Here is a 135000-nt window from a genome sequence, read left to right on the forward strand (position 1 = left end):
TCGGGGGTTTGAACTCACAACCTTCCGGTTACTAGTCCAACGCTCTAACCACTAGGCTACCCTGCCGCCCACACTGAGTACTTCTGTAATGAGATGAGCAGGGGACTTGAGTCCCTCAGGATATACTGATATCTTCACCCCTGAGTGCACGTGTGTGTGTGTGTGCGTGCATTTGTGTGTATGTGTGAGTAGGAGGGGCAGCTGCTCCTCCAGTGTGAATGTCAGGCTTTATCATGGAACTCACTTGAGAAACAAGTGGACTCAGCGAACACAGCCATCTCTGTCTTATCTCTCTATAGTCCTCTCATTATTCTGCTGCTCCTCTACACTGAGGGTCTGAACCAGACCAGACCAGACCAGACCAGACCAGGCCAGGCAGCACCTGTATGTGCTCTGCAGGTTCACCTCTCTTCTCCTAAAAAATAACCATCATCAGCAGTACTTGTGTGTTGTTTACAGCCCCCCCCCCACCCCGTCGTCGTCGTCGTCCTCTCCTTCACTGTCCTCCCCTCTCATCTCCTCTCCTCTCCTGTCTACCTCACTCACCACTGTAAAAGCCTCTCAAGCACAGCTGTCAATGCTCTACAGAAACGGACACGATCCACACACCATCTCCAGAGTTGGGCCTGAAATCACAGGCCAGGACCATATAATACCTTCATGTGTGTCTACATCTGTGACAGAAGGACCGGCCATGTGAGAAACACAAGGTTGGGTTTACTCAGGACCAGAGAGGAGTGGTGTGACCCACATAGATCCTATTACAAAGTTCTATATGTAATTATATGGTGAGACACTGTCTGTGATCTGTAAACTATGTGCTGTCACCAGCAGGTGGCAGCAGATCACTCATTGACATCTTCCACTGACCGTTCCTCACGAAGGACCAAATACAGGGGCCCACTTCCAAACCAAACCCTGGCCCCTTCACACAGGTTCTTATTACAAGTAATATATCTAAAAGGAGTAGGTGTGTGGAAAAGCAATATATTTCTGATTCCTATTCAAAATATTTTGATATGGAATAGGGCATAGAGCAGGCTAGTCAGGTGAATGCAGTCACTGTGGTACAGTTTGTTGGTTGCACTGGTTTAAGTATGAATATAACTATATAAGTAGACAATAATGTGGACATCAGTTGTGTTTTTGGGGAACTTGCTGAAAGACCCAGTAGTCTCTGTGTTAGTGATAATAATGTGGACATCAGTTGTGTTTTTGGGGAGCTTGCTGAAAGACCCAGTAGTCTCTGTGTTAGTGATAATAATGTGGACATCAGTTGTGTTTTGGGGGAGCTTGCTGAAAGACCCAGTAGTCTCTGTGTTAGTGATAATAATGTGGACATCAGTAGGTGTGTTTGGGGAGCTTGCTGAAAGACCCAGTAGTCTCTGTGTTAGTGATAATAATATGGACATCAGTTGTGTTTTTGGGGAGCTTGCTGAAAGACCCAGTAGCCTCTGTGTTAGTGATAATAATGTGGACATCAGTTGTGTTTTTGGGGAGAAGCTGAAAGACCCAGTAGTCTCTGTGTTAGTGATAATAATGTGGACATCAGTTGTGTTTTGGGGGAGCTTGCTGAAAGACCCAGTAGCCTCTGTGTTAGTGATAATAATGTGGACATCAGTTGTGTTTTTGGGGTGAAGCTGAAAGACCCAGTAGTCTCTGTGTTAGTGATAATAATGTGGACATCAGTTGTGTTTTGGGGAGAAGCTGAAAGACCCAATAGTCTCTGTGTTAGTGATAATAATGTGGACATCAGTTGTGTTTTGGGGAGAAGCTGAAAGACCCAGTAGTCTCTGTGTTAGTGATAATAATGTGGACATCAGTTGTGTTTTGGGGGAGCTTGCTGAAAGACCCAGTAGTCTCTGTGTTAGTGATAATAATGTGGACATCAGTTGTGTTTTTGGGGAGCTTGCTGAAAGACCCAGTAGTCTCTGTGTTAGTGAGTCTAATAATAATGAGGAGTCTCCCAGCACAGCAACTATAGCAGCCCCAGCAGAGCAAGAGCAAACAGAGACCGGGAAAGCTGTGTGTGTGTGGGGTGTGGGGTGTGGGGTGCGTGTGTGTGTGCGTGTGTGATCTCAACCCATTTGAACACTTATGGGAAATTCTGGAGCAGCACCTGAGACTGCGTTTTCCACCACCATAAACAAAACACCAAATTATGGATTGTCTCGTGGAAGAATGGCACTGCATTAGTCCAATAGAGTTCCAGACACTTGTAGAATCTATGTCAAGGCCCAATGAAGCTGTTCTGGCTGTTCGTGGTGACACAACACCCTATTAAGACACTTTATGTTGGTGTTTCCTTTATTTTGGCAGTTACCTGTGTCTGCCACATTCTCCCCTTTTTTGGTAATGTCAGAGCCTGCCAAGTGTACTGAAAAACTAGGCCAAATGTTCTACAATAGTATGGAATTCCCCAAATAGACATGCCACACCCAATGGGTTAAAATTGTAACATAAAATTAAACACAGTCCATGACACAATACTGGATATTTACATTCACTTATCTGACGATGCTCACAATTTCAATTCACTGAAAGCCTCCCAATTCTACCTTCAAGAGGATGCCACACTCATACCTCACCTCTCTTCCTCCGAGCCGCGGGTATGCGCTCAGTGGGCGTGTACGCGCAGAGTCCCATCCCTCCTGTCCTCTCCATAGACCATAGTACCGTTAAAACATTCCTCCAATCAGAGTCGCTTCTAAGAACTTTGCAAAGTGGAGTATGTCGGGTACCATATGTTCGCTTTCACTCGGGTTTGGTTCGGCTCAGTAGGAGGTGTTGGTCCTATTGGCTCGACATTGTCTTTATGCAAACAGCTCCTTTCACCGACGCCATGTCTATTGTCACCGCCAAGGTTTATATGGAGGCAGCGGTGGACCTAAGGATTACACCCGTCTGAGGAGCGCTGATTCAGGCTGTTTCTCTTTGAGCCCCTGACAGCTTCGTCACAGTCATGAGTTGTCTGGATGTGATGTTTCACCAGAGTTATGGAGGACACTACCTCCCTGCGTCTTCAGCAGCAGCAGCCTACAAAGCAGCATACTATCACCATCAGCACCAGCAACAGGTGGGTGTCCAGACTAGACGAAATAGTAATGGCGTAATATTTGTTTGTTCTTTAATACTAGGCTATTTTTGTGTTCTAATAATTGGCGCTTTTACGCACGAATACACTCAGTGAGCAATGTTTTGGGGCGTCGCAGATGTCAGTTCACAGCGAAGAGTCCTGGGTGTCACAGAACTGTAAAAGTTACCAGTTGAAAAGTTGAAGTTGCTCGTGATGTATTTAGTTAGAGCAGGTCATGCAGAATGACTCGGACTCCTCGTTCCATCAGAAGGGTGATGTAATGAGAGCTCGTCACTGTCACTCAGGAATGTTGATGATGATGGTTCATGTGATACGGCCACGAGCATCTGCATAGTCGTCATACTTTCACCAGAACACGCGCGCGGAAACGTCCTACAACTTCTTGGATAAACTTCGGTCTGTAAAGATGATTCGTTTTTCTTAATATAGAGGTCATAGAGAATTTAAGTAATTATACCGGCTAGTATGACTTTCAACGAGGGATGTATTTTGTTCAGTTGATGTATACACGTTGAATCATCTGGTTTGATCGTTGTGGTGCTGACTAGACAGACAGGCTGGTGCTCTCATGGCTGAATCTGTGGCATACATCTCTCTATCTCTCTCTCTCTCTCTCTCTCTCTCTCTCTCCCTCTCTCTCTCTCTCCGTCTATTTCCCTCTCCCTCTCCCTCTCTCTCCGTCTATTTCCCTCTCTGTAGAAGAAGCTGGGTGTTTACAGTAGGATGCAGCAGGACAGCACCGAGCAGCAGTTTCCAGGGGGGAGACAGCAACAGCAGCGTGGGGGTGGAGGGGGGAGGCTGCCTGGGGAGAAGGGGGTCCGACAGGGTCTGGAGGTTTCTGGGCTGGGGGGCTCATGGAGGTCTGGGAAGGACAGCCAGCCGGCTGAGGCAGAGTACCTGAGCTCCAGGTGTGTCCTGTTCACCTATTTCCACGGCAACATCGAGGATGTGGTGGATGAGCATTTCTCCAGGGCTCTGAGCCAACCCAGCACCTTCACTGGAGAGACCAAGAGCTCCAGGTGCACACCCATTCACACCTCTGCCTCGGCTGGACTGTGGAAAGGTAGGAACACACATGGACACCCATTCACACCTCTGCCTCGGCTGGACTGTGGAAAGGTAGGAACACACATGGAAACCCATTCACACCTCTGCCTCGGCTGGACTGTGGAAAGGTAGGAACACACAGTGACACCCATTCACACCTCTGCCTCGGCTGGACTGTGGAAAGGTAGGAACACACAGGGACACCCATTCACACCTCTGCCTCGGCTGGACTGTGGAAAGGTAGGAACACACAGTGACACCCATTCACACCTCTGCCTCGGCTGGACTGTGGAAAGGTAGGAACACACAGTGACACCCATTCACACCTCTGCCTCGGCTGGACTGTGGAAAGGTAGGAGCACACAGTGACACCCATTCACACCTCTGCCTCGGCTGGACTGTGGAAAGGTAGGAACACACAGGGACACCCATTCACACCTCTGCCTCGGCTGGACTGTGGAAAGGTAGGAACACACAGGGACACCCATTCACACCTCTGCCTCGGCTGGACTGTGGAAAGGTAGGAACACACAGGGACACCCATTCACACCTCTGCCTCGGCTGGACTGTGGAAAGGTAGGAACACACAGGGACACCCATTCACACCTCTGCCTCGGCTGGACTGTGGAAAGGTAGGAACACACAGGGACACCCATTCACACCTCTGCCTCGGCTGGACTGTGGAAAGGTAGGAACACACAGGGACACCCATTCACACCTCTGCCTCGGCTGGACTGTGGAAAGGTAGGAACACACAGGGACACCCATTCACACCTCTGCCTCGGCTGGACTGTGGAAAGGTAGGAACACACAGGGCCACTCGTACCATTACTCATCTGAAAACAGTGTTATTCAAATGGTTCATTATCTTTTACTGTTACTTTTCATTTAGAATAATACAAATGTTAATGTGGAAAAACCTAGTGTTCCCAAAAACCTTTTCCGATATAGATTCTTCACTTGTAATTAGTGTTGAGCGATTAACTGACTTTTTTTGTTTGTTTTGTTAAACCAACAATTATTAGAATTGCATTTCGTTCGGTCTTTTCAGAGCTCAATGCACAGTTTCTTTAGAGATAAATCAGATCAAGCCCAAACGGTGAGATGTAAAGTTAGTTGGGGGTTGTAGTTTCCAACAGTCCAATATTCTACACAGTTAGTGCAGAACTGTTCATGACACAAACTGTTCACACGCCTCTTGTTGGCGGAGAAAACTTTTAACAGGTTTTTAAGCTTATTTCCTGTTCTACACATTTTGTCATGGGGTGCAAAGAAAACTTTTCTGTTTTAAAGCTAATTTCCTTACAATTCTATACATTTTGCCATGTTTAATGTGCATTAACGTGATATTTGAGTGACTCGAACATTACTTCCAAATCTATGTGCTAAAAAATCTAGCAAAAAAACGTTAGCTGATTTGGGCTAGTTGTTCTGGAAATTTCTATGCAATGTATGCAATGACTAACATGACAATAGGAAAACTGGTGATGCACTACCCAATTTTGAAATTTCACTTTGTGCATTCTACTATTATAACTTTCAATAGTAAGTTGAAAGCCGGACAGAGCCCCACAGTTTTTGAACCACTGATCTAAGTGATTGATAGTTGGTATTCAGCAGTCATAAAATGTGCCTCATTTACTTTTAAGTACTACTAAAATAGTGATTTTGTCAGTCAGCATAGGCAGCAGCTCTATAGAGATGAGATGATGACATGGAAGGAAATAAAGTCATCAAATAAAACAAATGTAATATGTACAAAAACTGAACGCTTTTATTAAAGTACTATGAATAAATGATGTAACCTTTAGGCTGTTTACATGAATGTCTGTCTATCGTTTACTGACTATATCCATTTCTCTCTTTCAGACAGTGTATCTCTCTCAGAAGGCCAGTGTAGTTCTCTGTCCTCTTCTCTGTGGGGTGGAGGTTACCAGTCCCAGACCAGCCCCTGTCTGCCCATCCACCCAGACTTCTCCCCCATCCCTGCAGGCTTCCATGCCCCAGACAGAGCTCTGTGGACAGGCCACGCTCTGCCCCAGCCCAGCCTCCCTCCTCCAACCTCTCTCCCTGACCCCTGGGCCTACAACCTCAGCCCCCAGACCTCCGCCAGCTGCACACACGTCCACGACGTCTACCCACCCACACACCCTCACACACACATGCACCCCCGGCACACACACGCAGTACTACATCCCCACCCGTCCCATGACCCAGGCCTAAACCCCAGGTTCAGCCCTCTGCTCCTGACTGGTGTGAAGACTCAGATCCCCCTAGCCCACAGCCCTGCTGGACACAGCACACACAGTAACACACACAGTAACACACACAGCAGCCAGAGCCCAGGGATACACAGTGGTGTGAAGACAGAGGTGGAGCAAGCCAACCCCCCAACCCTGACCCCCTCAGCCTGGCCCACAGCTCTACACACACCCATGGATATCTACGACTCAGGTAAGCCTCTGACCTGGATCACACACACACATACACACACACACACTCACTCTCCCATGTCTATGTTTCTGCTACGTTGTTGTTTTATCTAAAAGTTGATGATATGCTGTTTCTCTCTCTCCAGGTCTGGATCAGGACAAAGTGAAGGCTGTTTGGTTCTGAGAGAGAGGATATGACATCACGGTGACGTCACCCTGCCACTGAGCTGTGATCAGCTCTAACAGAACCTCCTGGAACCACATTGTTTTGTGGACTCGTTCTCTAGAAGACTCTCCACTCACTAGAAGAACTCAGAACTCCAGGGTGGTTTTAGGTTTCTCAGAAATCCTTCTGGAGAAATATAGACTACTCTCCATGCCTCACAATCCACCAGGGATACTTCAGATCACACTTTGGCAAAATATTTGTTCCTAATTTGTACCAAAAGTATTAGCCGGTTGATTGGGAACTAGTATCCCACATGAGGGTTCTGTTTAAAGAACGTAGTTTGTGGGAACACCACTCAGCCAAGCCTCTTTCTGATCTTTTAATATTGTGTTATGTGTGTAACTAGCTATATGTGTGTAATTGACTGAAATATATTTGGTATATACAGTAGTACTGTGATCTGAAGTGATTATCATTTCCGTAAAGTGTTTGATTGTTGCTAATTGTTTTTCACCAACCCTGTGTTGTCATGTTGCCTAGTGTTCTGTATGTGTGGAGAAATGTCATTATTGATGTGTAATAAATTGCTAAGTTCTATTGGCAATCATGCCCTACATCTTTAAGAGCTGACTCAAAGTACACAGCTAAATGTCCTTTTTTTCTATCAAATCTGATCATTGAATATCAACCAGCATTGTTTAGGATTGATATGTAGGTCAGCCTTGAACTTTTACTCAGAAATCCATCTATATTGAACAAAAATATAAACGCAACATGCAACAATTTCAAAGATTTTACTGAGTTACAGTTCATATAAGGAAATCAGTCAATTTAAATAAATCCATTAGGCCCTAATCTATGCATTTCACATGACTGAAAATACAGATATGCATCTGTTGGTCACAGGCATGTGGATCTGAAAGCCAGTCAATATCTTGTGTGACCACCATTTGTCTCATGCACCGTGACAATCTCCTTTGCATGAAGTTGATCAGGCTGTTGATTGTGGCCTGTAGAATGTTTTCCCACTCCTCTTCAATGGTTGTGCGAAGTTGCTGGATATTGGCCGGAACTGGAACACGCTGTTATACACGTTGATCCAGAGCATCCCAAACATGCTCAATGGGCGACATGTCTGGTGAGTATGCAGGCCATGCAAGAACTGGGACAATTTCAGCTTCCAGGAATTGTGTACAGATTCTTGCGACATGGGACCGTGCATTATCATGCTGAAACATTTTGCTTTGTGTTTATTTCACCATTATTTAACCAGGTTGGCCAGTTGAGAACAAGTTCTCATTTACAACTGTAACCTGGCCAAGATAAAGCAAAGCAATGCGACAAAAACAACAACACAGAGTTACACGTAAACAAACATACAGTCAATAACACAAACATGAGGTGACAGCGGCAGATAAATGCCACGACAATGGGCCTCAGGATCTCACCATGGTATTTGTGCATTCAAATTGCCATCGATAAAATGCAATTGTTTTCATCATATGTAGCATATGCCTGCCCATACCATAACCCCACCATCACCATGGGGCACTCTGTTCACAATGTTGACATCAGCAAACCACTCGCCAACACAACGCCATACATGTGGTCTGCGGTTGTGAGGCCGGTAATGCCAAATTCTATAAAGCAACGTTGGAGGTGGCTTATGGTAGAGAAATTAACATTCAATTATCTGGCAACAGCTCTGCTGGATGTCCTTCAATCAGCATGCCAATTTCAAATCCAATTTTATTTGTCACATACTGTAACGGCTGTTGGTGGAAGAAGGTGAGGACCAAAGTGTAGCGTGGTACGTGTTCATGTTTGTTTATTGACACTGAACACTAAATACAAAAATAACAAAAGGGAATAACCGAAATAGTCCTGAAAGGTGAAAAACACTAAACAGAAATCAACTACCCAAAAAACCCATGTGGGAAAAAGCTACCTAAGTATGGTTCTCAATCAGAGACAACGATAGACAGCTATTCCTCTGATTGAAAACCACACCCGGCCAAACAACAAAGAAATACAAAACATAGAAAATGAACATAGAATGCCCACCCTAGTCACACCCTGGCCTAACCAAAATAGAGAATAAAAGCATCTCTATGGCCAGGGCGTGACACATACACATGGTTTGCAGATGTTAATGCGACTGTAGCGAATTGCTTGTGCTTCTAGTCCCGACCATGTACTAATATCTAACTAGTAATCTAACCTAACAATTTCACAACAACTACCTTATACACACAAGTGTAGAGAAATGAAGACAATATGTACATACAATTATATGAATGAGCGATGGCCGAACGGCATAGGCAAGATGCACTAGATGGTATAGAGTACAGTATATACATATGAGATGAGTCATGTAGGGTATGTAAACATTATATAAAGTGGCATTGTTTAAAGTGGCTAGTGATACATTTATTACATACATTTTTCATTATTAAAGTGGCTAGAGATGAATCAGTATGTTGGCAGCAGCCACTCAATGTTAGTGATGGCTGTTTAACAGTCTGATAGCTGTTTTTCAGTCTCTCGGTCCCAGCTTTGATGCACCTGTACTGACCTCACCTTCTGGATGGTAGCGGGGGAACAGGCAGTGGCTCGGGTGGTTGTTGTCCTTGATGATCTTTTTGGCCTTCCTGTGACATCGGGTGGTGTAGGTGTCCTGGAGGGCAGGTAGTTTGCCCCCGGTGATGCGTTGTGCAGACCTCACTACCCCCTGGAGAGCCTTGCGGTTGTGGGCGGAACAGTTGCCGTACCAGGCGGTGATGCAGCCAGACAGGATGCTCTCGATTGTGCATCTGTAAAAGTTTGTGAGTGTTTTTGGTGACGAGACGATTTTCTTCAGCCTCCTGAGGTTGAAGAGGCACTGCTGCGCCTTCTTCACCACACTGTCTGTGTGGGTGGACCATTTCAGTTTGTCAGTGATGTGTACACCGAGGAACTTAAAACTTTCCACCTTCTCCACTACTGTCCCGTCGATGTGGATAGGGGGCTGCTCCCTCTGCTGTTTCCTGAAGTCCACGACCATCTCCTTTGTTTTGTTGACATTGAGTGTGAGGTTATTTTCCTGACATCACACTCTGAGGGCCCTCACCTCCTCCCTGTAGGCCTTCTCGTCGTTGTTGGTAATCAAGCCTACCACTGTAGTGTTGTCTGCAAACTTGATGATTAAGTTGGAGGCGTGCATGGCCACGCAGTCATGGGTGAACGAGGGGTACAGGAAAGGGCTCAGAACGCACCCTTGTGGGGCCCCAGTGTTGAGGATCAGCGGGGTGGAGATGTTGTTACCTACCCTCACCACCTGGGGGTGGCCCGTCAGGACGTCCAGGACCCAGTTGCACAGAGCGGGGTCGAGACCCAGGGTCTCGAGCTTAATGACGAGTTTGGAGGGTACTATGGTGTTAAATGCTGAGCTGTAGTCGATTAACAAGATTCTTACATAGGTATTCCTCTTGTTCAGATGGGTTAGGGCAGTGTGCAGTGTGATTGCAATTGCGTCTTCGGTGGACCTATTGGGGCGGTAAGCAAATTGGAGTGGGTCTAGGGTGTCAGGTAGGGTGGAGGTGATATGGCCCTTGACTAGTCTCTCAAAGCACTTCATGATGACGGAAGTGAGTGCTACAGGGCGGTAGTCATTTAGCTCAGTTACCTTCGCATTCTTGGGAGGACTTTGAGGAAGTTAGAATAACAATGATCCAGGGTTTTGCCAGCCCGGGTCGCGCATTCGATATGCTGATAAAATTTAGGGAGCCTTGTTTTCAGATTAGCCTTGTTTCCTGGGGTAACATTGTAAGAAATAACACATACAAAAACAAAATATTGCATAGTTTCCTAGGAACGCGATGCGAGGCGACCATCTCTGTCGGCGCCTCTGCTGTTATCCCTCCCTCAAAACTTGAGACATCTGTGGCATTGTGTTGTGTCAAAACTGCACATTTTAGAATGGCCTTTAATTGTCCACAGCACAAGATGCACTTGTTTTATGATCATCCTGTTGAATCAGCTTCTTGATATGCCACACCTGTCAGGTGGATGGATTATCTTGGCAAAGAAGAAATGCTACCTAACAGGGATGTAAACACACAAAATTTGAGAGAAATAAGCTTTTTTGTGCTTATGGAACATTTCTGGGATCTTTTATTTCAGCTCATGAAACATGGGACCTACACTTTACATGTTGTGTTTATATTTTTGTTTAGTGTACATTAAAAAGTCTACAAAATGCTAAGAGATTATGGAAATGAACCTACATTATCCAAGGTTTCAGTCTCATAATCCTGTATGTCTGTAACGTGGTACTAACATGAGACTGATGGGGGGTGAATTCCTCAGACAGTTGTTGTAGATACCATGCCATGTCTGTTACAGGAATGTATTTCCTGTTTCCTGTCTGGACAGGAAGTCCACCAGTGACAGGGGCAGAAAGTACACACACACGTTGCAGTGCAGAAATATCTTCATGCAGACAGAGATAAACAGAATTTAGAGTATTGCCTCTTGGAGGTTGACCCTAATCTACTCCTTCTCTAGGAATGTGTGAAGCGCAAGCTATGTGCTCCGGTGTGAAATCAGCATTATTTTGGAGAAGAGCAGCTTTAAATATTTCAGGGTAACCCTGGTGCCAAGACTGGTATTATTGTTATCCATGACGGACAGCTGTGCAGTGTTTGTGTGTGTTTGCACGTGTGTATGTTTGCATGTGTGTGTGTCTCAGGGGGTGTGTTAGTGTCTGTGAGTAAGCATTCTAACCAGGTGGTGTGTGTTCTCCTAACATTCCTGTCCCACCCTGAACTTAAAGATCCAGCTACCCCCTCAGCTACACCCTCATCTACCCCCTCACCTACACCCTCATCTACACCCTCATCTAGGGCCCTGTGATGAGGCTTGAACATGTTGTTGTCTTTGATGCTTAATGTGCTAACAAACAGAACTAAAACTGATGATCACGACAGTGAGGCTCTGAGTCCCTCTAGTCCCACTCTGCTTTAGAGGAGGAGGCCTCTCCTGGTGTAGTGAGGGGCTGCAGAGAGAGCACCAGTATTAATGCTTACTGGACATGATTAGATAGAGTCCTAGTGCACCTGCCCAAGGCCCATCCTGCAACCTAAAAGGTATGTATCAGATGCTCAACATGCTCTGCTCACACCTACTGTGATGGTCCGGGCCTAAACCACACAAAAACAACACTAGACACTATGGTACACAACGCTTTTACTGTCTCATCCTGGAATATACAAGGTCTGAGATCATCTGCCTTTGGCCTAAAGGCAGATAAAGGCAGACTTCATCAAAGATATTGGAAATACAGGAATTGTCATCCTACAAGAAACATGGTGTAGAGGAGAGCTGGTAGTCCCATCCACCAAACTACCAGGTGTGAAATAGGGAAGAGACTCAGTGGGTATGCTAATTTGGTATAGAGCAGACCTAACCCACTCTATTAAATTAGTCAAAACAGTAACATTTTACATTTGGCTAGAAATGAATAAGGAAATGATCTCAACAAAGAAACATTTCTGTGTGCTACCTATATCCCCCCAATAGAATCCTTTAACAATGACAGCTTCTCCATCCTAGAGGGGGAGATCAACCATTTTCAGGCCCAGGGACATGTACTAGTCTGTGGTGACCTAAATGCCAGAACTGGACCAGAACCTGACACGCTCAGCACACAGGGGGACAAACACCTACCTAGATGTGACAGTAATCCCTCCCAAATATGCCCCCCAAGACACAACTATGAGAAAAAAAAACGGAAAAAAAAAACGGGTCACAACTCCTGCAGCTCTGTCGCACGCTGGGTCTGTACATAGTCAATGGTAGGCTTCGAGGGGACTCCTATGGTAGGTACACACTGACCTCAACCCAGAGTCAGACAACCTAAGAAAATTCAATCCCTTTTAGACAACTTCCTGGATCAAACATTTCACTGTAACAGTGAAGGTGTAAACTTGGCAGTAGAATGCCTAAATAGTATATTTGATCTTTCAGCTTCCCAATCAAATCAAAAAATGTCAAGCAGACAACCTAAGAAAATTAAAAACAATGAGCAGACAACCTAAGAAAATTAAAAACAATGACAAATGGTTTGATGAAGAATGCAAAAACCTAAGAAAGAAATTGAGAAACCTGTAAAACCAAAAACATAGAGCCCCAAAAAACCTGAGTCTACGCCTTCGCTATGGTGAATCACTAAAGCAATACAGAAATACACTACGGAAAAAGAAGGAACAGCACGTCAGAAATTAACTCAATGTAATTGAAGAATCCATAGAATCTAACCACTTCTGGGAAAATTGGAACACACTAAACAAACTTAAGCCCCCGTTCCCTTTAATAGGCCTGTCCGCCTTTTCCCTCCTCCCCAGCCTGCAGTAGCAGAATCAAAGCATTGGGCATTTATCTACTCATTAGCATTAGCATGTAGCCTCTACAATGCTAACGGCCTGGCCCCTGCTGTTAGCCTCTGAAATCACCACAGGCACTTCCAACCCACACTGCCACAGTCTGCCAGGGGTGAAAAACAACTATGAGGAAATGTAAAACAGAGAGAAGAATAAGAGTGGAGGAGAAAGCACACATTTAGGAAATGTACAAAAATGGTACAACATGATATTGATCATTTTCAATAATTGCTATTATGGTCCACACACACACACACACACACACACACACACACACACACACACACACACACACACACAGCTGTACAGACTCTAAAGCAACGTAATGGGAACAGGCTGAGCTGAACCCAAAGCCAATCTCCCTCACGCAACACACACTCAGAATGAAATGGTTACTGAACGGTCTTTGAACCTACTGACACAACTGGCCTTTAAAACTGGGATTTATTTTCCTTGGTGAAGCACAAATACATTAATTTTGACAATGAGTGGAAATGCGGTCTTTCATTGCTTATTTTCTTTTCATTCACGTACACTCCTCATGGAGAACGACATGTTCTTCAAGAATCTCTCAGGAGTAGAGCAAGCGGTATGTACTCCGAACAGACAGTTAGCCTGCCAATACCTGACCGAACCGTGGCCCTTTATAGCTTTCCAGTAGTAACTGTTTTTAAAAATAAATGTTTAGAAAAGGAGAGGACAGGAGGAGACTAGAGGAGAGGAGACGAGAGGAGAGACTGCAGCTCTCTGTCACACGCATCCAACGGTGGAGTCGTGATTAAATTGAGTAGTTATGACTGCATGTGAAATACCATGAATATAAATGTTGTATTTCCTGCACATTTTGATCAAACACCCACTCACACAATCAGACACATTGATCCAATTACAATACTTGTCATTAATTAATAAAATATGAATAAATGAACGTTTGGTCTTCCTGTTCCTGTTCTGTAGTTGGGGAACTTGTCAGATGCAGAGGTTGACAGCATTGAAACTGTGATCTCAACGCTACAGGGATGAATTCACATCCAGATAAAGATCTAATCATACTGAATATCAAGTGTGATTGTTCCACCTGTAAAGTCTTATCATTGTGATGTTCTATGGGCCATGTTCAATCAGAATCTGCAACCAGCGGTAGAGTTGGACTGAATTTGAGTCCTGCTCTAGGAGAGTAAGCTCCTACCTCTGGTTCCACTGGCGTGCTACTATGGCTACCTGGTCCCTGAGACATACACCAATAGGATAAACAATAGTTTCTCCTCTGTTGTCATCCAGAGTTAATCAGATTGTATTCCTCCAGTACAGAACAGCTGTGTGGTCTGATTGGGTTAATGACAGTGTGATGTGGGAATGTCTGTTAAATATACAACACTCTGCATTCACACAGCCAACAATAACCCCACTACTAAACACTGTGACATTTATTGATGGGATTTTAACAGTCTGTTAAATGGTTGTGGTAGATGGACAGTCGGAAATGGTGGCATACAGAATGAAGCTCTCTCTCTCCTCTGAGGGTCACTCTGGTAGCTCCTCACTGATCATAGGTGTGACTTCTCCTTCCTCTAGCCAACCAGAAAGACAAAGAGAGAAAGAAAGAAAGACAATAGGGGAGAGAGCAAGTAGGGGGTAGAGAGAGTGTTGGGAGAGAGAGAGGAGGGGGAGAGAGAGAGAGCAGGGAGAGAGAGAGAGTAGGGGGAGAGAGAGAGAGTAGGGGAAAGAGAGAGAGTAGGGGGAGAGAGAGTGTAGGGAGAGAGAGAGGAGGGGAAGAGAGAAAGACTAGGGAGAGAGAGAGTAGGGGGACAGAGAGTAGGGGTGAGAGAGTGTAGGGAGAGAGAGAGGAGGGGAAGAGAGAAAGACTAGGGAGAGAGAGTAGGGGGAGAGAGAGAGTAGGGGGAGAGAGAGAGTAGGGGAAAGAGAGAGAGTAGGGGAAAGAGAGTGTAGGGAGAGAGAGAGGAGGGGAAGAGAGAACGACTAGGGAGAGAGAGAGTAGGGGGAGAGAGAGTAGGGGAGAGAGAGAGTAGGGGGAGAGAGAGAGTAGGGGAAAGAGAGAGAGTAGGGGAAAGAGAGAGAGTAGGGGGAGAGAGAGTGTAGGGAGAGAGAGAGGAGGGGAAGAGAGAAAGACTAGGGAGAGAGAGAGTAGGGGGAGAGAGAGAGTAGGGGAGAGAGAGAGTAGGGGAGAGAGAGAGTAGGGGGGAGAGAAAGTAGGGGGTAGAGATAGTAGGGGGGAGAGAGTAGGACAAAGAGAGAGAGTAACCGAAGAAAGAAATTGAGAAACCTAGCCAACCAAAAACATAGAGACCCAGAAAACCTCAGTCTACGCCTTCACTATGGTGAATCACTAAAACAATACAGAAATACACTACCGAAAAAAAAGGAACAGCACGTCAAAAATCAGCTCAATGTAAGTGAAGAATCCATAGAATTCAATAACTTTGGGGAAAAAATGGAAAACACTAAACAAACAACAACACAAAGAATTATCTATCCAAAACGGAGATGTATGGGTAAACAACTTCTTCACTCTTTTTGGCCATATAACAATGAACAAACAGCAAAAACATATACTGTACATTATCAAATACAAATCTTAGAATCAACTATTAAAGACTACCAGAACCCACTGGATTCGTCAATTACAATTAATGAAATACACGACAAAACACAAACCCTCCAACCCAAAAAGGCCTGTGGTGTTGATGGTATTGTCACGGCTCCTCCTCTGCAGTGCAGGGGTGGTTCCTCTTGCAGGCAGAGGAGGGTCGTTAGTGATTGGAGTCACCTGGGCTCAGGGCGTTTAAACGGATTCACTAATCCCTTGTCTCCCTCTCTCTCTCTCTCTCTCTCTCTCTCTCTCTCTCTCTCTCTCTCTGTCTGCTCCTCCAGGAATGATCCTGTTTTGTTTGTTCATTTGTCGTTTTGCATAGTTTTCACTCATTCATTCACACACACAGATTCATGCATCCCTGCACTTTACATACACCTTACATTATGATACTTTCACACCTCATTCCTTTTTCTTTGTTTAAAGTTAATAGTTTTGGTTTACAATAAAGAACCTTTTTGATTGGCCTATACCTGTTGTTCGTGTCCCCTCAACTGGCTATACTTAAACTCTTTAACATCATCCTTAGTTCTGGCATCTTCCCCAATATTTGGAACCAAGAACTGATCACCCCATTCCACAAAAGTGGAGACAAATTTGACCCCAATAACCACTGTGGGATATGCATCAACAGTAACCTTGGGAAAATCCTCTGCATTATCCTTAACAGCAGAGCCGTACATTTCCTCAGTGAAAACAATGTTCTGAGCAAATGTCAAATTGTCTTTTTACCAAATGACCGTACGACAGACCACGTATTCACCCTGCATACCCTAATTGACAAACAAACAAACCAAAATCTTCTCGTGCTTTGTTGATTTAAAAAAAGCATTTGACTCAATTTGGCATGAGGGTCTGCATACAAATTGATGGAAAGTGGTGTTGGGAGAAAAACATACGACATTATAAAGTCCATGTACGCAAACAACAAGCGTGCGGATAAAATTGGCAAAAACACACACATTTCTTCCCACAGGGCCGTGGGGTGAGACAGGGATGCAGCTTAAGCCCTACCCTCTTCAACATATATATCAACAAATTGACGAGGGCACTAGAACATTCTGCAGCCCCCGGCAACACCCTACTAGAATCTGAAGTCAAAAGTCTACTGTTTGCTGATGATCTGGTGCTTCTGTCGCCAACCAAGGAGGGCCTACAGCAGCACCTAGATCTACTGTAAATATTCTGTCAGACCTGGGCCCTGACGGTAAATCTCAAAAAGACAAAAATAAGGGTGTTCCAAAAAAGATCCAGGTGCCAGGACCATAAATCCAAATTCCATCTAGACACCGTTGCCCTCTGGCACACAAAAAAACTATACATACCTCGGCCTAAACATCAGCTCCACAGGTAACTTCCACAAAGCTGTGAATGAGCATCAAAAGGAACATAACATTTGAAACATACCAATTAGGATCTGGCTAAAAATACTTGAATCAGATAGAATAGAATACATTGCCCTTTATGGTTGTGAGGTCTGGGGTCCGTTCACAATCCAAGAAATCACAAAATGGAAAAAACACCAAATTGAGACTCTGCAAGTAGAATTCTACAAAAATATAATCTGTGTACAAAGTAAAACACCAAATAATTAATGCAGAGCAGAATTAGGCCCATACCCGCTAATCATCCAAATCCAGAAAAGATCCGTTCAATTCTACAACCACCTAGAAGGAAGCAATTCCCAAACCTTCCATAACAAAGCCATCACCTACAGAGAGATGAACCTGGAGAAGAGACCCCTAAGCAAGCTGGTCCTGGGGCTCTGTTCACAAACACAAACAGACCCCACAGAGCCCCAGGACAGCAACACAATTAGACCCAACCAAATCATGAGAAAACAAAAAGATAATTACTTGACACATTGGAAAGAATTATAAAAAAAGAGAGCCAACTAGAATGCTATTTTGCCCTAAACAGAGTGTACACCGTGGCAGAATGCCTGACCACTGTGACTGACCCAAACTTAAGGAAAGCTTTGACTATGTACAGACTCAGTGAGCATAGCCTTGCTATTGAGAAAGGCCACCGTAGGCAGACCTGGCTCTCAAGAGAAGACAGGCTATGTGCACACTGCCCACAAAATGAGGTGTAAACTGAGCTGCACTTCCTAACCTCCTACCAAATGTATGACCGTATTAGAGACACATATTTCCCTCAGGTTAAACAGATCCACAAAGAACTCTAAAACAAACCCAATTTTGATAAACTCCCATATCTACTGGGTGAAATACCACAGTGTGCCATCACAGCAGCAATATTTGTGACCTGTTGCCACAAGAAAAGGACAAACAGTGAAGAACAAACATCATTGTAAATACAACCCATATTTATGTTTATGTATTTTCCCTTTAGTACATTAACTATTTGCACATCATTACAACACTGTATATAGACATCATTTGAAATGTCTTTATTTTTTTGAAACTTCTGTGAGTGTAATGTTTACTGTTCATTTGATTGTTTATTTCACTTTTGTTTATTACCTATTTCACTTGCTTTCGCAATGTTAATACTTGTTGCCCATGCCAATAAAGTCCTTAAATTGAAATTGAATTGAATTGAGTAGGGGGAGAGAGAGAATAGGGGGAGAGAGAGAATAGGGGGAGAGAGACAGAGAGAGAGGGTAGGGGGTAGAGAGAGAGTAGGGGGAGAGAGAGAGAGAGAGTAGGGGGTAGAGAGAGAGTAGGGGGAGAGAGAGAATAGGGGGAGAGAGACAGAGAGAGAGTAGGGGGTAGAGAGAGAGTAGAGGGAGAGAGAGCGAAAGGAGGAGTGAGAGAGTAGGGGGTAGAGAGAGAGTAGAGGGAGAGAGAGCGAAAGGGGGAGTGAGAGAGTAGGGGGTAGAGAGAGAGTAGAGGGAGAGAGAGAGTAGGGGGTAGAGAGAGAGTAGGGGGAGAGAGAGCGAAAGGGGGAGTGAGAGAGGAGAGTGCTGATCTGTCAGAACACAACCCTTGTCCCTCCTTCACCCCTCCTTCATCCATCGCTCCACATTCCAGAGTAATAGAGCAGATGATTAGTCTAATAATCAGCAACACAATGCCAGCTGTCTGAACCTCAACCTGCATAAATACAGACAGCGAGCCAGGCTCAGGCTCATAGGGCTCTGCCTGCACTGGTATCACACTACCCTGGTTGGGTCCTGCAGGGGGAGGCTCTAGTCTAGGAGTGCCCTATTACAACCATGATTTAGGTCCATATGGCAGTCATAACCTAAGCTCTATACCCCAAATCACCCCACCCTCTCCCTCTCATCCATACAGATCCTCTATCCTCTAGTCATTGGAGCTAATTGTCTGTCCTCATGCCAGGCAGCAGAGATGAAATAGTGGTTGTGAGGGGGTGTTATGCTGGTATTAAGTGTGTGTTTGGGTATTAGGGGTGGTGTAACGGGTGTGGTTGGTACTTGGTAAGGGCAGTACTTTCTCTGTCAACAGTCTCTAGTGAAGCATGCTGGAACCGGTAGAGATCACATGTCCCCTGATTAGTGTAATTGGTCGTTTTTCATGTTTAAAGTGTCACCTTATCCCTCATTAATGAGCGTTAGGAACACACAGGAACACGCACAGTTTGGAATACACAGGCAGCTGTTATTAAAAGTAGTCAACAAGCTCAGGTAAAAGAGAGTATTTAACTGATGTTGACTTTCTCTCAAATTTCTCTGAGCATATTATCACCTCACCCAGCCTGCTTGACAAATGAATTCATGTGGTCAGACTAATCACACAGTTGAGTGACATCTGACATATGGCTTTTCAAATCTCAACCACTGACACTGTTCACTGTTCAAGTGTTTTAACGAGTGTTTAACTCTGCATTTCCTCACCACAGTGGAATCTGCCCTCAGATAGATGTAGCACTTCAATATGTTTGATTATGTCCAATAAGAAGTGGTGGTATCTCTTTCCACCGCAGGCTTGGTGTTTACAGTACACTAGCCATGGCGTGTGGCACAGACTGAGGAATAGTTGCAGGGAGCTGTGAAATGACTGTAGCATGCATGTGGTCTGTTGGAACTAGCAGCTGACAGACACTGATGTTAAATCAAAGTGAAATACACAGTGAGACTTCAGGCTCAGATCTACAGTGATGAGTGTTTATGGTCTGTAGTAAGACTATCTTCTAACACATTGCTAGGCTAGACCTACTCTACTACACCTGACCATCCACTGTAGTTGGAGAACAAATACACTGTAAGAGAAAATCCTGTACATTTACAGCAGGGATGCTGTAATATGTTTTACAGTATTGTGTGTAGGGCTGTAATGTAAAAAAGGGGGAAAAAGGGGGGAAAAGTCAAGGGGTCTGAATACTTTCTGAATGCACAGTATTTACTAAAACAGTGTCTCACCTGACAGCATGAGATTGGTGCCTGAAACTGATCAGTAGGCATAAGCTATTACTGAAAAGAAATACCTTCTAATTACAACTTTCTAATTACAATTAATAACATAATTTTTCAGCATTTTATCAATAATGCAGTGCAATCTACAGAAAAGTCTTACAATGTACATCTAACATTCTCTCTCTCTCTCTCTCTCTCTCTCTGGGTGGGGTTAGGGGTATGACTGGCTGTATGTGGAGGAGGATAAAGAGTACAAATTGGGATATTGGGACCCAAGAGACAACTAATAGGAGCAGGGGATAGAGCATAAGAGGGATAAATGATAGAGAGATGAGGTAAAGGATAGAGGGATGAGATAAATGATAGAGGGATGAGGTAAAGGATAGAGAGATGAGGTAAAGGATAGAGAGATGAGGTAAAGGATAGAGGGATGAGGTAAATGATAGAGGGATGAGGTAAAGGATAGAGGGATGAGGTAAAGGATAGAGGGATGAGATAAATTATAGAGGGATGAGATAAATGATAGAGGGATGAGGTAAAGGATAGAGGGATGAGGTAAAGGATAGAGGGATGAGATAAATGATAGAGGGATGATATAAAGGATAGAGGGATGAGGTAAAGGATAGAGGGATGAGGTAAAGGATAGAGGGATGAGGTAAAGGGTAGAGGGATGAGATAAATGATAGAGGGATGAGGTAAAGGATAGAGGGATGAGGTAAATTATAGAGGGATGAGGTAAAGGGTAGACGGATGAGATAAATGATAGAGGGATGAGGTAACGGATAGAGGGATGAGGTAAAGGATAGAGGGATGGGGTAAAGGATAGAGGGATGAGGTAAAGGATAGAGGGATGGGGTAAAGGATAGAGGGATGAGGTAAAGGATAGAGGGATGGGGTAAAGGATAGAAGGATGAGGTAAAGGATAGAGGGATGAGGTAAAGGGTGATGTCAAGCCAAACAGATGAGTTATCTTCCCGTTTCTTCTCCTCATTTATCGATCTCCTTCAAATTGAGAAATTAGAAATACAGAATTATACATATTAAATTACAACTACTAACGCTGGCGTGCGTCACAATGTTGTTTCCCAATTTGTATGTCTTATAAAATTGAGAGGGACAAAATGGATGGGCTCATGTCAATGGTTCATATGGAGAGACTGACCGGGAACGCACCTGCTTCTTGGAACACACACACCTGCTACTTAGGGGTAGAAGGTTTGTGACCGGCTTAGACATTTATTCATCATTATTTAAACTCATCAACAATAAGCACAACATCCTCTGACCAATGGGGATGCGCCAGGTAATTGCTTTGAGTGAAGTGTAACTTGACCAGTTCAGGGAGGGGTGAACGAGACTAAACCATGAGGAGGACCATCATCACTACCAGGCCTGGCCAGCTGAGACCCTGTTACCCTACTCTGTAGGACAGTAACAATCTGTTATTAGCCCCAAAACCTACAGAGTGAGCATACTGAAATGATGAATAAATCACTAGACCTGTAGACAGACACTTGTTGTCAACGGACCAAAATATTGAAAACATTTTGAATACTTTATACATAAAATTAAAGACCTACAGGTACCAGCACAAATAAAGTAAGCACCAACATAAAGTCTTAATAGGGTGTTGGGCTGCATGGGTCACTTCCTCATTCCCTGGGGAAGTTGGTGATTTCATAGCTCCCAGCAGCCTAGAGGTGCTATTCATCCAAATCGAAAAAGTCTGGTGGTATTCACAACATATTTTCCATTCAGTGCATATGGCAGGGAATCTTTGAGTATATCCCTGTGAAAATGTATTGTTGTATAGAACTGTTTATGATTTCCATTCCAGAAGAAAGAGAGAGTTGTGTGTATCATGTTGAGAGTACTTCATTCACAAAACCCTAGTAAAACAGTTCTGTCTTTAAACTCTTTCCTAGAGCCAAAGCCAACAGCCCAGTAACAGTAACATAGCTGGATAACCACCCAGCAGTAACATAGCTAGCATACCTCTGCTCTGTAATAGCAGACTAGTGGGCAGACAACACCTGTTTCTCTGACTCAATCTCTGGCAGAGGACTGCTCTGTCCCACTACTCTACTGTTCCACAATTCAGCCTCAGCCCCATCCTGGACAGGTTATCAAAGGCTATTATGTATGTGGAATCACAGTTGTATGTAATACTATTTGTGTGTAAAATGTGTGTGTATGTGTTCCTCTTCCCATCCCACTACCCTGCTGGTCTCTGACAGCCCCCTACTGTGGAGAATCCCCCTAAATACACACACCCCTCCCTTCACACACAAAGCCATTGTTAGTTAACTGAGTTAGAACAGTGCTGGGGGTTCATATGGGAAGTGATCTGTCACAATCCTGTCACGTTTCCAATCAGACTGTACTCCTAACTACAGCCTGGCGTATTATGTATTAATAATCTATTAAATCATCTATTATTCCTCATTAATTATTATACTGCCGGTTTGAACATTTAGCAGGTCCTACATGGACCAAACTAGTACTGAAAGCCAGAGAGTTTCTCCACATCTGTACTGCACAGGGCAGATGGTAGGATATGTTTGCTGGAGTACATAACTGTTGCTTATGAAGGTGTGTGTGTTTCTGTAGAGAGTGTTCGTAGCCTCTGTAGCTGTTTGAATTCCTTCAGGAAGAACCCTACAAACAGTAATAAGTCACTAAGTCTTCAGGACATTGTGTCATGGTCCCCTGTAGGTTTAGTCTAGTTCCTGGTTGGTGCCCATGATGTCCCCGAGGTCGTTTTTAGGACATTCTTAGGACGTGTCATGGTTCCCTGGTTGTTTTGTGCAGTTTCCGGTTTGTCTTGAGGATGTCCCTTAGGAAGTTTTTAGGACTTTCTTGGGACGTCCACGGGACAAGCTGGCAACTAGACAAAACCTCCAGGGGACCATGACACAACGTCCAAATAAAGTCACAAGTACATCCTTGGGGACGTCCTCGGGACAAAGCAGGAACTATGAAAATGTCCTCCAGAGTACTTCCCTTGGGACTGTCATGCTGCGTCCTAAAGACTAATAAAATAACAGTCCTGAGAATGTCCTAAAAAGGTCCTGACATGGTCTGACGTGGTCCTTAGTGACATCCGGGTATCTTACAGGGAACTAACTACACAAAGGACCACCAGAGATTGTTCCCCTTAGGACCATCTGCAATGTAAAAAAAAAAAAAGACCTATTAAAAAAAGTCTTGGTAACATCTTAAAAAAAGTTCTGACATGGTCCACCAGAGAACATTCCCTTTGGACCATCATGCGATGTTCTTAGAACATCAGAGGGATAACATTGTGCCGAAACCCTCAAGGGACCTAATGGGAACGTCGCTGAATGTCCTCAGGACTTCCCCTGTTTGCTGGGCTGGTCCTCCTAACACACTGACTTTACAGTGAGGAATCTCCCTCTGCCACCAACCATTCATTCTTGTTCTGCTCTCCTACCCTACACATGAAATGAAATGTGATTTAAAAGTACTTGCTGCTACTGTTCCGTACTGACCATACCATATATGCCACAGGCCTATAATGACCTACCACAGGCAGCGAACCCTGTCCGCAACCTGTGTGTGTTTGTGTGTGTGTCGGCTAGCCGTGGTATCATACACTTCCCACACTGTGATCAGGCCAGCGGAGAGTGTAATCTCTCTGAGGAGAGAGAGGGATGAGAAAGGAAAGATAAAGGGATAACATCCTTTATCCCTCTCATCCCTCTCTCTCCTCTGAGTTCTTCTCAGGCCTGACAGAATGACAAGTGTATAACTGTAGCCTTAAAGAGGAAATCACACTAATTGGCAGCTAATTCCTTACTCCCCTGAGCTAGTCTTTGTCCTGCTGTCCAGTCCTGCTCCCTACAGCCCAGGGAAGTCCCTCTGAGAGCCCCAGCAGGGCAGCTTGTCTAGGCCGGGTTCTCTGAGGCCTACCCACTGGGGCCTGTCACTGAAGCCTGGACCTGGAGTTTGGAGCCCCCCCTCACAGCAGGCACCCTGCTGGGCACATCTCTGCCAGAGCGACAGGAGAGCCGGCCCCGAATCAGCCAGCCCGGCCCCCCTTGTCACATAACCTTTCACTCTATTCACACACACTCTACAAACATATACATTCACACACTCATATTATCGCTGAACACACATGCACACTCTGTAAAAATGACCCTACACACATACTACAAATACACAAGGTCTCTATAAAAGCAAATACAGCAACAAACTCTACAGACATACACACACTCTCTCCAGCTACTGTACTTCCACTCTGCAGGTGATTGACGGGTGTTTGCAGGGCTGCTGTCAGGAAGACATGTGACATATGTGAGTCCCGCCCCCCTGTCATGTCCGACTACCCATGAGGCCTTTGTGCTGCTGGCGCAGGTGGCAGGAGACGCCAGGACCCCGCCACAGAGAGACAGGAAGGGCTAGAATAACACACACACACACACATCAGTTGTCAACCTCCCCCCTCAGGTGTCCATGGCTGGGGCTATACTCCGGGAACGCCTGCCTCCTCTAGATGTCTCTATCCTGCCTCTCAGCCAGCACCCACAGGGAGAAAGACAGAGAAAGAGGGAGAGACCTCCAGTAGATGACAGAAAGTGGGGGAAAGAGAGGAATCTGGAGAGACAGAATGGGGCAAGAAAAGTGGTTGAATGGGAGGAAGTGGTGTGTATTCTTTGTGAGGGGGCAGTGTGTGAGTGGAATGTGTGTGTGATAAAGGGCCTTGGCAGCTCTCCTCTGCTTGCCTACTGCTACAATGGTATCATTGACAGGCAGGAGAACGGGCTATTGAGGGATGCGGGTAGTGACACCACAGTGTTGTGAATGTTTGGCATAGCTGGCATTGCATTCCTTCTCGTGCCCTCCACAGGGCTCCAGGCTTATCATACATTCTTCTCCACTTTCTCTGCCCCCTCAGCCTTTGTCTCGCTCTCTCTCTCTGTGTGTGTGTGTGTGTGTGTGTGTGTGTGTGTGTGTGTGTGTGTGTGTGTGTGTGTGTGTGTGTGTGTGTGGGTGTGTGTGTGTGTGTGTGTAGACATGGACATGACAAAATAACATAACATAACCAGTGGAAGACAAAACATAGTGGGAATTCAAGCAAGCATAACACAAGTATAATGTCTCTCTGAGCTCTGAGGGTCATTTCTGAGATGATAGTATTAAATGCCTGCATGATAGATGATAGTATAACATGCCTGTATGAGAAACTAATAAGTGGAACCTGTGTCCATCTGAGCAGAACATCAATAGAAGACCTGATTGAAAACCCAGAATCATTTAAAATCCTGGTCTTTCCTAAATGATGCATCGTCATGCTGTGTCCTACTGAAGGAGACTTGACCCTGCTTGTACAGAGACAGGTTCTGTTACCAAAGCGTTATTGTGGGCAACTGATCCAGTCCAGGGGACAGGAAGAGATTTGGACTGGATCTGTGTCCTGCTCCTCCTACTTTCCCTCACCCTTTACACCCACTCAGCCATCCTCACCATCTTACAAAAAACTACAGATTTTATAAAGAGAAGACATTCCTGCCCCCAACCCCCAGCTCCCCCTTCTCCCCCCATCTTCTCTTCTCTCATGCAAAGTTTCAAGTTTTATTAGTCGTATGTACAGGATACACATGGTATACACCGTCCAATAAGAAGCTTACTTGCAGGATCCTTCTCGACAACGCAACAACAATCAGAAAAAACGAAAAGATAAGAACACGCATAAAGTAAATGGCTCAGTATAATAGAATAAACAATTTAGCATCAGTATAATACAGGAAGGCACAGTTTATAGACCAACATACAGCATACACGTGTTTTATGGAAGATGGGAATGGGGGGCACGTTTTTTAAGAGTCCGGTAGCTGCAGATGTGATGTGTGTGTAACATGAAAGTACGTGCGTGTGTGGATGAGTGTATATCTGTGTGGGTGTATGCGTGAGTGCATGTGTGCTAAGGAGCGGCAAGTGAGTGCAGGTGGTCAGTCCAGTTCAAGTGTTCAGCAGTCTTATGGCTTGTAGATAGAAATAGTCTCTGAGCCTTTTGGTATCAGACCTCATGCTCCGATACTGTCTGCCCCACGGTAAGAAAAGCCTGATGATGCTGTGGGCCTTCCGCAGGCACCGTTTCGAGTAGATGTGGGGGGGGGCACGTGAAAGGTTGTTAACGTTGAGGGAAACCACAATGCTAGTTCCCTTACCTCCTCCCTATAGGCTGACTCGTCAATGTTGGTTAACTGGCCAACAACCGTAGTGTCGTCAGCAAACTTGATGATGGAGTTGATGTCGTGCAAAGCCACACAGTCGTGGGTAAACAAGGAGTACAGCAGAGGGCTGAGGACACACCCCTGGGGGGGCCCTTTGTTAAGAGTCATTGTGGAGGAGGTGTTGTTTCCAATCCTCACAGCCTGTGGTCTGCCCGTCAGGAAGTCCAGGATACAGTTGCAGAGGGTGGTGTCCAGACCCAAGGTTCTGAGCTTGGTGTCGAGCTTGGAGAAAACAATAGTTTTGAGCGGTAGGCAAATTGGAGTGGGCCCAGTGTGCCTGGCATGCTGGCCTTGATGTGGGCCATGACCAGCCTCTCCAAGCACTTCATGATGACCACCTTGAGTGCGACGGGGCACTCGTCATTTGGCCATGTCACCTTTTTTTGGGGGGGAACTAGTACGATGGTGGTCTTCTTAAAGCAGGTCGGGACCGGTGATTTTAATGCAGGAAAACTGGATTCTGTCTTACCTCATTTCGACCAGCATGTCACCTGTGCAACTAGATCATCTTTACTCCACACACAGAGAAACATACAAAGCTCTCCCTCACCCTCCTGCTTACAAGCAAAAACTCAATCAATCAGTGACGCACTCAATATGGAAGAGGTCAAATTAAATGGATGGTAAGCTACAGGACTGTTTTGCTAGAATCGAATATGTTTGAATATTTATTTGAAGTCCATTGAGGAGTTTACCACATCAGTCACTAACTGGCATCAGAAGCCATGGATTACGGGCATCGTCAACACAGAGCTGAAAGCTACAGCTGTCGCTTTCAAGGAGCAGGACACTAATCTGGATTCTTAGAAGAAATCACACTACACCCCCCGACGAACCATCAAACAGGCAAAGCGTCAATACAGGGCTAAGATCGAATCTTACAACACCGGCTCTGATGCTTGTCGGATGTGGCAGGGCTTGCAAACTATCACGGATTACAAAGGGAAACCTAGCCGCGAGCTGCCCAGTGACGCGAGCCTACCAGATGAGCTTAATGCCTTCTATGCTCGCTTCGAGGTAAGCAACACTGAACCATGCATGAGAGCACCAGCTGTAGCGGACGACTGTGTGATCACGCTCTCCATAACCGATGTGAGTAAGACCTTTAAACAGGTTAACATACACAAGGCACTAGGGCCAGACAGATTACCAGGACCTGTACTCTGAACATGCGCTGACCAGCTGGCAAATGTCTTCACTGACATTTTCAACCTTTCCCTGACCCAGTCTGTAATACCTACATGTTTCAAGCAGACCACCATAATCCCTGTGCACAAGGATGCAAAGGGAACTTCTCTAAATGACTATCGCCCTGTATCACTCTCATCTGTAGTCATTAAATTCTTTGAAAGGGTGGTCATGGCTCACATCAACACCATCCTCTCAGACACCCCGGACCCACTCCAATTTGCATACCCCCCCAAACAGATCCACAAATGACTCAATCTCTATTGCACTCTACACTGCCCTTTCCCACCTGGAAAAAAGTAACACCTACTTGAGAATTCTGTTTATTAACTACAACACAGAGTTCAACACCATAGTGCTCTCCAAGCTCATCACTAAGCTAAGGACCCTCAGATTAAACACCTCCCTCTGTAACTGGATCCTGGATTTACTGATGGGCTGCACCCAGGTGGTGAGCGTAGGCAATAACACATCCGCCACCCTCAACATGGGGGCCCCTCAGGGGTGCGTGCTTAGCCCCCTCCTGAACTCTCTGTTCACCCACGACTGTTTGGCAGCACACGACTCCAACACCATCATTAAGTTTACCGATGACGAGACAGTGGTAGGCCTGATCACCAACAATGATGAAACAGCCTACAGGTAGTAGGTCAGAGACCTGGCAGTATTGTACCATTACAACAACCTCTCCCTCAAGGTCAGCAAGATAAAGAAGCTGATTATAGATTACAGGCAACTAAGAGTTGAGCACGGCCCCAACAGGACTGTAGTGGAGCGGGTCAAGAGCTTCAAGTTGCTCGGTGTCCAAATCACTAAGGTTCAAACACAGAGTGGCCCTCAGATCCTCCAAAAATTACACAGCTGCACCCAAGGGTATCGTTAGGGTGGGGAAAACATGAATGATTTATGCCCCTAAATATTTTGAGAATTATTTGTTTATCATTTAAAAAACGTTAGATAAAAAATCTGTGATGAAAATTAAAACGTATAACCATAATCAGATCAGGCATCTCTACCTGACCATCCCGTTTGTACACCCCCCATAATGCGCATGGTTTGGTCCATTCTCCAGAAGGAGACAGTTGCTCTGCCATGTAGCCTAAGCATTCACGAGAGATAATCACTATGCCCCCCTCCCCAAAAACGAAATTGGGTTTACAGAAAAGGAAAGAAAGGAAACAGAGACAGATACAGCAAAATTCAGGAAAACAATGACTCAATACGTTTTTTTCCCAGAAAAAAACGAGGAGAAGGATTTGAGTGGTAAGTCAGTGCAGACGGCCTGCCAAACTGAGTAGCCTAGCTAGCCAATATAGCTAGCTTGATAGCTTGCTAGCTACAGGTAGCTGCCTACCGTGGACTCACTCGGCTCGGTCAGAGCAGTAATTATTAACATGATGATGATGAGCTACCACTACCAGCTATGGCTAGCTATTTAGCTATTAGTTAGATATTATAACCGTATTCCTAAATATTTCCATGATATTTTTTAGCTAGCTAGACTAAAGTAAAAACCTAACATGTAGCCTACTGTAGATACTACTACTGCTACTGTAGACTACTGCTGTAGACAAACAGCAGACGTTGGAGGTGAGGCAGTTGTTTTGTAGCAGCAGCATAACTACACCATTTTTAAATTGTAAGGTTAGGCACATAACGACTTAGACACACTTAAATACGTATTCTATTTGATATGTATACTGTTAAAACGTTTTTCTTTCAGTGGTAGATTTTTAGCATGGTAACCTTTGTAGGAGCGAACATTAAACCTAAAATGCCCTTTGTTTACTCACTTCCTAATGCCTAGAGAGCCCCAGGTAGGCAGAATCTCAACAGAAAGCTGTCAGACAGACTCTGATGCAGAGGAGATAAATCCAGGAATTATGATAGGGAAGAAAATTGTTAGCCTTGTTTATAAGAATTGGTAATACATTATTTCATCTGAAACCTGGATTATTGGTAATTTCTTCATTAAAACTGACTACAATACCATAAATTTAAAAAGAAGTCACCAATTGTGTAGTTATTTATAAAAAAGCATCATAAAAATCTCATGACACAGACAGCTTTTGTTAACATTAGGATCCACAAATGTTTGCAATACTGTTAATATAGGCAAGGGACGAAGGTGGAAACTAGAATCTGCAAAATTATAGTAAGAAGCTTCTAGTTAGTATATTTAGTAACACATATTGTTCGGCACAATATTTTAACCTGACACATTCTAATTTCTATGTTAGGGGTCTGATAGGTTTTTTTTCATGCAGACCCAAAATTCTGGCAATGCCCCTGGCTGCACCACAGAAAGCATCTTGATTAGCTGAATCACCACTTGAGTGACCGCAAGGTGCTACAGATGGGAGTGTGTACAGCCCAGTACAGTGCCTTCAGAAAGTATTCATGACTTGTTCCACATCTTGTTGTGTTACAACCTGAATTCAAAATGGATTAAATATCATTTGTTTCTACACACAACAACACCCCATAATAACAAAGTGAAAATGTTTTGAAAAATTCAATACAGAAATATCGAATTCACATAAGTATTCACACCCCTGAGTCAATACATGTTGAGTTGTCAAACATCAATTCAAGTTTGAGTCTGTATTGTCTTTTTGCGTCTCTAATGGGTTTACGAAGCTCTTACCTGCTTGCCTTGTACGCCTCACGCATCACCCACAAAGTCATTGGGGTTCGTTCTGCTGATATTGAATGCTGCAGCGCAGGCTCTCAGCATGGTACGGATTTTTCCGTTCATTCAGGGTTTTTGGTTGGAGTATGTCCGGCTTGTTATAGTGGGTACAACATCATCAACACATTTCCTAATGAAGCCTGTGACTGACAAAGTATATTCCTCAATGTTGATGGATGAGTCCTGGGTGGATGAATCTTTGAACATATTCCAATCAGTATTCTCGAAGTGCTACAGCATTGAGTCTGCCTGCCGGATATGGTGCCCACATGTGAGCCATCACACACACAGAGCGCATGCACGCACGCACATACACACACACATACACACACACAGCTTTTGCTGTACCAGTTCAGTGCCAGGGTGTTGTAAGTCAGTGTTTGATCTCCTGGTATTGCAGCTGTAACATGACTCTGCTGTTGTTTAGCATGTGTGTGCACACGTGAGTGTCTGCGTGTGTGTGAGAGAAAGAGAGTGTGTGCTTGGTGCAGCTGTAAAGTAAGTCTGCTCATGTTCAGTATGTGTATATCTGCTAACGCTCTCTTTCTTTCACATGACACCTCACTACAAATATCTCAGACTGTGCTGTACATAGTACGACCTGGGGATTAATTTCAGACTGCTGCATCAAAGATCTGCCCTACAGCAAGTCATCAGTATCCCTGCATCTATTACATAGCCTTCATTGGCATACAAATAAAACAGTGGTATTCACAGCAGACGGTTAAACACACCAGATACTTCTAAATTGCTCTATTATGTCCTGAGCTCATAGTCTTTATGTCTTTCTGTAGTATGTTGGGTCTGATGTAGGCTATTGGCTAGTGCAATCAAACAACACACACACACACACACACACACACACACACACACACACACACACACACACAGCCCATTAAATCCTACGGTCTCCTGGGATGTTCCTGGAGCAGAATCAGAGCCTCTTCAACACCGCCCTGGGAATAACATTAACACAAGGAATTATCCATCAACCATTCCTGACACACCTGGGAATACTGTATAATGGGTGCTGTGTGTGTGTGTGTTGTCTGTTTCTGCACTGCTGCGTTTGCATTTGCAGTAACACGTGAGACTGTGTATTATCTGTTTGGAGTGATAAAGCAGAGAGATGGAGGCGATGGGAGGAAAGTCCTGACACATTCTGCTCTAACTCCTGATAAGTGCACGTGGGATAATGAATGTAAACTCTGTAAAGGTGCACTGCAGGTCAACAGCACTAATTCAAATACACTCCCTTCATGCTCTGTGCCAAGCTACTGTAGAACAGGAGTGGACCATGCACTCTCTGAATGTACTGTAGTCTGTGGAGTTTGGGCTCCAGGGAAGTTGCCTTCAGATTGAGGATCATCTTAGGCCTACCTCACACATTTCCCATCCTTAACCATTAGGAGGGAAAACTAAAGAACTGGCTTCAGATAAGTGTCTAGGGGTATTCTGGGGTTTGGCCCTGAGAACACAGAGATTTAGTCCGGTTATTCCCAACCAGCCCCTGGCTTTCAGCCGACTCACATTCCACAACTTTTAGACTTCCAGACAACTCCAGATTTCCAGGGGAGACAGCATTGGAGCGCTCACATGACATTCCCAAAAAAGGCTGTTTGGCCCAAAACTACCCAGCATGCTCCACATGACTCAACCAGCCAGGAATTACAGTGAGAGACGCAGAGTGACCAGACCCCCCCCCCCCCCCTCCACACACACACACAGTCCTGCTCTCACACTCAGGGTCCTATGTTTGTGTCTGTGACAGTATTGGTCAGAGTATCCCAGTAGTGTATGAGTCTAATCTGCAGGCTTCTGACTAACGCCTGTTTATAACAACACTCTGTCTTCCCGGACACTTCCCTGGCAGCTGCCATACACACTGGACTACTCATTAGCAGTGTCACATAGTTTCTCAAACACATGAACACACACACACACACACGCCACATACTCGCACACACACACACATATTACAGCTTTACACAGGCACATACAAAATCCGAGGAATGTTCTAGAAAACTAGAGCGGTTCTGTGTGTGTATGCCCTGTAGTGGGAGTAGAGGTCGGGAGCAGGACGGGGCTTTGAACACACAGAGTGTGTAGTACTGTATGTAACCTAGTGAGTGTGTTAATGTGTTTTCCTCCTATAGAGTTTAAGAAGTCTATTTAACAGTAAAGACAGGCCGAGCCCATTTCAGCAGTAGGGCCAGCTGGGAAAAGGGAGTTTGATGCTAACTGAAAGTACTTTTTCAAGGATGGTTGGATACCTGTAATTTCTAGCCCTGACGAGGTCTCATATAGGAGATTAGCAATGACTCAGCTGGGGTCAGAGATGAAACAAGCAGTACACAGCAGAGGACAATACAGTGCGGCTCTCCGTGAGCTGCATGTGTCTATCATCCAGACTCTGAGTTTAAGAGGACATTGGACAGTTCCTCTACGTACTACACTACCCATATCCTAACCTTAACCATCAGGAGGGGAAATGCTAACTGACTTCAGAACAGCATCTAAGGGTTAGGTGCGTGAAAGAAAGGGTGAGAGAGAAAGGGTGAGAGTGAGAGGGAGAGAGACCTCAAACAATGGACGATTCTCCTGAACCCTCTCTCTCGCTCTGCCGGCGGAAGAGAAAAACACTCCTCATTAATTCTCACTGACAACTTTGTGAAAACAATGAAATTCAATCATGGCCAATTACTGAGAACATGAGAGGAGTGAAGGGGAGAGCCAGACACAACAGACTTGTTGGGGTAGGCCTGATAACCGTTGATGATGAGACAGCCTAAAGGGAAGAGGTCAGTGACCTGGCAATGTGCTGCCAGGACAACAACCTCTCCCTCAACAAGTAAAAGGAGCTGATTGAGGACTACAGGAAACGGAGGGCCGAGCACACCCCCATGCACATCGACGGGTCTGTAGTGGAGCGGGTAGAGAGTTTCAAGTTCCTTGGTGTCCACATCCCTAAGGAATTAACATGGTTCACACACACCAACACGGTCTTGAAGAGGGCACAACAACGAATCTTCCCTCTCAAGAAGCTGTAAAGATTTGGCATGGGCCCTCAGACCCTCAAAACGTTCTACAGCTGCACCATTGACAGCATGTTCACTGCAGTGGAGGCCGCTTAGGGAGGACGGCTCATAATAATGGGTGGAGCGGAGTAAATGGATTGGCATAAAACGCATGGAAACCATGGGTTTGATGGATTTGATACCATTCCACCTATTCCGCTTCAGCCATTACCACAAGCCTGTCCTCCCCAATTAAGGTGCCACCAACCTCCTGTGGTTGACTGGCTGTATCACTGCTTGCTAGGGCATCTGCTTCGTAACCGACCGCAAGACTTAACAGAGGGTAGTGGGTGCGGCCCAGCACATCACTGGGGCTGTGCTCCCTGCCATCCTGGACCTCTATACCAGGTGGTGTCAGAGGAATGACCTAAAAATGGTCAATACCACCCAAGTCACACACTGTTCTCTCTGTTACAGCACGGCAAGCTGTACCAATGAACCAAGTCTGGAACCAACAGGACGCTGAACAGCTTCTACACCCATGCCATAAGACTGATAAATACAGTAGTTAACCAACTAGTTACCCAGATTATCTGCGTTGACTCTTTTTGCACAAACTCTTTTAACTCAACACATGTTGCTTCATTCACCTGATAGGTGTGGCATATCAAACATGTGATTAAACAGCAGGATCATTACACACCTTGTGCTCGGGACAATAAAAGGCCACTCTAAAATGTGAAGTTTTGTCACACAACATAATGTCACAGATGTCTCAAGTTTTGAGGGAGCGTGCAATTGGCATACCGACCGCAAGAATGTCCACCAGAACTGTTGCCAGAGAATTTCTCTTCCATAAGCCGCCTCCAATGTAATTTTAGAGAAATTGGCAGTACGTCCAAACTGCCTCAAAACCGCTGCCCACGTGAAACCACGCCAGCCCAGGACCTCCACATCCGGCTTCTTCATCTGCGGGATCGTCTGAGCCCAGACACCCGGACAGCTGATGAAACTGTGGGTTTACACAACCAAATAATTGCACAAACTGTCAGAAACAGTCTCAGCAGGGTCTTGACCTCACTGCAGTTCGGCTTCTTTCCCGACTTCAGTGGGTAAATGCTCACCTTGGGTGGCCATGGGCACGCTAGAGAAGTGTTCTCTTCACGGATTAATCACAGTTTCAACTGTACCGGGCAAATGGCACATGGCGTGTATTGCATTGAGGGCGAGCGGTTTGCTGATGTCAACGTTGTTGAATGGAGTGCCCCATGGTGGCAGTGGGGTTATGGTATGAGCAGGCATAAGCTACGGACAACGAACACAATTCTATTTTATCAATGTTCATTTGAATGTACAGAAATACCGTGACAAAACCCTGAGGCCCATTGTCATGCCTTTCATCAACCACCATCACCTCATGTTTCAGCATGATAATGGCCCCATGTAGCAAGGATATGTACAGCTGAAAATGACCCAGTTCTTCCAAGGCCTGCATACTCACCAGACATGTCACCCATTGACTATGTTTGGACAGCGTGCTCCAGTTCCTGCCAATATCCAGCAACTTTGTACAGCCATTTAAGAGGAGTGGGGTAACATTCCACAGGCCACAATCAACAGCCTGATAAACTCTTTGAGAAGGAGATGTGTCATACTGCATTAAGCAAATGGTGTTCATACCAGATACTGACTGGTTTTCTGATCCACACCCAAACTTTTCTTTGAAGGTATCAGTGACCAACATATGCATAACGTGCATTCGGAAAGCATTCAGACCCCTTCCCTAATTCCACATTTTTTTATGATACAGCCTTATTCTAAAACTGATTGAGTGAATGTTTTCATCATCAGTGTACACACAGTACCTCATAATGACAAAGGAAAAAAAGGGTTTTAGATAAAACTTTAAAAAAGCTTATTTAGATCTCTTAGACCCTTTCCTGTTGAGCTCAGGCGCATCCTGTTTCTATTGATCATCCTTGAGATGTTTCTACAACTTGATTGGAGTCCACCTGTGGTAAATTTAATTGATTGGACATGATTTGGAAAGGCACACACACCTGTCTATTAAAGGTTTCACAGTTGACAGTGCATGTCAGTGCAAAAACCAAGCCAAGGGGTCGAAGGAATTGTCTGTAGAGCTCTGACACAGGATTGTGTCGAGGCACAGATCTGGGGAAGGACACCAAAAAACATGTGCTGCATTGAAGGTTCCCAAGAACACAGTGGCCTCCATCATTCTTAAATGGAAGAAGTTTGGAGCCACCAACCCTCCTCCTAGAGCTGGCCGCCCTGCCAAACTGAGCAATCAGGGGAGAAGGGCATTGGTTAGGGAGGTGACCAAGAACCTGATGGTCACTCTGACAGAGCTCCAGAGTTCCTCTGTGGAGATGGGAAAAACTTCCCTAAACCCAGCCATCTCTGCAGCACTCCACCTATCAGGCAATTTATGCTAGAGTGGCCAGACGGAAGCCACTCCTCAGTAAAAGGCACATGACAGCCTGCTTGGAGTTTGCCAAAAGGCACCTAAAGGACTCTCAGACCATGAGAAACAAGATTATCTGGTCTGATGAAACCAACTCTTTTGCCTGAATGCCAACCGTCACGTTTGGAGGAAACCTGGCACCATCCCTACGGTGAAGCATGGTGGTGTCAGCATCGTGCTGTGGGGATGGTTTCAGCAGCAGGGACTGGTAGACTAGTCAGGATCAAGGGAAAGATGACCCAAGCAAAGTACAGAGAGATCCTTGATGAAAACGCTAAGGATCTCAGACTGGGGCCAAGACAACGCTGGACAGGCTTTGGTGTTATACCCAAGAAGGCTGTAATTGCTGCAAACGGTGCTTCAACAAAGTACTGAGTAAAAGGTCTGAATTCTTAAGTAAATGTCAATTTAATTTTTTTTTTTTTATTATATACATTTGCAAAAATGTCTAAAAACCTGTGTTTGCTTTGTCATTATGGGGTATTGTGTGTAGATTGATGAGAGGGGACTTTTAAAAAAAGTCTGTAACGTAACAAAATGTGGAAAAAGTCAAGGGGTCTGAATACTTTCTGAATGCACTGTATCTCTATTCCCATTCATGTAAAATCCATATATTAGGGCCTAATGAAATTATTTAAATTAACTGATTTCCTTATATGAACTGTAACTCAGTAAAATCATTGAAATTGATGCATGTTGCATTTATAATTTTGTTCAGTGTACATACAGTATTTACTACCTAAATTACCTCGTACCCCTGCACATCGACTCGGTAGTGGTACCCTGAGTAGAGTATATAGCCAATTTATTGTTATTCATTGTGTTATAATTTGTTTCTATTATTCTGCTATTTTTCTCTCTGCATTGTTGGGAAGGGCCCGTAAGTAAGCATTTCACTGTTAGTCTACACCTGTTGTTTACGAACCATGTGAGTACGTGCTTTCATTTGCATGGCTGCGATTCCTATAGCTGACGGATGGCAGGGAAATCTCCAGCAGAAGTTCGGATTCATAAGAATGAAATACGTTTCAGACCTGTTAGTCTGATTAATGTAGACTACATAATGGATCCTAAATATAAGATGGCACCGAAGAGGATGGCTGTCATTTACGGGCTCCTAACCAACTGTTCTATTTTGTTAGTTTTTTCGTTATTTGTTTCTTATTTCTTTCTTTATTTTGTACATAATGTTGCTGCTACCGTCTCTTATGACCGAAAATAACTTCTGGACCTCAGAACAGCGATTATTCACCACGAACTGGAAGAAACGTTTTCCTTTAACGAGTCCGACGTGAAGGATATACTGCTTTCCCGAGAACAGGCCCAAATCCCCGTCATTTGCTTGAAGAAAAGACTCTGAATGAGGGCGCAGATCGGGCTACCTTCTGAGAATGGCTTCTGAGAATATGTCACGTCCTGACCTTAGTTCCTTTTTTATGTCTCTATTTTAGTTTGGTCAGGGCGTGAGTTGGGGTGGGCATTCTATGTTTTTGTTCTATGTTTTGTATTTCTGCTTTTGGCCTGGTATGGTTCCCAATCAGAGGCAGCTGTCATTCGTTGTCTCTGATTGAGAACCATACTTAGGTAGCCTGTGTTCCACTATGATTTCTAGGTAGTTGATTTCTGTGTCTGTGTTTTCCATACAGAACTGTTTCGGTTTTCATTTATTTATCTTGTTTTTTTGGTATTCTGTGTTCAGTTTAATAAATACATTATGGACACTTACCACGCTGCGCGTTGGTCCGATATTTCATACTCCTCGTCAGAGGAAGAAGAAAACCATTACAGAATCCTTAGGTGAGAGAGTAAACTGCCACTGCCATTCGTTCTACTTGCTAACATGGAATCATTGGAAAATAAAATTGATGACCTACAATGATTATCCTACCAATGGGACATTAAAAACTGTAATATCTTATGTTTCACGAGTCGTGGCTGAACGACTACAAGGTTAATATAGAGCTGCCGGGATTTTCCATGCACCGGTGAGACGAGGGGTTGAGGTGTGTCTTTTTGTCAATAACAGCTGGTGTGCGATGTCTAATATTAAAGAAGTATTGAGGTATTGCTCACTTGAGGTAGTGTGGTCTACAGCTTATCATAAGGTACTCTATCTACCAAGAGAGTTTTCATCTATATTATTCGTAGCTGTATATTTACCATCACAGACTGATGCTGGCACTAAGATCGCTCTCAACCACCTCTATAAGGCCACAAGCAAATAAGAAAATGCTCATCCAGAAGTGGCAGGTACTTTAATGCAGGCAAACTTAAATCAGTTTTAGCAAATTTTTACCAGCATGTCACATGTGCAACCAGAGGAAACTCTTGACGACCTTTACACCACACACAGAGATGCGTACAAAGTTCTCCCCCATCCTCTATTTGGCAAATCTGCCCATAATTCGATCCAAGCAAAAGCTTGATCAAAGCAAAATCTTTAAAATAGATTTAAACTCAGTATTTCACAATTCCTGACATTTAATTTGAGTAATAACTCCCTGTCTTAGGTGAGTTAGGATCACCACTTTATATTAAGAATGTGAAATGTCAGTATAATAGTAGAGAGATGTCACGTTCGTCCTCTTCTTCTGACGAGGAGTAGCAAGGATCGGACTAAAGCGCAGCGTGGTAGGTGTTCATGACGATATTTATTCAACTCAGAACACTAAAACAAAAATAACAACGAGAATGATAGGAAACGAAACAGTCCTGTCTGGTGACATACACAAAGACAGAAAATAATAACCCACGAAACACAATAGAAAACAGGCTCCCTAAAAATGGTTCTCAATCAGGGACAGCGATTGACAGCTGCCTCTGATTGAGAACCATACCAGGCCAAACACAGAAATAGCAAATCATAGAAAAACTAACATAGACAACCCACCCAACTCACGCCCTGACCATACTAAAACAAAGACATAACAAAAGAACTGAGGTCAGAACGTGACAAGAGAATTATTTATTTCAGCTTTAATTTATTTCATCACATTCCCAGTGGGTCAGAAGTTTACATACACTCAATTAGTATTTGGTAGCATTGCCTTTAAATTGTTTAACTTGGGTCAAACGTTTCGGTTAGCCTTCCACAAGCTTCCCACAATAAGTTGGGTGAATTTTGGCCCCTTCCTCCTGACACAGGTTTGTAGGCCTCCTTGCTCGCACACGCTTTTTCAGTTTCAGTTCTGCCCATAAATGTTCTATAGGATTGAGGTCAGGGCTTTGTGATGTCCATTCCAATACGTTGACTTTGTTGTCCTTACGCCATTTTGTCACAACTTTGGAAGTATGCTTGGGGTAATTTTCCATTTGGAAGACCCATTTGCGACCAAGCTTTAACTTCCTGACTGATGTCTTGAGATGTTGCTTCAATATATCCACATCATTTTCCTTTCCTCATGATGCCATCTATTTTTTGAAGTGCACCAGTCCCTCCTGCAGCAAAGCACCCCCACAACAAGATGCTGCTACCACCATGCTTCATGGTTGGGATGGTGTTCTTCGGCCTCCCCCTTTTTCCTCCAAACATAACGATGGTCATTATGGCCAAACAGTTCTATTTTTGTTTCATCAGACCCGAGGACATTTCTCTAAAAAGTACGATCTTTGTCTCCATGTGGAGTTGCAAACCGTAGTCTGGCTTTTTTATGGTGGTTTTGGAGCAGTGGCTTCTTCCTTGCTGAGCGGCCTGTCAGGTTATGTCGATATAGGACTCGTTTTACTGTGGATAAAGATACTTTTGTACCTGTTTCCTCCAGCATCTTCACTAGGTCCTTTGCTGTTGTTCTGTGATTGATTTCCACTTTTCACAACAAAGTACGTTCATCTCTAGGAGACAGAATGCATCTCCTTCCTGAGCGGCATGACGGCTGCGTGGTCCAATGTTGTTTACACTTGCATACAATTGTTTGTACAGATAAACATGGTACCTTCAGGTGTTTGGAAATTGCTCCCAAGGATGAACCAGACTTGTGGAGGTCTACAATTGTTTTTCTGAGGGCTTGGCTGATTTCTTTTGATTTTCCCATGATGTCAAGCAAAGAGACACTGAGTTTGAAGGTAGGTCTTGAAATACATCCACAGGTACACCTCCAATTGACTCAAATGATGTCAGTTAGACTATCAGAAGCTTCTAAAGCCATGACATAATTTTCTGGAATTTACCAAGCTATTTAAAGACACAGTCAACTTAGTGTATGTAAACTTCTGACCCACTGGAATTGTGATACAGTGAATTATAAGTGAAATAATGTGTCTGTAAACAATTGTTGGAAAACTTACTTGTGTCATGCACAAAGTAGATGTCCTAACCGACTTGCCAAAACTATAGTTTGTTAACAAGAAATGTGTTGAGTGGTTGAAAAACAAGTTTTAATGACTCCAACCTAAGTGTATGTAAACTTCCGACTTCAATTGTACATATCCTACCACACTGGCTCTGACGCTCGTCAGATGTGGCAGGGCTTGAAAACTATTATGGACTACAAATGGAAACCCAGACGAAAGCTGCCCAGTGACGCGAGCGAGCCTTCCAAACGAGCTAAATGCCTTTTATGCTCGCTTTAAGGCAAGCAACACTGAAGCGTGCACGAGAGCACCAGCTGTTCTGATGACAGTGTGATAACGCTCTCGGTAGCCGATGTGAGCAAGACCTTTAAACAGGTCAGCATTCACAAAGCTTCGGGGCCAAACTGATTACCAGGACGTGTACTCAGAGCATGTGCGGACCAACTAGCAATTGTCTTCACTGACAGTCTGTAATACCTACATGTTTCAAGCAGACCACCATAGTTCCTGTGTCCAAGGAAGCGAAGGTAACCTGTCTCAATGATTACCGCCCCATAGCACTCACGTCAGTAGCCAAGAAGTGTTTTGAAAGGCTGGTCATGGTTCACATCAACAGCATCCTCCTGGGTGCCCTAGACCAACTCTAATTCGCATACTGCCCCAACAGATCCACAGATGACACCATCCCAATCGCATTCCACACTTCCCATTCCCACCCGGACAAAAGGAACACCTATGTGAGAATGCTGTTCATTGACTACAACTCAGCGTTCAACACCATAGTGCCCATGAAGCTCATCACTAAGCTAAGGACCCTGGGACTAACCACCTCCCTCTGCTACTGGATACTGGACTTCCTGATTGGCTGCTCCCACGTGGTAAGGGTAGGCAACAACACGTCTGCCACGCTGATCATCAACACCAGGGTGCCTCAAGGGTGTGTGCTTAGTCCCCTCCTGTTCTCCCTGTTCACACATGACTGCGTGGCCAAACATGACTCCAACACACCATAAACTTTGTGACGACACAACAGTGGTAGGCCTGATCACCGACAACGATGAGACAGCCTATAGGGAGGAGGTCAGAGAACTGGCAGTGTGGTGCCAGGACAACAATATCTCCCTCAATGTGAGCAAGTCAAAGTAGCTGATCGTGGACTACAGGAAAAGGCGGGCCTAACAGGCCCCTATTAACATCGACGGGGCTGTAGTGGAGCGGGTCGAGAGTTTTAAGTTCCTTGGTGTCCACATCACCAACGAACTATCATGGTCCAAACACACCAAGACAGTCGTGAAGAAGGCTCGACAAAACCTTTTCCCCTTCAGGAGACTGAAAAGATTTGGCATGGGTCCCCAGATCCTCATAAAGTTCTACAGCTTCACCATCGAGGGCATCCTGACCGGTTGCATCACCGCCCTGTATGGCAACTGCTCAGCAGCTGACCGTAAGGCGCTACAGAGGGTAGTGCGTACGGCCCAGTACATTACTGGGACCAAGCTTCCTGCCATCCAGGAACTATATAATAGGCTATGTCAGAGGAAAGCCCATAAAATTGTCAAGTGGTACCGGAGTGCCAAGTCTAGGACCAACAGGCTCCCTACTCGCTGTTTATTATCTATGCATGGTCACTTCACCCCTACCTACATGTACAAATTACCTCAACTAATCTGTAGCCTCGCACACTGACTCGGTACCGGTACCCCCTGTATATAGCCTCGTAATGTTTATGTTAATGTGTTACTTTTTATTATTTTCTGTTTTTTATATTGGTAAATATATTTTCTTAACTTTTTTGAACTGCACTGTTGGTTAAAGGCTTGTAAGTAAGCATTTCACAGTAAGGTCTACACTTGTAGTCAGCGCATGTGGCAAATAAAGTTTGATTTGATATACAAAGGGAATACCATATGGTGATTAGGCTTGGATGTAACTGTACAGAACCAAACCATATGGATACACTCAAGTACTGCCTGAAAACCCCTATCGGTATCATGAGGATAATTATGTGATATTAAACAGCTAATCTAAAAGTCTGATTAGATATTACAGTCATTAAATAATTCAGATATTTCCAGACATTTTTGCCAAAACATTGTTTTTAGAGTTTAAAACATTGATCAGGTTGATTCTACTCTACTGATCCCTCTATCCCTGGAGGCTGCTACACCACAGCGGGTTGGAGGTAAACAGTAAAATATTCATGCATCAATTAAACCTGATTAAATGAATCTCAGAAATAACACCTGACAAAGCTTTCCTAACTGCTATTACAACTGTTTTAACTCCAACTTTATTATGAAGATAAATCCTGTCCTGTGCTGCCCTTGGTCTATACTGTCTGTACCCAGTGATACTCATCAACATTTTCCACTGCCAGGTGGTTGTAAAACAAGACCCTTCTAGTAGCACCCACTAAGATAGAGGCAAGCTAGGCCCTAGGGGGACTGCTGCGCTCTCGGGTGTCTAGTCAGGGAGCAGGACTGAGTTACAAACCCTGTAAGTCTCTGGGGGTGAGCGGCTGGGGGTGAGCGGCTGGGGGTGAGGGGCTGGGGGTGAGGGGCTGGGGGTGAGCGGCTGGTGGTGAGGGGCTGGGGGTGAGCGGCTGGGGGTGAGGTGCTGGGGGTGAGGGGCTGGGGGTGAGCGGCTTGATGTACTGTATATGTATTTGGGGAAGGGGTGAGGGGTTATGGGGTTTCTGGGGGTATCCCTCTTCTTGGCCCTGGTCTGAAAAGTGAAATTGCTCGGTCTCTCTGAGCCTCTGCTCTTCCTTACAGCTGTATTTAACACATCTCCCAGGACCCACTTAACCTAAAAGCAATCATTTTCACAGCAGAACACTGGCATCACAGATTAAGCAGTGTGTGCGTGTGCGTGTGCGTGTGCGTGTGTGTGTGTGTGTGTGTGTGTGTGTGTGTGTGTGTGTGTGTCTGCATTGCTTTGAATCAGGAGACAGGAGATAATTGCCTGAGCAGTAGAACATGTTAAGATGCTGGTAATTCAGTGATTGCTTCTGTATGGCTAACTCCCCAGACTGGCTGTGTGTCAGAAAACAGACGGTAGAGACAGTAACTGCTGGACACACACACACACACACACACACACACAGCTCCAGAATCAATTGAGCAGTAGGTCACCTGAGAGCACACTCAGGGGATTCTGCATGGCTATGCTATATTAAAAAGTGAATATGACATTACAGTCTGCCAACAGTGCTGCTGTTTAGACATAATCCCATCCCACCTCCCCTATTCATTTACAGTATGTCTTTCTCACAGCAAACCCATATGAGGCTTTTACCACACAATCGTTTTTTCTACAAATCAGGGAGACAATAGGAGAATGTTTATATGTTAGTTAATGGCTAGGGTTCTGTCTGTCTCATCTTATGCACCATAAGTATCTCTCACTTTCTTTCACAAGAATGACAGTAACAAATGTTCCCTCCACCTGAATATGGTTTGATACTGTTCCATAATGCTCAGTGAGACTTGAAAGAGCATTATACTCCTGCATAAGGACCACAGGAGGTTGGTGGTGCCTTAAAACCTTTGAAGGCTCCTGAGTGGCGCAGCGGTCTAAGGCACTGCATCTCAGTGCTAGAGGAGTCACTACAGACCCTGGGCTGTATCACAACCGGCCATGATCGGGGGTCCCATAGGGCGGCGCACAAATGGCCCAGCGTTGTCCAGGTTTGGCCAGGGTAGACCGTCATTGTAAAATAAGAATTTGTTTTTAACTAGTTAAGTAAACTAGTTAAACAACCTTTATTTAACGAGTTAAATAAAGGTTGAATACAAAAATATGGGCTTGTGGTAATGACGGGAGCGGAATCAGTGGAATTGTATCAAATACATCAGACACATGGTTTGTAGATGTTTGATGCCGTTCCAACCATTATTATGAGCTATTCTTCTCTCAGCAGCCTCCTGTGATAAGAACATATAGATAAAGGACATATTCGTCAATACAAGGGGTAGATATGACATGACTTGTCCTGAGTGTGCAACTACTGCCCCCTTCTGGCCAAAATCTGACAACACAGTCAGATCTGTTAGGTCAGGAAGACTAGAATGGTATGCATTTACTTTCCTTTGTCTGATGATAGAAAACCCACTCAATTTCACAGTTTAAATTAATTGACAAAGTCAATAGATGTCATCTAGATAAGTCTGAACTGTGCAATTAGAGTGATTGGCTAGATGTGTAACCTCGGGGACAATGGGATTGGCTGAAAATTGTTCTAATGATGACTGCCTACTAATTACCCAGAGAAAGGCATCCATCTTCCAAAAAAAAGAGTGAAAACTACCAGCTATGGCCACCAACTCACTTCTCACAGTAACAACGGTATAGAAATGGTCATAGAAAAAAACAATGAACACAGAAAGCTGAACTATAAACAGCCGAAACTGGGTCACGGTCATGGTCTGGGTCACCTTCTACCTGCTGTCGTTCTTCAATTCCAACAGTCTAATCAAACATTCCAATCATCAGATGTCACCTATCTCTCTTGGTGTGAGGCTTCTTTTCCAATTTGATCTGATTTTACTCTTCATTATTGAGAAATGTGTTACTATTGTTATCTGGGTGGGTGTTTTGGCGTTACACATTGGAGTCCCAGATAGTGAGGCTCTTTGTAAGGCTCGGATGCCCCCCATGATCCCAAAGCAGTGGGCCAGCATCCCACCTATCAACATCGACACACACACACACAGTTCTAAGAAACATGGAATCAGGCCACTATCAGAACTCACTTCTCACCAGATCACCAGAGATACTACGCCCAGCTTTTCAGCCATGTTTGTAAAACCTCTTACCCGGTTAACTGAGCTCAGGAGTGAGGAAAGAGATGGAGTGGCAGAGCCTGTCTGGAAGAGGAAGGTTGGAGAGGTCCATGGGAGAGCTGAGAGGATGAAGGTTGCAAGATGTGTGTTCTGTGGCCCCGCTCACATCTACTGTCTGTTGGGAGGCATGGGACTGATCCCTTTCTGGTGGCTTCTACAGGTACAGTGATGTGAAGGGGCACAGGGGACATGAGCCTATAGGAGAACACCACAATGTTACACATTGGCAACAAGGCAATAAGATGAATAAAAAATTGCACTTTATTCATAACTTTTATTCTATTCCATCGATGGGGGATGTGTCAGAGGTGTGAGACGCACAAGAGAAGAAGGGTGTTGAGTGGAGAACTGACAACTGTAACACAAGTGAAGCTCATCCAGTATCAACCTCCCAATGCTTCACCAAGAGAGGCCGTCGCTCTCATCAATATGGGACATCATTCATGCTGACATTCGGAATTAAATTAGCTAATAAAATATTATTTTTCTTTGCACTGAATTTTCTCCAAAAAATAATCTGTGGTTTGAGGAGGGTTGAAACGATATACATTCTAAAAGTAGTCAAAGTATTCATATGTGACAAAGGAAGGGTACACGCAGGTGTGGACTGGGCTGGTGCATATTAGCCTGTCTTTTGCGCAAAATGATGGGGGCCTCGAGGAAAGAAATGGGCCGCTGTGTTACAAATGCCAGAGACGGCCCCTGCGTACATCAAGAACAGTGGAGGCTGCTGAGGGGAGGACGGCTCATAATAATGTCTGAAACGGAGAGAATAACTATGTGTTTGATGTATTTGATACTATTCGACTCATTCCGCTCCAGCCATTACCTCGAGCCCGTCCTCCCCAATTAAGGTCCCAACAACCTGCTGTGATCAAGAACCATTAAAGCTGAGGTTCTCTGATGATGATGCCCCACATTAGAACATGCCTTCGCCTGTGAAACCCTACCACCTGCTGGTCTGTCAGTGAAGTGCACCTGGCTGCAGGGGAGAGGTATAGTGCATTAATCACCAGGACTAACTACTACTCTAACCCAGGCCATTTCAACCAGAATGAAAACACTGGAATTAGCTGAAGTTGGTTCTCATTAGCACCTCTCCCTAAAGCTAGGAGTTTAATAATGAAAATGCTCACTCATAGTCAAACCCTATGAAACCCTATGATTAACTGGCTAATTGGGAGGAATCAGACACAAGACCTAGCCTACTGATGGAGAGTTTTAGACACACATACAGTCTAATACTAGCATTCCCCTCACAGTCTACTCTACACCACCACAGCCTGTATATGTCTTTATTTATAATTGCCACGTATTGAAGGTGCTGAAAGTCATTTAAAAAATAGTAATAATTGTAGAATGAAAAAGAAAAAGGTGTAGTGGGTAGTTTCTCATCTGACTGAAGAGATCAATGTGTCTGTGTGGAGTAGCACCTTAGAGATGATTTATCCACTAACTCTAATGCACATTTAACGGTTTACATTCTGTCAATGCTCCTGGCAAATGTTTATAAAACCAGCCTTATTGTTTGAAAAAACAAGCCTTTATTCAGGGACATTTCTAGCATTTTGAGGGCCCTAAACGAGATTTGGTTGGGGGGGGGGGCCACCTCGCAGCAAAACATTTTAGTAGCCCCCCTCTTGATGGCGGAGATAGAAATGTGCAGCTTTAAAGTTAATTTCTTGCAATTCCACACATTTTGCCATGGGGCGTAGAGAAAATGTTGCAGTTTTAAGGCACATCTTCTGCAATTCTACCAATTTGTCTATGGGGCACAGAGAAGATTTGGCATCTTAAAACCAATTTCATGCGATTCTACACTGTGCCATCCTCTTCACATTTTGCGATGTGATGGAGGGAACATTTTTCCAGTTTTAAAGCTAATTTCCTGCAATCCTAAACATTCTGCCATGACTTAGGCCATGTTCATATGATATCTGAGTGAGAATCACTAACAAAATCAATAGAGGCCCGTTGGAGGTCAGAGTCCCTGGGCTCATGCCATGTGTGCCCGGTCAGTAATTAGGCCATGATTACTGTAAGGTTGAGATATCTGGCTAGACTAACTTACCTAGCAATCGATAAAATGTTAGCTGACATGGGCTTAGTAATTGAGTGACAGCCAGTGACTGACATAAAAGGAAAAGTGCTGATGCAGTACCACATTTCGAAATTTCGCGTTGTGCATTCTGCTACCCTAACTATCAAGTTGAGTTTTTGGGCTTGGGGGACACTAGCAGCAGCGAAAATACGAAATGACCTTACTTTATGACTTTTTGCAAATCCAATCAGTTTTCCACGTTGATTCAACGTCATCACATTGAATGTGTTTTGTTGAAACGTTTTTTGCCCAGTGGGTTGTTTGTCAAACACAGAGGCTGATCACTTTTGAGGTATTTAAAGCATAAACCTATTCATTTACGATGTTTGAAATACGTTTTTTCTTTTAACTTGCATTTTGTTAGACTAATAGGCTTAGTTTGTTTCTAGCTTTTTCTTTTCAGGGCATAGTCTCGATTAGCAAAGTGAAAGTAACTGATGACCCCACTGCCACCACTTTGTTCACAACGTTGACATCAGCAAACCGCTTGCCAACATGACGCCATACACATGGTCTGCGGATGTGAGGCTGGTACTGCCAAATTCTCTAAAACGACGTTGGGGCGGCTTATGATAGAGAAATGAACATTACATTATCTGGAAACAGCTCTGGTGGACATTCCTTCAGTCACTATGCCAATCGCACGCTCCCTCAACTTGAGACATCTATTGCATTGTGTTGTGTGACAAAACTGCACATTTTAGTGGCCTTTTATTGTCCCCAGCACAAGGTGCACCTGCGTAATGATCATGCTGTTTAATCAGCTTCTTGACATGCCACACTTGTCAGGTGGATGGATTATCTTGGCAAAGGAGAAATGCTACCTAACAGGGATGTAAACAAATGTGTGCACAAAATTTGAGAGAAATAAGCTTTTTGTGAATATGGAACCTTTCTGGGATCTTTTGTTTCAGCTCATGAAACATGGGCCCAACACTTTACATGTTGTATGTTTGTTGAGTGTACTTTAAAATGACTAAAGCCAAATCGAAACTGTGTAGAAATGATAATGGACCTACATTCCTAAAGTTCCTTGACTGTGTCCAGCTAGCTAATAACCACCGAAATGAAAGCTAGACAATCAGGGATCATAGACAATTCCAAAAACGATGGATAGAGAACAAAAGTCCTCTATCCATCTATACATCGGTCGACTTTATTTTATACTTGATTTTATGCTGGCAGATATAATCATGGATATGACCATATAAATATAATTAATTAGAATTAAATAGTGTTAGCTCTATTTCTATGGATATCATGCAATCGATTAGTCTGTCTGCGCTTTCTTCCTCCCGGAGAAAGCGAGCGGTGTGTGGACCTGTGTGAAGCTACATTAATCCACATTAAGGATTATCAACAATAGTGGAACAAGCTGTTCGACTTCAAAATAAAAGTTCCCCATTGAAAGTGATTCGAACTACATTAATTTCACATTTCCTTTCAAATGGTATCAAGAATATGAATAGCCTTGCTTCAGATCCTGAGCTACAGACAGTTAAATTTGGGTATGTCATTTTAGGTGAAAATGGGGGGAAAAAAAGGGTTGGATCCTTAAGAGGTTTTGAATCAATTTTAGAACAAAGCTGTAACGCATCTAAATGTGGAAAAAGTCAAGGGGTCTGAATACTTTCCGAAGGATCTGTATATACACGTTACAGGTTTACATATGGAACTTGGGTCCATGAAATGGGGTATCAGCCTACTCAGTGACACCAACCGATTACCATTCTAAAAACGTTTACATCAATTTTAGTGTCAACGTCATCATATTAGGGAACTTTAACTGTGGGAAATCACCTAACTATTCATCATATTGTGGGTGTTGAATGTTCACATTGCAATGTACAGCCTTACCCCATTTCATGGACTCAAGATCCATAGGTATCAGCCTATTCGGTGACAGCATTTAAGATTCCCAATAATGGCAAATTGCAACAGAAATAATGTTTAATCAGTATTTATTTAAAGAAACAATTTGTGCGTCTACAACTTTCTAACTCATCATTATTCACGAATAATTCAGTACTATCCGTAATCATGGTAGCATCCACATTAAAGTAGAAGTGTTTAGAAACTTATTCAATTCTTATTTACAATAAAAGTGACTCCAAAAAAGGCACTACACATTATTTACTATTCATTTCTATTGGGCACAAAATCATCTGAAACACAACCAAAACACGCAGCAAATGCATCCAACATGTTTGTAGAGTCACAGGCTTGATGTAATCATTGCATGTTAGGAATATGAGATCAAATAAGTGAATTTGTTCCAATACTTTTGGTTCCCTAAAATGGGAGACTATGTACAAAAGGTGGTGTAATTTCTCAACAGTTCACCCGATATGGATGAAAACACCCTCAAATTAAGGCTGACACTCTGCTCTTCAATTTCATAGTAATTGTATCATTTCAAATCCAAATTGTTGGAGTACAGAGCCAAAAAAAAAAAAAGGTCACTGTCCCAATACTTTTGGAGCTCACTGTAGGTATACCCCTAATGCAATTCAAAAGTCGAATACATCCACAGTGTGATTTCAACAGATTTGTTCTTATTTTGTGTCAATTAGCCAATTATTGTCTTTTGTTAAAGTAAAACAAAATAAAAATACTGACCTTGTTTAGTGTTATCTTGTCCAAATACAGCATGATGGCACTATTTGTATCCGTTTGTATCACTGTCAATGGGGGACCTTTATTTTGAAGGCAAACCGCAAATTCCACTGTTGTGGCTAAGTCTTATTGTGGCTAGCGCTGAGGGTGATTACTACTGCCTGAATCAGTCTTGTTTTCATGGAATTAACTTTTGTTGGAACATCATCTCGCTTCAACACTTGCTACACGGTGGGAATAACAGGACTGGAGTGGGAGGTTGAATGACGATTTTGTGGTGAATTGACGATACATTATTGTATATTCAGGATGTATTATGCAATGATTTGTAGCTATATGTTAACGCCAGCTAGCCAGCTGTTTTAACGTTAGTGTAATGTGACATGATGATGGGACCGAGGCCCATTGCTAGCTAGCTAGCGTTAGTAGTTAAAGTGTTTGACAGTTAGTCAAGCGATCTTGTTGACACTAACTAAGTAGCTCGCTAAAATAAGTTATTGATTTGCGCAGCGTCGACGCTGATTCAAAATGTGACAGCTACAGCTGTGTATTGGGATGTCACGTCAAATAAATAATTGCCATCCTGTGTGAAAATGCGACACTGCTCGTGTGATGGCCTGCCACAACTTTAAGCTTGATTGCCAGTTAGCGATGTGTGGCTACAGTTATTAATTAATAAGATACTGATTAAAGACACGTTAGATAAAACTAAAAGTTGTTTACTAATCAAACCTATTTGGAGTCTATTCTAATGGTAAATTAAGCTAGCTAGCTCGTTGCTTGATCAGCTGGCTTGCTTGTTGTGGTCAGCCATGGCAGGCAGTTATGTGATTGTGGTTTCATAGCACGTAGGCCTGTCACCACCTCCCCAGACAATGTGGATCTGTAGTTAGGAAATTGCTATATAATATTCCTTATTTTCCAGCCTGATCTTGAATCGAGCTTCCATGTAAATAACCCCCGCTCGTCCCTCATCACACAATAGCAAGAATTAAGATTGCTAGCTACCACTCCCCCTATTGTCAGTAGACTTTATTGAATGCAGTTCCTAGTATCAGCCCAGCAGATGATGTTGTAGCTACACCAACAACAGCTGTACGATAGGAGCTTGGAATTCTGTGCTTCCAACTTTGTGGCAACAGTTTGAGGAAGGCCCTTTCAGCATGACAATGCCCCCATGCACAAAGCTAGGTCCATACAGAAATGGTTTGTACAGATTGGTGTGGGAGAACTTGACTGGTCTGCACAAAGCCCGGACCTCAAACCCATCGAACACCTTTGGGATGAATTGGGGACACTGACTGCGAGACAGGCCTAATTGCCCAACATCACTGCCTGACCTCACTAATGCTCTTGTGGCTTAATGGAAGGAAGTTCCCGCAGCAATTTTCCAACATCTAGTGGAAAGCCTTCACAGAAGAGTGGAGGCTGTTATAGCATCGAAGGGGGGACCAACTCCATATTTATGCCCCTGATTTTTGGAATGAGATGTGTGATGAGCAGGTGTCCACATACTTTTGGTCATGTAGCATATACGGTCCACTGAAAACGGTTCTCTGAATACTGTCAGCTGTAGTTTCAGTCCTGTGTGCTGCTGCATTCCTCTTCCCCTTTCACCCCTCCGCCCACATAGCCACACATTCATGCTGAAACGCCTCAGACTGACCTATTTTAGCTCTTACACAATTCCTGCCATGGCAGATTGTGCTGCTACATCTCCAAAGCTGCTTACAAAGAACCTAAACCAGTAGTAGGTTCCTATTCTGCCATATATCCACACAGTTTGATATGGTCTCTGCATTGGCTTCTTGTGCACTGTTAGCCCATTCTTAGATTGTAATGTAAAACATATACCGTCTATTCACAAACCTGTCTGCTGCCCAGTGGCAAAGCTTGGATATTAAAGGAGTAGGCTCTCCTACACTCCTTAACAGGTCATTTGTGGGTACAGTCTGTGATTTGAATATGAATATAAGCTTAAAGGTCTTTATTTATTTTTCTAAAATGCTATAGGTTACATGAACTGAGCATCATCAAACCGTCATCATGAGGAAATACAACCTGCAACACAGAAACTGAGAGATAAGACACCTGTTAGACTTCCTAGTTCATTGGGGTCAGTGGATAGCAGAACAGCCTGGGGGGGATGAGCAAGTGGGCTGTCCATTATTTCTGCTGCTTGGTTCCCATACATAGAGGACAGTCATCCTGTCGGAGACTAATTGTCTAGACTCATACTCAACCAGCTGCTTTGGACAGCACCTCAAAGAACAGCTCACATTTCTTGGGAAACTTTCTTCCTCATTCACTATAAATATTTGTTCTTCCCTGGGATAGTGTTCAGACTCTAGGTCCACACCCCAGTTGTCTCTACGGCTGTTTGATCATCCATGCAGGCCTTGGGTCTGAAGGAGGGTGTCAGGCATACATAGTTACTATGCCAACATCTAAGGCTGCTGGAAAACTGATAGAAACCTGATCTCTAAATGTATTTCACTTCATCTGAGTGTTGTTTCAGTGCCTCAGTTCAGTTAATCTCCACCTGTCTTTATTTTACTGAGGTGACTGAGGGCTGTGCTGTTGTTGTACATCTAACCTCTTGACCTCTACAGCTGACTTCCTGTTATGACTGTGTTTCTCAGGGTTTGTGTTAAGACTGGATAAAAACGGAGTCTTGTCATCCATCAGTAGGCCTATCTCACTATTTTGTGTTGATTGCATGAACAGTCTAACAGTATCTCACTATTCCCACTACGCTGGCAGTGGAAACGACCTGCTTTATCATGCTGTTGCGCTGTGATGCAGAGTAGCATCTAGCAGCGATACAGAAAGCTTATGTTGGCCAGTGTCAATCTTGCTCCTTACTGACCCATTACAGTTATGTGTGGAGATAGACATGCCGCAGGTCCTTTCTAACCTATGTACAGCAGAGGAGGCTGGTGGGAGGAGTCCCTGGAGGGCAGGTTCGTTATAATGGCTGGAATGGAAACAATCATCAAATAACTATTTGATTTTATTTGGATTTCTTTTAGTCCCCATTTGGACTAATCTTCCAAGAGTCCTTAAACGTTAAAATACAATATAATACATTTCCACATATAACACACTATTACAAACATACATCATATACTAACATAATGACCCAATAAATACTCAATCTAAAAAAAAGATTGATTCTTCATCTACTAAAGTCCCACAACATTTCTATGTATTATATTTAAATCGGTTTAAAATAATGTTTACATTTTATATATTGAAAGGTTTCTGGCTTGCTCAGTTAATTTATTCCATTTATTTCTTTATTGCTCTAAATCGAAATGTTCTTTTGCCTATTTCTCTTTTGTGTCTGGACAACGCATAGATGGTGGACAATCTATATTCTCCAAATCTCCTTGTAAAGCCTGCTGTACCTGTTGAACCGATTGTCTTGCTGAGTAAATTGTAGTATCATCTGCAAATATATTAGCTTGAGTTTCAGCTAAGGCATAGGGAAGGTCATTGGTATATATTAAATAGAGAAGTGGCCTAAGGCATAGGGAAGGTCATTGGTATATATTAAATAGAGAAGTGGCCTAAGGCATAGGGAAGGTCATTGGTATATATTAAATAGAGAAGTGGCCCAAGGCCACTACCTCCTTAAAACCATAATGCATTAATTTTGTCAAAATTATTTTATGATCCACTAAATCAAATGCTGCACTGAAATCTAAAAATAGTACACCTACAAATTTGCCATTATCCATAGCATTGAGCCACTGGTAAGTAATGTCAACCAATGTAGTGGAATGGTTTTTGCGATAAACATGCTGATTGGCTGTAATCAGATTATTCTTTTCCATGTACTCCCATATTGGGAGTAGACTAATTGGTCAACTATTGGCAGGAGTAATGGGTTCTTGCAGTCTTTCGGAATAGGACACAGTTTTGCATGCTTCTATACATTTGCAAACATCCCCTTTTCGAGTGACCAGTTAAATATGTATCTCAGTGGAACTGCAATCTGGGGAAAAGCACAGCGAAGCAAAAAATTGTCCATAAGACCATAACCTGTATATTTACCATCAGGTAATGACTTCAATAGGTTTAACACATCCAGTGACACCGTTTGTAGACTAAAAGAGCAGATCTTATTGCTCATAATATGATCATCAATCCATTGGACAATAGCTTGTTTGGAAGAATGTATGTCTACATTGTTGGTCAGTAATTGAATTTTCTGTGTAAAAAAATCTGCAAAATGATTGTCAACATCAACTGGTTTTGTTATCATTCTCCCGTCAAACTCCACACTAGATGGGCATGATGAGATAGATGTACCAAGTAAGCCCTTAACTGTGTTCCATACCTCTTTAGAATCATCTTTACAATCAATAAAAGCATTGTTGTAAAATAACATTTTTTCCCTTTCGATTCAATTTAACTGCATCATTACGTAATGTTCTATAATTCTGTTCATCAATTTCTAATTTTGACTTGGCTGCTAAGACTTTTGCCATATTTCTTTGAGAAAAAGCCTCACCCAGTTCATCATCAATCCATGGAGATGGACGAGCACCAACTGTACTCTTTCTTATAGGGACATGATGGTCCACTACCTCAGTGAGTAAATCAATAAAACATTTTGTAGTGTGATTTAAATCATCCTCTAGATATATCAACTCCCAGGGTACAGCAGCTAAATCATTTAGAAATAATATTTCTCTTAACCACAATCCTAGGGGGTTTCTTTGGAACCTTGGTGTTCATGGTTATGGTCACAATATTATGGTCTGTCCAGCCCACTGGCATTGATCTGGCTTTTAAGCATCGCAATGGTATATTACAGAAAATCAGATCAATGCATGTGTCTGAGCGATGACCCAACTTAATTGATGATCTAGTGGTATCATTAACCATATGCCAAGAACTGTGGTTTGAAACAAATCTCATCAATTTTGTGCTATTCAAATTATTGTGATCCTTCCAATTTATATTAAAATCACCCAAGATAAATACATCTCTGTTGGTATCTGTGGCCTGGTCAAACCCAGTACATAAGTCATCCAGATAGGACACCTTAGAGCTAGGAGGTCTATACACACATCCTACCAATATGGGTGCCTGATGAGGCAGATGTACTTGAGCCTATAGTGCCTCTATTTGACATACAGTGGGGAGAACAAGTATTTGATACACTCCCGATTTTGCATGTTTTCCTACTTACAAAGCATGTAGAGGTCTGTAATTTTTATCATAGGTACACTTCAACTGTGAGAGACGGAATCTAAAACAAAAATCCAGAATATCACATTGTATGATTTTTTTAAAAGTAATTCATTTGCATTTTATTGCATGACATAAGTATTTGATACATCAGAAAAGCAGAACTTAATATTTAGTACAGAAACCTTTGTTTGCAATTACAGAGATCATACGTTTCCTGTAGTTCTTGACACTGTACATCAAGCAAGGTTTCTTTAAGTTGTTTGTTCTCTCTTTGCACCACCTCCACCTTGCTATATGAACAGTCTGCAGTACCTTTCAGCACCGTGTTCTCTTTCCTTAGATCATCAATCTGACGTTGGCTGAATTCTAGACTGGCACATAATGCATTGATGTCCTCTCGCAATATATCCAATAATTGATATATGAAGCCCTTTTTACATCAGCGGAGTGCTTATACAGAAACCCAGCCTAAAACCCCAAACAGCAATCAATGCAGATGTAGAAGCATGGAGCAGATGTCAATGGAACGGAGTCAAACGTGGTTTCCGTATGTTTGACTCCGTTCCATTAATTCCATTCCAGCCTTTACAATGAGCCTGTCCTCCTGTTTTTCATTCTTATCTTTGAGACTTGTTAGTTAGTCAGAATTGAATGATATCGAAATGTATTTGGCGTGATCTCAACTCTCTCCTTCTCTTTCTCTCCTTCTACAGGTGAGTGGCTAGTCCGTCACGCTGAGCCTGCGTTGCCATGGACGCCTGTGCCCGTATCCGAGGAGTTCCTCTCAGGACCAGAACTTCCAGGAAAGAGGTTTGAGTCAGAATGCCATCTTCTGATTGACTGATCGATTGGTTGATTTAATATGATTATTGAAGGCTTGGTGCTGTGTGTGAGGTCGTTCATGTGTGTAACCTGAGTTAACCTCTAATTGTGTGTAGGCGGTGCGTGACGGCGGGACTCCGTGTATGAAGAGCCTTCTGAGCAGCAGAAAGGAGCTGTGCAGCGTGGGATTGGAGCTGCAGACCAGAGATACTCCATGCCTGACTGAGGTATGTGTTACAGCTCTCACCCACACTTTGATTATGACTTCATGATATGCAATTTCCCTGACGTCCCTTTCTTCCCTCAGATCCATTTTGTGTGTTTGCCTGGTCACTCTGAAGGGGAGGATCTAACTCTACAGGTGACAGTTACTGCACCAGCTCTGACTTCTGTAGTTCAATTAATGTCTTATTAATTGATGTTATTTGTGTGATGTTCTGTCCCCAGGCCCTTTCTTCTCTCCCGGGGGACCTGGCGGAGCTGCTGAGGTCTCTCCACGTCACCAGCCTGAGAAACGAAGAGGTGCTGCTACTGAAGGACAGCAGGAGATCAGCCGACAGGAGGGACTCTTCTACTCAGGTTAACATGACAGGAGAGGAAGTTTCTAATAGGTAAAGGGTCTGTAGACTGCTTCAGAGGAAATACGGTATTTCACAGGTAAATAAGAGTTCAATATACAGTACCCTTAAAGTTTGGACAAATCTACTCATTCAAAGGTTTTTCTTTATTTTGACTGTTTTCTAAGTTGTAGAATAATAGTGAAGACATCAACACTATGAAATAACACATGGAATCATGTAGTAACCAAAAAAAGTGTTAAACAAATTTAAATATATTTGAGATTCTTCAAAGTAGCCACCCTTTTCCTTGAAGACAGCTTTGCACACTCTTGGCGTTCTCTACCAGCTTCTTGAGGAATAGTTTTCCAACAGTCTTGAAGGAGTTCCCACATATGCTGAACACTTGTTGACTGCTTTTCCTTCACTCTGCAGTCTAACTCATCCCAAACCATCTCAATTGGGTTGAGGTCTGGTGTTGTGGAGGACAGGTAATCTGATGCAGTACTCCATCACTCTTCTTCTTGGTCAAATTGCACTTAGACAGCCTGTGTGTTGGGTCATTGTCCTGTTAAAAAACAAATGATCGTCCCACTAAGCGCAAACCAGATGGGATGGTGTATCTCTGCAGAATGCTGTTTTAGCCATGCTGGTTAAGTGTACCTTGAATTCTAAATAAATCAGTGTCACCAGCAAAGCACCATCACACCACCTCACCGGCTTCATGGTGGGAACCACACATGTAGAGATCATCCCTTCACCTACTCTGTATCTCACAAAGACACGGCGGTTGGAACCAAAAATCTCAAATTTGGACTCATCAGACCAAAGGACAGATTTCCACCAGTCTAATGTCCATTTCTCATGTTTCTTGGCCCAAGCAAGTCTCTTCTTATTGGTGTCCTTTTAGTAGTGATTTCTTTGCAGCAATTTGGCCATGAAGACCTGATTCACGGAGTCTCAGTTGTTGAGATGTGTCTGTTACTTGAACTCTGTGAAGCATTTATTTGGGCTGCAATCTCAGGTGCAGTTAACTCTACTGAACTTATCCTCTGCAGCAGAGGTAACTCTGGGTTTTCCTTTGCTGTGGTGGTTTCATCATAGTTCTTGATGGTTTTTGCAACTCCACTTGAAGAAACTTTAAAAGTTCTTGACATTTTCCGTGTTGACTGACCTTCATGTCTTAACCTTTCTAGCGCAGGCATTCCACTAGCGGAACCCCTCGACAACATTCCGCTGAAAATATATTTTTTAGAAATATGTAACTTTCACACATTAACAAGTCCAATACAGCAAATGAAAGAAACTTTTTGTTAATCTACCCATCGTGTTCGATTTTTAAAAATGCTTTACAGCGAAAGCAAAACATATGATTATGTTAGATCACCGTAAAAAAAACACAGCCATTTTTCCAGCCAAAGATAGGAGTCACAAAAAGCAGAAATATAGATAAAATGAATCACTAACCTTTGATGATCTTCATCAGATGACACTCATAGGACATCATGTTACACAATACATGTATGTTTTGTTCGATAATATGCATATTTATATCCAAAAATATCAGTTTACATTGGCGCGTTTCGTGCAGTAATGTTTTGATTCCAAAACATCCGGTGATTTTGCAGAAATACTCATAATAAACATTGATAAAAGATACAAGTGTTATTCACAGAACTAAAGATAGACTTCTCCTTAATGCAACTGCGGTGTCAGATTTCAAAAAAACTTTACAGAAAAAGCATAATCTGAGAACGGCGCTCAGAACCCAATCCAGTCAGAGAAATATCTGCCATTTTGGAGTCAACAGAAGTTAGAAATAACACTATAAATATTCACTTACCTTTGATTATCTTCATCAGAAGGCACTCCCAGGAATCCCAGTTCGACAATAAATGAATGATTTGTTCCCTAAAGTCCATCATTTATGTCCAAATAGCCACTTGTTGTTAGTGTGTTCAGCCCAGTAATCCATCTTCGTCCAGACAAAAACTCGAAAAGTTCCATTACAGGTCTTAGAAACAAGTCAAACGATGTATGGAATCAATCTTTAGGATGTTTTTAACATAAAACATCAATAATGTTCCAACCGGAGAATTCCTATGTCGGAAGAAAAGCACTGGAACGAGAGCTAACTCTGTCGGGAGCGCACGTCACGAGCCTGAGACACTCTGCCAGACCACTGACTCAAACAGGTCTCATGAGCCCCTCCTTTATAGTAGAATCCTCATTCAAGTTTCTAAAGACGGTTGACATCTAGTGGAAGCCGTAGGAAGTGCAACTTGACTCCATAGACACTGTATTCGGTAGGCCAAGCTTTGAAAAACTACAAACCTCAGATTTCCCACTTCCTGGTTGGATTTTTCTCAGGTTTTCGCCTGCCATATGAGTTATGTTATACTCACAGACATCATTCAAACAGTTTTAGAAACTTCAGAGTGTTTTCTATCCAAAACTAATAACAATATGCATATATTAGCAGTTGGGACAGAGTAGGAGGCAGTTCACTCTGGGCACGCTATTCATCCAAAAGTGAAAATGCTGCCCCCTATCCCAAAAAGGTTAAAGTAATGATGGACTGTCGTTTTTCTTTGCTTATTTGAGCTGTTCTTGCCATAATATGGACTTGGTCTTTTACCAAATAGTGCTATGTTCTGTATGCCATCTCTACCTTGTCACAACACAACTGATTGGCTCAAATGTATTAAGAAGGAAAGAAATTCCTCAAGTGAACTTTTAACAAAGCACACCTGTTAATTGAAATGCATTCCAGGTGACTACCTCATGAAGCTGGTTGAGAGAATGCCAAGAATATGCAAAGCTGTCATCAAGCCAAAGGCTGGCTACTTTGAAGAACCTCAAATATATAAAATTGATTTTGATTTGTTTAACACTTTTTTTTTTTTGGGTACTACATTATTCCATGTGTTATTTCATAGTGTTGATGTCTTCACTATTATTCTACAATGTAGAAAATAGTAAAAATAAAGACAAACCCATGAATGAGTAGGTGTCAACATTTTTGACTGGTACTGTAGTTTCCAAGCTGATTCATTGGACCTTCCTTAGGCTGTGTGCAAAGGTCTGAGAGATTCTGTGTTTTCACCCTGTTGACCAGAACAAGGTGTACAGATTTCTGGGATAGTGTGGCTGCTTGTTTTCTCACCCGTGATTGCCACGTTGTCTTGCCTTGTGTCTGCTAGTGTTCAGTCTGGCTCTGCAGCTTTGTGGTTACATTGTTTGTGACTGACAGACTTGCAGACATATGTGTGGTTACAGTGTGTGTGACAGGCAGATAAACAGAAAGGCAGTACAACTAAAACTCAGACCCTCTACCCACGGTGGCCAAGATAGAAGTGGTGCAGAGTGTTCTATTCTGCATATACAACAACACATCAGACCACAATCAGACATGCAGACATAACAGGACTGTCCCAGTAGAGCCCCTCTCTCTGTAAGACACATACAGAAGAATAGAAAACACCTGTGTGAATTCCTGTGAGTTTACATATCCAGATACACTCAGATGATTAGAACGCTTTGGTCTGATGCACTCCCGGACATGGAGGCACTGACAGTCTGCAGTTTACCAGTGGCAAGTGTTCGAGTTGTTTTATTCCTCAAAGAGCTGATTGTCCCTTTGCAGTAAGAATCAACAAGGCAGCCAGCAAACTGCGTCTTTTCTCTCTCCTCCACAGCAGCAGTGCTGGCTGAAGGCGGTGTGTGTTCTGAGACCCAGCCCCAGCCAGGCCATTGTTGGTGTGTTGGTGGGCCTTCTGGGGCGTTACGCTGCGGGGGTCCGCTATGCCCTGGAGCTCCAGGCCCTCCACAAGGGCACGGCTGAGTCCTGCCAGCCCGAGGACGATAACACCAACCAGTCTGTGTCGTCCATCGAAGACGACTTTGTCACCGCTCTGGAACACCTGGAGGAAGACGACAACTGTAGGTTCATCACAACTATGTAGCGGGATGTTCAATAGAGCTTGATGTGTTAATTTACTGTTGCATAATCTGAAGTGTTTTTTTATATTAAGACATCCTCGTTTACCACTGCTCTCTATCCCTCTTGTCTCTTTCCCTAGCCAATGGCTCTTATCTCCATGGAAACCAGCGTGATGTGGCCTCCCAGACTGTCCCCGCCAACAAGAGAAACAAGGATCTATCAGGTTCCAGGATCATAATCAGCTCTGCCCCCAGGAAGTCCTTAACCAATCGCAGGTCTCCCCCAGAGGTGTCCATTACTGTACAGCACTCCAGAGGAGCAGAGTCCCAGTGGACCCTCTACAGCCCAAGAGCCCAGCTCCCCTCCCTCACGCGACCTGTCAGCGAATCAGAGGAATCGAATGGCTCAAGCCCTAGTCCAATCATCTTTCTAGATGAGGTTGGCTACCAGAAGAGTCTCAAAGCGACACTGGACATCCCTCAGATCCCTGGGGGACCAACGGACAGGGTGGAGGACTCTGACTCTGAGGTCAGCGAGTTCTTCGACAGCTTTGACCAGTTTGATGATCTAGATGAACTGAGCTCAGAGAGCTGTACACTCACTCTGCCTCTAGACCCGACATCTTGCATTTCTCCCACCGACCTAGACCAGAAGAAGAAGTACACTGAGGCTGGTACTGGCAAGTCGGGGTCCAAGAAAGTGTCCCGAAGCTGTTCCACTATGAACCCCCACCGGTTCGACCAGCGCACCCTACCGGCCAATGTGAAGAAACCCACCCCGCTCAGAAGCCCCCTTCCCCCTGGATCTCCCTTCGGATCCCCTGACTCCCCCCGGCCGGCCCGGACCTCTTGTGAGGAGAGTGGAGGTCTTCTCTTCAGCCCTGTCAGCTCTTCAGCCTTCAGCCCTTTGGGAGACGGAGGAGCTCTGGATTTCTTCTGGAAGACCGAGGGAGAGGTAGGAGATGTGTCAGAGCTACGGAAACCGCAGGACCTTTGTACCCTCTACAAAACCTACTCAGACTTTGCCAGCAGTTTGTCCAAGGAGATCCTGGGCTCCGTGTGTGGATACCAGTCTCCCGTGGACCTCAACGACAACAAGAACCTGAGCTGTGTCTGTCACAAGGAGTTCCAGAACCAGTCTGGGCACGTCATGAAGCTGTCTGAGATCCAGGAGACGGTGACTGTCTCCAAGCTGCAGCAGAAGCCCCAGTCTCTGAAGGACGGCATCCAGAGGTTCGCTACAGACTTGGTAGAGATGAGTCTGGGCAGCGCTCTGAGAGACCTGCAGAAGGGAATGTCCTCCTGCACCACCACGCTCTGCCACCTGGCCGCCAGACTCACCTCATCTGTCTTCCAGATGGCCTTCCAGGAGATCGGCATGCGCCACGCCTACGTCCTGAAGGAACGGGCCGTCAACGGACTGGCTGGGTTCCTGGTGGGAGAGGCGGTGTCAGGGGCTCTGAAAGACTTCCTGATGGTGAAGAAGCAGATGTTCAACAGCACGGTGACGCAGTTTGCCGCTGACCTGGCAGAGGAGCTGGTGTTTGAGGGGATGATGGAAGTGTGTCAGTTCTCCCATCCCTCCACCCCCCTCACCCCCAGCGATTGGTCCTTCGGGGTGGGGGAGGACGACGATGAGGAAGTGGTGTCTTCCTATGCCTCGGACCTCTCAGAGTCTGTCCTCCAGGAGGCCTTCATAGAACTGTCCCAGGCTGATGTTGCCTTCAGTACCCAGGCAGCCATCAGTGTCTCTGTGAACAACATCTGCTACGTCAGCACTGTCGACACACACACCACCTGCAGTACCGCCTCAGGCCACCAGGCTTTCTACGTTAACCCACCCGAGGAAGGCCCAGGTCCATCAGGCGAAGATGGCTGTACGGTGAAGAAGGCGCTGTTCTGTGTGTCTGGAATGGCCAGCTGTGTACCGGTCCCCCAGGCAGGCCAGGCCATCTCCCACCTCCACGACTCAGAGGAGCTCTGCCAGTGTAAGACCAGCCTGGCTCAGACCAGCCCCAAGAGGATCTGCAGCTCAGAGAACAGAGTGGTAACCACAACCTCCTCTGATGCTACTGCTGCCACACAAACTGACCTGCTGTCAAAGACCCACTTTCATAACTTCTCTGGCAACATGGTGGATATGATAGTGAGTGAAGCATGTGAACTGATGACTGCCACGAAGATGAAGAAGAAGGTGGAGGACTGTGCTGACTTCCTTTCTAAGACCATAGTGGGTCGGGGACCTCCATCCGGACAGGAGGGTAGTGTCACTGACCAGACCTCCCTCTACTCTCTCCACCCTCCCTTTCAGACCCCAGGAGGAGTGAACTCTGAGTCAGGCTCCAAGACCAGCAGAGCAGTCGCTGAGACCCTGCCTGTGATGATGAACACTCTAGAGGTGCCAGGGTTGGAGATTGGAGGCTGGGTAGGCAGGAAGATGACCACCTGCGAGGAGATGGTTCCCAGTCCTGGTCACAAGCCCAACAGGACCCCTGGTACACCCCCCTCGACCCCCCAGCAGCCCAGCGAGGTGTCCCAGGAGAAACAGATCAAGCAGTTCTCCAAGAAGCTGAAAGAAAAGCTGGCCAAGGAGTTCTCCACCGCCACCCCTCCTCCCACCCCACACTACCAGCCAGGACCCGAGCCCAAAGAATCCACCTCTGAGACAGACAAGGCTGACTTCATGCTCAAACTGATGAGGTCTCTGTCTGAGGAGGCAGACGGGAACGAGGAGGAGGAGGAGGAAGAAGAAGAGGGTGGAGTAGAAGGGGTTAACTCTGTAACTGAGACAGGAAGCCGTATGCAGCCAGAGCTCAACTTCTTGGATGGAGGACACAAGATGGCCGACAAGGGAGCCCTCCATTACGCAGAGCGCCTGGCGTGCCACATCGTCTCCATGGCGACAGAGATAGACACCCTGGGAGGAGTGGAGGATGGAGGTAGAAGGATGGTGGAGGGCAGGGAGGAGAGGAGAGACAGCATGGCCCAGTTCTCAGCGCAGACCCTGAACACGCTGTGGATATACGCTGGCGAGGTGGCGGGAGAGGTGATCAGCGACGTGAAGAGGATAATGTGGTCAGGACAGTGTCGCCACAGTGCGCTCACACAAGGCAGCCAGGAGCAGTCGGGGGAATGCCCTCACCACCACCAACCCCAGCCTAGTGAACACAGCAGGGACTGCAGGGTGGGTCATCTGGCTGAACTGTGGTCCAGTGACCTCCTCTCGTCTGTCCTCCACCCATCCACCTCTACCCCCAGCTCTGGCCTATCCTCTGACTACCCCAGCTGTGAGAGTGTGACAGATGAGTACGCTGGCTACCTCATCAGGGTGCTAAAGAAAGAGGGAGGCAGCAGGGAGCTGGTCCTGGATCAGTATGCCAGCCGTCTGGCCTACCGCTCCATCAAACTGGGCCTGGCCCATGCTGCCCGCAACATGAAGAAGAGACCCTCCAGGCACCACTCCTCCAGGAGGCTCCAGCAGAATGGCTGCAGGGGACCCAATGCCGAGCCATTCGTACCCAGGGACGAAGCAGGGAGAGTGGGATCTCCTTCCAGAGATGTTGATGATGGGAGCCAGAGGGAGTACATGGAGCTGGTGAACTTCGCAGAGTCGTTGGCGTGCAACATCACCTGTGACGTCACACGCAAGCTCTGTGTGCCGTCGGTCCGACTACCCAAGTCCAGGACTGACTCGTGTCTGTATAAGAAGTCCAAGCTGGAGGACATGGCAGAGCGCCTGATCAGGAACTCCTTCTCATGCCCCCTGCTGTACAAGGAGGGGAATAGCAGGCAGTACCACAGCACAGGCAGCCTGTACGACGGTGGCTACAGCAGTGGAGTCATGGAGGTTAGTTTGGTTTATTTCATATTTATATTTTAGTAGGCAAAGATACTGTTAACATGGAGACATTGAATGAAGAAGTCTGATTCATTGTAGCATCACATCAGCTTGCTCTAATTCCCAGCGTTTGTCTCTGCAGGTCCTGGAACACTATGCCAGGAACATAGTGGACGACACGTTGGAGATGGGCCTGGCCTCGACAGGAAGCCCAGCCCTGCAGGGTCCATACAGACACCACTCTGAGAGGCGAGCAGTGGGCTCTGCACTAGGGGAAACAACCTGCCGATACTGCCAGGTCTCAGGAAGTCTCTTTTTTCTATGGATTACTTATGAGGATCTAGCACCCACCATTTTTAGTTTTTTGGTACAGTCTTTGAGTATGCATGTTGTTTGTTATTCCAGGTCAGGGAGTGTCTGTTCTGCTCACGGCCCAACAGGCAGCACCTCCTCGGGGGAGGAGCAGGCCAGAGGAGGAGGCTGGAAGGGGATGTGGGGGTGTGCGGCCTGGAGATCCCTGAGATCCACATCGATCTGGACCGCAGGGCTGTGTTCGCAGAGGAGATGGTCACTACGGCGATGGAGGGGGCCAAGCGCGAGCTGAGCAACACCAGCCTGAACGCCGACAGCGGGATCGGACACGACGGGTACAGCTTCGCCGAGAGCCTGACCGCCGAGATCATGACATCAGCACTATCCAACACACGCCAGACCACCAACCTCAGGTACACTGTGACAACACCAGTATTGAAACCACGGAACATAACTACCTTCCGGTGCATTATAACATTGGCTGAAATAGTACTCACACACAACTACTTCATGTTTCTAAATTATTTCTTTATTCAGACAAAGGGTACTGCTATGGGATCCCCCGTGGCTCCTAACTATGCTAATGTCTATGTGGGTTACATGGAGAAACAGTCAATTCTCAATCTTCTCAAAAATGTTTTCTTGCCTAACATTATTATGTGGAAACGGTACACTGATGATATTTTTGTTCTATGGAGGGGTGATGCTAAACAGCTCCAGGTATTCCATGCTTTTACTAACTCTTATTCTGAGCACCTGAGATTTTTTATGCAATCTGAGACGCGTCAAATCAGTTTCTTGATCTTCTGATCTTGTGTGAGGATAATGTTCTATACACTGATCTTTACAGGAAACCTACTGGTTCTAACAGGGTTGATAGCTGTCACCCGCTTCCCTTGAAAAACAGTTTGCCCTACAGCCAATTCTGTCCAATCAAAAGAATTTGCGAAAAACTATCAGATTTCGACAGAAATATGACTGAGATGCAAAGAAAATTCAAGGAGAAGGGGTACAAAAATGGTCAGATTATTACTGTCCTTGAGAAAAATCCAAAACAAATCGAGACATGATCTCTCAAGGAGTCTCGCAAAAAGAAGCATTCTTGTGTTCTTACTACCTGCTATTCAAAGTGTTCTGAACAAACGAAGGGAATCATTTCAAACGTTGGCACATTCTAAGATCCGATGACCATATCGGTAATGTATTTTCAGACCCTCCCTTGATCGTATTCTCGCGGGGCAGAAATCTCAGAGACCAATTGGTACACTCTGATTTACCACTCCACAATACCCCTGCACAAGGTCTATTTGCGCCTCTCACGGATGGAAACTACAAGTGTAATGGCTGTGCTCAATGCAAAGGCACTTACAAATGTAGATCCTTCAAACACCCTCAAACAGGGAAACAGATCCCAATCAAAGGTGTTATCACATGCTCCACTAAGGCAGTTATTTATCTTATACAGTGTCAAGAAAAAGTATGTGAACCCTTTGGAATTACCTGGATTTCTGCATGAATTAGTCATACAATTTGATCTGATCTTCAGCTTAGTCACAACAATAGACAAACACGGTGTTTAAACTAATAACAAACATTATTGTATTTTTCTTGTCTATTGAATATACAATTTAAACATTCACAGTGTAGGTTGTAAAAAGTATGTGAACCCCTAGGCTAATGACTTCTCCAAATGCTAATTGAAGTCAGGAGTCAGCTAACATCAAATCAAAGTTTATTTGTCATGTGTGCTGAATACAACAGGTGAAGACCATACAGTGCAATGCTTACTTACAGGCTCTAACCAATGGTGCAAAAAAAGGTATTAGGTGAACAATAGGTAGGTAAAGAAATAAAACAACAGTAAAAAGACAGGCTATATACAGTAGCGAGGCAATAAAAGTAGCGAGGCTACATACAGACACCGGTTAGTCAGGCTGAGGTAGTATGTAGATGTGGTTAAAGTGACTATGCATATACAGTGCCTTGCGAAAGTATTCGGCCCCCTTGAACTTTGCGACCTTTTGCCACATTTCAGGCTTCAAACATAAAGATATAAAACTGTATTTTTTTGTGAAGAATCAACAATAAGTGGGACACAATCATGAAGTGGAACGACATTTATTGGATATTTCAAACTTTTTTAACAAATCAAAAACTGAAAAATTGGGCGTGCAAAATTTTTCAGCCCCTTTACTTTCAGTGCAGCAAACTCTCTCCAGAAGTTCAGTGAGGATCTCTGAATGATCCAATGTTGACCTAAATGACTAAGGATGATAAATACAATCCACCTGTGTGTAATCAAGTCTCCATATAAATGCACCTACACTGTGATAGTCTCAGAGGTCCGTTAAAAGCGCAGAGAGCATCATGAAGAACAAGGAACACACCAGGCAGGTCCGAGATACTGTTGTGAAGAAGTTTAAAGCCGGATTTGGATACAAAAAGATTTCCCAAGCTTTAAACATCCCAAGGAGCACTGTGCAAGCGATAATATTGAAATGGAAGGAGTATCAGACCACTGCAAATCTACCAAGACCTGGCCGTCCCTCTAAACTTTCAGCTCATACAAGGAGAAGACTGATCAGAGATGCAGCCAAGAGGCCCATGATCACTCTGGATGAACTGCAGAGATCTACAGCTGAGGTGGGAGACTCTGTCCATAGGACAACAATCAGTCGTATATTGCACAAATATGTCCTTTATGGAAGAGTGGCAAGAAGAAAGCCATTTCGTAAAGATATCCATAAAAAGTGTCGTTTAAAGTTTGCCACAAGCCACCTGGGAGACACACCAAACATGTGGAAGAAGGTGCTCTGGTCAGATGAAACCAAAATTGAACTTTTTGGCAACAATGCAAAACGTTATGTTTGGCGTAAAAGCAACACAGCTGAACACACCATCCCCACTGTCAAACATGGTGGTGGCAGCATCATGGTTTGGGCCTGCTTTTCTTCAGCAGGGACAGGGAAGATGGTTAAAATTTATGGGAAGATGGATGGAGCCAAATACAGGACCATTCTGGAAGAAAACCTGATGGAGTCTGCAAAAGACCTGAGACTGGGACGGAGATTTGTCTTCCAACAAGACAATGATCCAAAACATAAAGCAAAATCTACAATGGAATGGTTCAAAAATAAACATATCCAGGTGTTAGAATGGCCAAGTCAAAGTCCAGACCTGAATCCAATCGAGAATCTGTGGAAATAACTGAAAACTGCTGTTCACAAATGCTCTCCATCCAACCTCACTGAGCTCGAGCTGTTTTGCAAGGAGGAATGGGAAAAAATGTGCAAAACTGATAGAGACATACCCCAAGCGACTTACAGCTGTAATCGCAGCAAAAGGTGGCGCTACAAAGTATTAACTTAAGGGGGCTGAATAATTTTGCACGCCCAATTTTTCAGTTTTTGATTTGTTAAAAAAGTTTGAAATATCCAATAAATGTCGTTCCACTTCATGATTGTGTCCCACTTGTTGTTGATTCTTCACAAAAAAATACAGTTTTATATCTTTATGTTTGAAGCCTGAAATGTGGCAAAAGGTCGCAAAGTTCAAGGGGGCCGAATACTTTCGCAAGGCACTGTATCGAAATAATTACAATTTAGCATTAACACTGGAGTGATAGATGTGCAGAAGATGATGATGTGAACCATGCCTCGAACAGAAGAGATCTCAGAAGACCTGAGATTAAGAATTGTTGACTTACATAAAGCTGGAAAGGGTTACAAAAGTATCTCTAAAAGCCTTGATGTTCATCAGTCCACAGTAGGACAACTTGTCTATAAATGGAGAAAGTTCAGCACTGTTGCTAGTCTCCCTAGGAGTGGCCGTCCTGCAAAGATGACTGCAAGAGCACAGCGCAAAATGCTCAATGAGGTTGTGAAGAATCCTAGAGTGTCAGCTAAAGACTTACAGAAATCCCTGGTACATGCTGGTACATGCTAACATCTCTGTTGACGAGTCTACGATACATAAAACACTAAACAAGAATGGTGTTGATGGAAATACGAATTCCCAAGTTTATCAAGACATTTTTTCAGGAGACTGTAAGGCTCTCTGTCCACCAATTGAAGCTCGACAGAAGTTGAGTGATGCAACAGGACAACGACCCAAAACACAGAAGTAAATCAACAGAATGGCTTCAACAGACGAAAATACGCCTTCTGCCTTCTGTGGCCCAGTCAGTGTCCTGACCTCAACCCGATTTTAAAATGCTGTGGCATGACCTCGAGCGGTTCACACCAGACATCCTAAGAATATTGCTGAACTGAAACCGTTTTGTAAAGAGGAGTGATCCAAAATTCCTCCTGACCGTTGTGCAGATCTGATCCACAACTACAGAAAACATTTGGTTATTGCTGCCGAAGGAGGGTGAACCAGTTATTAAATCCAATCACATACCTTTTCCACCCTGCACTGTGAATGTTTATGCTGTGTGTTCAATAAAGACATGAAAACGTTTAATTGTTTGTGTGTTATTAGTTTAAGCAGTCTGTTTTTGTCTTTTGTTGTGACTTAGATGGATGAAGATCAGAACACATTTTCTGACTAATTCATGCAGAAATCCAGGTCATTCTAAAGGGTCACATACTTTTTGTTACCACTGTACGTGTCCTTGTGGTAAACATGATTTGGGTAAAACGAAGCGCGAATTAAGTATGAATCTCGGTGCATCGTAGCACCATTAGGTGCATAAAGTCGACGTACCCTGTTGCGGCCCACTTTTTGGAAGCAAACCTTCGCTATTTCGGCACTGAACACATCACCCTGTCTAGGAGAGGGGGTGACCTTGACAATGTATTGTTAAAACGAGAGGCTGCCTGGATCTTTAATTTACAGACCCTTTCTCCCTTCAGTCTAAACGTAGACTTTGATCTGAAGCCTTTCTTGTGATTATTGTGATTTTGCTATCCATTGTAAATATTTATAGGCCTATGTAGCCAAATTGAATCTGTGATCGTATGTTATTCATTCATGCGTTTTATATGTTCTATTTATCTATAAATCAACCAATGGAATCAAGCCAAATCTATCCATGATTACAGACACCTGTGTTTCCTTTGACACTGTATAAACTAGTGACACACAGTGTTTGTCATTATACCATGATCGATTGTCTGACCGATTGTCTGTCAACGTTGGTTATTAGGTTAAATGATTGCATCTGAGCTCCTAGTGTGTGGCTCTCCTTTTTTGACAGTTTTTAAGACACAACACCACCACTCTGTGACCAGCGCTAATGTTGCAGAGTACAACCACATGCGGAGACAATTCCTGTAACTTTACATGACTGTTCACTTGGGTTTCCTTATGGGTTAACTGTAATGGTTAGTAATAGGTAAGGCAAGTTCTTGTGACGCACCATATTGGGCAATTCATTGTAGAGTGAGTCCAAACCATTTTTTATTTCTGTATTTGACCAGATTACACAAACATAGTAAAGGAGCCAAGAAGAGGTTCACCATCTTGATAACTAACTATTCTCTGAGTCCCTATGTTGATACTGTTACGAATTTGTATTTCTGTGTATAAAACTGATTTATTAATATGTCTGGTTCCCTCCCCTGTCCCTGTGGTAGTTTCCCAGGCAGGGAGGCCACAGAGTCCTCTGTGTCCCAGCAGCTCAGTCTGAGTGTGGGAGATGACAGCTTGGGCAGCTGGTCCCGCCTCAGCTTCGAGGACGAACACCCTGACGAGACCAGCAGCTTCCTGCACCTCAGCGACAGGTAGAGAACACACCGAACATCATGTAGTCTCAAACTATTCTGCTCTATTCTTTTAGTTTCTCTGAAGGCTAAATTAAATGTCTCTAGTCTAGATTAGCTGACTAATGATTCACCTCTTGAAACACTTCTCTATTGTCTTTGAGCACTGTTGTCTCTCTCACACCAGCGACTGACTCTAACCCATGTTCAATGTCCACAGATGGATAGATATGAGTAGTAGAGCTTTCGACTATGGTTGTGGCATTCAGCCTGGACTTAAATGAATGCTGAAACTAATGAATGCAAGTCAGTCATCACCGTTTTGGCTCCACTGCCAATGAGAAATATATGTATTTTTCAGTTGAGAGGTCAAATGGTGTTTCCCATGTTGTTTTAAGGTGACTGGTGCTTTAGTGATTGGCTGTTTTGATCCTGTGAGACTGAGTTGAGATCGGTACAAGACAGGTTCCTCCATGTTGCCTGTCAGGCTGTAGTTAGCAGGCCTCTGGAGGATATGAAGTCACTAGGTCACTGACAGCAGAATGTATCATTTGGGAACCTCTAGAATAGTGCTATTACACTCTAACCAGGTCTAAATCAGTGCCTGGTTAGAGGAGAATGATTAAGAAAACACAATGGAACTGGCTTTGAGGTCCAGAGTTGAGTTTGAGGGATCTAGTACCTTCCCCTGCCATGAAACGATTAACTTTGATTTGAGCAAATATAGTCTCTCCTCGTGTCAATGTTATAGATTGTTAAATGCCGAGTTCTGCTGAGATTGTTTGAGTAACTGCATAAGGATAATGTCTAGCTTTAAGAGAACTGGCTTTTCCTTTCTGATAGACACACACACACACACACACACACTGGTCTGTTGGTGTGAATCTGGTGTAATGCTCTGAGAGTGACATGGTCTCACCAGTCTATAGTCTCAGGGTAGAGTTCTTGACATTCCAAGTCTCAGCCTGCTATCTCTATTTTACAGACCCAGTACACATGTACACTTCTCTCCCCAGATAGTGAAAAGGAGACTGTGTGAGGAGATCAGCTCGTTACTTTGGCCAACAGCCTGTCTATTTTACAGACCCAGTAGACATGTACACTTCTCTCCCCAGATAGTGAAAAGGAGACTGTGTGAGGAGATCAGCTCGTTACTTTGGCCAACAGCCTAGTGAAAGTATCATAATATTTTCTAAAGGTTGTGTCTGTAGCAGCCTGTCTCTTTCTCTGCCCCAGGCCCTTTCCACAGGAACAAAGTCCATCCATGTGTAATTCATTAGCCTCTCTCCCTTCAAAAGACGTATCCAACCATCTCCCATTTGTCAACAAAATAACCCAGGAAAGGAACGGCTCCATTTGAAAAGTATTCAAACTTTTAACGACCTTTCAGCATACCACTCTCACAAACCACAGCTCAAGAGACACTTCTATTTTAGCTGGGTCATTAATGAGCTAATTGACATAGATGGAGTTATTTTTAGATTTCCACATCATTCTCTACATACCAGAGCAGGTACCAGCCAGCCTGGTAATGGGGACTAATTACAGTGATAGATGTGTTGTGATGGATGTCCTGGTGGAGAATGCAGTGATCTCACATAATTACCAGTCATCAGTTGTTGCTTTGATTGAAAGTTCTTTCAGGACCAAGCCTCACATTTTATTGGGACAACATTAATAATGGATCACTTGTTTTTGCCAGGTAAGAGAGACTTGCTTAGGGAGACCTTTGTGTTTCCAACACCTCAGACTGTGTGTTTGTGTGTGCCCAGTGTTAGCTGCCAGGGTTGAGCAATGGTCTTGTCTCTTGCAGCAATGGGAACAGCAGTAGTTGGAGCAGCCTGGGGTTAGAGGGAGAGGTGTATGAAGACCGCCTGTCCTTCTCTCCCTCTGACAGGTCGGTCCGTACATACAGCTAACCGTGCTGATTCTAACTGCTAGTCTCTTTATAGCTCCAGATCTAGGGTCAGATCCTATCCCCATATCCTAACCTTTACATCATCTGACCCGGTCTCAGTAGTTAGGGCCAACTTCTGCTTATGCCCCCTAATCACTGCATGATGTCAGAGCTGTGATCAGCAAAGCTGTAGAATGTGACTGTGTGTCTGTGTATGAGACAACAGCTTCCACCCTCTACAGATCCCTCTAGATAACCATAGAGGACAGAGCATGTCTTTGTCACAGTGTGTCGCCACTTTGTCGGCACACTAGTGGAATTAGCCTAGGCAATGTAATATGTGTGTGTACAGTGGCAAGAAAAAGTATGTGAACCCTTTGGAATTACCTGGATTTCTGCATAAACTGGTCATCAAATTTGATCTGATCTTCATCTAAGTCACAACAATAGTCAAACATTATGTGCTTAAACTAATAACACACAAATTATTATATTTTTCTTGTCTATATTGAATACATAATTTAAACATTCACAGTGTAGGTTGTAAAAAGTATGTGAACCCCTAGGCTAATGACTTCTCCAAATTCAGGAGTCAGCTAACCCGGAGTCCAATCAATGAGACGAGATTGGAGATGTTGGTTAGAGCTGCCTTGCCCTATAAAAAACACTCACAAAATCTGAGTTTGCTATTCACAAGAAACATTGCCTGATGTGAACCATGCCTCGAACAGAAGAGATCTCAGAAGACCTGAGATTAAGAATTGTTGACTTCCATAAAGCTGGAAAGGGTTACTAAAGTATCTCTAAAAGCCTTGATGTTCATCAGTCCACGGTAGGACAACTTGTCTATAAATGGAGAAAGTTCAGCACTGTTGCTACTCTCCCTAGGAGTGGCCGTCCTGCAAAGATGACTGCAAGAGCACAGCGCAAAATGCTCAATGAGGTTATGAAGAATCCTAGTGTCAGCTAAAGACTTACAGAAATCCCTGGTACATGCTGGTACATGCTAACATCTCTGTTGACGAGTCTACGATACGTAAAACACTAAACAAGAATGGTGTTGATGGGAGGACAACCACAGAAGAAGCCACTGCTGTCCAAAGAAAACACTGCTGCACGTCTGAAGTTTGGAAAAGTGCACCTGGATGTTCCACAGCACTTCTGGCAAAATATCCTGTGAACAGATGAAACTACAGTTGAGTTGTTTGGAAGGAACACACAACACTGTGTGTGGAGAGGAAAAACAGGCCCAGCACATCAACATCAGAACCTCATCCCAACTGTAAAGTATGGTGCAGAGAGCATCATGGTTTGGCGCTGCTTTGCTACCTCAGGGCTTGGACAGTTTGCTATCATCGACAGAAAAATTAATTCCCAAGATTATCAAGACATTTTTCAGGAGACTGTAAGGCTCTCTGTCCACCAATTGAAGCTCGACAGAAGTTGGGTGATGCAACAGGACAACGACCCAAAACACAGAAGTAAATCAACAGAATGGCTTCAACAGACGAAAATACACCTTCTGGGTGGCCCAGTCAGAGTCCTGACCTCAATCCGATTTTAAAATGCTGTGGCATGACCTCGAGCGGTTCACAAGACATCAAGAATATTGCTGAACTGAAACCGTTTTGTAAAGAGGAGTGATCCAAAATTCCTCCTGACCGTTGTGCAGATCTGATCCACAACTACAGAAAACGTTTGGTTATTGCTGCCGAAGGAGGGTGAACCAGTTATTAAATCCAAGGGTTCACATACTTTTCCCACCCTGCACTGTGAATGTTTATGCTGTGTGTTCAATAAAGACATGAAAACGTATAATTGTTTGTGTGTTATCAGTTTAAGCAGACCGTGTCTGTCTTATTGTTGTGACCTAGATGATCAGATCCAATTTTATGACCAATTCATGCAGAAATCCAGGTATTTCCAAAGGGTTCACATACTTTTTGCCACTGTACGTGTGTGTATGCGTAAGCCTACTGCATGTGTCCTGAAGTAGCTGTGGGAAGGGCTGAAGCTGGTTTCTCTGTTTGTCTGCATGCTGCATGTCTGAGTGAGAAGCAGGCACCCTGACCAGAGCTCTCTTCAGACTCTCCTCAACTAGTGGAAACTGATGACAACAGACTCAGTTAAACCTCCCACCCTAGTCCTGCGGTAAGGGATATCTAGCCAGTACACAGTACAATGAGAAAGCCCACCCTACTCCAGGAGGAAAGTCATATCTATATACAGTATAGGCTAGGCAATGGGATAAGTGTAATGGAATCTGTTGTCTGTTGCTCTGGGATCTGTAAATAAATGTACAACTGTAGATGTATTTTTACAGGTTTGCCGCTTGGCACATCACACTGTAAATATTTGTATTATGTACACACTACCGGTCAAAAGTTTTAGAACACCTACTACTCGTTCAAGGGTTTTTCTTTATTTTTTAAAACTATTTTCTACATTGTAGAATAATAGTGAAGACATCAACACTGAAATAACACATGGAATCATGTAGGAACCAAAAACGTGTTCAAATCAAAATACATTTTATGTCAGATTTTTCAAATAGCCACCTTTTGCCATGACAGCTTTGCACACTCTTTGCATTCTCACAACCAGCTTCATGAGGTAGTCACCTGGAATGCATTTCAATTAACGGGTACGCCTTGTTTAAAAGTTAATTTGTGGAATTTCTTTCTTTCATAATGCGTTTGAGCCAATCAGTTGTTGTGACAAGGTAGGAGTGATATATAGAAGATTGTCCTATTTGGTAAAAGATCAAGTCCATATTATAGCAAGAACAACTCAAATAAGCTAAGAGAAATGACAGTCCATCATTACTTTAAGACATGAAGGTCAGTCTTCAAGTGCAGTTGCAAAATCCATCAAGAGCTATGATGAAACTGGCACTCATGAAGACCACCACAGGAAAGGAAGACAGAGAGTTACCTCTGCTGCAGAGGATAAGTTCATTAGAGTTATTACCAGCCTCTGAAATTGCAGCCCAAATAAATGCTTCAGAGTTCAAGTAACAAACACATCTCAACATCAACTGTTCAGAGGAGACTGTGTGAGTCAGGCCTTTATTGGTTTAATTGCAGAAAATAAACCACTATTAAAGACTACCAATATAAAGAAGAGACTTGCTTGGGCCATGAAACACGAGCAATGGACATTAGACCGGTGGAAATTTGTCCTTTGGTCTGGAGTCCAAATTGGAGATTTTTGGTTCTAACCCCATGTCCTTATGTGGATGAACGGATGATCTCTGCATGTGTATTTCCCGCCGTAAAGCATGGAGGAGGTGGTGTTATGGTGTGGGGGTGCTTGGCTGGCGGCACTGGGATTCATTTAGAATTCAAGGCACACTTAACCAGCATTGCTACCGCAGCGATACGCCATCCCATCTGGTTTGCGCTCATTTGTTTTTCAACAGGACAATGACCCAAAACACCTCCATGCTGTGTAAGGGCTATTTGACCAAGAAGGAGAGTGATGGAGAGCGCTGCATCAGATGACCCGGTGTCCACAATCCCTGTACCTCAACCCAATTGAGATGGTTTGGGATGAGTCGGACCGCAGAGTGAAGGGAAAGCAGCCAACAAGTGCTCAGCCTATGTGGGAACTTCAAGGCTGTTGGAAAAGCATTCCAGGTGAAGCTGGTTGAGAGAATGCCAAGCGTGTGCAAAGCTGTCAAGGCAAAGGGTTGCTATTTGAAGAATCTTAAATATATTTTGATTTGTATAACACTTTTTGGGTTACAACATGATTCCATATGTGTTATTTCATAGTTTTGATGTCTTCACTATTATTCTACAATGTGAAAATAAAGAAAATCCCATGAATGAGTAGGTGTTGTAAAACTTTTGACCGGTAGTGAATATACAGTAGAGATATGGAAAGTATGATTTTATAAATCCTTAGGCATTACATGTAATCTCCTGCTAATGGTTAAGCATAGAAGCTCTGACTGTTTCCACTGTAAGGGTCAGTTGGGGAGAGCTAAAGTCAGGGGACCGGGAGAGATGAGCATGCTGGGAGTTGCTGATCATAAATCAAATTATCGACACCGACCATACCAATCCTTTATTGCATGGATTATGCTGATATTGTTCATTACAAGAAGTAACCTGTACTAGAGAAATGTGAAGTTTGGAAATGAAATAAATGTACTAATATGGGTGATTGTTAACGGGACAATTGATGGCTACAACCATCAAACTCATTACTGTTATTAACTTTTTATCGTTATCGCATTAATTCAGGCAATTTATCGTGATGTGGATTTTTGTCAATGTCGCCCAGGTCTAGTTCACTAATGTAATGTCCCAGGTCTAGTTCACTAATGTAATGTCCCAGGTCTAGTTCACTAATGTAATGTCCCAGGTCTAGTTCACTAATGTAATGTCCCAGGTCTAGTTCACTAATGTAATGTCCCAGGTCTAGTTCACTAATGTAATGTCCCAGGTCTAGTTCACTAATGTAATGTCCTAAGGAATAGATAGGACTGCAGACGGAAGTAGAGCACTATAACCTATTTGGAATTCAGATTTGCTATATGCTAATTTGCATGTTGGGAGCTGTGGTCTGTCTCGCAGTATCCTCTTGCATGCTGTGTGGCTCCAGAGTCTGCCTGCTCCCTCTCCCTCTATCTGCTCTCTCTCTCTCTTCTTCCTCTATCTGCTCTCTCTCTCTCTTCTTCCTCTATCTGCTCTCTCTCTCTCTCTCTCTCTCTCTCTCTCTCTCTCTCTCTCTCTCTCTCTCTTCTTCCTCTATCTGCTCTCTCTCTCTCTTCTTCCTCTATCTGCTCTCTCTCTCTTCTTCCTCTATCTGCTCTCTCTCTCTCTTCTTCCTCTATCTGCTCTCTCTCTCTTCTTCCTCTATCTGCTCTCTCTCTCTCTTCTTCCTCTATCTGCTCTCTCTCTCTTCTTCCTCTATCTGCTCTCTCTCTCTTCTTCCTCTATCTGCTCTCTCTCTCTCTTCTTCCTCTATCTGCTCTCTCTCTCTTCTTCCTCTATCTGCTCTCTCTCTCTTCTTCCTCTATCTGCTCTCTCTCTCTCTTCTTCCTCTATCTGCTCTCTCTCTCTCTTCTTCCTCTATCTGCTCTCTCTCTCTTCTTCCTCTATCTGCTCTCTCTCTCTCTTCTTCCTCTATCTGCTCTCTCTCTCTCTTCTTCCTCTATCTGCTCTCTCTCTCTCCTTCCTCTATCTGCTCTCTCTCTCTCTTCTTCCTCTATCTGCTCTCTCTCTCTTCTTCCTCTATCTGCTCTCTCTCTCTCTTCTTCCTCTATCTGCTCTCTCTCTCTTCTTCCTCTATCTGCTCTCTCTCTCTCTTCTTCCTCTATCTGCTCTCTCTCTCTTCTTCCTCTATCTGCTCTCTCTCTCTCCTTCCTCCTCTCTCTCTCTCTCTCCTTCCTCTATCTGCTCTCTCTCTCTCTCTCTCTTCTTCCTCTATCTGCTCTCTCTCTCTCTTCTTCCTCTATCTGCTCTCTCTCTCTTCTTCCTCTATCTGCTCTCTCTCTCTCTTCTTCCTCTATCTGCTCTCTCTCTCTCCTTCCTCCTCTCTCTCTCTCTCTCTCCTTCCTCTATCTGCTCTCTCTCTCTCTCTCTCTTCTTCCTCTATCTGCTCTCTCTCTCTCCTTCCTCCTCTCTCTCTCTCTCTCTCCTTCCTCTATCTGCTCTCTCTCTCTCTCTCTCTCTTCTTCCTCTATCTGCTCTCTCTCTCTCTCCTTCCTCTATCTGCTCTCTCTCTCTTCTTCCTCTATTTGCTCTCTCTCTGCTCTCTGCTCTCTCTCCTCTCTCCTCTCTGCTCTCTTCTCTCTTCTCTCTCTCCTCTCTGCTCTCTTCTCTCTTCTCTCTTCTCTCTTCTCTCTTCTCTCCTCTCTCTCCTCTCTCTGCTCTCTCTGCTCTCTCTTCTTCCTCTATCTGCTCTCTCTCTCTTTTCTCTGTGTCTACAATGGTCCTGTGCTGGTCAGTTCTCTTACTAGTGTAATATTTCTCACTCCACAGCGAAGGCACTGAGGACAAGGAGCTCGAGACCAAGGATGAATCATGCGGTATGACAGTTACTTCTATCATTAACTGCACCGGATATCGGTGGCAAATAGGCTGCTTTATATTATCCTAGTCATTTCTACATGAAGCATTTGATAGTAACTTGGTTCCTATCAGCTACAAACAGTACATACCTTACCATGTTGCACAGCCACACTACAAACAGTACCACCTCAGCATGCACCTGAGCATCATGAAGACATATCCCTGTCCTTCTAAGTCCTGTGTGGTGATACGTAGTTCCCTGCCATAGATTAAGAGTGGTTAGACTAGGAGACTTGGCCCTGTGTGTGTCTGTGCTGCTAGGAGGGGAATTCACCCACCGCCCACACATTCAGCCAAACTGCCACTCATTCATCTATTCTGCCTGAGGTCTCTGCCTGTCAGACCAGATTCCCCAGTGGACTGAGGGGTTAAGGCTCCAGGCTGTGTCAGACCCGGGCCCATTCAGCCAAGTGGGGGAGGGAGTGTGGGAAACAGGCTTGGCCCACCACCAGAGGAGAGGAAACACGACTGTCAGACAGAGACAGGAGTGGGAGGAAGCTGATATCTCTTCTCTCCCCCTTTCAGGTTCAGTGCGTGTGGGCCAGGCTCCTGCTTACAGGCACCTCCTGGTGGTAAATTCTGAGCTCAGGGAGATGACTCCTGACCCACAGCACATGACCTTTGACCCCCAGCTCAGGAGCATGCTGCAGTGGGCGGCGGCCTCCATGGCTGACCTGCCCATGGTTCAGCTGAGTCCTAGTGGCAGCAGGGAGCTGCAGCAGGTGAGTAACCTTAACCCACGACCAAAGGATTACACACACAGTGGTACCTCAGTCTTTACTGCGGTGTATTAGTTACTGCTTGCTGAGCTGTGTTCTGTCTGCCCTTCCAGCTGCCTGCGGTGGTCAAGAGGCTGAAGGAGAGGGAGTGGAAGGTGGGAGAGCTGCTCCAAGCCCTGCTGCGTTACTGTGAGGAGACCCAAACACACACCCCACCCCAGTCTGAACACGGAGAGGCGGGGAGAGCATCCCACCACACTCCCCTCTTCCAGTGGATCCTGGAGCACGCTTAGGCTCACTGCACCTCTCCTACCTCCCCTCCCTCCTTACCTCGCCCCAACACTACTTACTGTACAGTATATCTGTGAAGCCTGCTACATAGTGAGCACTACCTGTTAAACTAATGAACCCTATGAAGATTCCCATCACTTCTCAGTGATGTGCAGCGTACCTGCCAAACCCCGAACCCCCATTCTAGCCGCCTCATATCGTGGATCCTGTCCCTTATAGGGCTGTACCCCCATCGTTACCCAGAGGGCGCTATTAAAAACAGCAATTCTTATTATTTTGTGCGTATGTGGGCATATTGCATACCGTAACTGAAAGCAATTGTGTATTTTCTTCTCTCTTCTCTGGTTTTGTTGTGGTTGTTTTTAAAGGGATTCTTCTGGATTGTCTATTCCCTCAGTCAGATGAACACCCGGATAGCGTTGGCGCAATGACTGGGAGTCTATGGTATCTACTAGCATGCCAGCAGTTACCCATAGACATCCACTCATTGCACTAATACTAGTTAGCATCTTTCAAACTGCACGCAGAGGCATATCTGGTATCCATTGGTTTATTTGACTCTTCATTGCCAAAATCCCAAAGTATCCCTTTAATATTGGTCTGTATATCACAGGTTGATTAGTCTGCTGTCGTTGACGACTGGCTTTGTTAAAGCGTTCCTACCCTGGTGCTACAGAGTAACTTTAACCTTCTGTTACAGGGGAGGGCGAGAGAGTAACCTTAACCTCTGTTACAGACAGTAACCTTCTGTTACAGGGGAGGGTGAGAGAGTAACCTTAACCTCTGTTACAGACAGTAACCTTCTGTTACAGGGGAGGGCGAGAGAGTAACTTTAACCTCTGTTACAGACAGTAACCTTCTGTAACCTTCTGTTAGGGGGAGAGCGAGAGAGTAACCTTTGTTACAGGGGGAGGGCGAGAGAGTAACCTTAACCTCTGTTACACAGAGAAAGGGGAACATGACAGATGTACGGACCTGAACCATGTTAGATCGAGAGCTCGGGGTAGAGAAATGTCAGTGAAAGGGAGAGGAGGGAGAAAGAGATGAATGTGTTTTCTGTTAGGGAATCCCCATAGCTGCAGGCCAGATGATGTCATCACCTTAGCTCTCCTCTGTGGTGGTGTTTCCACATGATTAGGGACCAACGACACTCACATGTTGATTTTAACCCCTTCACCATGAGTAGAACTGAGTTTAAGATCACATGTTGATTTTAACCCCTTCACCATGAGTAGAACTGAGTTTAAGATCACATGTTGATTTTAACCCCTTCACCATGAGTAGAACTGAGTTTAAGATCACATGTTGATTTTAACCCCTTCACCATGAGTAGAACTGAGTTTAAGATCACATGTTGATTTTAACCCCTTCACCATGAGTAGAACTGAGTTTAAGATCACATGTTGATTTGAACCCCTTCACCATGAGTAGAACTGAGTTTAAGATCACATGTTGATTTGAACCCCTTCACCATGAGTAGAACTGAGTTTAAGATCACATGTTGATTTGAACCCCTTCACCATGAGTAGAACTGAGTTTAAGATCACATGTTGATTTGAACCCCTTCACCATGAGTAGAACTGAGTTTAAGATCACATGTTGATTTGAACCCCTTCACCATGAGTAGAACTGAGTTTAAGATCACATGTTGATTTGAACCCCTTCACCATGAGTAGAACTGAGTTTAAGATCACATGTTGATTTGAACCCCTTCACCATGAGTAGAACTGAGTTTAAGATCACATGTTGATTTGAACCCCTTCACCATGAGTAGAACTGAGTTTAAGATCACATGTTGATTTGAACCCCTTCACCATGAGTAGAACTGAGTTTAAGATCACATGTTGATTTGAACCCCTTCACCATGAGTAGAACTGAGTTTAAGATCACATGTTGATTTGAACCCCTTCACCATGAGTAGAACTGAGTTTAAGATCACATGTTGATTTGAACCCCTTCACCATGAGTAGAACTGAGTTTAAGATCACATGTTGATTTGAACCCCTTCACCATGAGTAGAACTGAGTTTAAGATCACATGTTGATTTGAGAAGATAATTGTTTACAACATATGAGTGGTTTCAATATAATGGGTCACATTACATGATATAATATCTACGTGTCTACTATGTTCTAAGTGTAAAACACACAATGAACCTAGCAGCAGATTTGTTTTTATCAAACATTTTATTTCTAAAGGATGTTACTAAGATTTACGATTTGAAGTGAAATATGAGAAACTGCTCTATTATATGAAGGAAGCCTTGATTATCAGTCAGCTGTATGTTGCCATTAGCTACAGTAGAGACTTCCTACTATAGCGTGCGTGTTTTATCCATGTGATGCACTGGTTGTCTAGAAGGGCCTTGTCCACTGCTGGGAACATCCTATGACACACACAGTATATGTCCTAATTAAAGACATGTTCTCAGTCTGCATCTCTCAACCACAACTGATCGGTTTATAGCTCAGTGCACACACACAGCTTAGGGAATCTGACCCCCGCAACTTCCCTCTCTTACCCCCAACACAAACACACACACACACACACATCCTGCACTACTCCTGCTATGAATGCACTTTTAGGGAGGTGAGGACGGGCATTTCCACTCTGGTTGCCCCAGGCTTCTGCCTCCTTATAGATGATACCACAACGTGATGACACTTCTGAGTGAGTGGCCCCATATCCTGTTAAGGTTAACCTTAGTCACACACAGTCAGTCAACCACAGTAGCCAACATGCACACAGACCCTAAAGGAATCTCTGGCGTTGTGACACGCTGTTATGATGATTTGTATTAAGGGAATTTCAGACAATGTGAAATTATGGGGATATTGACCATGCTGTGGCATCTCTACGCTGTATTATAAACTGGGTGGTTCAAGCCCTGAATGCTGATTGGCTGACAGTCCGTATACCACGGGTATGACAAAGCATTTGTTTTTACTGTTCTAATTACGTTGTCAACCAGTTTAAAACAGTAATAAGGCACCTCGGGGGTTTGTTGTTTATGGCCAATATACCACGGCTAAGGGCTGTATCCAAGCACTCTGCGTTGCGTTGTGCCTAAGAACAGCCCTTAGCCGTGGTATATTGGCCATATACCACAGCCCTTATCCCTTATTGCTTAAATATACCATGGCCTGCATGCCCACATTGAACAGTTGATGGCTGTTCTGCTGCTGCCGTCACTGTAACAACCGAACAGATTCTAGTTCATTAACCCTTTGAGGAGGGAGATCTTAGAACAGTCTTGGTATTATAATATGACATTTCAATGTCTGCATTAGCAGGCCTTTGTGCTGTGATCAATTACAACCAGCATGCCTGTACGTACTCCTGAAATGGTTCATTTCTATATTTCTGCACTGTACTCTAGCTACATCATCAGCAGTCGTTCTGTGTCTAGTAGCAGCATGGCCTGATCCTCATGCTCTTCATCACTTGAATATTATTATATTGACATGCCTGTCCTTGAACGAGCCCCAGTGACACTTCAGCTGTACATATCCCCAGTTAAAACTCCCTGACAGCATACAGTATAGACTCCCCGTTGTCAAACTCCCTGACAGCATACAGTATAGACTCCCCGTTGTCAAACTCCCTGTCAGCATACAGTATAGACTCCACGTCAAACTCCCTGACAGCATACAGTATAGACTCCCCATTGTCAAACTCCCTGACAGCATACAGTATAGACTCCACGTTGTCAAACTCCCTGTCAGCATACAGTGTAGACTCCCCGTTGTCAAACTCCCTGACAGCATACAGTATAGACTCCACGTTGTCAAACTCCCTGTCAGCATACAGTATAGACTCCACGTTGTCAAACTCCCTGACAGCATACAGTATAGACTCCACGTTGTCAAACTCCCTGACAGCATACAGTATAGACTCCATGTTGTCAAACTCCCTGACAGCATACAGTATAGACTCCACGTTGTCAAACTCCCTGACAGCATACAGTATAGACTCCCCGTTGTCAAACTCCCTGACAGCATACAGTATAGACTCCCCGTTGTCAAACTCCCTGAGAGCATACAGTATAGACTCCATGTTGTCAAACTCCCTGACAGCATACAGTATAGACTCCCCGTTGTCAAACTCCCTGACAGCATACAGTATAGACTCCCCGTTGTCAAACTCCCTGACAGCATACAGTATAGACTCCCCGTTGTCAAACTCCCTGAGAGCATACAGTATAGACTCCCCGTTGTCAAACTCCCTGACAGTATACAGTATAGACTCCCCGTTGTCAAACTCCCTGACAGCATACAGTATAGACTCCCTGTTGTCAAACTCCCTGACAGCATACAGTATAGACTCCCCGTTGTCAAACTCCCTGACAGCATACAGTATAGACTCCCCGTTGTCAAACTCCCTGACAGCATACAGTACAATAGAAGGCCACTGCTGATTCCTTATGTATTAACACTGATTCTCTGAGCTGCCAAATGTTGCTGATCCATGTGAAATATGAAGGATATGTTTAATTGTTTATAACCTTAATGTATCTGAACGCTTAATCAAAAGTACTTTAAAAGTTGTAATAAAAAACACATTCCCAAAATGTATAGGGGAAAAGTAGATATTAATAGGAGAAAATCTATGTAATCAAAGAGGAATGTATGGAGGAGAGAGTATATAGAACCTGTAAGAGTTAGCCAACTATGCCACATTATAATACAGTTTCCAGAGTCTCTGATGGGGATTGTAAACATATAGACAGCTCATCTGTCGGGCCTTCCTGTATCAATCACTGTATTTATTGTACCTGTACATTCCTATGTTTTCCTTCACAGGCCACCTGTCTGGCCGCCTGTCTGGCCTCCTGTCGGGCCACCTGTCGGGCCACCTGTCGGGCCTTCCTGTATCAATCACTGTATTTATTGTACCTGTACATTCCTATGTTTTCCTTCACAGGCCACTTGTCTGGCCGCCTGCCTGCCGCTAGGTGTTATTTAAAGCTGAATGTGCGGTATCAGATGTTCTATCAGGTGTATAGGTCTGTTTTGTTACTGTCAGTGCTGCAGTGTTACTATCATCCTGTCTTGCACAGCAGAAGGCAACCTGTGTTTACTCGATCCTGTATTTTTCCTGCTTCTTTGTAAAATCTTGTCAAATAAGGTATTTAATGCTAATTTATGTAAGTTATAACAGTGAGTCCACTACTAAACCCCTTCTACTGACATTGCTAAAAAGCTGACACATTCTAAGCTTGACGTCAAAGCACTATTTGTCATTGTTTAAGCTGTGTGTAACAATAAAGCTTTTTCATGTGCTCTGATATCCTGATTCTGCCTAATTACCTACCTAGTATACATATTTGTGTGGTGTAGAGAATGTTGTCACTTGTAGGCTATGCTAGAAACCATTAAAATTGACTTTCTGTAAGACTTGCTTTTGGTCTTGCATACACCTCGTCCAGGTGTTTTGGGATTATTTTGGAGTGGGGGGGGGTGCTTTTTCTCAGAACTGCCATTCAAACAAGCAGTCACTTTGCTTGCATCATGTCAACGGTTGTACCACAAAAACGGATCATTTGTAATACTAAGAAGAAACAGTGAGATTACTTAACCAATCCAAACTCTTCTGTTCCTGAAAAAGTGTTTTTCGTACGTGTTTATTCATCCATGCTGCCACACAGACAGACATTGTTGGTACTGTATGTAATTACACATGGTTTCCCTCCCATCCATATGTCTGTAATTAGGCATTAGTGTTACAGCACAATGCTGAGGGCCTGTCAGTGTGCTGTTCTGCCCCAGAGGCCTGAGATGAATGGTAGCTAGTGTCTGTCTGTCTTTCTGACAGGAGGGGGAGAAAGATAATTGCAGGCTTATCGCTGTGATACACAAGCTTTGGAATGTGACAGAGAGGCACATCTCTGCCAGTCAGAGAAGCCTGGATTTTCAAGTGGGACCAAGTGAATGAAACTTGCGCTGCAATGAGGATTTACACATCTTTATTATAGTCTGTCAGCACCTCATGTTATAGGGTGTGCGCTCTTATTTGATCATGGACATCGGACTCCTCCTCTGGGCCTGAGCGGCGCATGTGCAACCAACTGATTTATTGGAACCACAAAGTTCTGTTAGTCAGCGCCTCACCCTCTCGGGTGCGTATTCTGTTATTTACATTATTGACATCTGACTCTCAGGCTGTGACTGGTGTGGTCTGCCTCTGACGTCAGACAGGCTGGGCCCAGGTCTGGAATTCACCCCTGGGTCGGCTGTGATTCAACAGGCCAGTGACATCACTTCCCTCCCTACACCAACAAACGGCAAGGTTGTGGGGAGAGACCACTGGAGAGGAGGAGGGGGGTTTAAGTCAGGCCTATGTAATCCATTACATACAGGCTCAAGGCTTTGTGTCTGTGAGGGGAACTCCAGCTACATCATCTATCCATCTATTTTTAAATCTATTTTCCTTTATTCTTTTCCAGTAACCCTACTACCCCTCCCTGAATTGGATTAAAATAATGAGCAATAACACTTAGGCTTTTACTTTCAACTTATACATACTATATACATTTTACAGACACAATGTATTTTACAATACTTTTGTTTTTACTCCTATTCCTCAACCCCTCCCATCTACAGTGGGGCAAAAAAGTATTTAGTCAGCCACCAATTGTGCAAGTTCTCCCACTTAAAAAGATGAGAGGCCTGTAATTTTCATCATAGGTACACTTCAACTAAGACAGACAAAATGAGGGGAAAAAATCCAGAAAATCACATTGTAGATTTTTTTATGAATTTATTTGCAAATGATGGTGGAAAATACGTATTTGGTCAATAACAAATACTTTGTTTATATACCCTTTGTTGGCAATGGCAGAGGTCAAACGTTTTCTGTAAGTCTTCACAAGGTTTTCACACACTGCTGGTATTTTGGCCCATTCCTTCATGCAGATCTCCTCTAGAGCAGTGATGTTTTGGGGCTGTTGCTGGACAACACGGACTTTCAACTCCCTCCAAAGATTGTCTATGGGGTTGAGATCTGGAGACTGGCTAGGCTACTCCAGGACCTTGAAATGCTTCTTACGAAGCCACTCCTTCGTTGCCTGGGCGGTGTGTTTGGGATCATTGTCATGCTGGATGACCCAGTCACGTTTCATCTTCAATGCCCTTGCTGATGGTAGGCTTTGTTACTTTGGTCCCAGCTCTCTGCAGGTCATTCACTAGGTCCCCCCGTGTGGTTCTGGGATTTTTGCTCACCGTTCTTGTGATCATTTTGACCCCACGGGGTGAGATCTTGCTTGGACCTCCAGATCGAGGGAGATTATCAGTGGTCTTGTATGTCTTCCATTTCCTAATAATTGCTCCCACAGTTGATTTCTTCAAACCAAGCTGCTTACCTATTGCAGATTCAGTCTTCCCAGCCTGGTGCAGGTCTACAATTTTGTTTCTGGTGTCCTTTGACAGCTCTTTGGTCTTGGCCATAGTGGAGTTTGGAGTCTGACTGTTTGAGGTTGTGGACAGGTGTCTTTTATACTGATAACAAGTTCAAACAGGTGCCATTAATACAGGTAACGAGTGGAGGACAGAGGAGCCTCTTAAAGAATAAGTTACAGGTCTGTGAGAGACAGAAATCTTGCTTGTTTGTAGGTGACCAAATACTTATTTTCCACCATAATTTGCAAATAAATTCATAAAAAATCCTACAATGTGATTTTCTGGAATTTTTTTTCTGATTTTGTCTGTAATAGTTGAAGTGTACCTATAATGAAAATTACAGGTCTCGTCTTTTTAAGTGGGAGAACTTGCACAATTGGTGGCTGACTAAATACTTTTTTGCCCCACTGTATTTCTGAAGACCATCCAGTTCTATTTGCCATATTTTTAACTGCTGTTTCACAAAAGTTCTGAACCTATATACATTTTATGGACACAACTCATGTAAAATATATTATCTTATTAGCCTAGTGGTTAGAGCGTTGGGCCAGTATCCGAAAGGTTGCTAGATCGAATCCCCAAGCTGATAAGGTGAATATCTATTTTGCCCCTGAACAAGGCAATTAACCCACTGTTCCTAGGCCGTCATTGTAAATAAGAATGTTCTTAACTGACTTGCCTAGTTAAGTATAGGTTAAAACATGTTTTAATTAGTCCCACCCTTCAGCTCCACTCAACCCCTCCCATCTCTCTCAACACCATCCATATTGGATTTCTATTTGTCATATTTTAACTTCTTGATTCTACTTGAGACGCAGATGTCTCAAGTAGACACCTGGAAATGCAAATGCGCTACGCTAAATGCTAAATGTACTCGTTACAACTCAAACCTTGATCAAAATTCACAAGCAGGGTATTGAATTAAAGCTACACTCGTTGTGAACCTAGCCAGCAAGTCAGATTTTTCAATGAAACACACGATCTGTTATAGTCACAGCCGTGATTTAACCAGTTTTAGAAACTTCAGAGTGTTTTCTATCCACACATACTAATCATATGCATATACTATATTCCTGGCATGAGTAGCAGGACGCTGAAAAGTTGCGCGATTTTTAACAGAATGTTCGAAAAAGGAGGGGGTAGAAGTAAGAGGTTACTGAGCTGTGATGTTTTACAAAAGTTCTGAACCTTTCTATTATCATAGTTTCTACAGATTGTAAATTAAATAACACTTTTAGCAAAAATGTTTGTTATTGATTGATTGACTATGACTTTTCAAATCACCCAGTATTGCTATCTGCAGCATTACTCCAGGTAAATGTTGCAATTCTTAAGCCATTCCTGGACCTATAACCAAAAACAAACTACATATGGACAGTACCAAAACAAGTTATCTAATGATTGTGTCTTCGCAGCTAAATTTGCAGAGCTGGGATGGTTGTATCCCCAATATAACACATTGGTTGCAAAAAATTATAAGTTTTGTATCAGGAGTCGTTTTTATCAGTTCATAAACCATGTAACATGGAATCGGTACATCGAAAATCTCTTCCCAACTATTTTGCAAAATGTAGCTGTCAATTTTTTTGTTCCTTAAATTTAACTGGTATACTTTTTTATTTGTCATAATTTTCTTTAACCAAGTTTGATCATTAAAGCAGGGCCAACAGACAAGTTCTTTACATTTTCCCCCTTCTGCTTGCCTCCATTTTTGCGGTAATGCTGCAATTAGTTGGTTGTAATTTTAGGTAGAGCAGTAATTTCCATATTTTTGTTAGCAACGTGTGACAACTCCACCAATCCTATTTATGATATCATTTACAAAGATTATACTTATTTTATTTATTTGAAAAACATTTTTTTTTATCAGTTAGTACATTTGAGTTTAAACACATTATTTGTTGTATTATTTGTTCTGTCTTTTCTGGTGGATTAAACTGAAATTGCAACCAACTTTATATGGCTATTTTTAAAAATAGCGATATTTTGGAGATTATTTCATATTCAAATAACCGAGTGAGAGGTTGTAATCTGAATAAAGGGGAAAAGGCCATTCTTGAACATGTGGTGAGACGTTCTTACTAATCTGCTAGAGAACCAGTTCGGATTTAAGTACAACTTTCGTATGACTGAAGCTTCTAGTGATAAGTCTAATGCTTTAATATTTCATAATTTCTGGTGAACCTTCGCCCCAGTCTGACGTCCTGAGTGCTCTGGAGCAAGTTGTATGCTGTAATAGACTGTGTGCCGGGGGGATAGGGTCAGTTTGTTATATCTGGTGTAATTCTCCTGTCTTATCCGGTGTCCTGTGTGAATTTAAGTATCCTCCCTCAAATTCTCTCTCTCCCCTCCCGGAGGACCTGAGCCCTAGGACCATGCCTCAGGACTACCTGTCCTGATGACTCCTTGCTGTCCCCAGTCCACCTGGTCGTACTGTTTCTCCAGTTTCAACTGTTCTGCCTGCGGCTATGGAACCCTGACCTGTTCACCGGACGTGCTACCTGTCCCAGACCTGCTGTTTTCAACTTTCTCTCTCTACTGCACCTGCTGTTTTGACCTCTGAATGCTCGGCTATGAAAAACCAAGTGACATTTACTCCTGAGGTGCTGACCAGTTGCACCCTCTACAACGACTTGACCCTGCTGGTCATATATGAACGTTTGAACTTTTTGGAGAACAATCTGGCCTTAATTGCCATGTACTGTTATCTCCACCCGTCACGGCCAGAAGAGGGCTATCCCCCCCTCAGAGACTGGTTCCTCTCTAGGTTTCTTCCTAGCCACCGAGCTTATGCATCTGCATTGCTTGCTGTTTGGGGTTTTAGGTTGGGTTTCTGTGTAGCACTTTGACATCTGTTATATAAAAATAGCTTTATAAATACATTTGATTGATTGATTGTTTTCATCAAGGATCTCCGTACTTTCCTCCATTCATCTTTCCCTCGATCCTGACTAGTCTCCCAGTCCCTGCCTCTGAAAAACATCCCCAAAGCATGATTCTGCCAACACCGTGCTTCACCGTAGGGATGGTGCCAGGTTTCCTCCAGACGTTACATTTTGATATTCAGGCCAAAGTTCAATCTTGGTTTCATCAGACCAGAGAATCTTGTTTCTCTTGGTCAGAGTCCTTTGGCAAACTCCAAGTGGCCTGTCATGTGCCTTTTACTGAGGAGTGGCTTCCGGCTGGTACTCGACCATAAAGGCCTGATTGGTGGAGTGCTGAAGAAATGGTTGTCCTTCTGGACAGTCCTTCTGGACAGTTCTCCCATCTCCACAGATGAACTCTTGAGCTCTGTCATAGTGACCATCGGGTTCTTGGTCACCTCCCTGACCAAGGCCCTTCTCCCCGATTGCTCAGTTTGGCCGGGTGGCCAGCTCCAGGAAGAGTCTTGGTGGTTCCAAACTTGTTCCGTTTAAGAATGATGGAGGCCACTGTGTTCTTGAAGACCTTCAGTGTTGCAGAATTCTTTTGGTACCCTTCCCCAGATCTCTGCCTCGACACAATCCTGTTTCGGAGCTCTACGGGCAATTCCTTCAACCTCATGGCTTGTTTTTTTTCTCTGACATGCACTGTCAACTGTGGGACCTTAATATAGACAGGTGTGGGCCTTTCCAAATCATGTCCAATCAACTGAATTTACCACTGGTGGACTGCAATCAAGTTGTAGAAACATCTCAAAGATGATCAACAGGATGCACCTGAGCTCAATTTCGATTCTCATAGCAAAGGGTCTGAATACTTATGTAAATAAGGTATGTTTTTTTTAAAATTAACTAGCAAACATTTATTAAAACCTGTTTTTGCTTTGTCATTATGGGGTATTGTGTGTAGATGACAATTGTTTTTTTTATCCATTTTAGAATAAGGCTGTAACGTAACAAAGTGGAAAAGGAGTCTGAATACTTTCCAAATGCAATGTATTTTCCTTTCCATGGAAGCATAATATATTCTACACCAGGCCTCTGTTCACCCTCGCTCTGGTCAAGAAAATACCTTCTGTTTTTCTTGTGTGGGTGGAGTTTTTGTCTTGATAATTCAGTGTGGGTGTTTCGTTAATTAGGGAACTCAGAAAGGCTGTTGGAGTTTGTGGGTGACCCGTGTTCTCGACAGAGGGAAAAACGTGGCAGATCACATTGGATGCATTTTCTGCAAATCAAATAGATTCACATCCTTTCTGGGTTGAATAAATCTATGAAGGTTTTATGGTTAACAGACCACTTCACTTATGTAACAGCGTCATAGCCCTGTTTTGATGGGGCCACATTTGAACAACTTCTCTTCTTCTTACAGGGTCATCTAAAAGTTTATATGAAAATGATTATTGATGGTGTGATAAATGATGTCGTACATATTTACATGAGTCTCCTTTAATCATGTTGACTTAATGACTGTTGGAGCTGAGATGAAACATCCTAATGAGCGACCCCCGAGTCACCACTCATCTTTCAACACATGGAGTGAACAATGCCCTCAGTGTTAGTAATTGTTTATCAGAGAGAACACTTACAAATTCAAATGTTTTATCTGATTTCAGGAGTGACCACAGAACATTGTTTTAGAGTTGCCTACAGAGTGGATAGTAGTCGTGGGAACCAGGAAGTCTTCAGAGTTCAGAGAGTGCGACGGTGAGTGTGTGTGTGTGTGTTGCGTTCAAAACAACCGGTAAGACACAAATCCCCGACTTCAGTGCTTTCAAGACAACTAGGAAGTCGGGAACAAATGAGCTCCGACTGGGAATAATGGCTTTGAACGGTCATCCAACTCGGAATTCCAAGTTAGGAACTCGGGCATCTTTCTAGAGCTCCAACTTTCCGCCCGAAGATCACTAACTTCATGATTTGACCTTGTTTTTTTTACAGAGTTCCCAGTTGTCTTGAAAGCACCATACATGTGTGTTGTTTGTGTTCAGGGCAGTTCCATATGGAAACAAGCAGTGGCTCTCACAGCCCCAACGACGACCACGACCTGACCCTGGTTACTATGGAAACCACCAACACCTGGGGAGAGAGATGAAAGAAAACAGAGGGAAATAAGAGGTCTGGTTAGAGGAGCAGCTGACTATGTTAAGAGGAGGGAATGACAAGAAAGTGTTTATCACCGTATGAACGGATGAGAAAGAGAAGACCTTTGGCAGAAGGGGAAATATCTCTGTCAAGTGGGCCTGTTAGTGTTTTCCCTTGACCAGTGACTGAAGCCCTTGACCAGTGACTGAAGCCCATGTTTTGACTAGGGTGACTGAAAACAGCAGATGAGGAGGGATAATAATTCAGTTTCACTTAGATCCGCTGAAAAACTAACTGCCTGTTCCTTTCCTCTGATCAACCTACACAGTATGCACCAATGATGCCAAGCCTGACTCAGCGTGTGTGTTTGCGTGTGTGCATCCATGCGTGCTTGGTAAATGTGTGTTTTTGTTTTAAAAAAGGATACCCCTCAACAACTCACCTTTTTCCATGACATCAGGCCACTATCACATTCCCTGCACACACACACACACACACAGCCATATCACATCTCCAGGGTTGTGGTGTTTGAAGTGACCACAGAGAGGAAGGAGAGGTTAGGTGAGGGAGATTGATGTCATTGTTGATCCTGCCCCAGTGTTGTACCTCCCAGATTCTACTGTAGTGGAGCTGGAACTGGCCTGCCAGCAGACATGTCTGAATTAATGTTTCACCTGAGACATGTGGTTTGAAGATGAACGCCACTAAGGAGGTCAACTACAAAAATCCAAAACACACAGAACATGCCTCCTCACATCCCTCCAGTCAGTAACAGCCGCTCACATATCTTTGTCTCTCTCCGTTTTCTCTCACAGTTCACACAGAGCAGCAGGTGTTCTGTCACTTGCCATAAGCAGTCATAATATACTATGGCAAGTTATGACAATTCGCCAAACATAGTGACACAGGCAGTATTTTAGATCGATGTTTGCTGTAGTTACTGTAGCTTATGGGTTCACTATTGTTAGTGTTACAGTCAAAGCACAGTGTGACCAATCCACCCAGGCAGGGGAGAGAGGGATGAGGGAGTCGTAAAATGGAGAGATGAAGAGGCAGATGAAAGAAGTGATGTAATGCAGTGGTCCTGGTGAAGCAGAGACCGGCTGTGTTTATGTCATGTTGACAGGCGAATCACAGAAGAGATAATGTTTACCATACACACACGACTACATCAGTAGAATAATTAGAGGCTGGGCAGCCCTCAGACCCACAGCATTCTTCAGCTGAGATGCATTTCTCTTGGTGTGTGTTCGTGTTGTTTTTTTTGCAGGCAAATGTGTGTGTGTGTGTGTTGTAGACATTCAGATTTCTCAACCAGAGGTCATTCAGAGGGCAGTAGACTGCTGCCTCCCCTACACACACACACATATTAACTTTCTCCACACACATACACACCCTGATAGGAGTCATGGTCATGGTGTGATACTGCTCTCTTGAAACGTTTTGTCCCAAGGTAGGAAACCCTACCAGCAGCATTAATAGTGAAACATTAGTAAACATAAACAATGTGATTCTGATGCCATGTTTGTATCTCTACCAGGGGACTGTGTTTCAATCCACAACCCACTGTCTGCTCTAATAATGTTCTGCATTCACCACCCCAACTCACCCACTCATAAACCCGCCCACAATCTAAATCTATACTGAACCAAAAGGTAAAACACAACATTTAAATGGTTGGTCCCATGTTTCATGAGCTGAAATAAAAGATCCCAGAAATGTTCCATATGCACAAAAAGATTATTTCTCTCAAATTGTGTGCACAAATTTGTCTACATCCCTGTTAGTTAGCATTTATCATTTTGCTAAATAATCCATCCACCTGACAGATGTGGCATATCAAGAAGCTGATTAAACAGCATGATCATTACAGGTGCACCTTGTGCTGGGGACAATAAAAGGACACTAAAACTTGCAGTTTTGTTACACTACACAATGCCACAGATGTCTCAAGTTGAGGGAGCATTCAATTGGCATGCTGACTGCAGGAATGTCCACCAGAGCTGTTGCCAGAGCATTTAATATTAATTTCTCTACCATAAGCCACCTTCAACGTCGTTTGAAGAATTTGGCAGTACGTCCAAGGGGTCTCACAACCGCAGATCATGTTTAACCACGCCAGCCCAGGACCTCCACATCCGACTTCTTCACTTGTGGGATCGTCTGACACCAGCCACCCAGACAGCTGCTGATAACTGTGGGTTTGCACAACCAAAGAATTTACTGCACAAACAGTCACAAACCGTCTCAGAGAAGCTCATCTACATGCTCATCGTCCTCACCATGGTCTTGACCTGACTGCAGTTCGGTGTCGTAACTGACTTCAGTAGCCAAATGCTCAACTTCAATGGCCACTGGCACGCTGGGAAAGTGTGATGTTCACGGTTAAATCCCGGGTTTCAACTGTACCGGGCAGATGACAGACAGCGTAGCGTGTATGGCGTCGTGTGGGTGAGTGGTTTGCTGATGTCAACATTGTGAACAGAGTGCCCGGTACATGACATCAATCTCCCTCCCAAAACCTCTTCTTCCTCTGTGGTCACTTCAAAACACCACAGCCCTGGAGATATGATACAGTGTTAAGGTTAAATAAAATACATTTAAATAAATTGTGGCGGTGGGGTTATAGTATGGGCAGGCATAAGCTATGGACAACGAACACAATTGCATTTTAAATCGGTGGCAATTTGAATGCACAGAGATATCGTAACGAGATCCTGAGGTCCATTGTCGTAAGGATCTGTACACAATTCCTGGAAGCAGAACATGTCCCAGTTCTTCCATGGTCTGCATAATCACTAGACATGTCACCCATTGAGCATGTTTGGGATGCTCTGGATCAACATGTACGACAGCGTATTCCAGTTCCCGCCAATATCCAGCAACTTCGCACAGCCATTGAAGAGGAGTGGGACAACATTCCACAGCCCACAATAAACAGCCTGATCAATTAGCTCTATACAAAGAACATGTGTCGCGCTGCATTTGGCAAGTGGTGGTCACACCAAATACTGACTGGTTCTCTGATCCACGCCCCTACTTTTTTAAAAGGTCTCTTTGGCAAACAGATGCATATCTGTATTCCCAGTTGTGAAATCCATAGATTAGGGGCTAATTCATTTTTTTCAATTTTCATATTTCCTTATTTGAACTGTAACTCAATAAAATGTTTGAAATTGTTGCATGTTGTGTTTATTTTTGTTCAGTTTACAAATCGGTCTAATAAGCAGGAATATCGCTACTTAGACTACAATTTCTCAAATGTTCTTTTTAAAATGTATAGTTTTGATAAAACCACTGACCAATGTGATGTGAGATGTGGACGGAGAGTGTGTGTGTTGGAGTGGAGGTTGAACTTCACTGTATATATCCTAGTTGCTAAGCAGGTTACTATGTAATAATCCAGGAGACAGAAGACAGACCTTTGGTGGAGTCTGTCTACCTCTTTATGCTCTTTGAAAGGTTGTGTTATTGCACAAGTGTGTGTGTGTGTGTGTGTGTGTGTGTGTGATGGCAGATTGGGGATGAAGTTGTTACCACAGAGGATGTGGGAGGCAGGGGAGAGACCGACAATACAACAAGGCAATTGTAATTCATTCTCTATTTCAGACTATGAATAAATTAACTGAGGACACATCTATTACACAACTGTTTACCTGCAAATAACCCTGTTAGCAAAAACCCTCAAATGACACATTTTCTAGACTGCTCAATCAAATCAATGACAAACTACTAAAATTAGCAATTGAAGGAAATGTTGCACACAAAAACACATGTCACCAATATTATCAAGTCCACCCAGCTGGCTCTCTATGTGTGGTAGCAATTGAGCCTGGGGACGGGGTTACAAATATCACAGACCAAAACTCCCAAACAGTGCATACACATCCACTTTCTTATTATACAGTATTTGGCCATTCTAATTTAAAATCTCTGCCCACTTGTGGGCTTCAAAAGAACCTGAATCCAGTGAAATCACGCTGGTTGTTTTGAAACTGAAATAGCCATGAGAAGTCTAGACTACCGGAACCTTCTCTTCTCACTGTGACTTAACAGTCTGACATACTAGGGACGAGGTTCTGACCTTTAACCCCACACCTCTTGCTTCAGACTGTGCTCTATGGGGAGGGCTAGTAATCAGATGGTCACTATATGGCCACGGTAGAAAGGTCAGTGGTGATATTGTCAGAATTGATGAGCAAGTAGAACATCTTTATATATATTCTTTGGGGTTAAGGTTAGGACGAGGCTTACTGGTTGCAGGTGAGTTGTTAAACTCATAAGAATGGTTATTGAGGTCTGTATGTATGTCCACTCCTGCCAATCTCCTTAATAGAACACTAGGGGTCTATTTAACACAGAATTCTCTCTCTCCATCTTCAGGGCTCGGTCCGCCCCACTCCTCTCTGGCAGAGACCAGAACAGCTCACATGGCAAAACACAGAGGAATACCACACACACAAACACAACACCACCCAAACCTTTGCTGTACCGCAGGCCGCTAGTCCAGGTTCCTGGGCTGGGGGGAAATAGCTGAGGGTAGAGCAGGAAAGCCACAGCTAAACACAGGTTCTCACGGTGTATTGCACTGCTGACCGGGAGAGGAGCTAACAGGATCACAGTTAGAGGCAGGGGTAGAGCCACAGACAGAGCCAGAAGCACAGGGCCAGGGCACAGGCAGCTAAGTTCAAAAGTTCATGGAGGAAGGGAAGAGGGGTTGTATTTATTATGGATCCCCATTAGCTGCTTCCAAAGTAGCATCTACTCTTCCTGGGGTCCAGCAACATTATGGCAGGTTATACCATTTTTTAAATATTACAATACATTCACAGATTTCACAACACGCTGTGTTCCCTCAGGCCCATACTCCCCCCCACCACCTATCTACAGTACTAAATCCATATGTATGTATAGTGCGTATGTTTGTGTGTGTGTGTGTGTGTGTGTATGCAGGATAGCCAGCAGGATAGCCTAGTGGTTAGAGCTTTGGACTAGTAACCGGAAGGTTGCAAGTTCAAACCCCCGAGCTGACAAGGTACAAATCTGCCGTTCTGCCCCTGAACAGGCAGTTAACCCACTGTTCCTAGGCCGTCATTGAAAATAAGAATTTGTTCTTAACTGACTTGCCTAGTTAAATAAAGGTTAAAAAAAAAAAAAAAAAAAATGTGTTTGTGTTGCTTCACAGTCCCCGCTGTTGCATTTTTTAAATCTGATTTTACTGATTACTTCAGTTACTTGATGTGGAACAGAGTTACATGTAGTACTGTGTGCCTCCCATAGTCTGTTCTAGACTTGGGGACTGTGAAGAGACGTCTTGTGGCATGTCTTGTGGGGTATGTATGGGTGTCTGAGCTGTGTGCCAGTAGTTTAGATAGACAGCTCGGTGCATTCAACATAAATAAAAGTAGTAATGAAGTCAATATCTTCTCCACTTTTATCCAGGAGAGATTGACATGTATATTATTAATATTAGCTCTCTGTGTACATCCAAGGGCCAGCCGTGCTGTCCTGTTGGGAGCCAATTGCAATTTTCCTAAGTCCTTTTTTGTGGCACCTGACTACACGACTGAACAGTAGTCAAGGTGCGACAAAACTAGGGCCTGTAGGACCTGCCTTGTTGATAGTGTTGTTAAGAAGGCAGAGCAGTGCTTTATTATGGACAGACTTCTCCCCATCTTTACTACTGCATCAATATGTTTTGACCATGACAGTTTACAATCTAGGGTTACTCCAAGCAGTTGTCAGTTGCAGTCATTTCAGTCGCTGTAGTAGCTGATGTGTATACAGTAGTGTTGAGTCATCCGGATACATAGACACTCTGGCTTTACTCAGTCAGTGTTTGCCTCTCCTATCAGATGAGTGCAGATGAATGTCTACCAATGGGAGGCAGGTTTGCAAACCATGTCAGGGAGGTCAAACCTAAGGTCAGAAGGTTATTGAAGTAGGATGTATTTTGCTGACCTACAATGGTAGTGACCTTGGCATCTGACAGTAGATGGAGGTAGGTTTGTAAAGCATGTAGCCTATAAAGAACAGGGAGACATCCATTGCAAACAAATTAAATATAGTTCTACTACACAACTGAAATCATGTGCATGTGGTTTTGTGAAAATCAAAAAGCCCATAATGACGGAGTATTACTTGTTTCTAGCGCCAGGAGGTTTGCTGGTTTAGGGCTAAAGACGTAAAATAGCCACATTTCTCCCATGAACTCCACTGGCACCCAGAGATTCACTTGGATTTTTGCAAATTCACCAACCCCCTCCCCATCCCCCCTTTCTATTGTCACAGTGTCTGCCTAAAATAACCTGTGTTTCAAAACAGAGTTTTTCTTTCTGCTGGGTTTTCAAATACTATGTTGTTGTTTCATTTGCTGTCATCAGAAAACAGAGTAGAGCAGGGAGGTTATTCCAGTAGAGCAGGGAGGTTATTCCAGTATAATTCTAATGGCCAGAGGAGGATCACTGGGATGTTGATATTATATACAGTTTAGACCCTGTAATACTCACAGTGAAGAAGCTGAGGCAGGAACCAATTGCTGTAAGGGGACAGAACATTTTATTGAATTGTATTGGACTAGATTGTAAAGTTTTTGGCGTTTGGTACTGACTTTAATAGCCCCATAGCATGCATTCTGCTATACACATTCATACTCATTGAATTCAAATCACTAAAATGAACCCAAAGGTTGCGTGTTCGAATTAGCATTTTAGCTAATTAACAACTGCTTACTACTTTGTAGCTACTTTGCATCTACCAGCATGTTAGCTAGCCCTAACCCTAATCTTTTAATAACCTATCTCCTAACCTTAACCTAATTGTTGTGTGTATGTACTGACATGTAGCCTATGCATAACTGATAGATACACGCACACTACATGTTGTTTTAAATGTACTTTACCAGTCAAAAGTTGACACACCTAATCATTCCAGAGTTTCTTTATTTTTACTATTTTCTATATTGTAGAATAATAGTGGAGACATCAAATTTTGAAATAACACATGGAATCATGTTGTAACCAAAAAAGTGCTAAATCTAAATATATTTTAGATTCTTCAAAGTAGCCACCCTTTGCCTTGACAGCTTTACACATTCTTGGCATTCTCTCAACCAGCAGTCTTGAAGGAGTTCCTACATATGCTGAGCACTTGTTGGCTGCTTTTCATTCACTCTGCGGTCCAACTCATCCCAAACCATCTCAATTGGGTTGAGGTCAGGTGATTGTGGAGGCCAGGTCATCTGATGCAGCACTCTGTCACTCTCCTTCTTGGTCAAATAGTCCTTACACAGCTTGGACGTGTGTTGGGTCATTGTCCTGTTGAAAAACAAAATGACAGTCCCACTAAGCGCAAAGCAGATGGGATGGCATATCACAGACAGTGTCACCAGCAAAGCACCCTCACACATCTTCCTCCATGCTTCATGGTGGGAACCACACATACGGTTCACCTACTCATCTTATTGGTGTCCTTTAGTAGTGGTTTCCTTGCAGAAATTCAACCATGAAGGCCTGATTCACAGTCTCCTCTGAACAGTTGATGTTGAGACATGTCTGTTACTTGAACTCTGTGAAGCATTTATTTGGGCTGCAATTTCAGAGGCTGGTAACTCTAATGAACTCATCCTCTTCATCAGAGGGAGGTAACTCTGGGTCTTCCTTTCCTGTGACTGTCCTCATGAGAGACAGTTTCATCATAGCGCTTGATGTTTTTTGCGACTTCACTTGAAGAAACTTTCAAAGTTCTTGACATTTTCCGTATTGACTGACCTTCATGTGTTAAAGTAATGATGACCTCTCATTTCTCTTTGCTTATTGGAGCTGTTCTTGCCATAATATGGACTAGTATTTTACCAAATAGGGCTATCTTCTGTATACCACCGCTACAACTGATTGGCTCAAATGCATTAAGGAAAAAAACTCCACAAATGAACTTTTAACAAGGCGCACCTGTCAATTAAAATGCATTCCAGGTGACTACCTCATAAAGCTGGTTGGGAGAATGCCAAGAGTGTGCAAAGCTCTCATCAAACCAAAGGGTGGCTACCTTGAAGAATCTCAAATATAAAATGTATTTGTTAAACACTTATTTGGTTACTACATGATTCAAATCAAATCAAATGTATTTATATAGCCCTTCGTACATCAGCTGATACCAGCCTCTCATGATTCCATGTGTTATTTCATAGTTTTGATGTCTTCACTATTCTACAATGTAGAAAATAGTACAAATAAAAACCATGGATAAGTAGGTGTGTCCAAACCTTTGACTGGTACTGTATGTAAATGTCAAAGTCTTTGGCCGTAATGTCTTTTTCGTTATGTGTCGAACACCAGTAAGACTAGCTGTTGCCATTAACGCTAATTGGGATCCTAATAAATCAAACCCGTTAACTACTTAGCTAGCATGTTACCTATCCCCTAAACCTAACCTTAACCACTAAACTTCACCCCTAGCCTAGCTGACGTTAGCCACCTAATTAGCCTAGCTATCATTAGCCACAATAAATTGGAATGTGTTATGGGTTATGAAGAATTTTTTTGTTGTGAAAAGCAAAATGTGTTGCGATGAATATCGTGTAATACACACAAATTTGTCTGTCACGAATTTCGATTCAGTAACTTGTCTATTTCAAAATAAGCTGTGATAGTTTGTTGATCTGTCTGATCAGAGTGGTAATAATGTCTATTGTTGTGTACAGGCTATGATTGGCTATGACACAGTGACAGCTCCAATTTGTGGTTATTATTGGGTAAGTGTTCACATTCGATGCGTGGAAGACAGTATGTGGTTGAGGTCTTGCATGCACAGAGGTACACACGCATCCGGTGTCATATCCGGTGTCAGACAGTGAATCCCTCAGGGATATTTGGGTTGGGAATGACTTCTCTAATGAGACAATTCATCAACTAGGGAACATTTACTCTGCAAAGGAAACCTTTAGAGTAAAAGTAACTGCCAGACTCCTATGATCATAAATCAAATCAAATGTTATTTGTCTCATACACATGGTGTTAATGCAGTGTAGCGAAATGCTTGTGCTTCTAGTTCTGACACACAAAAAGCGCTTGTAACTGCCATCTCTTTTTATCCAGCAAATGTCCATACCAATCATTCCATCAGCGCGGCAGGAGTGGTCTTGGGCAACAGCCACAGCCGTGTGTTATAAAGAGCCCGGTCTAGTTTAACCTGTCCTGTCCTACGGTTATATATGTGTGCGCGCGGGTCTTGACAGGCAGCACACACACACACACACACGATACTAGAGATCACTTTCGTCTGATTGGCTGTCTCTCTACAAAGGGAGCCGCTAGTCTTCTGCCCACCCACTGTTTATAGCTCTACTCGATCAGAATTTCCTTCCTTCCACTGAAAGTAGGCTATTCATCCAGAGCACCAGGTCTCACCATGGCAGCTAATGATTACCGAGGCTACCTGAGGAACCACTCCGACACGGAGAGCGCTCAGCCCCGCTACCACGCGTCCCATGGCTCGGAACCCACCTATAGACCGCTTATATTCGGAACTCTTGCTATTATGGGATTTCTGCAGATTGCATCGAGTGTGGCGATCTTGTTACACTTGACAGGTTATCTCCAAGAGGTAAGACACTTTAAGGTGCACAACGGTTGATAATAGAACTAGGCCTATGCGACACACATGCGAGTTGCGACACTAGTGCCCGTCATTTTAACGTGGATCTGCGGGTTGCCTGCTTGCAGTTCGATTTTAAACAAGCAACCTAACAATAGCCTAAACAATATGAATATGCAACATTGTCGTTTATTAAATAGTTATCAGTTCCGCATTGCTTTCCTGGAATAGGCTACAAAGACATTTTGCAGTTCGAAGAGCACAGGTTTGAACCTAGCAGGTTTGCGCATACAGTTCCGGCTCGCCACTTATTGAGAAACTTGCGGCTGATGAGCGTGAGCACTTTCTTAGAACAATCTGTGCGCTGGGCTGCAAGTGACCGTAGTTCTGTGAACTTGTTTCCAACAGTAAAACAAGCTGTCAGCGCTCTGTGTTCTACATAGCCTATCTATCATCTCTCTATTGCTGAGATTTCCCGCCCAGATTATAGGGAGTTAAAAGTTATTTCGGCAATACACTATGTTCCATTTGTTATAGACCTTATCAAAGCAATCTCCCGTTTTCACAACAATACATCTCAACAGCGAATGTCAGGCAGATGGGGATAAACATACTGTAAAGCCGTCATTCAAGCAATCTTGTTTGTAAATTACAGCTGTTTTTACTTATTGCAGGCAGTTTTGGGGGTGTTACTCTGTTATTTAGAGATTTTCAGAGGTATCCGTTGAATACTCAGAATAAACAGATGTTTCTGAAAGTTTATTATGTAGTTTGGGGAGGTGGGCTGCAACAGTTCATAGCCAGGAGGTTTCAGAAACCCACCAATCATCTCTCCTAAAGATTTTTAGCTGTTCTGAAATTCAAAACAAAATTCAAAAATGCTTTATTGGCAAAACATTTTTGTAAATTCGTATTGCCAAAGCAACAATATACAAAATAAACATGTATCAGTTCTCTTATCTCCAGGTCTTCGCCAGGCAAGCTATTAGCCCTCAGCATACAGACAGACAGAATAACTTTTCGTGCTTCAGTGCCAGTCAGGTGGCTAACCGGTCAGCTACCCCCATCACCCTGCACAATCAGTCTTGTATAAGACAGCATTAACATTCTTTCTGGGTTGTTATTATTTCTGTATGGTGGTTTGTGGAGTTGAATAGTTTCATTTTTCAACAAGCCAAACAAGAAAACATTTCAGTTCCATCACGATACTCCCATCAGTCTTCACACACAGACCTAACTAAGTCCATCCAGCATCTGGTGTGTGTTTGGAGAGAGAAAGAGAGAGCGAGCGTGCTGCAGAATAATGTCAATGTTTGTTTGACCCATCTTTTGCCATAAACACAAGTGTTGTGGTGTGTGCTGGTAGCTTGTTAACTCCTGGAGACAAGTCAGAGTAGGAAGAGAGAGAGAGTATCTTAGAGCTGTATTTGGCACGAGGACCAGGTTGTGTTAGGAAATGGATGCAGAGAGAATCTCTGCTGTGAGCCATCAATCTTCCTATTTAAAGTCTCCCATTCAGACTGTCCTGGTCCTGCAGTGAGAAAGCGTCTGATTGGGCTGAATTAGCTTTCCACTCAGCGAAGAGAAAGAAAAGAGACACTGAGCCGTTCTCTGAATAAACGGTCCTCCTGGTGACAGGGTAGCACTTTAAGGTGACTCATGACGTAGGAGAGCCGAGATATTGGTACTACACCAGTCTCCCTGTCTGAACACCTGTAGGAGTTACTGTATCTGATGAGGGAGCAGGAGGCAGCACAGCACCGTGCCTCAGGAGGAATGTGCTGCTGTAGGCTGTTTCTAAACACCAGACTCTGAGGGTCTGAGAGACCCGGATGTACAGGACATCTGGTTCTAGATAGGGTTATAGGGATAGGAATCAGTATTATAGGTAATGGTGAGGTCAGAGGTCTGGTGATGAGAACAGAGAAATGGCACCTGGAACCCAGGGAGACAGTGCCTCACCAGACTATATGTCCATGCTAGAAAGCTCAATAAATGGCAGGGATGGAAGTTGTGGTTATAAAGTTCAGTTCCCTGGAACCCAGGGAGACAGTGCCTCACCAGACTATATGTCCATGCTAGAAAGCTCAATAAATGGCAGGGATGGAAGTTGTGGTTATAAAGTTCAGTTCTTACAATTGTTAAGTAATATTCGTCTTCTTAACGCCAGTGTTTGTTTCTGTTTCCAGGTAGACATCTCCTCTGCCCCACAGCAGCCAATAGAGGTGAGTTTACCCCTGTCTGATCATAATAACCAGCCCTCTCATTGGTCCAAAGAGGGTTTTCACTGTATGTTGTTCTGTACTTCCTGGTAAGGTAAAATTAATAGGCATATGTTTGTCATTAAAGCTCAGGAGATTGTCAGATGACACTTTATATTATAATCTTATCAGATGGTATTTATCTGGTAATTTAATTAAAAAGGTAATCCCAGATAAATAGGCTAATTACTGTGAAAGAGGATATACAAATATATACACACACAACTTTTTTTTGGGGGGGCAAGTTATATATACACTATATTTTTAAAAAAAGTATGTGGACACCCCTTCAAATTAGTGGATTCGGCTATTTCAGCCACACCCGTTGCTCTAAAGTGCACATAGAGTGCACATCCATGCAATCTCCATAGACAAACATTGACAGTAAAATGGCCTTAATGAAGAGCTAAGTGACCTTCAACGTGGCCCCGTCATAGGATGCCACCTTTCCAACAAGTCTGTTCGTCAGATTTCTGCCCCTCTTGAGCTGACCCGGTCAACTGTAAGTGCTGTTACTGTGAAGTGGAAACATCTAGGAGCCACAACGGCCACACAAGCTCACAGAACGGGACCACTGATCGTCTGTCCACGAGCCTAAAATCACCAGGCGCAAAGCCAAGCATCTGCTGGAGTGGTGTAAAGCTCGCCGCCATTGGACTCTGGAGCAGTTCTCTGGAGTGATGAATCATGCTTCACCATCTGGCAGTCCGACGGATGAATATGGGTTTCGTGGGATTCCAGGAGAACGCTGCCTGCCCCAATGCATAGTGCCAACTGTAAAGTTTGGTGGAGGAGGAATAATGATCTGGGGCTGTTTTTCATGGTTTGTGCTAGGCCCCTTAGTTCCAGTGAAGGGAAATCTTAATGCTACAGCATACAATGACATTCTATACGATTCTGTGCTTTCAACTTTTTGGCAACACTTTGGGGAAGGCCCTTTCCTGTTTCAGCATGACAATGTCCCCATGCACAAAGTGAGGTCCATACAGAAATGGTTTGTCGAGATCGGTGTGGAAGAACTTGACTGGCCTGCATAGAGCCCTGACCTCAACTCCATCGAACACCTTTGGGATGAATTGGAACGCAGACTGTGAGCCAGGCCAACATCAGTGCCTGACCTCACTAAAGCTCTTGTCCCTCAGCAATGTTCCGACATCTTATTTTTTGGGGTGGACATACAACTGTCAAAGCACCAGCAAAATCAGCTCCCAAGGGATTTTAATTTTGGAAATTTGCTACAAAGTATTCTCACGCATAATAAAACGAGATATACAGTATGTGATTGTATACACATGTAAGCAAGGTTTGAAATGATTATGTTTTAATCATGAATGAAGTTTGGGGTTCTTGCGGTCAATTTGCAGTCTACAAATGATTTGTATATTATGTTCCGGGCCCCTGACCATCCACCCAAGAAAGGAAAAAAAGAAAAACAAATGTGTCTTGCTGTTGAATCTAGTTGATGATCCCTGATCTACAGGATATAAATTCCAAAGCTCTGTTTCCTTTTTGGCTTCATTCATTGATTCTCTGACACGAAACAGCCTGGTCCTGTGCGTGAGTTAGCCTTTGGCAGTCCTGTTTGGTCAAACCAGAATATCAGTAGAAGCGAGGGGAAACTACTGGGTAACCACCTTTGTGTGTATGTTCAGCCATTGGATTTCACCAAGGGGGGGGGAAAGTGTTACAACACATTACACCTTGTAGGTTGAGTAAAGGCATTCCAACAATGTTTTGATGCAAGGCATTTCTTCCTCCTATAAATTGCAACCAGGAAGTAGCAGTATTATCAGCATGGGGTGGTGTACAATTCAGTATTTAAAACTTTAAAAACAAACTTTTATATTAAAACAAAGACAAGGTAACCCGTTCTCAAATTTGTGCTTAGTCGTACTGTTCCCATGCTTTTGTTTTTAAAGTGAGGAGCAGAAAGCTTGTTGTGCATACCCAGCAGCTTTACACCCTAAGCCAAATCCAGCTTCAAACCCTAACCCCAGTGTGGTCTGGAGCCTGTAGAGAGGTCAAGCCAGTCATCACCCTAATAAGATGAGGATTGAGGGGGGGGGGGGGGGGGGGTCTAGAGTCAGGTTGGCCTGTAATTTACTGTACTGTAGTGGGGCACCAATCAGATGATATCATGGTTTGGCAGAGGCAGTTGCCTAGTCTGTTTGTCTTGAGTGAACCTTTGCTCATCAGTAACAGTGGTATATAGCGGTGGAATGCACCATTGTTGAGGTCAGACAGAGTTTCTGTAATTTCTTCTTGGAATGTTCTGCCATCTCTGGCACAGGTTTCCACCGGGAACAGACAAATCTTTCCAGGAAGTAAAACAAAGTTAGCAGCTCTACTATGTTTTGCTTTGCTCTTATTGCCCCAAAAGAGTGCTTAGACAAACCACCCACTCCGCTCTGTCCTGCCTTGGACTAAGGAGGCCTTTGTGTCGTCAGAGTGACATCTCGGACAGGGATGGTTCCCGTGCTGTAGTCTCAACCCTGGTCCAGCCTTCAGAGTGAACCCTGCTCTAGGCTTTATGAGGTGTGAGGCTGACAGGTCCATTTGGCTCCTTCTGTGTTATCATACAGTCTGTGTGTGTGTGTGTATGTTTTCGTGTGTGTGTGGTGACAGTCTTCCCTGGGACCAGTGTTAATTTGCTGATAAATTAGTGGGGGTTTTAAAGAACAGGCCTTACTAAGAGCTGTCAAGTCTCATGTTTGCTTTTGCTAAGTGCCCTGTGATTTGAGCCAGGATCGAGCCAGGCTGGGCCTACAGTGGGACCTGTGGTCAGCCTGATGGCCAGAGGGTCAGAGAGCACAGGATACTCAGAGCTCAATGGGTTGGAATGGATGACTCATGGCTGTTGTCTATTGTACAGTGTTGCACACTATTGTGCAGTGCTGGGCTGTAGTCTTCTATTGCACTGTGGACTGAACTGTGTGAAAGGTGATACAATAGAGTAAAACAGTATAGTACAACACAGGAGTGGATAACTATAGTCCTGGATGGCCACACAGTGTACTGGTTTTGACCCGTCGCCTCTAAATCGGGGACTGATTCAGACCTGGGACACCAGGTGAAGGGAATCTTTGTTTCATGAATGTCATTTATTGGCCAGAAACAGCCGTAGGCCTGGGTCTGAATACACAGCAGTAGTCCGTTTTATATAGTAGACCAGTAACCATCCCAGCTCTGTGTCTATCCAGCTAACGTAATCATCTATTCCTGGGAAGGAGGTATTGTGGTTGAGTGTCTCACCACAAATCAAGGCCAAATGCCACCGTGTTGGGCCAGGGGCAGTTAGACCGTTATTTCTCCGGAGCCTTGGCCAGACTTGTTTACGCTGTCTAATTCTAAACCACCTTTCTGTAAACATGTTTAAACGCAAAATGGTTTTTAGAAGAGCGACAGTACTAATCTTGGACTCAATGTCTACAAGTCTGTCTGCTCCTGTTGTTTCCTGAGTAAATATAAAATATTTAATATTAGTGTCATGCAGGTGCAATAATGGTGCTGCAAACCACAGTGATGATAATTTCAGGACAAGTGTCTGTTTTATATGTAATTTTCCGTGCCATCTCTGTTCAGAGGTGTTGTGTGTGGTTTTCAGGTAACTTAAGAACAATCTTCCATTTCAACATTGGCTGGGGGTGGAGGGGAGATGACATACCAGGGCTGATCAAATTGTAGGAAATGACTAAACAAGTTGAAACATCTACAGGATTGTCTCTGTTCTGGAAGTAAGTGTCTCTAGCAGACGGTAGGTCTACACACGGAACCCGTTCAGTCAGGCAGCCTGGGGAACTGTGGGATTGTTTACCTGCATAGAGACTGTTTTGTTTGTCTATGTGCTGCGTCTTGCCTCCAGTCTGTGTACTATAGCTCAGACTGGTGATACACATGTCATCGCACCACTCCAGGGTTGAATCTAATCAAGTTAGAAGTGGTGCCAGAACTGTGAAAGGAACATCCATCTGAAAGGTGACATTAACCAGCTGCCCTAGGGTTACAGAACCACACCACAATTACTGGTGCTGCTCACAACTCAGCGCTCCAAGCTTAGAGGTTCATTTGACAGAACTACTGGGAGAAGTGTGTGGGATGCACAGGCAAGCACACACAAATTAAAATAGACAATGAAATAAGCATTGTTTGAAACATTAGGCAACTGTTTAGAAAGCATTATGATTGGGCTAATGATAAATCACTTCTAGATAGTGAGTTGCAGCTGGACGGTCACTCACTCTGTCTGATTTGAAGGGAAGAATTTGTCAAACTACTATACAAGCTACACTACAAAATTACCCTGTGGTATCCATCCCTCCTCTCAGTAACTACTTTTTTTAAACTGTTGATGCCGGGGTTCCCAGGCCTTTACAGTTCCACCCTGCTTGGACATGTAAGGTTCCGTTGAGGACCATTTCCTTTCCATTTCCACAGGAAGTGCAGACAGAACCGATCATTGCTGATGCCCTGAGGGACCCGAGAAAAGGCAGACAACGCTGCAAAAACCAGGGGAGGGAGGGGCTTCCATCAGCTCATCTACCAATCAAAGTGACCATCGACTACGTGAAGAGTAAGCTCATAGAAGTAGCCAACAGTAAGCCACAGTTTATAGCTAGATTAGAACTAGTCTACTGAAACCAATATTCATATACAGTACAATGGTAAAACTATGTGACAGATGTATTTATTTGCTGATTAGTTGATCAACTGATTGACTTGCTGATGTATTATTGTTCCAGAGGGGGAGCTGAGAGCAGCTATGATCCATTGGGACGAGGCGCAGGGCCACCTGAAGAAGATGCGTTACCATGACGGCCGTCTCCTGGTGGACGAGTCAGGCCTGTACTACGTCTACGCCAAGACCTGTTTCCGCTACTACGACCTGGAACCTGAGATGGAGCCCAGCGACGCCCCTGGACAAGCCCTCGCCACACCCCAGACCGTGGACGTAAACAACGCCCAGCTCATCCAGTACATCTCCCAGGAGAAACACACGTCCTCTCCCAGCAAGTCTGTGGTGCTGATGAAGACAGGCAGCACCATGCGCTGGAATAACTCTCAGTATAACATGTACTGTGCCCAGCAGGGCAGGGGGGTGATGCTACAGCACGGGGACGGACTGTTTGTTAACGTGTCCAACGCCTGGATGCTGGACCCTGAACCGGAGGGGACGTACTTTGGGGCGATCAAGATGGGGAACTGAACCAACATACAGAAAAGGAGGATGTGCTACTAGACGTTCTGCAGGCGTAACTGCCAAACAACCACAGAGAGACAGAGCACTTACTGCATGTGAGATTACTGAATTTGTAATTGATTTGTTTTTGTATTGAAAAGGTATGGGCTATGTTGCTCTTCACCAGATAGCCTTCTTACCCGATAGAGAATGATGATAGGCAGTTATTTAGATGAGGTGTTATGGATACCTCTGGTCACTCACTAGGCCTCAACAAAACACATAATACGCTGTGCACACATACTTTAGACAAGACAACCATTTTCCTTGTGGTCCAAAACGACACTGGATGCTTTTTTAGTAGACCTGTAACATTTTATACAGCTGATAGTTATCAACCACTTAAGATTGTTGATATTTGTAATTCCAGGGAGCGCTTTTGAAAATGTTTGTACAATGTTTTTTTTCAAGCATAGTAGTATGAATCCTATTGAAAATGTTTGTTTATCAGCTAACGACACAGTCGTTCCTCATCCCTAGCCTGGCCCCTCATAGTTTACTAAACATTGTCATCGTCTTGAACAGAAGCACAGCTGGGGTACTTTGTTTCTAACGGAGTAGAGTTTTCACCAATCATGCTCCTCTGTCTCTCTTGGGAAAGGATGAAGTAGAGGTTAGAGGTTGAATAGGATGTGATTCAGTAGTGAACACAGTACCACTGTCCGTTCAGGCAACATTTAACATTACATAATGTGCTGTGTAAGAACAGTGATATAAAACTGTTCATTTTTGTTTTCCAAGAAAATACTGAAAATGGAGTACAGAAGTGGTAGCTAATGGCTCCATCACTGCATTGACTTTGTTTATCCAGGAGAGACTTGGTGTCGTCCCTCATCCCAGGAACTGAGGGGAACATAGTTGTGGTTTGGATCAAATGTTTGTTTTCTTATTTTGATTTGTTTTTCCCCAAACTATAGTATTGAACTCTCCTTGCCCTGTCTTTGGTAGTTTATACGAGTAATGATAATCACAAACAAGTGATGTAATGACGCAAACTGAAGATAGCTGGCCTGTCTTACCGTAGGGGACGAGAGCAAAGATTGTCTTTATGAAACTAGCGGATCCAGATTGACTTTGGTCCACCTTTAATTTATAGTTTCTTTTTTCATTTTACTCTTCGTGAAGGTAAATGGGAATATGCACTAAATGTATTTATTTGACATAAAAATGCAGATATGTACCATTGGTTAAATGATCTGTCTGCTGTAAAAGCATGTATATTTGATGTCTGTATTACAGTAGGCCGTACTTAGTTTATCAGTAGATGCGCTTTTTTTGTTCAAACACAGGGGCTCAATGTTGAAATCTGTATTTATGTCTTTTTTATTTAGACAATTCTGTGTGCACTTGCCTAGCCGAAGCAGAATATACTGTCCATCATAAGATTGTAGCAAACTTTTAAATCTTCATCTTGTAAAAAAATTAAAAAAATAAAAAGATGTTTATTTATGTCAGTTTAACTAATAAAATCATTACTTTTCTATATAGGTTTGATGTTTGTTCAATTATTTTATCATCAAATCAAAATCTATTTGTCACATGCGCCGAACGCAAAAGGCATAGACCTTACCATGAAATGCTTACTTACAACAATGCAGAGTTTAAAAAAGAAAAATGTGCTAAATAAACTAAAAGGAAAAACAGTAACACAAAATGACAATTACAAGACTATATACAAGGGGTACCAGTACCGAGTCAACGTGCTGGGGAACAGGGTCGTCGAGGTAATATGTACATGTAGGTAGGGGTAAAGTGGCTGTGCATAGATAAGAGTAGCAGCAGCGTATGGGAAGAGTGAAGGAATGTGAATGTGTGGCATCAATATTGTATTTATTTAATGAGGCAAGTCATTTAAGAACAAATTCTTATTTACAATGACGGCTTCCCCCGCCAAATCCGGATGACGCTGGACCAATTGTGCGCCACCCTATGGGACTCTCAATCATGGCCGGTTGTGATACAGCCTGAAATCAAACCAGGGTCTGTAGTGACACCCCTAGCACTGAGATGCAGTGCATTAGACCGCTGCGCCACTCAGAAGCCCACGTGTGCGCGACCGTGTGTGTGTGTTTTGCAGTATCAGTATCAGTATCATGTGTGTGGTTAGAGTCCGGTCAGTGTACATTGAGCCTGTGCAAAAGAGTCTATGCAGAAAAATATATTAAATAAGAATAAAATAAGGGGGTCAATGTAAATAGTTTGGGTAGCCATTTGATTAACTGTTCAGCAGTCTAATGGCTTGGGGGCGTAGAAGCTGTTAAGGATCCTTTTTGTCCCACACTTGGCACTCAGCTCCGCTTGCTGTGCGGTAGCAGAGAAAACAATTGACAATTTTTAGGTCCTTCCTCTGACACCACCTGATAGAGGTCCTGGATGTCAGGAAGCTTGGCCCCAGTGATGTACTGGGCCGTCCACACTACCCTCTGTAGCGCCTTGCGGTCAGATTCCGAGCAGTTGCCATACCAGACAGTGATGCAGCCAGTCAAGATGCTCTCAATTGTGCAGCTGTATAACTTTGAGGATCTGAGGACCCATGCGAAATCTTTTCAGCCTCCTGAGGGGGAACAGGCATTGTCGTGCCCTCTTCACAGCTGTTTTGCTGTATTTGAACCATGATACACTAAGTCCTTAGTGATGTGGACACCAAGGAACTTGAAGCTCTAGACCCACTCCACTACAGCCCTGTTGTTTTAAATTAGAGGCGTTGTGTGCCCTCCTTTTCCTGTAGTCCACGATCAGCTCCTTTGTCTTGCTCACGTTGAGGAAAAGGTTGTGGTCCTTGCACTACACTTCTAGGTCTCTAACCTCCCTATAAGCTGTCTCATCATCGTCAGCGATCAGGCCTACCACCGTCGTGTTGTCGGCAAACTTAATGAGGGTGTTGGAGTCGTGCTTGGCCGCACAGTCGTGGGTGAACAGCCCCCGTGTTGAGGGTCAGTGAGGCGGATGTGTTGGGGGCGGCCCATCAGGAAGTCTAGGATCCAGTTGCATTGGGAGGTGTTCAGTCCCATTGACCTTAGCTTAGGGATGAGCTTGGAGGGCACTAAGGTGTTGAACGTTTAGCTGTAGTCAATGAATAGCATTCTCACATAGGAGCTCCTTTTGTCCAGGTGGGAAAGAACAGTGTGGAGTGCAATAGAGATTGCGCCATGTGTGGATCTGTTGGGGTGGTATGTGAATTGGAGTGGGTCCAAGGTGTCTGAGATGATGGTGTTGATGTGAGCCATGACCAGCCTTTCAAAGCAGTTAGTGGCTACAGATATGAGTGCTACAGGGCAGTAGACATTTAAGCAGGTTACCTTGGCGTTCTTGGGCACAAGGACTATGGTGGTCTGCTTGAAACATGTAGGTATTACGGTTAATGTCCCGTTGGTAGGATCTGGCTCGTCGACCTCTGTAGCGGCGTCTCCCTTTCTTACAAATGACGGGGATTTGGGCCTGGTCTGGGAAGAATATTATATCCTTCACATCGGATTCATTAAAGAAAAACTCCTCGTCCAAGGTGAGTAATCACTGTTCTGATGTCCAGAAGGAAACAATGGCAGAAACATTATCTACAAAAAAAGTTAAAACACAGCACAAAAAAAAAACACAAAATAGGTCGTGACCCATGAAATGGCGGCCATCCCCTCACGCCATTTTAACATACAGTGCCTTGCGAAAGTATTCGGCCCCCTTGAACTTTGCGACCTTTTGCCACATTTCAGGCTTCAAACATAAAGATATAAAACTGTATTTTTTTTGTGAAGAATCAACAACAAGTGGGACACAATCATGAAGTGGAACGACATTTATTGGATATTTCAAACTTTTTTAACAAATCAAAAACTGAAAAATTGGGCGTGCAAAATTATTCAGCCCCTTTACTTTCAGTGCAGCAAACTCTCTCCAGAAGTTCAGTGAGGATCTCTGAATGATCCATTGTTGACCTAAATGACTAATGATGATAAATACAATCCACCTGTGTGTAATCAAGTCTCCGTATAAATGCACCTGCACTGTGATAGTCTCAGAGGTCCGATAAAAGCGCAGAGAGCATCATGAAGAACAAGGAACAAGGTCCGAGATACTGTTGTGAAGAAGTTTAAAGCCGGATTTGGATACAAAAAGATTGAACTTTTTGGCAACAATGCAAAACGTTATGTTTGGCGTAAAAGCAACACAGCTGAACACACCATCCCCACTGTCAAACATGGTGGTGGCAGCATCATGGTTTGGGCCTGCTTTTCTTCAGCAGGGACAGGGAAGATGGTTAAAATTGATGGGAAGATGGATGGAGCCAAATACAGGACCATTCTGGAAGAAAACCTGATGGAGTCTGCAAAAGACCTGAGACTGGGACGGAGATTTGTCTTCCAACAAGACAATGATCCAAAACATAAAGCAAAATCTACAATGGAATGGTTCAAAAATAAACATATCCAGGTGTTAGAATGGCCAAGTCAAAGTCCAGACCTGAATCCAATCGAGAATCTGTGGAAAGAACTGAAAACTGCTGTTCACAAATGCTCTCCATCCAACCTCACTGAGCTTGAGCTGTTTTGCAAGGAGGAATGGGAAAAAATGTCAGTCTCTCGATGTGCAAAACTGATAGAGACATACCCCAAGCGATTTACAGCTGTAATCGCAGCAAAAGGTGGCGCTACAAAGTATTAACTTAAGGGGGCTGAATAATTTTGCACGCCCAGTTTTTGATTTGTTAAAAAAGTTTGAAATATCCAATACATGTCGTTCCACTTCATGATTGTGTCCCACTTGTTGTTGATTCTTCACAAAAAAATACAGTTTTATATCTTTATGTTTGAAGCTTGAAATGTGGCAAAAGGTCGCAAAGTTCAAGGGGGCCGAATACTTTCGCAAGGCACTGTAAATGCATAACGCTATGAATAGTGGATGTGTCGCATCATTCTTTACAGACTTAAACAGAAAGTTTTAAATGACGTGACCAAACCAAAGGTCTACCCTGGTCATACCCAGCTCCAGTCATTATACCATATGGTGTAACCCTCGTCTTTACCCTACAGCTACTGTCATATGATGTAACCCTCGTCTGTTGTCATATGGTGCAACCCTTGTCTATTGTCATACGGTGAAACCCACTCTCCCAATAACTCAGTGTAGATATCTGAACCACAGGGGACCTGGGGAGTAAACAGAACCAGATTGGAGACAATGAAAAATGACTCACATGCATTATGTGTATTACATGGGTGTGTTTGGGATATGTGTATGGAATATACTGTACGTGTAGTGTGTATATGGGAAATGTGGGTGGTTGTAGTGTGTTCCTGGGGAATGTGATTCTCTGGGTCCGCTCTGAGAGATGTTTAACAAGCATATGGTCTGGAGATGACCCTCTTTTCTTTACACTTCCAAACAGAGGGACCTCAAAGGCTTGCAGCACATTGCTAAACAATGCCCTCCCTGTGTTGAAGATGGAGTGATTTGTAATGGAAAATGTGGGTACGGTGTAAATGGAGTTGTTTAGGTTGAATTACAACATTGCTCTCAGAGAGATCTGATTTCTAGGATTATATATTCTGCTCCAAAACAGTTCCACTCTTCTCATATTTAATCTGTCGGATAACAATTGCACATTTTTAGGGAGGTTGGTTCCTGTATATGAGAAGTTGTGCAGTCAGAAAAGGGGAGACTGTTGTTCAGAAATTGTCAATCCCTTTTAGACAAACCATGCACTTCATGAACAATGCTTACAAAGTTTCACAATGTTTGGCAGCTATAGTACCTTCAGCTCTCTGCACACTTTAAATGTGCGTTTCACAAGGGTATTGCATTTGAATTTTAAATAGACTGAGTATACAGGACACACTTCCGCAATGATTCATTATTTTTTGAAGTCACCTGATTTCCCAATGTCTGGAACTGACAAGAAACCATTAAAATGTGTTGTCAGTAAAATTTGTGCAAGGCTTGCCCAAAATGTGTATGCGGGCACACACAAAAACATAGATAAATATTCACATTTGGCAAAGCTGAAGAATTTAGCGTTTCACTTTATTGGGCTCCCGAGTGGCGCAGTGGTCTAAGCACTGCATCTTAGTGTAAGAGGCGTCACTATAGTCCCTGGTTCGAATCCAGGCGGTATCACATCTGGCTGTGATTGGGAGAACCATAGGGCGGCGCACAATTGACCCAGCGTCATCCGGGTTTGGCAGTCATTGTAAATAAGCATTTGTTCTTAACTGAGTTGCCTAGTTAAATAAAATTGTTCACATACTGTATGTAAAAGCTCTACAGCAATGAAGGGCCATTTGCCAAGGCATGTCAATATGGAATTTAACCTACATTCCTTTGAGGGACACATTCCTGCTGACTGGCAGTTTCTCTACACCTCCAGTATGAGGGAGTTGACTGTTCCGTGACTAAATACAGGCCAAAGACATATTCAACTTGACTCATGACTATTCCAAATCACTGTTAGTTCTTTCAGGTCACAGACATGATTTTAATGTCTCCTCTATTGAAGAGAATAATGTCTCAGCTGGGAGGTGGAGTAGGTTTGAAACACAGTGGTGTTTTGTAACTACAGGGGTGTTTTCCTCAGTAAATATCAGAGACATTGATACAGCTTCTCCTCATGCCATAAGCGAACTATGGGTGCTTGACTTAATGAGGTTCTGTGGTGTGGGGGGAATAGCTGATTTACGAAGCAGCTGGATGCTTTGTTATGTACTGTCAGGTTCTTTAGCAGTTTGCATGGTTACACACACACACACTCCTCTGGCGCTGAGTCAGCGTGGCCAGCTATTTTCACAAACCATGCTCTCTGGTTTGTCTTTGCCCCAGTAGAGCCCAGACATAGTTGGCTGTTTGAAGCTGACATTTTAACAACTGTGATAATACTAACATTAGTACAATTTAAACAATAACAGTGGGAGATTTACAGGACGTTGTGTAGACGTTTGGGCGTGTGAATATAAGAGGACTGTTAAGGGCCCTTGTCAGAGCCTGGGTGAGTTGATGAAGTCTACTTGTGATTATATATATATATATATATATATTTCTCTCAGAACAATGGAGCTCCAGTTGGACAACTACTTACTGGCCGACTCCTTAGATGCCCCTCTGGGATTAATAAAGTTGTATTGAATTAAAATTACTCATTAGATGGCCGGACTGCAACAGATGAACCCCTCTTTCATATCTTGTACGGATTTACGATATGTGTCCTCTCCTCACCACCTGTTGGGCTTAGCAGGAGCCTATGTGGTCGTCAGTCAGCATGGTGAGATCATTTCTACATCTGTCCTCATCTCCGTTCTTGTAAATCTTACAGACATGTCAGTAGCATTAGTTATGGCACCACATTGCAGAGCATCAGGCCAATATGATATGTCTCCATCACAATCTGTTTAGCTTGGATCGAGGTTTACATTTATCACACAAAAATGGTTTGGGTTTGATACACCCTCAACATTTGTTTCAATTACATTTTAATTGAACAAATTCCACAAACAAGTCCCTGAAAACCCCTTGTGCTTCTTTGTGATCAATTGCTAGCCCACAGACAGACATACATCTGGAATTTATACCCAGAGGTCTTTTTGGGTTGTAATAATGTCAAAACAGGAAAGCGTGGGGTTCACACAGAGAAAGAGAGCGGGAATCCCCAGTTGAGTCACACACAAACATGTAGCATTAATCTCACTGTAATCCCTGGATCAGGTGAGCTCCGCTCAGATTAAATAACCGGTGACTAAAACAGTCAATTAGTCAATCAGACATTTCGTGTGCTCATCTGCATTTCAACCTACAGGCAATTGACAAAATAATGGAAATACTTAAGTAAATGAGGGCTACAAAGTATATTGAAAGCAGGTGCTGTTCCTGAGTTAATTGATTAATTAACATCTCATCATACTCAAGTTCATTGTTTTGACTACCATAGGATGACAATGCCCCCATCCACAGGGCACGAGCGATCACTGAATGGTTTGATGAGCATGAAAACAATTTTAAACCAAATGCCATGGCTGCCTCAGTCACTAGATCTCAGCCCAACTGATTCTGACAGCATTTTCCACCACCATCAACAAAACATCAAATGGAATTCCTAATGGAAGAATGGTGTCACATTCCTCAAATAGAATTGCACACTTGTAGAATCTATCCATTGAAGAGATTCTGGCTCCTGGTGGACCAACACCTTTAAGACACTGTTGGTGATTCCTTTATTTTGGCAGTTATTTGTAGGTCTGGGACAGTGGTGGAACGAAAGATGGAGGAAGCGGATGAAGTGGATTCTGAATACAACGGCGGTAGAATCAAGGAGAATTGGAGTATTGTCCTAAATAATGGAAAAGTAGTGTACAGTGATGAGAATGACCCTTCGTATCTACTAGGAGTACAGTTTGTTAATGAGGAGCAGCTGAGCAGAGTACCAATCTTGAAGAAACCATTTTAGTTATCCAAACTGCTGGAGAGAGTGCTGGGTAAAGTGAAGTCTGTGAGGATCACGAGAGGCGGACTTGTTTAGTTTGTTTGTGCTTCTGTGGATCAGAAGGAACGTGTGTTGTGTCTTAACCGATTTGATAAGTTTGAAGTGTCGTGTGTGTCTCTTCTGAACAGGGCACCCCTCAGGGGGGTTATATCTGGCGTCTCGTGGGAATTCAATTTTGAAGATATGAGAAATATTCCTGGGTTGATTGAAGCGCGTCGGATGAATCGTGTGGTGAAAAAGTGAAGAGTTTTGTTTTTTGATATTGAGTCTCTCCCTACTCACATGCAGTTAGTTAACTACAGAATCAGAGCATTTATCACAATACCAATGCAGTGGGATCATTGTAAAGCTTTTGGTCATGTATCAAGTGTTGGCAGAAGGAGAAGCCGAGATGTCCAAGTTGTGGAAAAGATTGTATTATGTGTTGTAATAGTGATGAATGTGACATGCTGCAATTGTGGTGGGAACCACAAAGCCACGTCTTTCAAATGCCCCACAAGGGTGAAAGAGAATGAGGTGGCCAAAGTCAGGGTTGTACAGAGCATTTCATACGCAGCAGCTGTGAAAAGGGTTGAGGATTTGAATGGTGCACCAGAAGAGTCCATGGTAGTGGATAGGCCTTCACTGCAGACTACAGGGTCCTGACATTTTAAAGGTTAAGAAGGTGGACTTTGTGGCCTTTATAGCTATGGTAATTAATGGCACCGCCAAGGTGGAGAGAAGGTCCAGGAAGATAGAAATCATAGTGGATGTGGCGGAGCGATTCCTGGGGCGGAAAGATTTCTCAGCGAAGGAGTTACATGGAATATTGCCACAAGCCGTACCACCCTCAGGTCCTAGAGCCGTACCACCCTCAGGTCCTAGAGCCGTACCACCCTCAGGTCCTAGAGCCGTACCACCCTCAGGTCAGGGAGGCCGAGAAGGGAGATATGGAGAATTAAGAGGAGGAAGTAGTGTCAGATTTGTTTGTTTTGGCAATGTACTATTTTTATTGGGGTATGGCTACATCATCCCTATTACGTATGGATTTTAATTTGGGGGGTGTTCAACCCATCCAGTTGGTGGCAGTTCTCTATAAAACAAGCTAGTTATGTCTAAGGAAACTGAATCCACATTTGCATTATAGGTTTCATAATGCTTGTATCTAAACAAAAGTAGATTGTTTAATACATCAGTGGGGTCTAAGCTATGAGGTCCTAAACCTAGCATGAAAGTGAATCCTTGTAGCTGTGTGGGCTAATAGTCCAAATGTTTGCCTTGGAAAGGCAAGTTGAGCCAATGGCCACTGTACCCCATACAAATGATTACATTTGGTCATTTTTATGCATAATTTGTTTGTGATGTGTCATGCATATGAACTCGATGCATTACTGTTAGAGAGCAGATATCATGCCCCATGTATACAAATGTAAAACAAGTAGGGGTCTAGCACCATGGAGGAAGAGAGATATAAATTCGAGCAGCAGTAAGAGATGAAAATATAGACTTAATGACACTGAGGTACATTGACACAAAATAAAAAATAAAAATGGACCTGCAGAGGCACACAAGGTCTAAAATCCCACTGCAAACAACCAGAGACAGGCCAAAGTACAATGAAAGGTTCTTTATAAACTCAGCTTTTCCAAAAATGACAATACACAGTATCACAACAGACAGATTAGAAAGGTAGAAAAAGGGTGGGATTTATGGCTTCAGGCTTACTATGAGCACCAAGTCAAACTAACACAGCAGTTGATTTACTCACAGAGCGGTGGCCAATGCTCATTTGGCTCTACCCAAGCAGGGTTTGACTTTTGCTCCAGATCAACTTTTTCTCCAGAGCAGGGGTCGTTAGTCAATGGTTGGTCCGGAAGTCGATGGGTGAGTCTGTTGTCAGTAGCAAGTTGCCGGCTGTTCCTCGCTACGCACTGGCCCAGCTGAGTGGTAACGTTTGGTGTAGCCTCTCAGAGCTGTGTCGGGCGTCATGGGGGACACAAAACATACAATTACATTATGTACTGGCCAGCAATTGGAGTCACACTGACACCTTGGAAATAAGCACTTTCCTTTAGCAGTTCTATTGAGAGCGTTGTAGGAGTTGAACTCTTGGTAGCCTGGCTCGGTTGTTGGTGGCTGTTCGCTGGGCTGTTTCTCACACGTTTGAAACAAGCACTTTCCTTTAGTAGTGCTATAGAGAGCGTTGGGATTTGTGTATTTTTCCCACAGCAGGTGGAGAGGAGCAGCAACGATGTTGACATCCGTTATTCGAGAGGTCCCTGGTCCGAAGGGCGCCCTGAAAGTAAGTTCCAGTTCCTTTTAACTCTAGTTCTGGGGCTTGTTTAGCAATTCGTTTGTGGAGGGAGGAGGTTATAGGGAATTGGCAACAGCTGTCTCAATGTCCCTTTAGTCCATGCCAATCTGCAGAATCACAGCATACCATGCAAGCAATATTTTTTTCTCCGTGCAATGCATTTCGATTTCACACGTAAGAATATAAGGAATTAAGGGAAAAGGCAATCGTTGTAAACACAGCACACATGATTAAAAAACACTCAGAAATAGGCATGACATCAAATAATAAGGCATGGTGATACACAATATAAAGAGAATGACAGTCTCTAGTTTTGTAAGAATCCGTGTCACTTGTGATATTTACATGGATTCTAATTATTTCCAGGGATACACAACATCCGGCAATATATGTATCTTTGTTAGAAAGAATACTATATTTCCCTTTCCATAGTGATGCTGCTAGATGTTAACCATGGTTCAACTTACCCCTCTCTCCCCTACTGTGGTAACCCATAAATCCCTGCCGTGTGTCTAAAACTCTAACTTATCTCAGGGGAGGCCTGGCACTTCAAACAGCAACATGCTTACATTTCAGGAAACACATCAGCACTTGGTTCTGGGAAGTAACAAAGATACTTTATACTCAGCTTCTTCATTCACTCACTGAGGTAAACCATGCAGAGGTCACCAAAAGTTCAGCCATAAACACCTGTTTGAATTACTACAACTACACAAACTGTTGGAAATTGATATCTCCACGCACAGTGCAGTGATCGTTTTAAATAGTCACGACCGTGATGTGTAGGTGATGATGATGATGATGATGATGATGATGGTGGTATTAATGACGATTTACTACAACTACACAAACTGTTGGAAATTGATATCTCCACACACAGTGCAGTGATCGTTTTAAATAGTCATGACCGTGATGTGTAGGTGATGGTGATGATGATGATGATGGTAGTATTAACGATGGTGATGGTGGTGATGGTGATGATGATGATGATGATGGTGGATTAATGATGGTGGTGGGGATGATGATGATGATGATGACGGTGGTATTAATGATGGTGGTGATGATGATGATGATGGTGGTATAAATGATGGTGGTGGTGATGATGATGATGATGATGGTGGTATTAATGATGGTGGTGATGATGATGATGGTGGTATTAATGATGGTGGTGATGATGATGATGGTGGTATTAATGATGGTGGTGATGATGATGGTGGTGGTATTAATGATGGTGGTGGTGGTGGTGGTGGTGGTGAGTACATATGCTGAGGAACATTGGTGAATGCAGGATGGAGTCAGTGTTCAACAGACATCTCTCTACTGATGGATACTCTGGTGGGTTTATTTAGGTTTGGCACTGTGTGCAGTCCTTCTGCAAGCATAATGTCACCATAAGAACAAGACTAAATAGAGCCAAGAAGATGACTATCAAATAAGCATGTCAAAAAAGTCACTACAGTATTTACTAGCTGTCAGTGTGTGTTAGTTTGTGTGTGTGTGTCTCTGTGTCAGTAAGCAAACTCAGGTAAGCAAACTCAGACTGCATCAGTTTGTGAGTGCGCACATATGGGCGTGTGCATGTGTGTGGGTGTATACAGTGTGACCTGTGTGACGTACTGCAGCAATGGTAGTGACTCAGTGAAGGGTTCTGCCAGGACAATGTCAACGTCTGAGACCCAAACCAGCGGCTCCCAGACTTCCCAAACCACCAACAACAAGCTACATGCCCAGCCAGAGGACCAGGAATGTCATTCATATGGTCCTGATTTCCCCCCTCCCTCCACCCTTCCATCCCTCCATCACCTCTTTCCATCCTATGCGGAGGGAGGAGAGAGACTGTTGGATCCAGAGTAGGGATGGCTCATCTCCAGCTTGGTATCTGCTTGCACAGACAGCTACCCTCCGCCGCATGCAAACACTGGCTTTATAAATCCCCTAATCTATGTTTCCCCTTAATAACTATGGAGACTTTAAGACTGCCAGATACAATTTGTAGCCCTTAGTAGCTACGTGTTATATATACAGATGTTTTTAATTGCTCCAAGCCTAATACACAAAATGAGAGCAGGGTTGTTGCCAAGCATGTTTCCCTGTAGCCAAAGCACAACACAGCATTTCTTCTCAACATAAGGAAGATGAACGTGAAAAGCCCAGTGGAGCTGGAAAGGCAACAGGCATGTTTCCATTGTGTTCTACCATAACTCATAATGAGACCTTTTTGCTGTAACTCTGAAGGGGAATTCAAATCACCCCTGTGGATCTCTCTGTACAGTATGTCTGTGTCAAACCAGGCCGATGTCAGCCAACTGCACTGTTTATTGCTTGAGGTTTGATGCATATTTCCTGCTCGTCATCTGGAACACAGTCTAGCAGTTCAAAAGTAGATTCCTCTCAGCTCAGCCCATGCAGCACGGCCTTGATATTCACCACAGCCACTGGGACGCGATCAATCTCCTGATCACTTCTCTCAGTTCAACTGCGTTTCTGATCTTCGTGGTCTTATCTGTGGAATCTCCCGTCTCTGAGCGGCCTAGCCGGTGTTCTCTGATCATGCCACCGAGCTCTCAGCACACTCATTTTATAACTAGTTTAAGAGTTGTCACCTTTGGCATAGAATGTCACTTTTCGACAGCGCTTAAAACAGGTTCATCAGGTTCAGAAGAAAGTTGTGGTTTTGTAAATGGATTTGGACCTTGATCAGGAATGATGAACACTTAAAAACAGAAGCCTTCAGTAGTCTTGAACAAGCTGAAGTGAAATAAGTCAAAATCTTCTGCAATTAGGCCTACCTACTTAAACCATGTTTGCATTAAAACAAGTCTAAATTACTGAACAGGCAGGATCTTCTCTGAACATCACACACATTTCCCCTCCATGCTCACAACCGGAACACTGAACCATAGAGAAATAACATGCTGCCTTTTGGGGTCATATGGAGCAGGGGTTCCTGGTCTTTTTGAGCTCCAAAACCCCTTAAAGGCCTCTGTAATTCTCCTGAGCTGAGACCCATTGGATAAATCAAACCAATGGTTCTTGTTAGAACCCATTTTGTGGCTACTGCCTTGAGGGAGTCTGAGGAGATCCAGCAGTAGTCCCCGGCCCATCTGGGAGATAGTGAGGTAATGGTGGAGGGTTGCTAAACGTCCCTGGTGAGGTAGCCATTTAACGATGTGGTGCTACAGATGACCTCTCTCACGTCCTGTGAGGTAAGGTCAACAGAGACCAGACTTCCAATCACCTACTGGCTGTCATCCTTTTGCCAAAAAAACAGCTCCTCTAAACCACATACGTCTCTCTCTCTCTCCACATGGCAGATTATTCCAGTATGTCATAAAAAATAGAATTGTCCTCTGTTTTCGCTGGTGAAATCTATTATTTTCCTTTTCAACAAAAATAGTCAGTCATTTTCATTACTGTACATTTATTTTTTCCTCAAACTGTTCTATCCAATGACCTTTCCTATCCTTAAATAACATTTCAACTTGTATGTACAGGTGGTTAGGTGCAGACAGTAGGAGTCTTTAGTTTGAGTGTCTCTGTGTCAGTAAGTACAGTCAGGCTACATCAGTTTATGCGTCTGTACGTATGCACATTGCAGTCATTTGTGGTTTTCCACATTGATCTAAGCAGGGTATGACTACATTACAATAGCTCTGAGTTGATTGAAGTTCTATTGAAACAGAATGAATAATCAATCTTAAAATCAAACCTCCTACTCCTTCCCATGCGCTGCACCTAACATAGTAAATGTAAATCCGAGATTCTGAAATGAGTAAAATACAGCATGTTACGTTTGGTATGGTTACATAAGACAGATACGAAAGTAGGGTGGTTGATCGGGGTGGATGGGTGGTCGTATAATGCGAACTTCTAGCAAAACAAAGGTTTGTAAGTTTGAATCTCATCACAGATAACTTTAGCATTTTAGCTAATTAGGTTCTTTTCAACAACTTACTACTGTTTAGCTACTTTGCAACTACTAGCATGTTAGCTAACCCTAATGCGAACGTCTAGCAACACAAAGGTTGTGAGTTTGAATCTCATCGTGGACAACTTTTAAACTACTAACATATTTGTTGCTTCTTTGCAACTACTTAACACATTAGCTAATCCTTCCCCTAACCCTAACTTTAACCCTTTTAGCTAACCCTTCCCCTAACCTGAACTATTTTAGCTAACCCTTCCCCTAACCCTATCCTTAACCCTTTAACCTAACTCCTAAACTTAACCCTAACCTTAACCTAACCCCTAGACTAGCTAATGTTAGCCAGCTAACTAACGTTAGCCACCTAGCTAGAAATTTTAACATATCATACGTTTTGCAAATTCGTAACATACTGTACGTTTTGCAAATCTGTAACATATAATACGAATTGAAATTCATAACATAACATACTAAATGGGTGATGAACATCCACAAATTAATACATACCATGCGAAACGTAACATATCATACTAAATGGAGTGTCACAGATTTACATACATAATAATACGAAATGCTCTGAGACCAGGTTGGCTCCCACTGCCATGCGGCATTTCTGTTTTCACCAAAACCATGGTTCCCAACCTTTCTGTTATGACATGCTCCACCTAAAGTTTTTCAGATGTTCCATTGACCCAATATTTCCAGCCACAGCACTGTCCAAAGCCCTGACCCAGTAGGATTTGGCACTGATAGATAAGTCCTGACCCACGGTTTGGGAAACTAAATCTCCAAATTGTGACACACAGATGAAATAACATGCAAGCCTAACAAAACCTCTGGCCACACACACACACACACACACACACACACACACACACACACACACACACACACACACACACACACACACACACACACACACACACACACACACACACACACACACACACACACACACACACACACACAAACACACACAAACACACACACACAAACATCCTTTTACCAGTCTCTAAACCCTGGGCTGGGCTCAACTCAGACTCCAGTACTAATAGTTGGATTAGAGAAGAGTCAGATGATATTTATGAGGGAGATTATGTGTATGTCAGGGGAGACAGATCACCTGGCAGAGATTAGACTCTATACAGGACAAAAGGCTAATCTCAGTTAATCCACCCATTGATTAAAATTAAACATGTCATCTACAGATGTTTCTGTAGTTAATCCATGTCTGCTTGAATTAAAAATTGAATCTAGAGATGTTTCCTCACTCTATCCATCCGCTTGTCTGTCTGGGATACAGGAAACACTAGCAGAATCACTGCAGAACCGGCAGAGAAGTCAAGCATTAGATGCATGCACGCAAAAATACACACACAGTATCTCATCGTCACACCACTAAAGTGGGAGAATTTGAGGGACCTGTTCTCCATTCTCTCCTCTTTCTGTTGGACGGACTGACATCCTTCTGTCTGTCTAAGGGGAGACTGATGGAGAAACCTCACACACACAATCGGGTCCACAGTTACAGGTCTTGCACTGAGAGTTCCATTAGCTGCCGGTCCAAGGCAGCACTGTATGTGTGAAGGGTTCCAACACTAGAGCCATCCAGAAAATGTGTTTACATTAGGAGGATTAGCTAGCAGGGTTGGATGAGACCAGCAGGGACGGGTGACTCACACAGACAGAACATAACACTGGGAAATATTGGGAGACAGAAGCTACACTACCGTTCAAAAGTTTGGGGCCACTTAGAAATGGCCTTGTTTTTGAAAGAAAATACTTTTTTTGTCCATAAAAATAACATCAAATTGATCAGAAATACAGTGTAGAATTTGTTAATGTTGTAAATTACTATTGTAGCTGGAAATGGCAGATTTTTTATGGAATATCTACATAGGCGTACAGAGGTCCATTATCAGCAACCATCACTGCTGTGTTCCAATGGCACGTTGTGTTAGCTAATCCAAGTTTATCATTTTAAAAGGCTAATTGATCATTAGAAAACCCTTTTGCAATTATGTTAGCACAGCTGAAAACTGTTGTCCTGATTAAAGAAGCAATAATAATGGCCTCTTTAGACTAGTTGAGTATCTGGAGCATCAGCATTTGTGGGTTTGATTACAGGCTCAAAATGGCCAGAAACAAATAACTGTCTTCTGAAACTTGTCAGTCTATTCTTGTTCTAAGAAATGAAGGATATTCCATGTGAGAAATTGGCCAGAAACTGAGGATCTCGTACAACGCTGTGTACTACTCCCTTCACAGAACAGCACAAACGGGCTCTAACCAGAATAGAAAGAGGAATGGGAGGCCCCGGTGCACAACTGAGAAAGAGGACAAGTACAGTGCCTTGCGAAAGTCTTCGGCCCCCTTGAACTTTGCGACCTTTTGCCACATTTCAGGCTTCAAACATAAAGATATAAAACTTTATTTTTTTGTGAAGAATCAACAACAAGTGGGACACAATCATGAAGTGGAACGACATTTATTGGATATTTCAAACTTTTTTAACAAATCAAAAACTGAAAAATTGGGCGTGCAAAATTATTCAACCCCCTTAAGTTAATAGTTTGTAGCGCCACCTTTTGCTGCGATTACAGCTGTAAGTCGCTTGGGGTATGTCTCTATCAGTTTTGCACATCATTGATTTTTTCCCATTCCTCCTTGCAAAACAGCTCAAGCTCAGTGAGGTTGGATGGAGAGCATTTGTGAACAGCAGTTTTCAGTTCTTTCCACAGATTCTCGATTGGATTCAGGTCTGGACTTTGACTTGGCCATTCTAACACCTGGATATGTTTATTTTTGAACCATTCCATTGCAGATTTTGCTTTATGTTTTGGATCATTGTCTTGTTGGAAGACAAATCTCCGTCCCAGTCTCAGGTCTTTTGCAGACTCCATCGGGTTTTCTTCCAGAATGGTCCTGTATTTGGCTCCATCCATCTTCCCATCAATTTTAACCATCTTCCCTGTCCCTGCTGAAGAAAAGCAGGCCCAAACCATGATGCTGCCACCACCATGTTTGACAGTGGGGAAGGTGTGTTCAGCTGTGTTGCTTTTACGCCAAACATAACGTTTTGCATTGTTGCCAAAAAGTTCAATTTTGGTTTCATCTGACCAGAGCACCTTCTTCCACATGTTTGGTGTGTCTCCCAGGTGGCTTGTGGCAAACTTTAAACAACACTTTTTATGGATATCTTTAAGAAATGGCTTTCTTCTTGCCACTCTTCCATAAAGGCCAGATTTGTGCAATATACGACTGATTGTTGTCCTATGGACAGAGTCTCCCACCTCAGCTGTAGATCTCTGCAGTTCATCCAGAGTGATCATGGGCGTCTTGGCTGCATCTCTGATCAGTCTTCTCCTTGTATGAGCTGAAAGTTTAGAGGGACGGCCAGGTCTTGGTAGATTTGCAGTGGTCTGAGCCTCCTTCCATTTCAATATTATCGCTTGCACAGTGCTCCTTGGGATGTTTAAAGCTTGGGAAATCTTTTTGTATCCAAATCCGGCTTTAAACTTCTTCACAACAGTATCTCGGACCTGCCTGGTGTGTTCCTTGTTCTTCATGATGCTCTCTGCGCTTTTGACGGACCTCTGAGACTATCACAGTGCAGGTGCATTTATACGGAGACTTGATTACACACAGGTGGATTGTATTTATCATCATTAGTCATTTAGGTCAACATTGGATCATTCAGAGATCCTCACTGAACTTCTGGAGAGAGTTTGCTGCACTGAAAGTAAAGGGGTTGAATAATTTTGCACGCCCAATTTTTCCGTTTTTGATTTGTTAAAAAAGTTTGAAATATCCAATAAATGTCGTTCCACTTCATGATTGTGTCCCACTTGTTGTTGATTCTTCACAAAAAAATACAGTTTTATATCTTTATGTTTGAAGCCTGAAATGTGGCAAAAGGTCGCAAAGTTCAAGGGGGCCGAATACTTTCGCAAGGCACTGTACATTAGAGTGTCTAGTTTGAGAAACAGACGCCTCAAAAGTCCTCAACTGGCAGCTTCATTAAATAGTACCCGTAAAACATCAGTCTCAACGTCAACAGTTAAGAGGCGACTCCGGGATGCTGGCCTTCTAGGCAGAGTTGCAAAGAAAAAAACATATCTCAGACTGCCCAATAAAAATAAAAGATTAAGATGGGCAAAAAAACACAGACACTGGACAGAGGAACTCTGCCTAGAAGGCCAGCATCCCGGAGTCGCCTCTTCACTGTTGGCGTTGAGACTGATGTTTTACGGGTACTATTTAATGAAGCTGCCAGTTGAGGACTTTTGAGGCGTCAGTTTAAAAAATAACAGGCTGTCGTGATCATGCACTGAAAAGCACTGACTGATTCTCGTACGCACAAATGCACCTCATGTGTTTGGTAATTCTGTGTTCTAAAGAGAGACAGATGTAGGCAGTAAATTTACTGTAAAACCAATTACGTTAACCACTCCAAGACTCAGAGACCACATGCACACACACACACACACACACACACACACACACACACACACACACACACACACACACACACACACACACACACACACACACACACACACACACACACACACACACACACACACACACACACACACACACAAACAAACAAACACTTTACTTTGAGGTACAGCTGATTATAGAGAGTAGCCAGTAGAGTTGAAAGGCATTCCTAGCCCCCTCACTGTACCTACATGACACATACAGTTTCCTAGCCCTTCTGCAGGACACACATAGTTAGAACCACAACACAAGAGCTGGCTAAACTGAGCCCTCAGCAGGAGACCTAGTGACTGGGCCATTATAAACCCTACCTGTCATTATAAAACATACCTGTCAGAGCCCTCAGCACCCACTCACACATCTACTGCATGCACATGAAGCAGATGTGAGGCTCTGATATGAACTAGCAACTGAGCACTACCATTGTCCAGCGTATAAAGGTCCAATGCAGCTGTTTTTATCTCAATATCAAATCCTTTCTGGTTAACTATTAAGTACCTTACTGTGAATGTTTTCAATTAAAATGGTCAAAAATAAATAATAATTGTTTCTTAGCTAAGAGCAATTTCTCAAGCAAGATTTTGCTACAACTGTCTGGGAGTGGTCTGATTGGGTGGGAGAAGCTGTTATTGGCAGAAAGGTTGGGAACTAAGGCAAGAGAAAACTCCATCCCACCAAAACATGCAAAAATGTCTGCAGTTTTTTTCAAACAGATCACACAGTATAATGACATTATCATAATTTTCACAATTTCACAGTATTATTACAACTTCATAGTGTGGAAATATACAGTCAGTATATTTAGGACAGTTTATTAGGTACACCCATCTATTACCGGGTTGGACGCCGCTTTGCCTCCAGAACAGCCTGAATTCTTTGGGACTTTCATTCTACAAGTCGGAAACATTCCACAGAGATGTTGGTCCATGCTGTCTAGATGGCATCAAGCGGTTGCTATGTACAGATTGGACGGTGGTACAACACCACCACCAACCTGTACTGTTGACACCGTCAACGCGTCTTCTTGTTTTTAGTTGATAAGAGTGAAACCCGGTGTGGTAGTTTGTGGCAATAGCCCATCCGTGACAAGAACTGACGAGTTGTGCGTTCCGAGATGCCGTTCTGCACACTAATGTTGTACTGCGCCATTATTTGTCTGTTTGTAGTCGCCTGTTGGCTTGCACGATTCGTGCCATTCTCCTTCGACCTCTCTCATCTACAAACTGTTTTCACCAAGAGGACTGGCGCTGACTGGATTTTTTTTTCTTCAGTCGTACCATTCTCGGTAAATCCTAGACACTGACGTGTGTGAAAAGTTGTGTGTGAAAAGCCCAGGAGGGTAGCCATTTCTGAGATACTGGATTTGGCGTGCCTTTGCACCGACGATCATACCAAGCTTAAAGTGGCTTAGGTCACTCGTTTTGCCCATTCTCATGTTCAATCGAACAATAACTGATTGCCTCAATGCCTGTCTGTCTGCTTTTTATATACTGTAGTAAGCCAGGGCCACTTGACTCACTGTCTTAGGAAGCGATCAATTTTCATGAAGGTGTGGTGTACCTTATAAACTGGCCGGTGAGTGTATATAAAACACAGGAAAATCACATTTTTGACTGCATTGGGCCTTATTCCTGCTTCCTAGGTACAAAGTGTTGTTGCAAACATGGAGACGCGAGGAGACGTAGGCAAGCTAGTTGCTGCCTTACGACAAAATATCTTTCAAATGTACACAAGAATACATACAGATACATTACCAACACTTTACCTCAAGTGTCCTGGTCAATAGTTTAATTTACAGAATAACCATCATTCTTTCTGCTGTGAGAGTGGGCTGGGCCTGCTTCTGTTTCACAGTCACTGTATCCTGTCCAGCTAACACACACACACACACACACACACACACACACACACAGATAAACACACGCACATACAAACACACAAAGATAAACACACGCATACATAAACACACACTGAGACAACATGGTTCTAAGAAAGAGTGACAGCATATACATCCAGAAGACTCTTGTTCTCTCATTCCTAATCTAGACATGATTTATATTAAACTAAAATAAATCTGTCACATCGGCCATGTATATGCAGGGTTGTGGAGTAGCTGATTACGTGTAATCTGATGATTATTTTTTTAAAACTGTATTCAGTTACTTTACCAGCAAAAATATTGTAATCCGATTACAGATACTTTTGAAAAAATTGATGGTTACTTCTTGGATTACTTTTAAATTCAACTACTTACTACTGTTTGTTTTCTCAATGACATTCAATTCAGCATTGAAAAAAGGTGCAAGTTTAACTTTGTTCCACCTGACCAAGTCAGACCACAAGTCCGAGACACCATTGATGACACACCAAATGATGGGTCGTTTTTGTCTTCTTCTAATACCTCTTCAGGGGAAAGTAATCCAAAACTAATCAGATTACGTTACTGAGTTTGGGTATTCCAAAAGTTACGTTACTGATAACAATTTTGTGTGTGTGTGTGTGTGTGTGTGTGTGTTCAGTTGATGCTGACCAGCCGTTACTCCAGTTTGACGGATGTTTGTTGAACATTGGTTTAGAGTTAGCTGGAGCTTGACATTTTCCCACCGAGTTGTGCGCATTATTTATTTTATTCACCACAAAGTCAAGTAAAAGGCTGTGCCAAACCGCCACATGGATTACTCTTAACTCTGGTCCTATATACAGTACCATACACCACTGCAGATACAGAACAAATCTAGCTCTACATAAATGGTCACCAACTCTGGTCCAGGGTATTGTTCAATGTTCAACAGCAGACTGTGAATGTATAGTGTATAGACAGTATACAGCTGTGAGTGTATTGTGTAACAGCAATAGCACAACTTTTGTGACCTTCACTGGTGTAACAAGTCGTCTGGGGGGGGGTCCCCCCGGATGTCGGGCTCTATGCCTGAAAATGCCCTTGTCCCCCCAAATTCCAACTCTCCAAAAAAAGTTATAAAAACTGCCAATAATGGATATTACCTGAAAAAGTATCTTATGCCGTTTCTTGCAATAGCCCTCTGTGACATTAAAGAATATTTATTTCAAAACTGTGATTCCTAAAAGATGTGTCCGGAGATTTGGTCAACTCCGTCAGATTCGTCCAAAATCCTAAATGAATCTAGAATGAGCAGGGTCATCTATACTATACAGGGTCATCTATACTATACAGGGTCATTTATACTATACAGCGTCATCTATACTAAACAGGGTCATCTATACTATAGAGGGTCATCTATACTATACAGGGTCATCTATACTATACAGGGTCATCTATACTATAGAGGGCCATCTATACTATACAGGGTCAGCTATAATATACAGGGTCATCTATACTATACAGGGTCAGCTATACTATACAGGGTAATCTATACTATACAGGGTCATCTATACTATAGAGGGTCATCTATACTATACAGGGTCATCTATACTATACAGGGTCATCTATACTATAGAGGGTCATCTATACTATACAGGGTCAGCTATAATATACAGGGTCATCTATACTATAGAGGGTCATCTATACTATAGAGGGTAATCTATACTATACAGGGTCAGCTATAATATACAGGGCCATCTATACTATACAGGGTCAGCTATACTATAGAGGGTCATCTATACTATACAGGGTCATCTGTACTATAGAGGGTCATCTATACTATACAGGGTCATCTATACTATAGAGGGTCATCTATACTATACAGGGTCATCTATACTATAGAGGGTCATCTATACTATACAGGGTCATCTATAATATACAGGGTCATCTATACTATAGAGGGTCATCTATACTATAGAGGGTCATCTATACTATACAGGGTCATCTATACTATAGAGGGTCATCTATACTATAGAGGGTCATCTATACTATACAGGGTCATTTATACTATAGAGGGTCATCTATACTATAGAGGGTCATCTATAATATACAGGGTCATCTATACTATAGAGGGCCATCTATACTATACAGGGTCATCTATACTATACAGGGTCATCTATACTATAGAGGGTCATCTATACTATAGAGGGTCATCTATACTATAGAGGGTCATCTATACTATAGAGGGTCATCTATACTATACAGGGTCATCTATACTATAGAGGGTCATCTATAATATAGAGGGTCATCTATACTATACAGGGTCATCTATACTATAGAGGGTCATCTATAATATACAGGGTCATCTATACTATACAGGGTCATCTATACTATAGAGGGTCATCTATACTATAGAGGGTCATCTATAATATAGAGGGTAATCTATACTATAGAGGGTCATCTATACTATAGAGGGTCATCTATAATATAGAGGGTCATCTATACTATAGAGGGTCATCTATACTATAGAGGGTCATCTATACTATAGAGGGTCATCTATAATATAGAGGGTCATCTATAATATAGAGGGTCATCTATACTATAGAGGGTCATCTATACTATAGAGGGTCATCTATAATATAGAGGGTCATCTACACTATACAGGGTCATCTATACTATACAGGGTCATCTATACTATAGAGGGTCATCTATACTATGCAGGGTCAGTTATACTATGCAGGGTCAGTTATACTATCTACTTTTGATAGGTTGAAACAATATTGGAATCACAGTGGTCACATCCTTAAACTATCAACTCCATCTGCCTGATATTTTACAATAGAATATTACTTTTGGTTAAAATGTTATATTTATCTAGGTTTTATAGTCATAAAGGAACTGAGGAAAAACTAAATTGCTACCTGTCACGCCCTGACCTTAGAGATCCTTTTTATTTCTCTATTTGGTTAGGTCGGGGTGTGATTTGGGTGGGCATTCTAGTTTGTATATTTCTTTGTTGGCTGGGTATGGTTCCCAATCAGAGGCAGCTGTCTATCGTTGTCTCTGATTGGGGATCATACTTAGGCAGCCCTTTTTCCCACCTTCAGTTTGTTTGTTGCATGTTTTGCACTAAGAAGCTTTATGTTCGTTGTGTTGTTTATTGTTTTTTGGTGGAATATTAATAAAGAAAATGTACGCCTACCACGCTGCACCTTGGTCCGGTCATTCTACAAATGAGGAGCGTAACAATACCACATGAATAAAAAAACGTTAGCTTCGTCAAAGTGTTGAAAGATCTAATAGAATTGTCATGTTTTTATTGGGGATTTTCAAATGAATAATTTTCCATATTTTACAAATGTTTGTATTGAATTTTTATTTTTAGAGGCAAACATATGTATGTTTTGAATACCTGTTGTCAACTCCGTCACTGATGACTAATCCCCCCCCCCCCCCCCCAAAAAAAAAGCCCTTGCTCAAACCTTGCTGGGGGCCCCACAAAACTACACTACGCTACTGATGGGGACTTCCCATTGTCATATTCTGTCCCATTTCCTGTGTGAAAAAAAATAAGAGAAGGAGAGTTGATGGTGTGAGATTTAGAAGAGGCAGGTGAGGAGAGAGCTACTGCTATGGTAGCATGGTCCACCCTTTTCCAGGCAATCATCATCTCTGATGGCGCCATACTAGACAGAAAAGGTGGTAAGAAGGACCTGGTCTTGAAATAGATCATTACATTACCGTACCTCCAACCTCAGAAATACTTGGTAGATGGCTGGTATCCTCTGGACAGACTTCTGGTAAACCTAACCCTCAGATGAGCAACAGGAGAGAGCTATGTCTGTGGGTGAGGGGGGCATCCCTGTTCCCACAATATCATTAGCTATTAATCTCCACTGCGGGCGTTGCATTAACATCTGTGTCCGCAGACTGTACACACATGACTGAATTCCCTGTCTCGGTCTGCGTTCAGAGACACTTCTTTTCCTAGGTGTGTCTGAGGGGTTGTTCTCAGACCGAGTGTGTCAGATTGAGACATCCAATCAGCTGCTGCAGTCATAACAACAACTCCCATCACTAGGATTAAGAAAGATTGATATAGCCTTAGAAACCTGTGTTATCCTACTACAGAAGATTTGTTTAGAAAGTAAATACAGGGGTGATGAACGTGTTCAACTCCGTTACTGGAGGGCTGCAGTGCCTGCTGGTTTTTATTATTTCTTTCTCCTGTTCTTTAATGTCTGATTGAGTCACACCGTTTACGATCTCATAGATCTATTGGTGTTGGAAGATCTGTCTACACCCCCCAGCCACATCCACTATACAGTAAGCCTGCTGGGTTAGATCACACACAGAATACAGATACAGTAAGCCTGCTGGGTTAGATCACACACAGAATACAGATACAGTAAGCCTGCTGGGTTAGAGCACACACAGAATACAGATACAGTAAGCCTGCTGGGTTAGAGCACACACAGAATACAGATATAGTAAGCCTGCTGGGTTAGAGCACACACAGAATACAGATACAGTAAGCCTGCTGGGTTAGAGCACACACAGAATACAGATACAGTAAGCCTGCTGGGTTAGAGCACACACAGAATACAGATACAGTAAGCCTGCTGGGTTAGAGCACACACAGAATACAGATACAGTAAGCCTGCTGGGTTAGAGCACACACAGAATACAGATACAGTAAGCCTGCTGGGTTAGGCAGATCAGAGAGGCTCAAACCAACATGACCTCTGTCAGGAGCAGAGAGCATTCTCTCTGAAATAAAATGCTTGAGTAGAAGACTTGATCCCCGCGGTGTTGTCTATCTGAGGAGCCTGTGTGTGTGTGTGTGTGTGTGTGTGTGTGATTAAGGTCGCTGTACTGTGTCCAACACACAGACGACTCAAGCAGCTGAATTACACAGACACACGGACATGCATGCACATTCACTGCAATTACCTAAAGCAGAGAGAAGACAACCACACTGTAAACAGACAGGAGGGGATGGAAATCAGATCACTGACCGTGTGAAAAACAGAGGTATTTCTATATCCTACCCAGTCCACCATTATTACACCACTGGAAAATATACATCACAATTATCCTACAATATTCCATGATTTATGTGATAATTATGGGATGGATCAAGTGGACGAGAGCACTTTGTTGTCTTTGTGTGGTGTGTGTGGTTGTGTGTGTGTATGTGTGTTCGTTCGTTCGTGTGTGTACACTGTGTGTGTGTGCGCATAGCGGACATAGAAAGATGGTCTACAGAGACCTGTATGTGGAGAAAGACCGCAATTCCATTTTTGCCTGAATTGGCCTTTTACGCAACAGCAGCAGCTTTGATGGGATCATTGTGTAGTATGTACAGGCCATTCAGGAAGTATTCAGGCCCCTTGACGTTACAGCCTTATTTTAAAATGGATTCAATGCGTTCAAATTCCCCATAATGACAAAGCAAAACAGGTTTTTAGACATTTTTGCTAACTTCAAAAAAATGATACCACAT

General features: G+C 43.5%; 2 protein-coding genes and 1 long non-coding RNA gene across 14 annotated transcripts; all 3 read left to right on the forward strand.

Annotated features, from left to right (window-relative positions):
* The first annotated feature begins 2523 nt into the window (after positions 1 to 2523).
* LOC110520364 (transcription cofactor vestigial-like protein 3) lies at positions 2524 to 7381 on the forward strand. The gene is made up of 4 exons (XM_021597625.3): positions 2524 to 3076; positions 3797 to 4160; positions 6014 to 6598; positions 6723 to 7381. The coding sequence occupies exons 1-4, from the start codon at positions 2963 to 2965 to the stop codon at positions 6758 to 6760; spliced, it is 1101 nt and encodes a 366-aa protein (XP_021453300.2). The 5' UTR covers positions 2524 to 2962; the 3' UTR covers positions 6761 to 7381.
* Positions 7382 to 49705: 42324 nt separating this feature from the next.
* akap11 (A-kinase anchoring protein 11) lies at positions 49706 to 109955 on the forward strand. Of its 11 annotated transcripts, XM_090230147.1 has the most exons (16): positions 49706 to 49887; positions 55529 to 55625; positions 55754 to 55864; positions 55945 to 55998; positions 56085 to 56216; positions 59893 to 60136; positions 60277 to 63983; positions 64117 to 64272; positions 64380 to 64699; positions 69866 to 70012; positions 71805 to 71888; positions 77882 to 77928; positions 78497 to 78693; positions 103165 to 103200; positions 107671 to 107830; positions 107976 to 109953. In XM_090230147.1, the coding sequence occupies exons 2-16, from the start codon at positions 55566 to 55568 to the stop codon at positions 108437 to 108439; spliced, it is 5919 nt and encodes a 1972-aa protein (XP_090086273.1). In that variant the 5' UTR covers positions 49706 to 49887; positions 55529 to 55565; the 3' UTR covers positions 108440 to 109953. The 11 variants fall into 11 exon arrangements, with proteins under 11 accessions (XP_090086273.1, XP_021453301.3, XP_021453302.3 ...); XM_021597626.3 differs by lacking the exons at positions 103165 to 103200; positions 107671 to 107830; positions 107976 to 109953 and adding an exon at positions 78804 to 84268; XM_021597627.3 differs by lacking the exons at positions 103165 to 103200; positions 107671 to 107830; positions 107976 to 109953 and adding an exon at positions 78804 to 84268 and having other exon boundaries at positions 49706 to 49841.
* Positions 89992 to 93109, forward strand: LOC149984678 (uncharacterized). Of its 2 annotated transcripts, none has more exons than XR_016494808.1 (3): positions 89992 to 90130; positions 90913 to 91003; positions 91238 to 93109. It is a non-coding gene; the product is annotated as an uncharacterized LOC149984678 (long non-coding RNA). The 2 variants fall into 2 exon arrangements; XR_016494809.1 differs by having other exon boundaries at positions 91288 to 91425.
* Positions 109956 to 135000: the final 25045 nt, after the last annotated feature.

The sequence above is a fragment of the Oncorhynchus mykiss genome, chromosome 3 (assembly GCF_057628025.1).
Source record: "Oncorhynchus mykiss isolate SJ-2025 chromosome 3, ASM5762802v1, whole genome shotgun sequence".
NCBI classification, from domain to species: domain Eukaryota; kingdom Metazoa; phylum Chordata; class Actinopteri; order Salmoniformes; family Salmonidae; genus Oncorhynchus; species Oncorhynchus mykiss.

Bases quoted from the DNA above. Each gene is read 5' to 3' on its own strand.
- LOC110520364 (XM_021597625.3), top strand. From the start codon at position 2,963: ATGAGTTGTCTGGATGTGATGTTTCACCAGAGTTATGGAGGACACTAC. The intron at 4,161-6,013 runs GTAGGAACACAC...TCTCTCTTTCAG, and splicing joins CTCGGCTGGACTGTGGAAAG to ACAGTGTATCTCTCTCAGAA. The intron at 6,599-6,722 runs GTAAGCCTCTGA...CTCTCTCTCCAG, and splicing joins CATGGATATCTACGACTCAG to GTCTGGATCAGGACAAAGTG.
- akap11 (XM_090230147.1), top strand. From the start codon at position 55,566: ATGGACGCCTGTGCCCGTATCCGAGGAGTTCCTCTCAGGACCAGAACT. The intron at 55,999-56,084 runs GTGACAGTTACT...TTCTGTCCCCAG, and splicing joins GGGAGGATCTAACTCTACAG to GCCCTTTCTTCTCTCCCGGG. The intron at 56,217-59,892 runs GTTAACATGACA...TCTCCTCCACAG, and splicing joins GGAGGGACTCTTCTACTCAG to CAGCAGTGCTGGCTGAAGGC.